The 116,421-nt window shown below is 43.6% G+C and overlaps 1 protein-coding gene and 1 long non-coding RNA gene across 2 annotated transcripts; one reads left to right on the forward strand and one right to left on the reverse strand.

Annotated features, from left to right (window-relative positions):
- The first annotated feature begins 23,544 nt into the window (after nucleotides 1–23,544).
- On the forward strand, nucleotides 23,545–26,920 carry LOC311239072. The gene is made up of 2 exons (XR_014620416.1): nucleotides 23,545–25,015; nucleotides 25,164–26,920. It is a non-coding gene; the product is annotated as an uncharacterized lncRNA (long non-coding RNA).
- Nucleotides 25,010–111,952, reverse strand: rab2a (RAB2A, member RAS oncogene family). The gene is made up of 8 exons (XM_084327300.1): nucleotides 111,786–111,952; nucleotides 72,835–72,906; nucleotides 72,650–72,717; nucleotides 64,986–65,068; nucleotides 59,444–59,536; nucleotides 56,783–56,894; nucleotides 38,108–38,176; nucleotides 25,010–27,629 (listed from the first exon to the last, which is right to left on the reverse strand). Exons 1-8 carry the CDS (start codon nucleotides 111,829–111,831, stop codon nucleotides 27,534–27,536), a joined length of 639 nt encoding a protein of 212 aa, XP_084183426.1. The 5' UTR covers nucleotides 111,832–111,952; the 3' UTR covers nucleotides 25,010–27,533.
- Between the last annotated feature and the right edge of the window lie 4,469 nt (nucleotides 111,953–116,421).

Genomic DNA, 116,421 nt, shown 5'->3' on the forward strand with positions numbered 1-116,421 from the left:
GCAGAGATATCGGGTACGTCAGTAGCCCGGATGTCCCTGGCGCTGTGGGTAATTTGCTTATCATAACAACCTGGCCCGCAGGAGAGGCACATTTAAAGATACACGCACACCCTCTGATCCGCTTCTCGCCTCTCTCCTGGTCTTTCTTTTATCTCTCCCTCTCTCTCACCCCTTATCTATTCCTCTCTAGGCTATACTCTTCTTTTTTCTCACAGACTTTCATTTCTCCCTCCTCACAGCTCATGCTCTGATCCCTCTCCCCCTCCCCCATTTCTTCCTGTTCGGTCTGTCTGTCTCCATCTATAGTCTATTAAATGTTTTCTATCAGGCAGCTTTGACGATTACGATTCTAGGTATATATTTCTCGTCATTTTAAAGACTGACTACTGACCTCCCTCTCTCATTGTAAAGACTGACCTCTCTCTCACTCTCATTGTAAAGACTGACTACTGACCTCCCTCTCTCATTGTAAAGACTGACCTCTCTCTCACTCTCATTGTAAAGACTGACTATACAGACCTCTCATTGTAAAGACTGACCTCTCTCTCACTCTCATTGTAAAGACTGACTATACAGACCTCTCTCATTGTAAAGACTGACCTCTCTCTCTCATTGTAAAGACTGACTACTGACCTCTCTCTCTCTCTCATTATCAAGACAGACTACTGACCTCTCTCTCTCTCTCATTGTAAAGACAGACTACTGACCTCTCTCTCTCTCATTGTAAAGACAGACTACTGACCTCTCTCTCTCTCTCTCTCTCTCTCTCTCTCATTGTAAAGACTGACTACTGACCTCTCTCTCTCTCATTGTAAAGACTGACTACTGACCTCTCTCCTCTCTCTCATTGTAAAGACAGACTACTGACCTCTCCCTCTCATTGTAAAGACTGACTACTGACCTCTCTCTCTCATTGTAAAGACAGACTACTGACCTCTCTCTCTCTCTCTCTCTCATTGTAAAGACAGACTACTGACCTCTCTCTCTCTCTCTCTCTCTCTCTCTCTCTCTCTCTCTCTCTCTCTCTCTCTCTCTCTCTCTCTCTCTCTTCTCTCTCTCTCTCTCTCTCTCTCTCTCTCTCTCTCTCTCATTGTAAAGACAGACTACTGACCTCTCTCTCTCTCATTATAAGACAGACTACTGACCTCTCTCTCTCTCATTATAAAGACAGACTACTGACCTCTCTCTCTCTCCCTCTCATTGTAAAGACAGACTACTGACTCTCTCTCTCTCTCTCTCATTGTAAAGACAGACTACTGACCTCTCTCTCTCTCTCCTCTCTCTCTCTCTCTCTCTCTCTCTCCTCTCTCTCTCATTGTAAAGACAGACTACTGACCTCTCTCTCTCTCATTATAAAGACAGACTACTGACCTCTCTCTCTCATTGTAAAGACAGACTACTGACCTCTCTCTCTCATTATAAAGACAGACTACTGACCTCTCTCTCTCATTATAAAGACAGACTACTGACCTCTCTCTCTCTCTCATTGTAAAGACTGACTACTGACCTCTCTCTCTCTCTCATTATAAAGACAGACTACTGACCTCTCTCTCTCTCATTGTAAAGACAGACTAGACCTCTCTCTCTCTCTCTCTCTCTCATTGTAAAGACTGACTACTGACCTCTCTCTCTCTCATTGTAAAGACTGACTACTGACCTCTCTCTCTCTCATTGTAAAGACTGACTACTGACCTCTCTCTCTCTCTCATTGTAAAGACTGACTACTGACCTCTCTCTCTCTCATTGTAAAGACTGACTACTGACCTCTCTCTCTCTCATTATAAAGACAGACTACTGACCCCTCTCTCTCTCATTGTAAAGACTGACTACTGACCTCTCTCTCTCTCATTGTAAAGACTGACTACTGACCTCTCTCTCTCTCATTGTAAAGACTGACCTCTCTCTCTCTCTGTCTCTCTCATTATAAAGACAGACTACTGACCTCTCTCTCTCTCTCTCATTATAAAGACAGACTACTGACCTCTCTCTCTCTCTCATTGTAAAGACTGACTACTGACCTCTCTCTCTCTCTCTCTCTCTCTCTCTCATTGTAAAGACTGACTACTGACCTCTCTCTCTCTCATTGTAAAGACAGACTACTGACCTCTCTCTCTCTCATTGTAAAGACTGACTACTGACCTCTCTCTCTCTCATTATAAAGACAGACTACTGACCTCTCTCTCTCTCATTGTAAAGACTGACTACTGACCTCTCTCTCTCTCATTATAAAGACAGACTACTGACCTCTCTCTCTCTCTCATTGTAAAGACAGACTACTGACCCCTCTCTCTCTCATTGTAAAGACAGACTACTGACCTCTCTCTCTCTCATTATAAAGACAGACTACTGACCTCTCTCTCTCTCTCATTGTAAAGACAGACTACTGACCTCTCTCTCTCTCATTGTAAAGACAGACTACTGACCTCTCTCTCTCTCATTATAAAGACAGACTACTGACCTCTCTCTCTCTCATTGTAAAGACAGACTACTGACCTCTCTCTCTCTCATTGTAAAGACTGACTACTGACCTCTCTCTCTCTCTCATTATAAAGACAGACTACTGACCTCTCTCTCTCTCTCATTGTAAAGACAGACTACTGACCTCTCTCTCTCTCATTGTAAAGACTGACTACTGACCTCTCTCTCTCTCATTGTAAAGACTGACTACTGACCTCTCTCTCTCTCTCTCATTATAAAGACTGACTACTGACCTCTCTCTCTCTCATTGTAAAGACTGACTACTGACCTCTCTCTCTCTCATTGTAAAGACTGACTACTGACCTCTCTCTCTCTCTCTCTCTCTCTCATTGTAAAGACTGACTACTGACCTCTCTCTCTCTCTCATTGTAAAGACTGACTACTGACCTCTCTCTCTCTCTCATTGTAAAGACTGACTACTGACCTCTCTCTCTCATTGTAAAGACAGACTACTGACCTCTCTCTCTCTCTCATTGTAAAGACTGACTACTGACCTCTCTCTCTCTCATTGTAAAGACTGACTACTGACCTCTCTCTCTCTCTCATTGTAAAGACTGACTACTGACCTCTCTCTCTCTCTCTCTCTCTCTCTCTCTCATTGTAAAGACTGACTACTGACCTCTCTCTCTCTCTCTCTCTCTCATTGTAAAGACTGACTACTGACCTCTCTCTCTCTCTCTCTCTCTCATTGTAAAGACTGACTACTGACCTCTCTCTCTCTCATTGTAAAGACTGACTACTGACCTCTCAATTCAATTCAATTCAATTCAATTCAATTCAATTCAATTCAATTCAATTCAAATAGGCTTTATTGGCATGAAATATTTACATACTTATTGCCAAAGCAAGTTCAACATACAAACAATAACATATATATTAAGCAATACAATATCATAATATTAGTAATAACAGTAAGGACAATCAACAAGAAACATATTAATTTACAAAATAGTCACTCGATCGGGTAGTCATTTTTCAAGTGTGGCCATTCAGATACATTTACAGGGCTTGTTCTCTTATTTTGTGACAACCGTCTACATATTTTGCAGCTAATGCTGTACACTGACTTTTCTCCCCACACATGTATAGTAGCTTTTGGTGATCAGGGAGATGGATAAACTGTGCATCAATTTTGTTTATTTTATCAAAGAAGACTTCTCTTAGGTCCTTGTATTTCTCACAGTATAGCAGGAAGTGAGGTTCTGTCTCAATGTCCCCCTGATGGCAAAGTGAACACAGCCTGGCCTCTCTGGGCAGCCAGTTTTGCCTGTGACGGCCTGTTTCTATGGCTAGACTGTGTCCACACAGTCTGTACCGTGTCAATGTTTTTCTTAATTTTATCTCATTCACAGTAGTCAGGTATTCTGCCACCATGTACTCTCTGTTTAGGGTCAAATAGAATTCTAATTTACTTTGAGATTTGGTTGATTTGTTCCAATATTCTATATAGTTTTCTTTTTGTTTTGAGATTATTTGGTTGGGCCAGATTTTTTGGTATCTGTCCTGAAGCATTTGTGGGCAGAGATTTCTGACTAGCTGGCAGAGGGGACTCTTATCTGGGTTCATCTCTTGGCTCTGAAGGGCTTTGTAGTGGTAGGAGTGGGGGTCACTTGATTGGAGGTGTGACCTCTCTCTCTCTCATTATCAGTGGTGCAGTCCTAATATGGGAACTGGTAACACGCCACGTGCACGCGCGGGTACGTGCATGCGCACATAACTGATTTATACACACACACGCACGCACACACACACACAAGCGCATATACGCAAGTGCAATCTTTCTATCATACAAGCTCTTCTTGCTCTCTATTTGTGTGAATGTGCACGTGGAAAGCTGGCGCGCAGCACAGACGCTTGATTCAATATCATAAGCAGGTAGACCCCCATCACGAATTCCGAGCCACATTAGTATTCACCTCCACTGCCTGTGTCACACAGAATGAAGGGGGAGATGCATTCAGATAGCCAACACCCAGACACTTAGTCTACCTGCGCTTTTTGTTATGTAAAACGGTGGCCGGGTACTAGTCACAACGAATGGATACAGCGCATTTTTGTGTGCGCGTACACGCGAGTACACATCCGTGCGCGATCGCGCGTACTTCTGCCTCAGTGATCTGGTAACACGGCGTGTAACCGGGTGTGACCGCGACTGCACCACTGCTCATTATAAAGACTGACTACTGACCTCTCTCTCTCTCATTGTAAAGACAGACTACTGACCTCTCTCTCTCTCATTGTAAAGACTGACTACTGACCTCTCTCTCTCTCTCATTGTAAAGACTGACTACTGACCTCTCTCTCTCTCATTGTAAAGACTGACTACTGACCTCTCTCTCTCTCATTGTAAAGACTGACTACTGACCTCTCTCTCTCTCATTGTAAAGACTGACTACTGACCTCTCTCTCTCTCTCATTGTAAAGACTGACTACTGACCTCTCTCTCTCTCATTGTAAAGACTGACTACTGACCTCTCTCTCTCTCATTGTAAAGACAGACTACTGACCTCTCTCTCTCATTGTAAAGACTGACTACTGACCTCTCTCTCTCTCTCATTGTAAAGACTGACTACTGACCTCTCTCTCTCTCATTGTAAAGACTGACTACTGACCTCTCTCTCTCTCATTGTAAAGACAGACTACTGACCTCTCTCTCTCATTGTAAAGACTGACTACTGACCTCTCTCTCTCTCATTGTAAAGACTGACCTCTCTCTCTCGCTCTCTCTCTCTTATTGTAAAGACTGACTACTGACCTCTCTCTCGCTCTCTCTCTCTTATTGTAAAGACTGACTACTGACCTCTCTCTCTCTCGCTCTCTCTCTCTCATTGTAAAGACTGACTACTGACCTCTCTCTCTCTCGCTCTCTCTCTCATTGTAAAGACTGACTACTGACCTCTCTCTCTCTCTCTCGCTCTCTCTCTTATTGTAAAGACTGGCATATATTGGAGCGCAGTTAGTGTGTCTACCTTCTGTGAACGTTTAGCAACCATCCGCGTTGCAATCCAATAAAAAATGGCAGACCTGTCACGGTTTAGTACTGAACCCAATACGCATGCAGACAGACAGATCTTGTAAAACCCAATCAAGCGGGCAGAAAAGTGGCAATTTTCTTAACTTTAACTTGAGGACTGCATACTTTTTTTGTAAACCAAAACAACATACTTTATACTTATAGCACATGCATGAGCCTTTAGTGCTTTTAGTGCTAAGGTAATAGAGTAACATAGGTCTGAACTTGAGTTGTAGAAAAACTTTTTCTGTAGTAGTTAGTAGTCCAGAGGTAGTATTTCCCCAGAAGGTGGAATGGCTTACAAATCCAGACGGAGCCATAGCCTGAAGCCTTATGTAGTACATATCCATCAATTTCATAAAGATCCATTCAGAAATGAGTGATTAGGAGTGATTTTGGTAAACTGTGTACAAAGAAAAACTCAGTTTTCTCATAGACTTCAATATTATTCATTCAGCTGTTTTTCTCTTCCTGTTTTCGTGTATTTTTATTTATTTAGATCCCCATGTAGGATATCATTGGAAAGCCACACTCATTGGCTACAACCCTCCACAATCATTTTCGAGATTGGATCTAGATTGACGGAACTACTGCAGCCTGAGTCAGGAGTGGTATTTTGCGCAATACCGTGTACATTGCACAAGCCTCAAATACCGGCATGTAACTCAAGAACCGCTCAATGGATTTTGTCACCTGAAAGGGCTATCCGCAGGCAACAAATGGGGCTTTAATTCGATATATATATTGTATTACAAAATATGCACACCCGAACCACTAGGGGTCGCCAAAGTGCCGGTTGCAAAAAGTCCAAAAAACGTCCCATATGTGGGACGTTGCATGCTAAGAAGAATGGTCAGTGTCCAGGCAGGGGTCGAAACATGGTGAAGGCACTCGTACAGTCCGGGGTATGCATGGGAGCAAGAGAGTCAGACGGGCGGGGTCAGAGCGGGTACAGAATAGGCAGCCAGGCAGGGGTCAAGACGGGTGCAGGTCCTCATACGTTCCGGAAGTCGAGCACAGAGAATTGTCATGCAGGCTAGTGTCAGAGCAGGTCCTTGCTTGAGAGCCAGAGTCAGGGTGATACACCAGGCAGGCTGTGGGGAAGGACGAGAGAACAGGATTAGACACGTTCAAAGAACAGGGATCCAGGCACAGAACAAGAGGGCATCAGAGTACAGAACACAAGAGTATCAAAGTCTAGAACACAAGCAATAATAACACGACTAACTGGTAAATACGAAGTTACGATCTGGCAGCCTCTCAACATCTGGGGCGGGGTTATATCCCGACGTAATTGGCCCGCAGACGTCAGATCAGCTGCCACGCTGAACACCACACCTGAACCTACCTCACATAACGAGAGCGAGAGAAGGGGAAAGAGAGAGGGAAAGAGAGAGAGAGAGAGAGAGAGAGAGAGAGAGAGAGAGAGAGAGAGAGAGAGAGAGAGAGAGAGAGGAAGAGAGCACTGCCCAGCAGGAACCATGACAGGACCTGTCTCAAAAATAAAAAACTGATTGTATTTACAGTAGATTTCATTCACGGTTCTTGCTGCACACCTGGTGATACTAAATCCAAATTGAACTCTGCCATTTGAAAGAGGAGATTTGGCCCGATCCATAGATGTGCGAGTTGGCTATAATAAGGTAATTTATAGGTCTGATATTCTATATTCTATAATAATATTTCAAATTGCATGTGTCCGGATGGCAGAATTCAGTACTGTATCTATAAAACATTCACGCCTGCTAATAATGCATTATATAGCCTGCATATACACACAAATGTGTTTCCTGGATTCAATGGATTAATCATCTTTCCTTTATTAATTTGCTTAGATTTTTTGTACACGTGATCCCAAGAAGGTGCTGAACGAGCTCAGTGGCAGTTTTTCATGTCTGGTCATTTTTAGCATGGTGTTATTCACTGTCAAAGATGCAAAGAAAAATCATAATTTATATTCTTTTTTGTTTCATCACGATTTACTCAAGCCTAGTAACAGACACAATATTTCTGACACTGGGAATACATTCCATGAGATCCATAGATGTTCCTAAATACCAAGAACATGCAAAGGGCCTTGTAGAAGTGGAGCCATCTTCCATTTAGTTAGGTATGTATTTTTAGGCGGATTTTCAGAAATTAGGGCTAGGGCTTAACATGTTAAGCAGAACCAACGTTCCACGTCCTCCGTCATCAACGGGGGTGTTACTCAGGCAGAAGTAAACACAACAGTGGCAAAATGTGCCGTGTGCAAAACAGCTTCAAAGGTTCGGCATTGCATCTGCACCATGCATTGCTGATCCATTCAACAGCTAGCGTGGAAGCAATTTGCGACTGATCTCAAAATGAGATTAGATTCAAATGTATTGTCATTATGCAGCACAAGTACAATACACCATCCAACCAGAGTGGATAAATAAATGCTCCAGAAATAAATAAATGCATAAATGAATGAAATTAAAAAAAAAACTTGTCAAGAGCCAATTGCGCAGTCGTTCACTATTGACATTACTAAATTAGATGTCATGCTAATATGTCATGTTCTACAGTAGGACTTACTACTGTAATACCTAATAAAACAAGTCATTAGAATAATAGAAGCCTACTTTGCTGGAACGATTAATTTAGCACGTATACAGTACGTGTGTGTGTGTGCGCTCACGCGCTGAGGCTGCCTTACTAAGCCGTTTCTCCATTGATTGATTGAACATTTTATTAACAGATTGCAGAATGGGTACAATACAGTACAGCTAACAATTAACACACAATTGTTAAGGGGATGCAGACCAGAGAAAGACTTTCGTCTTGTTTACATCAGGGTCCCCCATTTTCAATTCATCATAACATATATGACATACATGACATACAGATAGACAGTACTGTTACATCTAGACATTTATGACATACCAGATCTACAAATATACAGTACTGTTTATGAGTACAAAAATAGTCTAAAAAGAGACTAGGCCTATATACATTTGAGGGGGAAGAAACTGTACATTGGAAGAGGTTGGGTAGGTGGGGTGGGGGGGAAAAACTGTACATTGGAGGTGGTTGGGTGGGTCGGGGGGTTGGGCATTTATTTATCCACTCTGGTTGGATGGTGTATTGTATTTGTGCTGTATAATAACAATACATTTGAATCTAATCTCATTTTGAGATCAGTTGCAAATTGCTTCCGTGCTACCTGTTGAATGGATCAGCATGGCAATGCTGAACCTCTGCTGTTCGCCGTTTTCGCTTGTCTTCACAGCCTGGAATATGACACGCCCATTGATGATGTCACGGTTCACAAGGAAAAAACAACTATTCTTCAGTCCCAGCTGAGAAGCGACTTTTCAGGTTCAGAACCAATTATTTTCGGTCTGAATGGGCCGGCCAGTTCAAGATTAGGTGCGGGAACCGGAACCGGCACGGAGCCCTGCCGGTGTGAAAGGGCTATCAGAGGGCCACCCTGGTTACTGTTTTCTCTGGGACACCTCAACCTTTCTGTGTGCGGTGGAAGGACATTTATTCAGTTAGCAAAGGAAATAATTAGATTAGATTAATGTATTGTCATTATACAGCAGTACAGTACAGTACAGTACAACACATGCAAATAGTAAAGTGCAATAGTAATATACAATGTACAGGTGATTAAACTGGATATAAAATATATAAATGAGTACTACTGAGTAGAGTAAATTTCTGGATAAAGAGGGGGGATACAACCTCAGAGGACCATTGAACTTCAAAAAACCTGTGATGAAAACCAACCTGAAAATAATGTGTATCTCCTCTTACGGAGCCACCCTGTGGAATGGGCTAAACTAGAGGATGAACTAAAATATTGTGAAAACATAAATCAATTCAAATCTAGACTAAAAAGGCGGCTGGGTGGCGCAGCGGACTAAGCGCTCGTCACCAACGCGAGAGACACTGGTATCGAATGCGGCTGTCAGCGTTGCCTCCGGCTTGGCAGGCCGTCATACTGGCTCAATTGGCAGAGTCAGCGGGAGGGAAGCCGGTGGGTGGTAATCTGGTCGTTGTAAACAGCAACTCCTACAGGTCGGTCAGGGCGCCTGCACAGCTAGGAAGGGAGATGGTGAGGGTAGTGTGAGCTTCCCACACGTTACACCTCACCAATGAGAGTGCGCGCTGGCAGGTGAAAAGAAGTGGCTGGCTGACTCCGCATGTATCGGAGGGGACATGTGATAGTATCTATCAACCCTCCCTAGACCGACCAGTGGGGGGGCACATGTGAGCAACGACCAGGAAAGGGAGGGGGGAATTGGCATGACTAAATTGGGATGGGAGAAAAACACAGAAAAACAGGAGGAGAAAGTGGACCCAAAAAAAAATCTAGACTAAAAAAATCTATTTTCGATAGGTACAGAAGGGAAGAAGAGCTTTAATTGCATAATAAAAAAATACACATGATACTGTATTGTACGTTATATCATATTATATAATCATATTATAATTAATTTGTATATTATATTAAACTATATTTACACTATATACTATTATATTATGGTACTATATTATATTGTATATATCATGTACTATATATCTCATATCACATTATATATGTGTTGTATACACTATTATGTACTATATACTATTATATATACTATTATATACTGCAGGTATACTATACTGTAATGTGTACTATATGTGTGTACTGTAATGTGTACTATATGTATGTACTATGCATGTATGTAAAAAATAAAAATAAAATTATAATAATAAATAAAAAGAAAAGTAAGTCTTCAGGGGTAGGGCCAGACAAGCCTAGTGCTTCTCCCTAGCCCTTTTCGGACAATAGACCTATCTCAAACCCTGCCCCTTTTCTTGATCCTCCAATCACAACTGTTGCTTACCTCGGACAAACATGTCCGAGGTAAGCGACAGTTGTGATTGGAGGATCAAGAAAAGAGGGCAGGGTTTGAGATAGGTCTATTGGACAATGCTGCAATAGCAGCTGGTAAAACTTTGGCGACCATTGTTATGTGTCCAAAACCCGAAATAAAAAATAACTGAACTGAACCCTCCCTCCCTGTCTGTATGGCTTCACAACCCTCTGTGTGTCTGTATGGCTTCACAACCCTCTGTGTGTGTCTGTATGGCTTCACAACCCTCTGTCTGTCTGTATGGCTTCACAACCCTCTGTGTGTCTGTATGGCTTCACAACCCTCTGTGTGTGTCTGTATGGCTTCACAACCCTCTGTCTGTCTGTCTGGCTTCACAACCCTCTGTATGGCTTCACAACCCTCTGTATGGCTTCACAACCCTCTGTGTGTGTCTGTATGGCTTCACAACCCTCTGTCTGTCTGTATGGCTTCACAACCCTCTGTATGGCTTCACAACCCTCTGTATGGCTTCACAACCCTCTGTGTGTCTCTGTATGGCTTCACAACCCTGTGTGTGTCTGTATGGCTTCACAACCCTCTGTCTGTCTGTCTGTCTGGCTTCACAACCCTCTGTATGGCTTCACAACCCTCTGTCTGTCTGTATGGCTTCACAACCCTCTGTATGGCTTCACAACCCTCTGTATGGCTTCACAACCCTCTGTGTGTCTCTGTATGGCTTCACAACCCTCTGTCTGTCTGTCTGGCTTCACAACCCTCTGTATGGCTTCACAACCCTCTGTATGGCTTCACAACCCTCTGTCTGTCTGTATGGCTTCACAACCCTCTGTCTGTCTGTATGGCTTCACAACCCTCTGTATGGCTTCACAACCCTCTGTGTGTCTGTATGGCTTCACAACCCTCTGTATGGCTTCACAACCCTCTGTCTGTCTGTATGGCTTCACAACCCTCTGTCTGTCTGTATGGCTTCACAACCCTCTGTATGGCTTCACAACCCTGTCTGTATGGCTTCACAACCCTCTGTGTGTCTGTATGGCTTCACAACCCTCTGTGTGTCTGTATGGCTTCACAACCCGTGTGTTATGTGTCGACCCTGTTCATTAAGAAAAGGTTTTCATGAGCTGATAGAGCCGGTAGAATCTAGAGGTCAGACTCGGCTAGTGTATAGCTGATCGTACCTCATCTGGATCTCACCCCTGCCATCCGATCCACGTCAGCCTGGTCCTGGTCCTGGTCTGTGTCCTGCTGGTTCAGTGGGTTGGGATTCATACCATGTGGTCGCAACATCGCAACCAACTAGCTAAGTCCCATTAGCATTGCGAACACATGCGAACACCTTCTGCTTTCAATCATCTCATCAAGCAGTGGTTCTCATACTGTTCTGTAGTCATCTTAGTCATTTTTACTGCAGAGTTCCTCCCTGACAGATTCACCTCCCATCTAATGTATGTTACAGATGTATCAACGCGTGAACAAACCAAGTAGACAGACAAAGGCCCTCCGCTCCAAGCTACAGAGCTCGTAACAAGATGAGATATTCCTTTATTGATCCCCTTGGGGAAATTCGTCCGTCATAGCACGGGGGAGGGGGGAGGGGAGGCACAGGTATGGGCAGGGTAATAGTAGAAAGACATAAATAGGCAATACAATTTTATCAGAATATAAAATATGAGAAAAAGAAACAGTATAAACAAAGGTGCAGGGTCTATGTCCTATAGGTTATATTATACATTACAATAAATTAGGGGGGGCTATAATCCATGCAGGTTTTGGTGGTTAAGAGTCAGGCACACTTAGTGGTCAGACATTCCTAACAGTTTTCATGTTCTGCAACCATTAGTTCTCCAGCTGCTGGCAACAGTCCATGTCCCCAGTTGCAGAACCTGGTGGTGATGGGAGTTGGGAGCCTCTTCTTGCCTCTCCGGTAGTCCACCACCAGCTCCTTGGTCTTGCCGGTGTTGAATTGGAGGTGGTTGCTGTCGCATCACCTGCCTACCACCCTCACTTGACCCCTACCAGTTTGCCTACCGCCAGAACAGGAGTACGGACGACGCCATCTCCGCAGCACTACACCCTGCCCTCCCCCATCTGGACCAGAAGGACACGTACGTGCGACTTCTGTTCATTGATTTCAGCTCTGCGTTTAACACCATCATCCCCTCCAAGCTGATCTCCAAGCTCCATGACCTTGGCATCGACCCGTCCCTCTACAACTGGATACTGGACTTCCTGACCGACAGACCTCAGCATGGCAGACTGGACAGCCTCAAGTCCTCCACTCTCATCCTGAGCACTGGTGTACCACAGGGCTGCGTGCTGAGCCCTCTTCTCTACTCCCTCTTCACCCATGACTGCAAACCGGTGCATGGCTCAAACACCATTGTCAAGTTTGCAGACAACACCACCGTGGTGGGACTAGTCAGCAACAATGATGAGTCGACGTACAGAGAGGAGGTCCAGTACCTATCTCTGTGGTGTGCTAACAACAACCTGGCCCTCAACACCAAAAAAACGAAGGAGATAGTGGTGGACTTCAGGAAAAATAAAACAGGCACGCACAGCCCCATCCACATCAATGGAGAGGAGGTTGAGCGTGTCTGTAGTTTCAAATTCCTGGGAGTCCACATCTCTGAGGACCTGTCCTGGACCACCAACACCTCGACCCTGGTCAAGAAGGCCCACAAGCGCCTTTTTCCTGAGGAAGTTGGCCAAACTCCACCTATTCCCTTGCGTGCTAGTGAACTTTTATCGCTGTACGATTGAGAGCATCCTCACCACCTGCATCTCAGTCTGGTACGGCAACTGCACCATTAAGGACCGGAAATCACTGCAGAGGGTAGTGAAAATAGCCCAACGCATCACCAAGACCCCACTCCCCCCCATCTCATCAATCTATGAGAAGCGGTGCTCACGGAGAGCACGGAATATCATCAAAGACGCTTCTCACCCCAACCATGGACTGTTCACCCGCCTGCGGGGTACTGGCTCTGGGGCACGATACCGTAGCCTCCCAGGCAGAACCAACAGGACCACGTATAGTTTCTTCACCTCAGCTGTCAGACTTCTGAATCAAAACTCTACATAGCCCACTGCACCTCACTGTATACCTGTGTATATATAGCCATAGCTTATGTAGACTTTATTTTAATGATTATTTTTTATATATTGTATTTAGTATTGTATATTTTTCACCATTTCACATTGTGCTAACCATTGCACTTTACTGTACAGTTTTTATTGATGTGTTTTATATTGCAAATGACTGTTGATTGTCACATCCTGGTTAGACGTACAAAATCTCGTTGCACTGTCTTGTACTGTGTAATGACAATAAAGTGAATATAATCTAATCTCCCTACAAAGCTCCACCAGGGCTCTGTACTCGTCCTTGTTGTCATCCGTGATGTAACGTACGATTACTTACTACTTACGGAGTAGTCCTCTGAGAACATCTGTAAGTGGCACGAGTTGTAGCAGAAGTCTGAGGTGTAGAGGGTGAACAGGAAGGGTGACAGCACAGTTCCTTGGGGGACACCGGTGTTGCTCACCAGCACATCTTATGATGGGAATATACATAATAAATTCCTTGTGTTGATTATGCGATACAGCATAGTTTTGTTTTAGGAAATCCTCTCGTTCCTCTCGACGTTCTTCTATGATCCACCGGAGGGACACGGATCCCCCTTTGAGAAACACCGTTATAAACCACAACTCTGGTACACGTTCCTTTTGGACAGGAAGGATTTTGTGATAAATCAACCCTGACGAAAAAGTATCGTGGAGTATGATGGTGATTACATTTTAAAGTATATAAACCTCAAATGACTCTGTTCTAAGCCCACACCAATCTGGATTCAGAGCCAACAAGAGCACAGTATCAGCCATCTCATTAGTTACTAATGACATAATATTGGCTTTTTTCCATTAAGTATCATGGAGTATGATGGTCATTTCAGTTAAAAGTATGGAGTAAAGGTGTGGCTGGGTAGCGCAGTGGACTAAGCACTCGCCTACCACCGCAGAGACTCTGGGATCTAATCCAGCTGTCAGCGGTACCTTCGGCTTGGTCAGTCGTCCCTACTAACACAATTGGCAGTGTTAACGGGTATGTCGTGTCCTGGTTGTTGTAAATTGCGACTCCTACTGGTCGGTCGGGGCATCTGTTCAGCAGGGAGGGGATCTGGGGGAAATAGTGTGAACCTCTGCACGTGTTACATTCCCCCAGTGAAACTCCTCGCTGTCAGGTGAAAAGAAGCGGCTGGCGACTCCACATGTATCGGAGGAGGCATGTGGTAGTTCTACACCGTCCCCAGGCTGACAGTGGGGCAATGCGTGCAACGACCAGGAAGGGAATTGGCATAACGATGGGATGGGTGAAAAATACAGAAAGCCCAAAAAAAGGTAGGGAGTATGATGGTAATTTCAGTTAAAAGTTAGGAGTATAATGGTAATTACAATTAAAAGTATGGAGTATGATGGTAATTAGTTAAAAGTATGGATTATGATGGTAATTTCAGTTTAAAGTATAGAGTATGATGGTAATTTCAGTTAAAAGTATGGAGTATGATGGTAATTTCAGTTAAAAGTATGGAGTGTGATGGTAATTTCAGTTAAAAGTATGGAGTATGATGGTAATTTCAGTTAAAAGTATGGAGTGTGATGGTAATTTCAGTTAAAAGTATGGAGTATGATGCTAATTTCAGTTAAAAGTATGGAGTGTGATGGTAATTTCAGTTAAAAGTATGGAGTATGATGGTAATTTCAGTTCTGTATCGTTAGTGGCTTAGCTTGGCATCGCTACTGCACTATCTCGCGTACGTGCACGCGTACTGAATAAACCACAAATGTACCTCTAATACCAGTATTAGTCTGACCACACCCCTCATCAGCTTACCTTCATAAGCAGGTGTGTGGTCACCTGCTCTCCTCCTTCTCGCTTTCACCACAAGGAAGAGGTGCCTCGGTAGATCCCCACACTTGACACCATGATGGAAGAAATTGGATTAGGAACAGCTTGGGAAACAAGGATACGTTGACATCATATCTTTATTTTCTCTCTCACTATTTTCGAGAAAATACGGCGATATTGTCTTCGTACTGGAGTGTCTAGAAGATGATGATCATTCTACAAACCCTCCACCGGTTTTCGTATTGGGAGCACGCCGCTGCATGCTTCTCAACTGCAGTTCCTTGCTGTGTTTGTTGGGGTGAAACCTGTCAGGCCACAGCTGAACTGTCGGACATGCCGCTGTTGTGAGGAGCGGTGCGTTCCAGGTTGGGTGAGTAGTGTTTGCTGGCGGGCTCCACTTGTCTGTTAGTGCTATGGGGGCTACTTGACAAAGTTTATGGAAACCGGCCCCAGGCTAGGGTCCTTTGTTTAGCCGTCTAGGCGACAGAAGGCCTTGGTCTGGCGACCATTATAGTTTTAACTAGTGGGCCGCGACCATTGACACTGGTGATCCCTGTGTGTTCTGGACGAGTGGATTCTCTCTGTCACCGTGTTAAGACCCCATCTTTCATATCCAAATGAGAGTATTCCTTCACGAGGGGATATGTGCATGTAATGTGCGATAGCGGCAGATTCATGTTCAAAGTCAGCTATACAGGCCAGTTGGTACTGTGCTGATTCCGCCGGGCGTGGTAATGTCACCGTTGTGAAGCGGTGTTGACGTCTTGTTTTCTCTTTTCTCTTAAAAAGTGAGGAGGGTTCAGAACGGCGGCCTGTCTGGGTGAGTGTTATGTCATTGTTTACATGTTCATAGCTTACGGTTAGCCGGTCGGTGGCCTGGCGCGGGGTAGCTTGGCTTCTCGCGCGCCGCCGGGAGCTCGCTCCTGATCGCGTGCGTCGTAGATCGGCGTCTCGCGAGCGGAAGCAATAGCACCCGAACGGTTGGAGCAGCCGTTAGCTTGATGCTATTCTGTTGAACGTGCTTTGATTTTAACATGTTTTACACTCTTGACCACGACGTCATCCTTGACAGGGGATGTTCGTCGACCCTGCCTGAGCCTAGACGGGGATTGCGTCAACAAAGAGGACTGTAGCGACTGGTGGAGCGGCGACGCTGCCCGGATCGAACAACACGGGACGGCTGTGTTCTACGGTGGCTTGTGACTGCACTTCGCTGATCTGCGTTCCGGGCAGGTACGGGGTTGGCCAGACCTCATAACACGTCTTCTGGTTTTACCTTGCTAAATGTATTGTGAATAACGGTGTTTTTTCCCAAAGCGTGTGTTGTTGCAATGCATTTGAGATACGTTGCGGGTTGTGTGTGAGCTGTTTTTGTCACTGGCAGTTAGCTTCTCCGTGCAGATCGTGATGTGTTGATCTGGTTGTTGTGTGAGAAACATCATGGTGTTTATGTGTACCGTGTACTCACTACTAAGGCAACTAACCTATGAAGCTATGCTTGGTGACGAGTGAGTAAAAGAATGTTCTTTCTCAGACTGTAATGACAATGAACAGTGAGTTCACACATTAACAGGTTTTCCTGTTTTAACTGGCCGTATTGAGGGTAAAATAGGAGGATTGTGTTTCCCCCCCCGGTTCCCTGGGGACTTTATCACCTCCTATCAGACATGTTGTGCATTAATTGTGTCTTTTGTGTGGTAGGGATACGATGTAACTCTCAGCTTGATTGCTGAGGTTGTGCTAAATCTGCTGGGGAAACTTATTTCCTAAGGGAAATTGGTTTGGTTGCTGTCATGTGTGCTTAGCAAGGCCTGTGGTCGATACTAATCAAGAATGATGTATTCTCTCATTGTGAAAAAAACGGCGTTCCTCTGTTGAGTGTTTTTGCCATTTTTTGTAGGTGATGATGGGTTGTGTGTGTCATGTGACCTACAACTGGGTTGTACTGGCCACAGAAGCACATGTGTATGTTGGACCGGGGTTCTTAGAGCCCTCTCTATTCTGTGTTTTTTCCTTAGTAAAAATCAGATAGCAGGTTAGCTCGTGCGCTGTGTGGAGCTGTGAAACGCTTCATAGAGCTGACTATGACTGTGTCATATTCTCTTTTTGTCGTTACGTCGTATCATGGGTGTGGGGTCGTAAAGGGGTGAACTGGTAACCTTTCCTCTCCCCATTGTTCTGTCGGTCAGGGGTACACCCCCTGTCCTTCCAAGGTTCCCGTCACGTGGCGGTTCGGCACGTTACGGGGGGGGGGGGGGGGGGGGGGGAGGGAGTTCCTGGTCCCACGGCCTGGTATATTGGGCGTGTGCACCGCAGGAATTCCCCCGCCATAGAGTACGTCACCGTGCGCGTCTCTGTTGGTAGGACTTCCGTGTGCTGTTCAGGTCCATGTGATGGATCTGTTTTCAGGGGGGGTGGTCAGGGCTCCTCCTCACCAAGCGCCTACTCAGGCCTTCTGTGAGTTCGGACTCCTTCTTCCATGTGAGGAAGCCTCCATCAGAGTACAGAGCCTTCCTCCTCAGATTGTCAAAGTGAGTGGACCCTCTAGAAGGGTCCTTTTCTATTGTATGTATATTCGATTCAATTCGTTTATTGAGTGTGTATGGGTTCGGTGCCTCTTCCCCGGAGGCCCTAAAACCAGTTTTTTACATGGCTCAAGGTGCAATATATTCTTTTCAATCTGTACAGCTCGCGTGGGAAGTCTCTCTGGGGATCCCCGTCTCTTTCCTATGGGAGGGTGGTGGGATGTAAAAATGTGAACATTTTTTACCCCCCGGCTGTGTAGACTGGGATACATACTGTTGATGCTTCCTTCTTTCTATTCCAGAAGTGTTGGAGTTAGGGAGTGTCACACCCCTCTTGTCGTTCCCCTGGGCGCCTTGGGGATTCAATGACAGGTCTAAATAGCCTGTTCATTGATGGGGGTGTGTCCCGACGCACGTATAGTGCTAGCTCGCTGTAAACAGGCGATTGACTGGCACGCCTTAGTTGCTTGTGGTTGAAACAGCGTTTTTATAAAGCAACTGAGATGGGGGTTTTTCCTCTTCCGGCGACCACATCCCATGACCTGGGTGGGTTGTCGACGGATTCTCGTTCATGTCTGGGGGATGATGACGGGATGGATCTGAACATATGTAGTGGGGTCTCACGCCCTTGGGGTGGGCCACCAGGCGCGGTTCGTCCCGACGTCTGGGTGGCGCCTTCTTTTCATGTTAAGATCAACACGCATATCTGCCCTTCTCCTGGAGTAGGCATGTCGGCGTGGTTAGGGCACGGGACTGGTTCTGGTCACGCTGGTCCAGATCAGTTGAACCCGTTGTCCGCCGGGGATGCAGATCTGCTGTTCTGGTACCCTGAGGGACTTGGGCTTTTTTCAGGGGGAAAAATGCCAGGTCGGTCTGGGTGTCACAGGGTTAAGCGCTATGGAGACCCTGGTTGGGTATGTTTTTACTCAGCACTGTCGTCATGGCTTACAGCCATGCCATTCTGTACGCGCTCGATCTCGTCGGGTCTCGGCCGCTACACAGGTTGGTCCTGGTTAGTACTTGGTTGGGAGACCGCCGGGGAATACCAGGTACGGTGTGCTTAGGGGCTGGTTCTCCATTATTTTTCGCTCCTCTCTCACGCATGGCGAAGAGGGGCCTGTGGGGGTGGTTTTTTGACCTCCTCTGGTGACCCTGTGCTTCCCGTACCGCCAGGCCCGGTCCGAAGTGATGTTTGCGACCCGTAGGCCTGGGTTAACCCTTTTTGGAAACTGAAACACTTGTACTGCGGTATAGCCGGTGTATACCCGCAGGTGTGTTTTGGAGTTTTTTCTTGAGGGGTTATAGGAACAACCACCGCATTGGGTAACACCGAGGTGGTTGATTCCCTGGTGTGTTGGAGCAGTGTCAACTCCCGGGTTCACCGGTTGAGGGTGCCCCTGCACGTTCATGACGTCTGTCAATCGTGTCAGCCTTCTCTGCCTCGACCCCTCTGGGTGGGGGTTGTTAAATGGAGGCTTGGTCATGCAACACCGCCAGCTTACGCTCCTTCCGCCGGGGCGGCTGTGTTCAGCTGTCCCCTCTGGCGCCTGTCTCGTCCGCAGTCTCCAGGCTAGGGTTAACAGCCTGTTGCCTGGTTTTTCCCCGGTGCGCTGCCTGCTTCCGTTGGTTAACCTTTTTTGTGTGCTTACGGCCATGCTGACTGCCTATTCTGCAGGGTCAGTGTGCCAGGCGGTGTACTATTGGGGGGACGGGGCCCGCTCGGCTTACGGCCATACCGACCTGAACACGCCCGGTCTCGTCCGATCTCGGAAGCTGGGCAGGTTCTGGCCTGGTTGGTTCCGCCTGGGAATACCAGGTGCAGTAACTGAGGGGCCTTTGTCCGAATACGCTGGCGATGTGGGGGGCGGGGCACTACGTGCCCACCTGGTGGGGTCTTGATGCTGGCATCATGGACTTCTCCGGGCCCCCATTCCAGGGAGTCCAGTCCTTTTGGTGGGTCTGGGTCTTCCTTCGTGCTCCGCTGCTACGGCCTTGCCACGGGGTTGGGTTTGCCCTTGACCCCGTGATTCTGGGGGCAGTAACGAGGTTGTTCCTCCGTTCGTTCCCGGGTGGCATGCGGGTTGTGCGTGTGTGTAGTCGTGGGGTCAAGCCACGGTCTGCTCACCCTGTGCGTTGAGTTGCTTGAGTGCCTCTTCGCACGGTCGGGTCCGTCGCCCTCCCGTGACGTCCCTAATAGGGGGGCTACCCTCCATTAGGGGGGGTCGGGGGGGCTCGGCCCTCCCTGTTCTGATGGTTTTGGGGGGCTGTCAGCGGGGTGTATTTGTCAGCCAAGTGGCTCCGCTTGGCCTCCCTTGTGCAGTAGCGATGCCAAGCTAAGCCACTAACGATACAGAACGTTAGGTTATGACTATAACCAAGTTCTGTTAGTTAGGGGCGATGCTTGGCATCGGACGCCGCTGCAGCCCTTGTCCTCACCTTGTGGTGAAAGCTTGGGAAGGAGGAGAGCAGGTGACCACACACCTGCTTATGAAGGTAAGCTGATGAGGGGTGTGGTCAGACTAATACTGGTATTAGAGGTACATTTGTGGTTTATTCAGTACGCGTGCACGTACGCGAGATAGTGCAGTAGCGATGCCAAGCATCGCCCCTAACTAACAGAACTTGGTTATAGTCATAACCTAACGTTAAAAGTATGGAGTGTGATGGTAATTTCAGTTAAAAGTATGTAGTATGATAATCGTCTGGTAATCCGGAGGTTCCCGCTCCTCCCGGGCAGCGTGTCGAAGTGTCCTTGAGCAAGACACTTAACCCCTAACTGCTCTCGATGAACAGGTTGGCACCTTGCATGGTTGCCTCCGCCGTCGGTGTGAGTGAATGGGTAAAATGTGAGGAACAAATTGTAAAGCGCTTTGGATACTCAACCACCAAACCTTTAAACTCAACCAGTCTGCACAGAAGACACAGCTACAGGCTGCTTTATTCTGGATCTGAAGGAAGGAACGCTTACATAACTTTACACCAGGGTCTGCTACAGTATTTAACCCAGTAAGACTCATTCATCTAAACAAAAGGAGGACACCAGTGGTGGGAAGTATAATAATTACATATTTTAGGTACTTTTGAAAGGTACTTTTTAGAGGTACTTGTGTAACGGATGGTAGTGTGAAGCGCAGTCAAGAAGGGCTGGGGTGAGTAGCGGTGCTATGGGTTAAACTCACTCTCACATCCTCAAAAGACGCATAGACACGGTACAAAGTGAATTCACCTCTTGGTATAGCAGTCTGTGTTGCTGCCCACGGTGTGGGAGACCGGGGTTCAACTCCCACTCGGGGCATAGAAGTTTGAGGTGACGTTGTCACAACCATTACAATGGTGCCGACTGACCCGGATGCCTTGGGTGGAGTGGAGTGAGTTTAACGGATGGTATCGTGAAGCGCAGTCACGAAGGGCTGGGGTGAGTAGCGGTGCTATGGGTTAAACTCACTCTCACATCCTCAAAAGACACATAGACACGGTACAAAGTGAATTCACCTCTTGGTATAGCGGTCTGTGTTGCTGCACGCGGTGTGGGAGACCGGGGTTCAACTCCCACTAGGGGCATCGAAGTTTGAGGTGACGTTGTCACAACCGTTACACTTGTACTGTACTGAAGTATTTTCCATTTTTTTTTTATTGATCTTTTCCCCCCTCCATTTTCCTCTGATTTTCTCCCATCCCAATGATAGTCGTTATGCCAATTCCCAATCCCCTTCCTGGTCGCTGCGCACTTACCCCCCACAGTCGGTCTGGGAGAGTGGAGGCTACCACGTGCTTCCTCCGACACACGTCCAGCCAATCACCACTTCTTTTCACCTGGCAGCGCGGATATTCTCTGAGAGGGCGTAGCGTGTGGAAGGATCACACTATCCCACTCAGGTCCTATCCGCGCTTAGCAGGCGCCCCGACTGAACTGTAGGAGTCGCTGTTTACAACGACCCGGACCCACCCCGCCAGCTTCTCCCACCCTCTAATACTGCCAATTGTATTAGTGTGAATGGCCAGCCAAGCTGGTGACAACCCCGGAGCTGTGAGCTGGATTAGAACAGGCGAATCCTAGCGTCTCCGGGGTTGGTGACGAACGCAATCTCCGCTACGCCACCTAACGGCCCGAAGTATTTTCCTTTTTAGAGAACTTTGTACTTTAACTCCACTACAAAGAAAATTCATTCATTCCATCCTTTATTTATACTTGAAGAATGCATAACCTGACCTGCGTGAGTACCCTGTGTACTAGAGACCCTAACCATGTGTACTAGACCCTAACCCTGTGTACTAGAGACCCTAACCCTGTGTACTAGACCCTAACTCTGTGTACTAGAGACCCTAACCCTGTGTACTAGAGACCCTAACCCTGTCTACTAGAGACCCTAACCTTCTATGAGGGAGAGATCAGATGTGATTGTCTATATAGAGGGAGAGACCAGAGGTAGTCTATGATGGAGGTGAGAGGTTGTCTATGATAGAGATGAGAGGTTGTCTATGATGGAGGTGAGAGGTTGTCTATGATAAGAGATGAGAGGTTGTCTATGATGGAGATGAGAGGTTGTCTATGATGGAGATGAGAGGTTGTCTATGATGGAGATGAGAGGTTGTCTATGATAGAGATGAGAGGTTGTCTATGATAGAGATGAGAGGTTGTCTATGATGGAGATGAGAGGTTGTCTATGATAGAGATGAGAGGTTGTCTATGATAGAGATGAGAGGTTGTCTATGATAGAGATGAGAGGTTGTCTATGATAGAGATGAGAGGTTGTCTATGATAGAGGTGAGAGGTTGTCTATGATGGAGATGAGAGGTTGTCTATGATAGAGGTGAGAGGTTGTCTATGATGAAGATGAGAGGTTGTCTATGATAGAGATGAGAGGTTGTCTATGATAGAGATGAGAGGTTGTCTATGATAGAGATGAGAGGTTGTCTATGATAGAGATGAGAGGTTGTCTATGATAAGAGATGAGAGGTTGTCTATGATGGAGATGAGAGGTTGTCTATGATAGAGATGAGAGGTTGTCTATGATAGAGATGAGAGGTTGTCTATGATAGAGATGAGAGGTTGTCTATGATAAGAGATGAGAGGTTGTCTATGATGGAGATGAGACGTTGTCTATGATGGAGATGAGAGGTTGTCTATGATGGAGATGAGAGGTTGTCTATGATGGAGATGAGAGGTTGTCTATGATGGAGATGAGAGGTTGTCTATGATAGAGATGAGAGGTTGTCTATGATAGAGATGAGAGGTTGTCTATGATGGAGATGAGAGGTTGTCTATGATGGAGATGAGAGGTTGTCTATGATGGAGATGAGAGGTTGTCTATGATAGAGATGAGAGGTTGTCTATGATAGAGATGAGAGGTTGTCTATGATAGAGATGAGAGGTTGTCTATGATAGAGATGAGAGGTTGTCTATGATAGAGGTGAGAGGTTGTCTATGATGGAGATGAGAGGTTGTCTATGATAGAGGTGAGAGGTTGTCTATGATGAAGATGAGAGGTTGTCTATGATGGTGAGGTTGTCTATGATAGAGGTGAGAGGTTGTCTATGATGGAGGTGAGAGGTTGTCTATATAGAGATGAGAGGTTGTCTATGATAGAGGTGAGAGGTCGTCTATGATGGAGATGAGAGGTTGTCTATGATAGAGGTGAGAGGTCGTCTATGATGGAGATGAGAGGTTGTCTATGATGGAGATGAGGTTGTCTATGATAGAGATGAGGTCAACTCTGTCCAAGAACAAAAAATAATACGAAATACAAGGATTTTTTTTTCAAACATTGTAATTTTATCATCTCCACATGACCATCAAAATGACATTTGTTGAGTTTAGAATGTTTTATTATAGTTTATGGTGATAATAGCATTTTAAATTTCTTTTCTCTTTTCCAAAGAACCAACACAGCAAATAACGTCAAGATGGGGGGGGGGGGGGGGGGGGAGAGAGAAACAGAGAAAGAGAGAGAGATAGACCAAGAGAGAGCGAGAGGGGGGGGGGGGGTCACATAGATAGATGGATGCTTCAGGTTTGGCTTGTCGCCCCGAGGCCTCAGAGAAACAATCTACATGGTGTTTACCAAGAATAATAGTAATAATAACAACAGTAAGAATATTAATAATCATTAGAATATACCTACAAACAATTGGAGAAAGCAACAGGCTTCATACAGATCTACTCCCACTAGGGGAGTCCCAACATCCCTTAATAACGGCTGAGACAGACAGACGGACCGGTAGAGAATAATTCTGTATGAATGCATGTACGTACGCATACCTGCAGACTGGGCGTGGCGGTGGTGATGTAACGTGTTCGATTGTATGCACAGGGTCTGTATGCATTTCAAATGCCCGTGTGTGTGTGTGGACAGCGACTTGTGAGGACGGCATTACGTGCACATCCCCTGTATGTGGACATGTAGACTTGAGGGAGAGTCGTGGGGCAAGACCTGGGCTTCCTCAACACGTGTGTGTCCATGTATATTTATAATAATCCAGGTATATGTTCGATGTACTGTAGGTGTGCATGGACGTTATGTATTGTGTACGCATGTTCGTCGATGTGTATGTAATGTGTGAGAATGACGCATCATAACCTAAGCTCGTGAGTGGAATGCCTGTTGGCTGATTCAGGGTCGGTTTTAGCCATTTTTAGCAGCTGTCCAAATCTCTGTGGGGTTAAGGCAGACGGCTGTTCTCAGATCAGATTCACGGGCCGGGGTGGTTTATAGATTCAACACAGGTAAACACAATAATTTGGCATTAAAAATAGAGAATGCAGAAATATTCAGCCAACATTACTATACAGGCAGAGCTAGGGTTAGGGCAGAGAGAGAGGGAGGAGAGAGAGGAGGGAGGGATGGAGGACAAACGATAAGTAACTTATATAGTAAATCAGATAATAATGATAAAATGGTTGTGTATTAGAGCGGGAAGCAAAAATACTGCACCTGTTTTTTTGAAGCTACAAGTTACAGTATGGTGTCCCAGCAGGGTCACACTGGACCTCTAGCTACAGGATACAGTATGGTGTCCCAGCAGGGCCATACTGGACCCCTAGTTACAGGTTACAGTATGGTGTCCCAGCAGGGCCATACTGGACCCCTAGTTACAAGTTACAGTATGGTATCCCAGCAGGGCCATACTGGACCCCTAGTTACAGGTTACAGTATGGTGTCCCAGCAGGGCCATACTGGACCCCTAGTTACAGGTTACAGTATGGTGTCCCAGCAGGGCCATACTGGACCCCTAGTTACAGGTTACAGTATGGTGTCCCAGCAGGGTCATACTGGAGACCTCTAGCTACAGGATACAGTATGGTGTCCCAGCAGGGCCATACTGGACCCCTAGTTACAGGTTATAGTATGGTGTCCCAGCAGGGTCATACTGGAGACCTCTAGCTACAGGATACAGTATGGTGTCCCAGCAGGGCCATACTGGACCCCTAGTTACAGGTTACAGTATGGTGTCCCAGCAGGGTCATACTGGAGACCTCTAGCTACAGGATACAGTATGGTGTCCCAGCAGGGCCATCCTGGACCCCTAGTTACAGGTTACAGTATGGTGTCCCAGCAGGGTCATACTGAGACCTCTAGCTACAGGATACAGTATGGTGTCCCAGCAGGGTCACATAAAGGTCACTTTAATATTCTCACATTTACTCTGAGATGAGTCTCACCAGGCATCGCATGATGGATGCAGGAACGTTTTCACCATAATTAAAACAAACCTCACACTGCTAGCAGCATGTTAGCATCCCCCATTAAATCCAACCGGGTACTGCTAGCCACATGTTAGCATCCCCCATTAAATCCAATCTCACACTGCTAGCAGCATGATAGCGTTCCCCATTGAAACCAGTGGATACCGTTGACGCGGCTAGCTGCAAGTCAGCTGCTTATCTCGCGGCTCACGATACCCAATATTTTCAATGAGGAACGCTAACACAGCTAGCATGCATTTAGTTAGTTTAGCATTAGCAGCCTTCCAGCAACACAGTCCTTCCAGGAGGTGCAGAGCACCTGGTTAACAGGAACAACAGACTAACGTGTAGAATATCAAAGTGTTCTCTTACCAGCAGAAGCAGAGAAACGGAAGCGATATATACACATGAGAGATAAATACATTTAAAACGTTCCTGTTTACTTTCCCCCCAATTCTCATCATGAATGCTGACCTCACCCCTCCTCTGCATGTCTCCTTTTGTCTGTCGTTTGTTCACATTTAAAATTGTTTACATCCATCAATCACTTTCCACACAACAAGGCTATTGTTGTCGCTGTTCTTTTAATTCTCTCAGAAACAGATTAAAATGTAATTTTTTTTGAGAACCAACGGCCACCTCGTAGTGTTCATTAAATACAACTCAGCTCCCGAAACACAACGGGACACAAGAGGCACACAGAGAAGAACAACCATTCTTATGAAAAAGAGGGGGAAATAAAGTGTGTGTGTGTGTGTGAGGGGGGGGCGGGGGGGTACAGATTGATATCAGTGATATTCTAATGTTCCCTGTACTCTACAAACCTCAGGGGTTGAAATAACAGGAGATATGCACGTTATAAAACACACAGATGAGTCCAAGAGGAGCGCAGAAGAGATGCTTCAGTTCAAAAAGAGCAGATGCTTCAGTTCAAACAGAGATGTTTCAGGACGTCAGTCGTCTTCATTATTATAATGATTGTGATTATTATTATCGAGATTATTATTTTACCAAAGCATTGGGGAGGTAAGCATCCGGAAACAACTTTATCAGAGGATCACCCCTTAGTGCTGAAGCTTCTCTCTGTCAGAATATCAACACCTGTGTGGCGTGTCGGGAAGGACACATTCACTCAGTCGGATCCGTCTCCAGGATCCGTCTCTCTGCGGCTCAGACACACATCTGGCTCGTGAAGGAGCGCGCGACGCCTCCCGCTACATCAACCCTCCGGTATTTACAGAGTAGCTTGTGTTTTAACGTCACCCCTGGACTCTCCTGTCGGTAAGAAGCAGTTTGTGAGATCTGAACCGTTGGAACGTCATCATGGCGCTTTAAACACCTGCTTGGAGGGTCACACGCACCGCAAACGCGGCTCGACGCTCCCAGAGGGGCGGAGCTTATCGCTGTCACGTTACCCGTGTGTGGCAAGCAGGTTGCTATAGCAACGATGTCTAGAGAAAACCCACCCAAACTAATATCCTTCAGTGGTGGGTTTTCCTAAAAAAAAAAAAGAATAAAAAAGAAAAACGATACACTTACAAACTGCTCCTTTAATGACATACAAGGCCTTAGTGTTCAACCAACACTCTGCATTCTTTTCTTGAGAGTCAATCATTTAAATCAATTCATTCATCTTCTGAGAAGATTCTAGAATCCTGTTTGGTGGTAGAGACCTAGGAGAGGGCGTTTGGGATCCATGCTAGCTAGCAGACAGATTAGCCAAAAGACAGGTTAGCTAGCGGACCGGTTAGCTAGTAGCCTGGTTAGCTAGCATACTGGTTAGCTAACAGATAGGTTAGCTGGCAGACTGGTTAGCTAGCAGACTGGTTAAATAACAGACTGGTTAGCTAGCAAACTGGTTGGCTGACTCTGCCCTGCAACAAGGACCCATATGGAGGAGACATGGAGGGGGATTGGAACAGAGCCTTTAGGCCCCTAAGTCAGAGCGAGAGAGAGAGAGCGAGAGAGAGAGAGAGAGAGAGGAGGAAGAGGAGAAGGGCTGGGCAGGACACGGACAGAGAGATATGGGGCGGGAGGGAGGAGAGGAAGGGGGAGTGAGGAGGGAGAGGAGGTCTTAGCAGCAGCCTCCTCCTGCTTGCTGTCCTCCCTGGCTCCCAGACAGTGTGGAGTTGGTGGCGGCGTGTTGGGGTCCAATCTTAATACCATTAGCCTGAGGGGGGGGGGGGGGAAGAGAGGGAGAGAGAGAGATAGATAGATAGAAAGAGAGATATAGATAGAAAGAGAGATAGATAGAAAGAGAGACAGACAGAGACAGACAGAGACAGAGATGGAGAGAGAGAAAGAGATCGAAAGAGAGAAAGATAGAAAGACAGAGAATAGAGAGAGAGAGAGAGGAGGGGGTAGAGAGTTAAGTCACAACTAAACAAGTAGATTTATTTCAGTGTCAGACATGTAGATTATGTTTTATTTGTAGTGTTTCAGGTTCTAGATGAGGTCTGATACCAGACTACACACACTAGTCCAGGTCAGGATAGTGATGGTTCAGTGGGGTGTGGGAATTCAGTTTAGTTCAGTTTTCCACGACTGCAAAGAAAGAAAGACAGAAAAACCAAAGAGCAGAAACTCTTTTAGGTTCCGAGTCACAAACAATAATAATAATCCACACCAATGATCCAAACAAGGAGAAAAAAAGAGATGTTTAAGAACAGTCTTGTGAGCCAGTCCAGTCCAGTCCAGTCTAGAGTGCGGTCCATGAAGTAGGCCGTACTCTAGTCAGCCAACATGTCAAAACCTGCCAAAACCTGCCCAGACAACACGGCAACAGACGAGCCAATCACAAATTCAGAACGCTGTTCCAGAGGCCCGTGGCGGTATCCTTAGACGGGTTTCTTGTTTATAAACATACCGTGTTTGAGCCAATCAGTAATACCCACTGGATCAGTTGCCCCCTACCTGCACAAGCTGCGGTGCCAAAAAACGGGCTCTATGGAGAAACCATGACATTCCCCTGATTAAAAGTATAATGGAGCTCTATGGAGAAACCATGGCACGCCCGACTAAAAGTATAATGGAGCTCTATGGAGAAACCATGGCACGCCCCTGACTAAAAGTATAATGGAGCTCTATGGAGAAACCATAACACTCCTCTGACTAAATGTATAATGGAGCTCTATGGAGAAACCATGGCACGCCCCTGACTAAAAGTATAATGGAGCTCTATGGAGAAACCATGGCACGCCCCTGACTAAAAGTATAATGGAGCTCTATGGAGAAACCATAACACTCCTCTGACTAAATGTATAATGGAGCTCTATGGAGAAACCATGGCACGCCCCTGACTAAAAGTATAATGGAGCTCTATGGAGAAAAGTTGTTTCAAACAAAAACGGCTGGATGTCATTTAGCCAAATTATCATGGCTGTGAGTGCAAGTCTTTCACCTTTTACATATTTAGCTTTGGCATGGATTGATAGTTTAGATCGCTAGCATGGCTAACAAATGCAAATATATTGTAGTCTGTCCCGTTGTTCTGACCAGGATTACGTTCCTTTTTGCCTCCTTTAACTGACTTAATGTTAGTTAAACTAATGGTCTAAGTCTATACTGTTCAGTCAAACTGATTGATCAGTCCACTGTGTCAGATGATACTTAAAAGTTTAGTCCTCTGTATCGGCAGGGAAATAGTGGCATCAGTGCACCCCTACTCAGGAGGGCATTTAGTACAGTCCAGATACAGATAAACAAACACAAAATAATACTAGATAAAGACAAACTACAGGACATGAAATGGAGAAAACTGAAAAAGGACAGCTTTTGAAAAAAAAAGGAAAGTGAGGAATGCAGGCAAGCGCTGGAGAGAGAGAAGAGAGAGCGAGAGAAGAGAGAGCGAGAGATGGAGCAGCACCTTTCATCCACTCTTTCATCTCTCTGCTCTTCAGTGTGAAGTGGAGCTCAGAACATCTGAGAAATCTCTCCCTCCGTCCGTCTCTCTCCGAGTCTCCGTCCGCCCGTCTCTCTCTCATTCTCACTTTGTCTCCCTCTCGCTCTGCCGCCTCTCTCTCCCGTCTGTTGGTCAGTCGGTCTCTCTCTCCCTGCCCCCCCCCCCCCCCTCTCTCTCCCTGCCCCCTCTATCTCCCTGAACACTGCATGCCTTAAATCACATTTATAGAGCTAGGGCCACCAGTGTGTGTGTGTGTGTGTGTGTGAGAGTGTGAGTGTGAGAGACGGAGACAGAGAGTTCTCACTGTGTGTGTGAGTGTTAGAGAGAGACAGAGAGAGAGTTCTCACTGTGTGTGTGAGAGAGACAGAGAGTTCTCACTGTGCTTGCCAACTGAGGGGGTTTCTGGTTGGGGTTTCCTCTCTCTCAGTCAGCTGATGTGGTTTGGAGTGTGCCTGGCTTTCCACTCGTTTTTTTTTTCCATCCCTCCTTCCTACTACTACTACCGACCAATAGCAGGAGAGGGGCTCGACTGCCACTGGCCTGGGCGAGCCGGTTGGCTGGCTGGCTACGACTTGCCGACTGATTGGCTGGAAGGCTGCCTAGCTCACTGACGGAATCCTTATCTGTTGGTTTTGCTAACTTCCTGTCTGACTGGTTAGCGGTCTGTCTGTCTTGCTGACTGATTAGCAGTCTATCTGTCTTGCTGACTGATTAGCTGTCTGTCTTGCTGACTGATTAGCTGTCTGTCTTGCTGACTGATTAGCTGTCTGTCTGTCTCGCTGACTGGTTAGCCGTCTGTCTTTCTGACTGGTTAGCCGACTGTTTATCTTGCTGCCGGATGACTGGCCGTCTGACTGGGAGCTGGTGGGATGTGTGGAATTTATGAGTTGGCAGGGTGCCAGAGAGCAAGCGAGAGCGAGAGGAAAAGAGGGAGGGGTAAGAGAGGGGGCGAAAAGAGGGAAGAGAGGGAGTGGAAAGTAGAGCGAGAGAAAAAGAGAGAAAAGAGAAAAGTACAAAGGCAGCAAGAGGAGGAGGAGGGGGAGGGGGGCTGGTGGAAGTTTTGCTTGAATGATCCCTCTCCTCTTTCTCTCAGCAGGCAAACCACATACACACTCACTATAAGACCACATACACACTCACTATAAGACCACATACACACTCACTATAAGACCGTATACACGCTCACTATAAGACCACATACACCCACTGTAAGACCACATTACACCCTCACTATAAGACCGCATACACTCACTATAAGACTACATACACTCACTATAAGACCACATACACTCACTATAAGACCACATACACCCACTATAAGACCACATACACTCACTATAAGACCACATACACACTCACTATAAGACCGCATACACTCACTATAAGACCACATACACTCACTATAAGACCACATACACACTCACTATAAGACCACATACACCCACTATAAGACCACATACACACTCACTATAAGACCACATACACACTCACTATAAGACCACATACACACTCACTATAAGACCACATACACTCACTATAAGACCACATACACACTCACTATAAGACCACATACACACTCACTATAAGACCACATACACTCACTATAAGACCACATACACACTCACTATAAGACTACATACACTCACTATAAGACCACATACACACTCACTATAAGACCACATACACTCACTATAAGACCACATACACACTCACTATAAGACCACATACACACTCACGATAAGACCACATACACACTCACTATAAGACTACATACACTCACTATAAGACCGCATACACACTCACTATAAGACCACATACACTCACTATAAGACCCCATACACTCACTATAAGACCACATACACACTCACTATAAGACTACATACACACTCACTATAAGACTACATACACACTCACTATAAGACCACACACTCACTATAAGACCACATACACACTCACTATAAGACCACATACACTCACTATAAGACCACATACACACTCACTATAAGACCACATACACTCACTATAAGACCACATACACACTCACTATAAGACCACATACACACTCACTATAAGACCACATACACACTCACTATAAGACCACATACACTCACTATAAGACCACATACACTCACTATAAGACCACATACACACTCACTGTCTCACTATAAGACCAAATACACTCACTATAAGACCACATACACAACTCAAGATAGGGTGACCTGTGGTTCCTCTAATGTAAATAACTGGTCTCCAAAATGTGTGTGTGTGTTAAGGGTTGGGAAGTATACTAAATATGGAGGTACACCATTATGGATCCATAGAAAGCTATGGGTTGTATAAATATTGTTCAATTCCATTTTACCATTAAATCTAAGAAGAATATTGTGATATAATACTTTAGCCATATGACAAGGCTTAGTGTGTGTGTGTGTGTGTGTGTGTGTGTGTGTGTGTGTGTGTGTGTGGGCAGCAGGGGCGTCACCAGAGTTTGAGCTCCCTCTAGGCTAGGGGGTCTGGGAGGCAGGGCCCACTGGGGGAATGAAAGCCTCTAAATACTCATCTCCCATGAGTTCTGACAAGGGAATGGAGACGTTTTCAATGACACCTTGGACTGTGAGCAACCCTTTTTTTAAATAATCTTTTTTTGTTGATAAATTGATTAAAAACAAAAAGCTAATTTAAAGGGTCATTAACCACTTAAGCCCAGAGACTTTTTCAATTGAATAAGAAACCAGCAGGAGTTCTGTTTTGAAACGCTTGGCGCTTGAGGCGAAAGGAAAGGCAGAGGAGCCCACATGCAGGCAATGCTACAGAGCAGCGATGACCAAGCTGCCACTACAATGGATTCAGCAAAGCACCTAAAGTTAAAAAGACCTCCAACCAAAGTCAGCCCATTTTGCCTCAACAGCTCCCTCCTACCTCCGGTCAATGCATCTTTTAACTACACACCCTCAAGACCCCTACGCTCTGCATCTTCAAAATACACACCTTCAAGACCCCTACGCTCTGCATCTTCAAACTACACACCCTCAAGACCCCTACGCTCTGCATCTTCTAACTACACACCTTCAAGACCCCTATGCTCAGCATCTTCTAACTACACACCTTCCAAGACCCCTAAGCTCTGGATCTTCAAACTACACACCTTCAAGACCCCTACGCTCTGGATCTTCTAACTACACACCTTCAAGACCCCTACGCTCTGGATCTTCAAACTACACACCTTCAAGACCCCTACGCTCTACATCTTCTAACTACACACCCTCAAGACCCCTACGCTCTGCATCTTCTAACTACACCGGTGTCCTCAGTAATGACATCAGCGACTACGGTTTTATATATATGTCCGAAGTAATAAGCTGGATCAGTGAAGGTGGAAGAGCTAACATGGACATTAAGAGAAGAACCGGAATAGCAAAGGGCGCATTCTGGAACCATAAAGAATTATTGAGAAGAAACATAAGTTGGAAAACGAAGACCAGGATTTTGGAAACGTATGTTACGTCAGTCTTTTCATACGGAGCAGAAGCATGGACGCTGAATGAAGAGGCAAAGAGGATGATAAGACTCTTTTGAAATGTGGACGCTGAGGAAGATGCTGAAGATAACATGGAAGGATAAGATCAAGAATGAGGAGGTACTGAGAAGAGCGGATATGCAAGGAGGACAGCTGCTGGAGAGGTTGAAAAAGAGAAAGATGGAGTTGTGCGGGCATGTTCTGAGAGGATCCAGCGGGGAGATGTTCAAGAAGGTGGTGATGGGGAAGGTGGATGGAAAGAGAGGAAGTGGAAGACCAAGAAGAGGCTGGGTAGACAACGTCTGTGATTGGAGCGGAGTGAGAGGCGGAGTCACGGAGTTGGAGAGAAGAAGTGGGGACAGAATGGGTTGGAGAGTGATAGGCAACCTTCGGAACGAAGAAGCCACCTAATGATGATGAATAGCTCTTTTTTTTTTTTTAAACTTCAATGATCAAGCCTTTCTCCATGACCTGGCAAATGTTAAATGGTTTAGAATCAGCCTGATCCCTTCTGTGAATGATGTTGGTTGATGATGTCTGGTATTTGTTATGCGATTTGTTTGGTCGTTCCATCGTGAACAGGCATGCGCGTGAAATGCTCGCACTCTTGAGCCCTGCTTGCCTATATTGCTACCTACTATGCTAATTATGTCTATATACTACTATGCACTCAAGACTGAAGCTAGCCATGGTCTAGCATGGTATCATATGGTTGGGTTTCTGTCTCCATAAGCCATGTTCAGCCTGGCTGGAGCTAGCCATGGTCTAGCATGGTATGGTATGGTTTGTGTCTCCATTAGCTATGTTCAGCCTGGCTGGGGCTAGCCATGGTCTAGCATGGTATGGTAGGGTTGGGTTTGCTTTTCCATTGCATTTCTTGTAAACTCCCCGGTTGCTAGGCAACATTTCAAAATTCACAACAACAACTGCGGTACACAAGCTAAACCATGATGATACAACAGTTCCAGCTGGCTTTGGCTCAGGTGTGAGGTTGTGAAAGGTGGCTGTCTCACCCACTGAGGGTCTAAAGACAATAGAGATGCACACCGTGTGCCAGACAGGCCACAGCAAAGCTAAACCCTGGCTAGTGGAGACAAGGCCAAGGCACGGCTAAACCCTGGCTAGTGGTGACAAGGCCACAGCATGGCTCAACCCTGGCTAGTGGAGACAAGGCCACAGCACGGCTCAACCCTGGCTAGTGGAGACAAGGCCACAGCACGGCTCAACCCTGGCTAGTGGAGACAAGGCCACAGCACGGCTCAACCCTGGCTAGTGGAGACAAGGCCACAGCACAGCTCAAGCCTGGCTAGTGGAGACAAGGCCACAGCACGGCTAAACCCTAGCTAGTGGAGACAAGGCCACAGCACGGCTAAAGCCTGGCTAGTGGAGACAAGGCCACAGCACTGCTAAACCCTGGCTAGTGGAGACGAGGCATATCAGCAGCAATACCAGGAGTTGCATGCGTGTTCCTAACAGGCAGTTGTTTCTAACAGATATGTAATCCTAACAGACATGTAATCCTAACAGACATGTATTCCTAACAGGCATGTATTCCTAACAGACATGTATTCCTAACAGACATGCAGGGGAGGAAACTAACTTTTTGGCTTACCAGCCAACTGGCGAGTAGCTGATTTCTTTTACCAGCCAAACAGATTTTTTTACCAGCCAAAAATAAAATCGCTAATTGTGATAATTACTTCTTTGTAGGGCTGTCCCCGACTAAGGATTTGGATGGTCGACTATGATTGGCCAAAATTTGCCGTTAGTTGACTATTGGTAGACAAAATAAAATAAAAATAAAAAAGGTATAATATTAAAAAAAAAAAAAAAAAAAAAAAAAAAAAAAAACTGAAGGCTTCTTGTCCTCTGCAAAAGCATGCAATTGGTCCACTGATGGATACATCTTGATATTTGTCTAGTCTAGTGTTCATTAGATGGGTGAAATCCTCTTTCAGTGCCTCTGTGCCTGTTTTCGTAGGCAGTTAGCTTCTGTTATGCGTGCCATTAGCGTTAGCCACGCTTCTAGGCCTCTTTTCTTTTGGAAAGAATGATAAAAAAAAATAAAAAAAATATTTTTATTTCTTTTATTTTCTATATATATATTCGACTAAGAGGTTGGGTAGTCGACTACGGCTCCTTTCGACCGATTAGTCGACTAATCGACTAATAGGGGTCAGCCCTACTTCTTTGTATGTCTTCGTCTAAATTGATTTGCAATCATAGTAATAATCACACCGTGTCTCTACTCTTTAAAATATTTATTAGCATAAAACATTAACCCATTCTTCGCCAGGCATTGTACCCTTCTTATACCATCCTCTGCCAGCTCTATTTGTCTATAGAGATGTTCACCTTCTTTGCAGGGCTATAACTTTTTTAATTGTATTGCTAAATTGACATTACTATGGCCCATTCAACATCAATTATCTATCGTTCAGGGTGTAGGAACGTTTTACTTTTTCATTCACACATTCATACTAAAATACTGTCTAGAGTATAAATATGTTTTAATCGTTTTCTGCTGTATTTCATAGAACGTGAGATAGCCATTTATGCATATATTAGATCATCAAATGCAGTTTGATAGCGATTGACGGCAGATAAAAAATTTCAACTGTACATGATCCTAGACGTTATGACTTATCATCTGATGTTGACCGGAGGGGGGGGGGGGGGGGGGGTCGTTTATAATTCCGTGGCCCACGTTACATCATTTATGTAGTATGGGTGATATATATATATCAGAGCAGTTTGTATGGTTAATAATCAAAAACGCTGAAACTCACCGCAGCTTCCTCTTACCGTTGGGTGATCAGCGTGGAGCAAGAAGATCGCTATTATGGGATGTTGATCTAGATGAACCATTTCCGGGTTGTATAATACTATATACGTCCAAATAACGGTGTTTATCGAGTTATGACAACGGATCGATTATCCAGTGTGTCGAGATGGAGTCCCGGGAGCGATAGCGAGTGGCGGACGGAATAGGGGGGACACCAAGCACTTCCGGCCCCACTTCCGGTTTGGCAACTCGCCGATCGGCCACCAGGTGGCGGTATTGAAGCGCTGGAGAGTTGAGTGGAGATCTACAGCACCAGTCATGGCTCCGTGGGTGAAATGTGAATACCATGACGAAAATTTTAAATATTAATCTCGATGACGTCGTAATCCGTCATTGGCAGATTAAGCATGGCGAGGAATGACGTCTTAATCCGTCAATGGCGGAGAATGGGTTAATAACAGTGTCTCTACTCTTCACAATATTAGCATAACACATATTAACATGAAAGAGGGATCTATTCTGGACTGGGTTGGGCTGAACTGGACAGTGAAAGATGCTGGGTTGGACTGGGTTGGGCAGTGAAAGAAAAAAACCGAAGTATGTTGTGAAGTGTATAGATAGATGTGAAATGTATAGATGTAGCAGTACTGTCTATCTGTATGTCGTGTATGTCATATGTTATGATAAATTGAAAATGGGGGACCCTGATGTAAAGAAGACGAAAGACTCTCTGGTCTGCATCCCCTTAACAATTGTGTGTATTGAGCCGTACTGTATTGTACCCATTCTGCAATCTGTTAATAAAGTTTTCAATCAATCAATCAATCAAGTTAACTTTGAACCTCGGTTGTCAAGCCGTGTCAATGTTGTGTATGCATCTGGGTAGGCATCACAACGGTGTTCACTGTGCCTTTAAGACGGCACGGTGGTCTTACGACAGGGCTGTGAAATACCGTCAAGTGTTGTGGTATCGTCAGTTGGTTTGGTGTGTTGTTGTGCACTGGTTGAGCATGAAATAAAACGTCTAACCTTACGTCATAGTCCGGTGCGTTTTTGGAAACATTATAGTCAATATAACAGATACGCCTAGCTAACATGGGGCTGGCTGCTTTGAGCACACGCGCACACAGGGCTAATGTTAGCTAGCAAGCAGCTATAGCTAAAACGCTAACTAGACGCTAACCACTGTATACAGTCCAATAGACTAACATTACACCTCTGTGATTTAAATGTGTCCTTAGTAACTTATACTCAAGGGTTGTACTAGGGTTGGATGCAGTTCCTCGTTGGTCTGTCTGTTTTCCATCTTCTGCCGTGTTTAACGTTATCCGTTTGCGAGTGCTCCCTTGACTGATGGCCAGTATCGCAGGAACTTTTATTAAACATTCTATATGTTCGTGGGTTGGCCAGTACTGCAGGAACTTTTATTAAACATTCTATATGTTCGTGGGTTGGCCAGTACTGCAGGAACTTTTATTAAACATTCTATATGTTCGTGGGTTGGCCAGTACTGCGGGAACCTTTATTAAACATTATATGTCCGCGGGTCTTGTGCAGTGCTCTCGTGGCACTGTCAACTAAAGCGAGCACTCAGAAGACGCGCACCGTTTGCCAGTGACCGTGATTGCAGAATGTTTTTTTTTGTTTTGTTTACTCGCCAGTGTGGCAAGTGGTCTTCATGAATCACTCGCCAAACATAAAAAATACTCGCATTTGGCGAGTCAAATGGCCTAATTTCCTCCCCTGCAGACATGTATTCCTAACAGACATGTATTCCTTTTTTTTTAATCTACTTTTTTCTCCCCCTTTTTTCCGTATTTTTCTCCCATCCCAATTTAGTCGTTATCCCAATTCCCTTCCTGGTCGTTGCGCACTTTTGCCCCCTACTGTCGGCCTGGGGAGGGAGAAGACCATGTCTTCCTTCGATACATGTGGAGTCAGCCAGCTGCTTCTTTTCACCTGACAGCGAGGACTCTCACCGGGGGAGTGTAACGCGTGGGAGGATCACACTATCTCCCCCAGATTCCTTCCCTGCTGAACAGGCGCCCCGACCGACCAGTAGGAGTCGCAGTTTACAACGACCAGGATACACACCCCACCGGCTTCCCACCCGCTAACACTGCCAATTGTGTTAGTAGGGACGACTGACCAAGCCGCAGGTACCGCCGACAGCTGGATTCGATCCCAGAGTCTCTGCGGTGGTAGGCGAGCGCTTAGTCCGCTGCGCTACCCAGCCGCCCCCAGACATGTATTCCTAACAGACATGTATTCCTAACAGGCAGTTGTTCCTAACAGGCAGTTGTTCCTAACATGCAGTTGTTCCAGTTGTCAGTTAGAGCCACACACACTGAACGGGCACTTCACTAGTTTCAGAGAAAGTGTGTGTGTGTGTGTGTGTGTGTGTGTGTGTGTGTGTGTGTGCGTGCGTGCATGCGTTTGTCTCACCTCGTTGTTGATATCAAACACTCCCTCTTGGATCTTCTCATAGATCTCCTTGGCTGTATTAATGAACGCCTGAGAGAGAGAGACAGAGAGAGAGACATTAGCCATACCCATGGATAACTAGACTGTAAATCCTTCAGCTGAGAGCAGGATGGGGATTTGAACATGGAGCGAGAGGAGACTTGTAATGTGATGTTCTGATGATCTGAAGAGGGTCCAGAACCCAAGACCTTCTGTTCTCCCATCGTTTCATCCCAAACCGCCACATCATTTACACTTAAAGAGTCACGAGTCAATATGAGTCTTTCATTAGGAGCCTTCAAATGTGAATATAAATATTGATGCTCGCTCAATGTACATGTTTATTTATGATCCCCATTACTCGTTACCTTAGAAACAGCTGTTCTTACTGGGGTCCATACAAACGACACAATCAAATATACCCATCACATGATGTACAGTTTATTATCAATAAAAACAATTATCATTTAAAAAGAAAATAATAAAGCAAAGAATATAAGAAGTTCTCTCACCAGAATAACATTTGAACATTTGCTTAAGCACCACAATTATAGTCAGCCATCACCTCAGAGAATATCACATCATATGCAATCCAAACGGATTTCTTTCTGAATAATTGCTGTTCTTACTTTCTTTTTAAAACTGATCTTACTTGTACTCTGGGTTAAATACAGTGGTAGTCAGTTCCAGTTTCACATAGTTCTATACATTACAGCTCTCTCTAAAGCAGTGGTTTCAAGTTAAAGGTAACGTGAAGCGTTTAGTAAAAGCACTTCTCGTATCATAATGACGTCTATCATTTGTGTGTTTTATCGGCTCTCTCTCTCAGCCTAGTGGTACAGAGTGAAGTTTAAAGACTTTAGAATGAAGTGGCATTATCCTCCCTGATCTGCTGGAGCACTGCCATACAGTACACACTAGAGCTGGCTGGAGCACTGCCATACAGTAGACAGTACACACCAGTGCTTTCCAGATTCTAATCAATCTTCGTTTGCATATTCCGATATTGATTCATAAAATCCCAACTTGGTTTTAAAGAGAAGAGGGAAAAAAAGACATGTTTTAATGCTTGTAGCACTCTGCAATCACCATCACGAGAGGTTATTATATTTTGTCACATCAATACAGCACACACACATCTTTTTAAATTATATTGTTGATATAGTTTTGAAGAGATGCATTTTGGTTGATGGTGGAAAATTGGCCGGGATTCAGCTGTTCTGACTGCGATGGTTTCAGTTGTCCTGACTGATAGTTTCAGATGTCCTGACTGTGGTAGTTTCAGCTGTCCCGACTGATAGTTTCAGCTGTCCCGACTGTGATGGTTTCAGTTGTCCTGACTGTGATGGTTTCAGCTGTCCCGACTGATGGTTTCAGCTGTCCCGACTGATGGTTTCAGCTGTCCCGACTGATGGTTTCAGCTGTCCCGACTGATGGTTTCAGCTGTCCCGACTGATGGTTTCAGCTGTCCCGACTGATGGTTTCAGCTGTCCCGACTGATGGTTTCAGCTGTCCCGACTGTGATGGTTTCAGCTGTCCTGACTGTGATGGTTTCAGCTGTCCTGAATGATAGTTTCAGCTGTCCCGACTGTGATGGTTTCAGCTGTCCTGACTGTGGTGGTTTCAGCTGTCCTGACTGTGATGGTTTCATCTGTCCTGACTGTGGTGGTATACATTTACATTTAGTAATTTAACTGACGCTTTTATTCAAAGCGACTTACAGGTTCTGTACGACAAGTCAAAAGGAAGGGTACGACTTGGGTGCTGCAGTGATGAGTGCATAGAAGTTAAGACATATTAGTATAGTAGGAAGAGTGCATGATAGTATAAGACAGTAAGAATGTTAGTGTTTTTTCCCCCATTTCAGATATTGATTGAAGTAGTGAGTTTTTAGTCGACGGTGAAAGATTGATCGGGTTTCGGCTGTCCTAACTGTGGTGGGAAGTTCGTTCCACCATTGTGGAGCGAGGACCGAGAATAGGCGGCTTCTCTTTGATGACCCTCCCAGAGCTCGGATAGGAGTGGGTCTGAGGAGGCCAGAGGATGTAGAGCGGAGGGGTCTTGAGGGTGTGTAGTTAGATACCATTGACCGGAGGTAGGTGTGAGCCGCTCCCTTCGCCGAGCGATATGCCAGGTCGAGGACCTTGAAGAAAATGTGTGCGGCGATGGAGAGCCAGTGCAGGTCCCTAAGAAGCGGGGTAACATGGGCTGACTTTGGTAGGTTTGAGATCAGGCGGGCGGCTGCGTTCTGAATGAGTTGAAGGGGATTGGTGGCGGTGGTCGGTAGACCAGTGAGCAGTGCATTGCAGTAGGGCTGCACGATTAATAGATTTTAAATCGAAATGGCGATTTGGAATGATGTAATTATCAAAAAATAAATAAAAATATGTTTAACCAGGAAGTCCCATTGAGATACAAGATCGGTTTGGGAGAGGGAGGTAAGGGGTTTTAGATTGTGTGTTGTGAAGTTTAGACTTCAGAGAGGGAGAGTAAAGTACAGAAAAAAAGGTACCGTTGGGTACCGGTATCGATTCCCAGGTAAAAAGAAACATTTTCAGGCTTGGTGTCCCGAAAAGACCCACCGCGTAGGCCAGATGCAAGCCGCATTTTACAATAAACCTCTGTGGGGCTGCTTTTTTTTTTTTTTATTATAATCGCAAATTTAATCACAATCGCAATATCTGTCAGAAAAATCGCAATTACATTATTTCCCAAAATCGTGCAGCCCTACATTGCAGTAGTCGAGGCGAGACATGACTGTTGATTGGGCAAGGAGTTGGGTGACAGGCAGAGATCCGCTCAGAGACGTGGATATCTGTCCCGACTGTGATGGTTTCAGCTGTCCTTACTGTGGTTTCAGCTGTCCTGACTGTGGTGGTTTCAGTTGTGCTGACTGTGGTGGTTTCAGCTGATTTGACTAAAAGCACGGACTGGACTCAGATGAAATCTGCGAGTAGTATTTTCTTTAATTTAACCTCTTAACAGGCACCCAGAAAAGTGGACTTTTTTTTTTATTTTTTTTTTTTTACTTGAACTTGAGGACTGCATACTTTTTTTGCAAAGCTTATCTTTATACTTATAGCACATGCATGATCCTGGTCTCTTTTGAAAGATAACATTCTGAAGCCAATTCAAAAAAGGAAAATCCCTTTTAGTGCTAATGAAATAGAGTAACAGAGGTCTAAACTTGAACTTGTATATGCTCACATTTTTGCTGTAGTGGTTGCAATATAAAAAAAAATAAAAAGTATAAGCTGTAAAACACAGCAGATCCATAGCCTGAAGTCTTATGTAGTACAGGTCCAAATTTTATAAAAATCCGTTCAGAAATGAGTCTTTGAGAGAGATCCGGGTAAACTGTGCAAAAAAAAGAAAAAAAATCCAAAATCCATTTCCTCATCCACGGCCGTTCATTCTGAAGTGTGATTGACTTCTGGTTTTCAACTTCAGTTAGATCCCTTATTCCCCCCCCCCCCCCCCCCCACGTGGGGTATCATTGGAAAGGTACACTCATTGGCTACAACGGTAACAAATCATTTTCACCATCAGCGGATGATTGGCAGTTCTAGAGCGTTGGGAGTCTGGGGTGGTCATCTGACGCGCGCCGCGTAAAAAGACGCTCGCCTGACATATCGTCATGTAACTCGAGAACCGAGGCAGGGATTTGGTCGAGTGAGGTGGCGTTTCGAACGGTAATTTATATTTATATATATATATTTTTTACAAACTTTATGAAAAAGCAATAGAAATTTAACATAAACACCCACAACACGCCCTACACTGCGAGTCTCAGTTTTAGTTTAAGATGTTTAACCTCTTAAGCCTGGAGCCCTATTTTCTGAAAATCCGCCTAAAATACATACCTAAGTAAATGGAAGATTGCTCCACTTCTCTCTATTTTTTTTTTTTTTTATATAATCTTTTCCCCCCTTCTTTTTCCGTTTTTCTCCCATCCCAATGTTAGTCGTTATGCCAATTCCCAATCCCCTTCCTGGTCGTTGCGCACTCTACCCGCTATCGTCTGTCTGGGAGGGCGGAGACTATCACATGCTTCCTCCGACACATGTGTAGACAGCCCACCGCTTCTTTTCACCTGGCAGCGCGGACTCTCACTGGAAGAGTGTAACACTACCTTTCCCAGATCCTTCCCTTGCTGTGCAGGCGCCCCGACCGAACTGTAGGAGTCGCTGTTTACAACGACCTGGACCCACCCTCGCCGGGTTTCATCGGCATAAAAATGGAAAGAGATAGTGTTTTTGAATGATCAGACCAAGGGGCAGCATATATAGGGAAAATAGAATAGGGCCAATGATGGAGCCTTGTGGAAGCCCGCAGGAGAGAGAGTATGGTTTGGGCTCTAGGCTGGTTTACAGAGTATGGTTTGAGCTCTAGGCTTGTCTATAGAGCATGGTTTAGGCTCTAGGCTGGTTGACAGTACATGGTTTGGGCTCTAGGCTGGTTTACAGACTATGGTTTGAGCTCTAGGCTTGTCTATATAGCATGGTTTGGCTCTAGGCTAATCTATAGAGCATGGTTTGGGCTCTAGGCTGGTTTACAGAGCATGGGTTGGGCTCTAGGCTTGTCTATAGAGCATGGTTTGGGCTCTAGGCTGATTTACAGAGCTCTACTGATGATGTGGATCAACACTGGGCTACATCTTCCTCCAACAGACAGAACTCTAGCACCACCATCTGGCAGCACAACAACACAAACACCAGAGAAGAGAGGAGAGAAGGGAGAGTAGAGGTGAGGAAATGAGGAGGGGAGAGGAAAGAGGAGAGGAGAAAATAGGAGAGGAGATAGGAGAGGAGGAGAGGAAAGAAGAGAGTAGAGGTGAGAAAATGAGAGAAGAGGCGAGGAGAGGAGAGGGGAGGGAAAGAGAAGAGAGGAGAGGAAAGAGGAGAGGAGAGATGATCTCTCCAAGGGCTGGTGTCCACCCACAGCCCTTGACGACCAACCAATGTCTCTGATTGGCTGGTGGCTGTCACTGGGGGCAGGGGGGAGGGGAGGTGTGAATATGTATGAGCTAAGCTGCTGAGAGAGAGAGGGGGGGGGGGTCAAAATGGAATGATGGACAAATAGGGAGGAGAGGGGAAGGGAGAAGTGGGGAGATGAGGAGAGGGAGGAGAGCAGAGAGGAGGGGAGAGACGATAGGGAGGACACTAATGAGACAAATTAATCATATCACTCACACACACACGCACACACACACACGCAGCACTAGTTTTCTCCTCTAGTGGAGAGCACAGCTCTCTGGGGTTAAGATGAAGGGGGAGGGGTGTGTGCGTGTGCGTTTGTGTGTGTGTGCGGGCATGCACATGTGAGAATGAGCTACGAGTGTGTGTGTGTGTGTGTGCAAAGGGGGGGTGGATTATAGGGCAGAGGAGGCATGTGGGAAAAAATCAATATAAACACACACACGCACACACTAGGGATGCACCGATCCGACTTTTTCAGTCCCGATACCGATACCTAGGTTTTTTTTCTCCAAAAAGTAACAAAATTATAATAATTAAATCCACGTTTTTATTTTATTTTATATTAAAATATATTTGCTTTTTAAGAATTGTAAAGGATCACAAGTGTGTTTTTGATATGTTGTAAACAAAGACAGAAAATAAACGTTATTCATTCAATTAATAAACTGTAGGGATGCACCGAAATTTCGGCCACCGAAAGTTTTCGGCCGAAAATGGCAAAAAAAAAAATCACCAAAAATATATCACCGAAACAGAAACAACCTGTAACCTAACGCGTGTTGTTGTGATGATGTCGCGCTGTCGGGGGTCGCGCTGTTTCTATGTAAACTCGTCCAATAAATGCGTCTTTAACATCCTTACTTACTATATGCCCGTCGCGGTTAATCACTGAGTGATCTAATATGCATATTCTTCAGAGCGAGAGGGGGGGGGATAGTGTTTCTCACATTGACGCTGTCTTGTCGTTGATAATATAATCTCTCGAGCATACACGTCGCGCGTCTACTGTGCCGAGTCAAGAGAGCACATTCATCTGGGGACTAGAAAGGTGCGCTCAGTAGAGCACAGATGTCCGCCGCGGCAGCCAGAGAAAAGATGGAATTAATGAAGTGCTGAATAAATGTTTTATGGACCCATAATAGTGATTATTTAAGTATTTGCCATAATCATATATTTTTCCATAATCCTAATGTTCCACAACATTGGTAAAAAAAATTCTATTCTATGAATCATTTTCGGCCTTTCGGCATTCGGTTTTCGGCCAACTGTTTTCTATTTTCGGTATCGGTTTCGGCCAAGAATTTCCCATTCGGTGCATCCCTAATAAACTGTATGCCTCACTGTCACTGTGTGGAAGAGACTGGGATCATTTTGTGCAAGGCAACATCAGGCTTGACTTAAAACATTACTTTCCTAACTTAGTGAAACTAAATGTAACAAATAAACACAAATGTACTGAATTGTTATTTCTTATTTTATTTAAATTTTTTTTTTTTACCGATGCTCCAGCTATTTTACTGATATTGGCGGCCGATACCGATATCGGATCGGTGCATCCCTCTCTCTCACACACACACACACACTAGTGATTCATACCCTAGCCCCCTACCTGAACCCTTAACCCTAATTATAAACAGTCTCAATTCAAGTGAGGAGGACCGGCCTAAATGTCCTCAGTTGAACAGCTCATCTTGCCGTAATTGATTCTTATGGGGACATTTGGTCCTCAGAAGGATACAGTATATTATGTCCAAGGTTATTATAGTTAACTATAACTAAACTAGTGTAAAAAAAAAAAGTAATTTAAATTAAAAAAGACCAAAAACTAAATAATGAACTGAAACTATATTGTTCTTACAAACCTAACTGAAACTATATTGTAGTTACAAACCTAACTGAAACTACCGTACTTTTCGGACTATAAGCCGCGGCTTTTTCCCCCATTTCTCGACCCTGCGGCTTATATAACGGTGCGGCTTATATGTGAATCGACGTGACCAAACCCCAAAATGTTAAAATCTAAATATTGCTTTTTTGACTGCATTGAAATGTTATTTATCTGTTCCCTTATTTGCTAAACTTAATATAACTTGTAAATGAGTTAATTCTTGTTATTTGTCCAACAGTATTGTGTCCCAATGCTAATTACATATGGTAATTAAACATTAAAACACCTGCGGCTTATAGTCCAGTGCGGCTTATATATGTACACATCATTCAATTTAGCTGCTGCGGCTTATAGTCAGGTGAGGCTTATAGTGCGAAAAGTACGGTATATTGTTCTTACAAAACTAACTGAAACTATATTGTTCTTACAAAACTAACTGAAACTATATTGTTCTTACAAAACTAACTGAAACTATATTGTACTTACAAACCTAACTAACTATATTGTTCTTAGAAAACTAACTGAAACTATATTGTACTTACAAACCGAACTAACTATATTGTTCTTAGAAAACTAAATGAAACTGTATTGTACTTACAAAACGAACAAACTATATATATATTTTTTTATCTACTTTTTCTCCTAATTTTTCTGTGATTTTTCTCCCCATCCCAATTTACCTCTCGTGCCAATTCTCCCTGTCCTGTCCTAATCGTTGCTCGCATATGCCCCCCACTGGCTGGTTGTAGGGAGGATAGAAGCCTTGCATCACATGTCCCCTCCGATACATGTGGAGGCAGCCTGTCACATCTTTTCACCTGCCAGCACGGACTCTCATTTGGCGAGGAGTAACGTGTAGGAGGCTCACACTGCCCCCGCCATTTTCCTGACTTTGCTGTGCAGGTGCCACAACCGACATGTAGGAGTCGCTGTTCACAACGACCAGACTACCACCCCTCGACTTCCCACCCGCTAACTCTGCCAATTGAGTTAGTATGACGGCCGGTTAGTTAGTATCACAAACAAACTATATTGTACTTACAAGCCTAACTGAAACTATATTATACTTACAAAACGAAACAACTATATTGTACTTACAAACCTAACTGAAACTATATTGTGAACTTAAAAACCTAACTGAAACTATACAGTGTACTTAACACTTTGATTGCCTAAGGCTAAATTCATGATATACCATAGGTTGCCAGCTCTATTTGTCTATGGAGAAGTTCCCCTTCTTTGCAGGGCTATAACTTTTTAAATTCTATTGCTAAATTGCCATTATTAGGGCCCATTCAATGTCCTATATGTATTGTTCAGGGTGTATGAACGTTAAACTTTTTCATTCACATATTCATACTAAAATATGATCTAAAGTATAAGTATGTTTTCATCTCTTTCTGCAGCTTTCTCCAGAACGTGATTTATAGCCCCAAATGCATTATATTGATGATCAAATACAGTTTGATAGCAATCGGCGCGATATAAAAAAATCCAACTGGACGGACTTCTGGAAGTTACTACACGTCATCTGATGTTGACCGGATGGGCGAGGGGGCGTTTATAATTCCGTGGGCAGCGTTATACCATTCATCTAATGTGGGTAAAATGTTAATCATAGCAGTTAGTGTCGAACACGGAAATATTACACGCTAAAACTCACCCCAGTCTCCGCGGGCCGTTGGGCGATCAGCGTGGGGTAGACAGTTTTCCATTATGGGATGTAAAAATATCCGGTCCATTTCCAGCTTGTATAATAGTATATACGTCCAAATCATGTTGTTTATAGAGTTATTGGCAACGGATCGCTATGTATTGTGACGAGCTAGAGTGCCGGAACCTATACCGAGTGCCCGGAAGTAATATGGGTGAACAGCACATCGTCCAAGTAACTTCCTGTTAGGCGATTGCGCCGATCGGCCACCAGATGGCGCTCTTGAACCGCTAGAGGGTTCAGTGGGGCTTTTTGGTGGGTCTCAGGCCAGCGGATGGGAAATATGAATCCGATCACAGATTTTTGAAATATTGATATCAAAGACGAGTTACGGCGTCTTCGGCAACTTGAGCATGGCGGGGAAGGACGCCTAAACTCGTCTTCTGGCAGTTAAAGTGTTAAAAAACTAACTTGTGTACTTACAAATGGTGTTGTGGTGTTTTGTTGTGTTATGGTGTTGTGTTGTATTGTTATGTTGTGTCATGTTGTTGTAGTATTGTTACGTTGTGTTGTGTCATGTTGTATTATGTTATTGTGTTATGGTGTCATGGTGTTATGTTGTGTCATGTTGTTGTGTCATGTTGTGTTACGGTGTTGTGTTGTGTCATGTTATGGTGTTGTTTTGTTATGTGTTGTCATGTTGTGTTATGGTGCTGTGTTGTTGTGTCATGTGGTTGTGTTGTTATGTCATGTTGTTATGTTTCGTCATGTTGTCGTGTTGTGTCATGGTGTTATGGTGTCATGTTGTTGTGTCATGTTATGTCATGTTGTTGTGTTGCGTCATGTTGTTGTGTTGTGTCATGTTGGGTTGTTATGTTGTGTCATGTTGTGTTGTCTCATGTTGTTGTGTCATGTGTTATGGTGTTGTGTTGTTGTGTCATGTTGTTATGTTATATTGTGTCATGTTGGGTTGTGTTATGTTGTGGCATGTTGTTGTGTCATGTTGGGTTGTTATGTTGTGTCATGTTGTGTTGTCTCATGTTGTTGTGTTATGGTGTTGTATCATATTGTTGTGTCATGTGTTGTGTCATGTTATGTTATGGACTGGTGTTATGGACTGGTGTTGTGTCATGTTATGTTGCTGTGTCATGTTGTTATGTTGCTGTGTCATGTTATGTTGTTGTGTCATGTTGTTATGTTGTTGTGTCATGTTGTTGTGTCATGGTGTTGTCATGTTTGTGCCATGTTGTTGTGTTGTGTCATGTTGTTGTGTTGTGTCATGCCATGTGTTGTGTCATGTTGGTGTGCCATGTTGTTGTGTTGTGTAATATGGTTGTCATGTTGTTGTCTCATGTTGTTATGTTGTTGTGTCATATTGTTGTGTTATGGTGTTTTATGGTGTTATGTTGTTGTGACATGTTGCTGTGTCATGTTGTGTCATGTTGTGTTATGGTGTTATGTTGTTGTGTCATGTTGTTATGTTGTTGTGTCATGTTGTGTTATGGTGCTGTGTTGTTGTGTCATGTGGTTGTGTTGTTATGTCATGTTGTGTTGTCTCATGTTGTTGTGTCATGTGTTATGGTGTTGTGTTGTTGTGTCATGTTGTTATGTTATATTGTGTCATGTTGGGTTGTGTTATGTTGTGGGATGTTGTTGTGTCATGTTGGGTTGTTATGTTGTCTCATGTTGTTGTGTTATGGTGTTGTATCATATTGTTGTGTCATGTGTTGTGTCATGTTATGGACTGGTGTTATGGACTGGTGTTGTGTCATGTTATGTTGCTGTGTCATGTTGTTATGTTGCTGTGTCATGTTATGTTGTTGTGTCATGTTGTTATGTTGTTGTGTCATGTTGTTGTGTCATGGTGTTGTGTCATGTTTGTGCCATGTTGTTGTGTTGTGTCATGTTGTTGTGTTGTGTCATGCCATGTGTTGTGTCATGTTGGTGTGCCATGTTGTTGTGTTGTGTAATATGGTTATCATGTTGTTGTGTCATGTTGTTATGTTGTTGTGTCATATTGTTGTGTTATGGTGTTTTATGGTGTTATGTTGTTGTGACATGTTGCTGTGTCATGTTGTGTCATGTTGTGTTATGGTGTTTTATGGTGTTATGTTGTTGTGTCATGTTGTTATGTTGTTGTGTCATGTTGTGTTATGGTGTTGTGTCATGTTGTTGTGTTGTGGCTCTATATAGATTATTTATGTGATGATTAACACATTCCTGGCCAACCACGTATATATACGTTATTGGGAGCCAGCGGTTGATGGCCAAAAACGTATATATACGTTGGACTCGTTTTTTCTTTTATTCACTTTTAACACATTGGACGCCAGACCCGAGATATCCCGGGTTAACTCGCCATGCGCTGGGCGCCAAACCAGAGAAAAGTCGGGTTTTAATCGTTATTTCTTTTGTATTTTTTTTTAAACAAACATATAAACAAACATGACAACACACGATAAGATATACAAGCATTATTAACAGTGCACATCCAATGAAATCACCATTTAGTTAAATGTCTTATACAGGAATCGTTATTTCTTTTATTCGCTATATCCATTCATAATTCATCCATCCAGCCTGATGTTATCATTGGGAATGGCTCAGAGATCGCAAACGGCCAATACCGCCGCCTAACGCCTTGCGGCCGGTATTGCACATCATTGGAAACACTCTGGCTTGGGCTGTACGTCGATCTAAGAAGTCCAGTCCAGGTTTTCCTTCTCGGGCATGAGTAACGTTTATAACACATGGATTGGGGACACTCGAGCACCGCCGGTTCATGTGTTTTGGTGGATAACGTAAAAAAGTCCTACTTTTAAATGTACTTAACACTTTGGCTGCCTAAAGTTAAATTCATGATATACCATAGATTGCCAGCGCTATTTGTCTATGGAGAAAGTCCCCTTCTTTGCAGGGCTATAACTTTTTAAATTCTATTGCTACATTGCCATTATTAGGGCCCATTCAAAGTCCTATATGTATTGTTCATTGTGTAGCAACGTTAAACTTTTTCATTCACATATTCATAGTAAAGTATGGTCTAATGTATAAGTATGTTTTCATCTCTTTCTGCAGCTTTCTCCAGAACGTGATATATAGCCCCAAATGCATTATATTGATGATGAAATACAGTTTGATGGCAATCAGCGCGATATAAAAAATTCCAACTAGACGTACTTCTAGAAGTTACTACACGTCATCTGATGTTGACCGGATGGGCGAGGGGGCGTTTATAATTCCGTGGGCAGCGTTATACCAATCATCTAATGTGGGTCAAATGTTGATAATAGCAGTTAGTATCGAAGACGGTAACGTTACACGCTGAAACTCACCCCAGTCTCTGCGCGCCGTTGGGCGATCATCGTAGAGTAGAAATCTTATCATTATGAGATATATTTTTACCCGGTCCATCTCCAGCTTGTATAATGGTATATACGTCCAAATCATGTTTATCGAGTTATTGCCAATCGATCACCGTGTAGCGTGACGAGCCAGAGTCCCATGACCTATAGCGAGCGCCCGGAAGTACTACGGACGTCTAGGACAACCTCTATGCAACATCCTGTTTGGCGATTGCGCCGATCGGCCACCAGATGGCGCTCCTGAACCGCCAGAGAGCTCAGTGGGTCCTGCTGGTGGATCTCAGGCCAGCGGAGGGGACATATGAATCCGATCGCAGATTTTTGAAATATTGATATAAGGACGACGTAACGCGTCCTCCGGCAACTTTAGCGTGGCCAGCAAAGACGTCTAAAGACGGTTCCCGGCAGTCAAAGTGTTAAGTTAAGTACTAAAAAGTTAATTTTTTTTTTTTTTTTTTTTTTTTTTAAGGGATAGACCAGGGGTCTCAAACTCATTCCATCGTGGGCCAAGTTTTCATTTTAACTATACATTGCACCAGGTAAGTTAGTTGAAGAGGTGAGCCAATTAGTGAAATCATCAGCTGGTGTTTAGGCAAGGCTGGAATGAAACCAAGCATACACTCTGCCCACAATGGAATGTGTTCTGCGATAGACGATGCTAAAATGAAAGAACAGAGGACACTTTTTTTGCATTACAATTATTTAATGCACTTCTCCATTGAAGGTAAACTAACATGGACGGCATTCACATCACAGCATGAATAATATCACAATATTATAATAATAATAGCACAAAGGTAGAGCCATATGGAATCCGCGATCACGGAATCGCGGACGGAATCGCGGAATTGAGCAATAAAAATGGAAGCCACTATAAAAAAATAAAATAAAAAATTATTTTTTTTAATTCATTTTTTTTTTTTACTTTTTTTTTATGTTGTGGGACTTGTACAGCACTTTGTTCAACTTTGTCAGTGCTGTAAAGTTTAAACCTTTTAAAATCTTAGACAAACAAAACACTTTGCTTTCATGAAATATTGTAAGCCGTCATTTGAGGCTTTATAAAAGCAGCACAATGAACACAAATCTGTCAGTGCCAAGTCCGACCTCATCTTAAATAACAAACAGCATTGCTTGTTGTAGTTAACAAAGAGAGGCAGAGTTGATTTTGCAAAAACGCCGCGGGACAGATTCTTGTGTATTTAAAAGTACTGCCAATGTAGCCTTCAGGTGATCGCCATGGATAGAATCAGACATGCTTTGTTTACGCTTCTAGGCTACTGGCGCATGCCTGTGATGTAAGCAGTACGCGCAACGAGAGCCTTGACAACCCTTTCGTCATCGTTTTATGCGGTTTGACAGTTTAGATGATAGCGCAAAGGTTTATCGTTTCTAGGAATTCCACCCTGGAAGGTAGTCTCACTTTTTTGCGGTTTCACCCAGTAAAAACACAGTTTCCGTATAAACGAAAGGCACATCCGAAAAAATATTTTTGTGGATTCACCTGCTAGCGTTTCCGTCTAAACAGGGCGCGTGTTGCTTTTTAACAGCGGAGGAGTGCAAGAATGTGACAATGTGACCATGTGACCGCGGCAGCGCGAGAGAGCGGCAGTGCAGAAATAGGCTGTCTATTGCCATTCTCTAAGACAAACGCTAACCTTAACCAGCTCCTTAACAGCGCCTAAACTTAACCTTTCTAACCTTAACCAACTCCGAAACAATGCCTAACCTTAACCGGCAAAAGAATACACGTTAAAAAAATTAAATAAAAAAAATTGATGGGATTCGAACTTGAAACCAACGGACCGCAGGACCGCCGCGCTGCCAGGTGAGCTAAGCTTCAAATGAGAATCATGGCGGTTTACGGCTAAATAATGCCGCAAGCTCTGCCGCTCCGCTCTGCGGTTGCCGCGCCTGCCGCGGGGCGTGTCGCAGCCAATCAGGGAAAACGCGGAAGCATTCGGCGCACTCCTTCGCTGTTAATAAGCAATAGGCAAACAGGGCCTTAAACTATACTAATATTCACCACGGTATAAAACGGAAATGTATGGATGTTTTATCTGTTTTTTGCATGTTGACCGGAAGAAACTCACTGACAATCGACGTTGTTATTAGATCCATATCTATAATATTTAATATAGGTTTAGCACTGCAAACACCGGAATATATCCCCATTGAACAGAGTGCTGGCACACAACGGCCCAATGCCCATAGCGACCTCTGGCGCTGAACCTGTTAACCCATTCCCTGCCACGCACTTTAAGCATCTTATACCATTCTCTGCCAGTACTGTAAGTCTATGGAGATGTTCACCTTCTTTGCAGGGCTATAACTTTTTAAATTGTATTGCTAAATTGACATTACTATGGCCCATTCAACATCGATTATCTATCGTTCAGGATGTAGGAACGTTTTACTTTATCATTCACACATTCATACGAAAATACCGTCTAGAATATAAATATGTTTTTATCGTTTTCTGCAGTAATTCCTAGAACGTGAGATATAGGCATAAATGCATATATAGATTATCAAATGCCGTTTGTTGCCGATCCACGCTATATAAAAAATTTCAACTGTACATGGTCCTAAACGTTATGACTGATCATGCGCTGGTGAACGGGGGGGGGGGGGGGGGTTTATAATTCCGTGATCGTCGTTAAATGCTTTATGTAGTATGGTGATATATAGATCAGAGCAGTTTGTATGGATAATAATAAACAAACAGGCTGAAAGTAACGTCAGCCTCCTCTTACCGTTGGGCGATGAGACGGGAGCAAAAAGATCCCAGTTATTTGATGGGGATCGAGTCGATCCATTTCCGGTTTGTATAATAATAATACACGCCCAAATCATGTCGATTATTGAGTTATGGCAGCGATCCATATCCACGGTGTGTGGCTAGAGTCCCGCGACGATATGCGAGTGGCCGGACGCATTTAGGAGACGCACCGATATCCAACGGGCCATTTCCGGTTTGGCAACTCGCCGATCATCCACCAGGGGGCAGTATTGAAGCGTTGCAGAGTTGTGCCGGCTCACACAGCATCAGACCAGGCTCCGTGAAGGAAATATGAATACCATGGCGAAAATATGAAATATGATCTCAATAACGTCATACGCCGTGGATTGGCAGAATTCGCATGAACTTGAAACACGTGATTGGCGGGGAAAGTGTTAATACCCTATTCAATGTCAGGGAGCTGTATTTTGCCTGGAAAAGGCATATTGGGACTACGAAGGTGCAGTACCGGCCAGATCCTGCTAGCGGCGCTGTATCGAGAATGCAGTAACCCCTGTTCCAGACCGGGTACCACACTGAAAACGCTCCGGGCGCTCTTTTCTACTAACCTGAATCTAGGGCTTCACCCGATCGCATTGAATAGTTTTCGGGTCCCCCGATTCATTATGCTGTGGTGGGTTATGCCGTGGGCCAAATGGACAGATCTACCAGATGGCAATCAAATAATTGGAATATTCTTTTTGGAATTCCAATGGCCGTGAATGTGTAACACATTCCCCGCCAACGACGAGTATACTAGTTATTGGCCGCCAATCGTTGAACGCCAACAACGAGTATACTCGTCATTTGATCGTTATTTCTTTTATTCGATATTTCTATTCATTACAGGCGCACGGACTCGGGGTTAACATGGGGAATCCTCATGAGAATGTAAAAGTGCAATACCGGCCACATCACACTAGACGCCGGTATCGAGCACCCTTTCTACCCTTGTATCTTTCTCTGTGGGACGGCCCCAGGTCTCCAGTTTCACTTTTCCTTGTCGGGCGAGTGGAGCGGTCCTCCCGGTTCCATCGAAGCGCGTCAAATATCTCCGATCCATATGTTGTTATGGCGTCGACGAAATGGACATTGGATATACCAGATGGCAATCAAACAATTGGGATATTATTTTTGGAATACTCCCGGCCACAGGTAAGGGCGATTTGACGTCAATTTTAGCTTGATCCTGCAATGCTTTCATACCGATCGGGCTGATAACCATTTTTAGTGTTCAATGTGAATGCCGTTACTGACAATCAAATAATCAGAACCCCCCCCCCCATTTCATGCATTCATGATGGAACATAATAGCTATGATCTAGATTTGATTTCAGGATAATAGTGTATACAGGCAAGACATGGCAACGTGTATAGTGGAATCGACGTATAGGGCTTTAACTCAGGATTTCATGAATTACCCTAGAGCGGCGGCTAAGTGGCGCAGTGGGCAAGGCGCTCGCCACTAATGCAGGAGATGCTGGGTTCGAGCCCAGCTCTCTGCATTGCTACCAGCTTGGCTGGTCGTTCATACTAACAATTGGCAGCGTTAGGGGTGGAAAGCTGGTGGGTTGTGGACAGCGACTCCTACACGTCGGTTGGTGCGCCTGCGCAGCAGAATCAGGAAGCAACGGGGGCGGCATGTCCCTCCCACGCAGACCCTCGCCGCTGAGATTGCGCTGTGCAGGTGAAAAGATGGAACGGCTGCCTCCTTGTGTACCGGAGGAGACACGTGATGCAAGGCTTGGTCCACATTGCAGCCGGTCTGTGGGAGGCATGGCCTAACAGCGTTCGAGACAGGGAAGGTTAGAATTGGACAATACAAAATTGGGATGGGAGAAAAATAGAAAATGGGAGAAAAAGTTGATAATAAAAAAAAATGAATTACCCTAGAGCACTCTAAAACCATACTTATATTCACCACGGTATAAAACGGGAACGTATGGATGGGGAAAAAAATATTTTTTGCATCTTAAAACGGAAGATAGGTGATGTCAAATGGGCCATAGTATTGTGTCCATAGCTATAATATAGAATATAGTTATAGCTCTACAAACAAGGTGACTCAGTCCTATATTTTAACGTTTGGCAATGTGACCACAGGGCCCGACTAATCCCCGGCGCTGAATGAGTTAAGTGAGAGAGTTCCACGTGGACAACACTATTCAATCACTACATACAGTACAATCCTTTGTGTGTGTATATGTGTGTGTTCCTGTCCTGCTCTACACTGTATACATTATGGTTGTGACAAATTAAACTGAAACCATGTCTAATATTCTGAATGGTTGCCATGCCTACAAGGGCCTAAAACCGTTAAACCTGCACTATGGATACTCTGAATAAAGTATTTAGCAGCTAAATCACACAGAGTTGGTCTGGTCTGAGCAAGAACCCTCCCAGCAGGGATGAACACAGTGAAACTGTCCACAGAGCTCTCCTGGTCTGGTACAACCAGTGAAACTGTGTATAGAGCTCTTCTGGTCTGGTACAACCAGTGAAACTGTCCACAGAGCTCTCCTGGTCTGGTACAACCAGTGAAACTGTCCACAGAGCTCTCCTGGTCTGGTACAACCAGTGAAACTGTCCACAGAGTTCTTCTGGTCTGGTACAACCAGTGCTGCGAACTCCATGAAAGGCTACAGTTTTTTTGTTGATGTTTTCTCTCATTCGCCATTTTTAAACAAGGTGCAGTTACCGCTCAGGGCCACAGGGTGGCAATATTCCATAGTATAGCTTTATAGCCAGGCATGACAGAATAGTGGATCTGATATCAAAATGATGTTCAAAAATCTATTTTCCAATCATCTATAAAATTGTAATCATTCCACTGTCAAACCAAACATGTAGACTTTATAATTAAAGCAAATCAAATACAATTGATTTGTAAGGCCCGACAACACACGTTAATGTCCCCATGGGCCGGACACGTCTTCTTTAAACAAGTCAAGAAGAAACATCACAATAAGTCAAGAACAAAACAAGAACACCATAAAGTCCAAAAAATATAAAATAAAAGCAAAATAAATGCAACACTCCCACATACCCCACGCGAAGGTAAGGAAAAACTCACTAAAACCTAGCAATAGGAAAAAATGCACCACAGGCAATGTGGAGGAGAGAAACCTTAGAAGGGCCATTCAAGGGGGGATCTCCCTTCTTAGATGTCTGTGATAGTAGTGTTGCAATAAAACAGGCAAACAGTTGGTAGGCATGCACTCATGTGTAGTGAAACACAGATTAGTGCATGCGATAGCAACTGAACATTTTGAAAGATTAAAGATAGAGCTGATGGCGGATCTATTTGAGGCAAAGGGGGGGGGGGGGGGGGGGGGGGGGGGGGCGCAGAGAGGGTCGCATCCTCCCGGTTTTCATCACGGGACGTCCAACACTCCGGTCATCAGGGTTGCATCCATTAAGCATGTCTTTATAATTATGATTAAGCATGTCTTTATAATGATGATCCAGCATGTTGTCTTTATAATGATTCATCATATTGTCTTTATAATAATAATTCAGCATGTTGTTGAGTCTTTATAATGATGATTCAGCATGTTGTCTTTAATGATTCAGCATGTTGTCTTTATAATGATGATTCAGCATGTTGAGTATTTATAATGGAGATTCAACACGTCTTATAATGATGATTCAACACGTCTTATAATGATGATTCAGCTTGTTGAGTCTTTATAATGATGATTCAGACATATTGAGTCTTTATAATGATGATTCAGCATGTTGAGTCTTTATAATGATGATTCAGTATGTTGAGTCATTATAATGGATTCAACATGTCTTATAATGATGATTCAACACGTCTTATAATGATGATTCAGCTTGTTGAGTCTTTATAATGATGATTCAGACGTATTGAGTCTTTATAATGATGATTGAGACGTATTCTATAACATTGTTGTTGTTGTCGTCCAGTAGGGTCTCTGAACAAACTAAACCATCTCACAGTGTGTGTGTGTGTGTGTGTACAGTACCTCCTCTACATTGGAGGCCGTCTTGGCTGAAGTCTCCATGAATATGAGGCCGTGTTCTCTGGCAAACGCCTCTCCTTCCTCTTTCTTCACCTCTCTCCTCGACTCCAGGTCACTAGACAGACAGACAGACACACACACACAGCTTTAATATGGGCTAGAATACTTGGTGATATAGATGGTTGTTAGAGAGGCGAGGAGACTCTGTTCCCTTCAGGTCTGAATCACAAGTCTGATGGTACCTTAGCAGCAGTGTTCCATCGGCTAGGTGTTGTTCCCCACTTGTACTTCCAGCTCAGAGCCTCTCACTCTCTAGTAGAGGTGTAAAGGTACAAGTATCCGTACCGAACCGTTTCAGTGTGTACCGTACCGAACGGCTGTGTAGTGTACCAAACAAATACAACGGTATGTTAACCACTAACGACCGCCCACCGGGTTGATTATTCATTTCAATATAGAATATTCATTGACAGCCCTACAAATACAATTAGTTACTGCACACTACATCACCCCTGAGTGGAACATGGAAAGCCAAACTTTCCCCCTGTACCGAAAACCCGCACCGAACATCGACTTCAAAACGGTTCCGTACCGTGGTTTGTGTACCGTTAGGCTTTGTGTCCACCGGGGGCGTTTTTTTTCAAGGGGGACCGCTTTGAAAAGCAAAAATATGCATGCTCAGAGCGTTTCCCTGAGTCTTGCGACTGCCCCCCGGCTCCGCCACTTGCTCGATGTTGATTGGTCGGTTGAAAAAAAGTTACCTTGATGAGCGGCGCTCCTCTCCAAAAGTTTAACTAGTTTAAACTTTAGGCGCTGGGAGCGCTCCGCCAAAAAACGCTGGCCGCCGAGAGCGCTAAAACGTGAGGCGCGGCGCTGGGAAAAGGAGCGTGCCTGTCGCGTCTGTAGCATAGAAATTAATGACAGAAAGGAGCGGACAACTCATAAAACGTCCCCAGTCGACACGGGCCCTAACACCCCTACTCTCTAGTCTTCTAGAGAGTAACTATCTCCAGCTCAGAGCCTCTCACTCTAGTCTTCTAGAGAGTAACTATCTCCAGCTCAGAGCCTCTCACTCTAGTCTTCTACAGTAACTATCTCCAGCTCAGAGCCTCACTCTACTCTTCTAGAATAACTATCTCCAGCTCAGAGCCTCTCACTCTACTCTTCTACAGTAACCATCTCCAGCTAAGAGCCTCTCACTCTACTCTTCTAGAATAACTATCTCCAGCTAAGAGCCTCTCACTCTACTCTTCTAGAATAACTATCTCCAGCTAAGAGCCTCTCACTCTACTCTTCTAGAATAACTATCTCCAGCTCAGCGCCTCTCACTCTACTCTTCTAGAATAACTATCTCCAGCTCAGAGCCTCTCACTCTAGTCTTCTAGAATAACTATCTCCAGCTCAGAGCCTCTCACTCTAGTCTTCTAGAATAACTATCTCCAGCTAAGAGCCTCTCACTCTAGTCTTCTAGAATAACTATCTCCAGCTAAGAGCCTCTCACTCTAGTCTTCTAGAATAACTATCTCCAGCTCAGAGCCTCTCACTCTAGTCTTCTAGAATAACTATCTCCAGCTCAGCGCCTCTCACTCTACTCTTCTAGAATAACTATCTCCAGCTCAGAGCCTCTCTACTCTTCTAGAATAACTATCTCCAGCTCAGCGCCTCTCACTCTACTCTTCTAGAATAACTATCTCCAGCTCAGAGCCTCTCACTCTAGTCTTCTAGAATAAGTATCTCCAGCTAAGAGCCTCTCACTCTAGTCTTCTACAGTAACTATCTCCAGCTCAGCGCCTCTCACTCTACTCTTCTAGAATAACTATCTCCAGCTCAGAGCCTCTCACTCTACTCTTCTAGAATAACTATCTCCAGCTCAGAGCCTCTCACTCTACTCTTCTAGAATAACTATCTCCAGCTCAGAGCCTCTCACTCTAGTCCTCTAGAATAACTATCTCCAGCTCAGAGCCTCTCACTCTAGTATTCTAGAATAACTATCTCCAGCTAAGAGCCTCTCACTCTACTCTTCTAGAATAACTATCTCCAGCTCAGAGCCTCTCACTCTACTCTTCTACAGTAACTATCTCCAGCTAATAGCCTCTCACTCTTAGGGTTGGGCACCGAGAACCCTAAGTTCCGGTTCTGGAAGTAACATGTTTGCATTTCGATTCTTAAAAAAAATAAATTTACTTTGTTAATTAATACCCTAGTTACAGTACAGAAACCAAATTAAACTGTATCAAGTCAACTGACAATGTGAATAGTATGAAACGAAATTAAGATAAAAAAATTAAAATAAAAAAAAATATCTCCTGCGAAATAAGCTGTGACCTGTTTTGACCTGCACCTCAAAGAATCGGAATCGAGAATCGGTTAGAACAGGAATCGAAATGGAGAATCGGAATCGTTAGTCGATAGTCACTCTAGTCTTCTACAGTAACTATCTCCAGCTCAGCGCCTCTCACTCTACTCTTCTACAGTAATTGTATCTCAAGCTCAGAGCCCCTCTGTAGGGATGAATTTAAAGGCCAGAGAAGCTCCCATACTGTGAGTCTTTTCTGAATATGGTTGTGGAGGAAATGATCTAATTCCTAGTTGCTAAGGAACATAATGACTATTAATGTGTGTGTGTATGTCTGTGTGTGTGTCTGTGCATGTCTGTGTGTGTACCTCTTGTTTCCGATGAGCATGATGACCATGTTGGAGTTGGAATGTTGGCGAGCGTCCTCTAACCAGGTCGTCAAGTGGTTGAAGGTGTCCCTTCTACACACACACACACACACAGTTAATAGTAGATGATGTTGAACAAGCACTAAACTCAGTTGCATTCGTGTAAAGTCAGAATACAATCTTCTGCTAGTATTATAGTGTAATGTAAACTACAGATAAATAACTTCATAGAGACACATTTAAATATATCTACCTATATGTATCGTGCTTTGATACATATTTATTTATTCTTACTGTATATATTAGGGGTGTAATGGTACATGTATTCGTCCCGTGAATTTACGGTACGGCCGTCACGGTGCGGTACGTGCAGCCATACGAAGAATACGCCTCACAGTGGCAACACACCAGTCGCACATGCAGGCACTCGCGAGGTCCGTGCGAGAACAGCGCAGGTGGCCGGGCACACCGAGGCACATTTACATTGGAACAGCTGCAGGGTCATTACAATTTTACAGTTTTCTTTAGTTTTCTTGTTCGCCCAATAATGTTAACCAAATGAAACCAATGGAAAGAAACACACCAACAAACACACCAACATTCTCTCCCGCCGGACTCGAGTAGGGTAAATCTGCAGTGCCGCAGCCCCATACATTGCCGGACTCACAGGCACAGCTGATCAAATAAAAAAAAGAAACATACTTTTCCTATAGAAAATTATTCTATTTAATAATAATAATTATCATAAATATAATATATAAATAAATTATATATAAAAAATATATATATTAACACATTGGATGCCACGGACGTTTTTTGTCGTTAGTTCATGCCGGCATTTGAGTGCCCCCAACGCTATATAGCGTCTGTTTGCAGTTTTTTTTTATTGGCGATTTGAATGAATATTTCATCAATCGAGCCTCGGGTTAGTGCTGCAGAGTCTCTCTGAGCTCAATTGGGAAGATACCGCCCCCTATCGTCTCTCCCTGTGTAACTTCACCCCATTACTTTAGACTGATGCAGGGGGAGTGGTCAGTTTGCTCATTATACTTTTCCGTCAAGCCAACTGAAGAGACCAAGTGATCGCCGGCCATCAGAACAGCGTGGATTATGTATTTACAGTACCAACACTGTAATCAATAAGCGTGATCGATATTTGGAATGGCGATCAGGAATTGGAATAATCTTTTTGGATAACATCGGATCTCAGGTAAGGAATTTATTTTAGCAGTCTTAGGATAATCAGACCTGTTTTCACAGAGATATAAGCGTTTGCCCTATGCGTGTGTGTGTGCACGGTGATCGCTGATGAAGATATGAGAATATATTTTTCAGCCCGCCTCTATAGCGTGCATAAGTACACATATACTATCGATAATCTAGCGTTTATTTGAAAACTATTCATAAATAGGCCGAAAAACGTTTTTGTGTATGCTAGAATATTCCAGTAAATGCCGTTTATCACGGAATCTATAAATTTTCCTTGAAAACGAGGGCTTTTCAAAATGCTATAAAAAGAAAATGAACCGATAAAAAAAAGAATCCGTTTAGACAATGTTGACTGCAAACAAGTCATTGATAAACGACAGGCATATTAGACACATAGCCATAATTTAAGAGAGATTATGCGTTCACAACGCTATCATTGAAGTGGGTGCTGGCATTCAACAGGGTTTCCAATGTTAATGGCTGGCACTCAAACTGTTAATAATAATTATAAATATTTTTTTTCTGTTGTAAAACTCGTACCGAACCGTGACCCCAATACCGAGGTACGTACCGAACCGTGGCTTCTGTGTACCGTTACACCCCTAGTATATATATATACACATCTGTCTGTACATACCTGCATATATTCCTTTTTACATATCTGTAGATACTATATCTATACATATCCCTTAACTACTCTTACTAGTTACGCTGCTGGCCAGTATGACTTACTACCAGTGTCATACTGTACATATTATACTACAACACTGTACATACATCTGATTAGCACTATTACTTAGTAATACTCATTTATATATTTTATACCCAGTTTAATCACTTGGGCCCAGTAGTTCAGAACTTTTAATCTCAATCAGATCAGATTAGATTTTAAAATCCCATTTTTTGTGATCCAGGATCAGACAACTCTGCCAGATTTTGTCCCGGTATTTCAAAGCAATTCCGGATAGGATCACCCTGATCCAGACGTTTCAAGATTACTATATCCTGAATATCAGTGCTTTAATACTACCAATCTCCATCTAGTGGATATGAAAAATAATACAAGGAAGACAAGAGACCACATTGCAGAAACATCTATAATGTCTAATTATATTTTTAAATACATAAAGGACATAAAATCATAATGGAATTGTAATTAAAAAAAATACTCCCAGTAGGGTAACGACAAAAAAAACATTAATTCAAAGGCAGCTGGATCGTCCAGGTGTGCTTTGAGGAGCTGAATTCTAAGTGAGGTTTCGGTTTGCTGAAGGTGATGACAGATGGACTTTTTTGTTGTTGAAGATATTTTTTAATCTAAATTACATTTGTGATTGACAATCTTTGTTGCGATACTTTTAACGAGCATAAACATTTATGTCATCAACATTTGGTTGAAAACAAAATAGGCCACCACAAAGACCAAAGAATTAAAAATAAAATGGATTTGCCATGAAGGCTAACAATTTTGTAGTATTTCAGTTAACAAACTTTGCCATCTTATTTATATTGAAACATATTTTAAAATAAATTGTATAGTACATTTTGGTAATCCACTGGAAATCCACCCCTCTGCTGGGATCAAGATAATCCAGTTTTTTGGGATCAAACTGATCCCAATCCTGTGTTGTCGGTTTGAACTACCCGTTTTGAAGATTTGATCCAGATGAAAGCTTGGATTTGACTTCCTGATCTGATATATCAAAGTGATCCTAATCCTGTTTTTTGGTTATGAACTACCCAAAATCCAAATCTAATCCGATCAGATAGGGATTAAAAGTTTTGAACTACTGGGCCCTGTACATTGTATATTACTATTGCACTTTACTGCTACAGTAGCACTCTGGTTGGATGCCAAACTTATTTTCGTTGTACTGTCCTTGTGCTACATGATGACAATACATTTTCATTTTCATCGAATCTTATCAAATTTTTGGATTAACATGTAGAAGCCCTAGCCTTGTGTTTTACCTACCAATGATGATGATGATCAGTAGAGTCCTTTCTCATACTAGCTCTGGATAGTTAGCCACAAACCTATGCAAAGTCAATGGGGGTCGAGCTACAGTCTGTAAGCTGACATTTACTCCACTGTGCACACAAAGTAAAGTTCAGTGAGCCTCAGTCAGCTTGTACAGACAGGACCTGGACCCCATTGAAGAATTAGCTATTGTTAGTCTGTCCGATTGGGTATAATGACTAACATTGTCATCATAGGCTATAGGAAGAATTAGCTATTGTTAGTCTGTCCGATTGGGTTTAATGACTAACAACATTGTCATCATAGGATAGGAAGAATTAGCTATTGTTAGTCTGTCCGATTGGGTTTAAAGGCCAACTTGCATGTTGTATTTTTGTTCAATAAACAATGTGGACTAGGCCAACAGTGACTTTCATGAAGGGAAAAAAAATTATTGAAATTGACCCAGTTTTAGCGTTTTTAATCAAACATTTTGTCTGCCCAACACAATCACCACGCACGTGGATATTTTAATCAATGGTTCATAACGTGCGCGTGTAATCGAAATGATGTCGTCACAACAGGTGCAGGGCACCAGGGGGCTCTGAGAGTCACACACAGCTAGTGGCAGGCACTGCAGGCAGAGAGCCTTGCTACTACTAGCCGAATGAAAATGTATCTGTTTCACCTAACAACACTATTGCTCCGTGATCATAGCCATCCATCTCTAAAGCTAACCACTATTTGTAAAAGCCACAACCACGTTACCATATTTGTAATAATGTAAATCATTGTGTCGTTGTACATATTGTGTATACACCGTTAGAAGCTAACATAGCTTAGCTTGGTAGCTATTGTGCTAACAACATATCCCGACGTCCGGCTCGCTGGCCGGCATGAACGCCCGACCCAAAATGGTTCTCTCCTCTCTGTACACCCCCGTCCCCACGGGTACCCTGCCGGGGAGCCCATGGACGCGACAACGGCGGCAGCCGTAGGGTGCTCGAGCCCGTAACGCTAGTGGTACACGATAGCTATGAGCTAACTAACGCTACAGGCTCAAACACCCTACGGCCGCCGCTGTTGTCGCGTCCACAAGCTCCCCGGCAGGACACCCGCGAGGACGGGGGCACACAAAGAGGAGAGAACCACCCCAAATCGGGCACTCATGCCGGCCGACAAGCCGGACGCCGCGGCACGGTGTTAGCACAATAGTAGCCCACTGTGATGCACCGAGTGGGCCACCATTGATCAACATGCAGCGACGTGTAGCTTGCATGATGCGTGTGCAGTGCTTTGCCACACAGGTCTGAGAAGAGGACCTGCACATGATTTTACTCGTTCCCCAAACTCCTCTACATGCCCCGATCTAAAATGGTTCACGACAGTAGACATAATGCTAACGTTAGCCAGCGCCATATATCCTGTAGTACTATGACCCGGACGGGCATAAGGCATACGTTTCCTGAAGTGACGTCACGGCAGTGCTAGCGTCTGATAAGCTTTTAGATTTGCTCGTGCATGTTATTCGTGCGTGGACCTTTTTAACCATTTCTGAGTGAAATTTCCGGTGTCAAATGGAAATAAATAAATAATTAAATTAGATACCAATGATGTAAACTACCCATAATTGCAGAGTAGGGTTTAACCTGCAAGTTGGGCTTTAATGACTTGATTGTTGCCACTAGTTTTGTATTCGATACAATCCCTCCTAAGTATTAGTTACATACTGCAAGCCACGCCCACTTTGGGGGAAAACATTCCTTTTCTGCTTTTCAGTAAATCACCAAAACTACTACTAAGCCCTGCATTGTTTGACGGCTCTACTAATAAGCTAACTAGATGACTAACCTAGATCACCCAAATCAGTGTTTTTATTGAGACATTGTTGTGTTGACACTGTGGAGTAGGTTTCAGTCAGCTTGTACAGACAGGAGCTCGACCCCATTGACTTTGCATTGGCTTGTGGCTAACCATCCAGAGCTAGCATGAGGAACAGCATGGATTGTGCTGAGAAAGGACTCTATTGATCATCATCATCATTGGTAAGTAAGAAACAAGAATATGGTTCCAAAAATCACAACTATGCCTTTAAAAAGGGCAAACTACATCCAATGCATATACATGTTATCCATATGGTCCAAGAAAATATGAGTGAACATGAACAACTCTCCCCCAGTGTGAGCTTGTGACATCACTCTGGTTCCTGGCGTTGGGAGAGAGACTGAACCACCCCAGGCCATTGGAGTAACATGTTGGAACTCTTACATTTGGGCGGTGTTCTTAAAAGTAGAATATTGATACTTGGGATGTTTACAGATATGGATATTCTCTATTTTAAATACAACCCGTTAGGGTTAAAGTGATTGGCACCTTGTGATGTCATAGACTAGCAGAGCTCCAGCTGCTCCTCTGTAGTAAGACCTGGTGATGGACCGGAACGACTCCTGACCAGCCTGAAATATATAGAACATGTACATAAATATATAGAACATGTACATAAATATATAGAACATGTACTACATAAATATACAGGGCATATACATAAACATATTAAAAAATGTATGGAAACATATAACATACATAAATATATACAAATATATAATAACAATTATGGTCCTATAGCCATGTGCGATGGAGCATATAGCCTATGCTATTAAATAAAAACATATACAGAATATAAAATAGCCATACATATATACACACTGTGTATTTATATAATCTGAAGTGAAAGCTTCTGGTTTCTTCCTGATTCTCTATTTTAGTTCAGTTCATGGTTTTAACAGTCCTGATTATCAAATCAAGTCCAGGTCCTGTTTTCAGTGAGCTGAGAAGAGAGGATAGAGAAGGCCCTGTCACTGGACAGTGGACACAATGGACCAATCCCTCCCACCCTCTCTCGGTCTCTACCCCCCCCCCCCCCCCCCCCCCCCCCCCACTACCGTCTCCCTTTCACTCTATCCCCCTGTAGCCCCCCTCTCTATCTCCAACCTCCCTCTCTCTCTAGGCCCCCCTCTCTCCCACTCCTCTACCCCTCCCTCTCTCTCTCGGCCCCCCTCTCTCCTACCCCCTCCCTCTCTCTCTCTCCCCTCCGTCCTCTCTCTCTCTCCCCTCCGTCCTCTCTCCCTCTCTCTAAACTCATTCTTCCTCTCAGTTTCCTGCTTGCATCACTCATCCTTCCATTATTCCCTCATGAATATGTGTCATCCTTCTATCTCTCTCACTCTGACCCCTCTCTCAACCTCTCCCTCTCCATCTAAAGCCATTCTATCCCTCTCTGCCCCCCCCCTCTCTCCTATAACAATAGTCTCTCTGTCTTCAGTATATAATAAACAATATTCTACAGCTGTAGACAACCTCAGGAACAGTCTGTTCTGTGCTATACTGTTCTATTCGATACTGTTCTGTTCTACAATGCACTGTTCTATACTGCTCTGTTCTATACTGCACTGTTCTATTATATACTGTTCTATACTATACTGTTCTACACTGTTCTATACGGCTCTGTTCTATACTGTTCTATACTGCTCTGTTCTATTATATACTGTTCTATACTATACTGTTCTGTTCTACACTGCACTGTTCTACACTGCACTGTTCTACACTGCACTGTTCTACACTGCACTGTTCTATATGGCTCTGTTCTATACTGTTCTGTTCAACACTGTTACAGTATACAGTTCTGCTCTATACGGTTCTGTTCTATACTGTTCTGCTCTATACTGTACTGTTTGTTCTATACTGCACTGTTCTATACTGCGCTGTTCTATACTTCTATACTATACTGTACTGTTCTAGTCAGTAAGTAGTGTTATTATAAATGATGAATGAGGCTGAAACAGAAACAGAGAGGGAGCTGTCTGTCTGCCATCTGGCACACACACACACACCCTGTCCATGTGGTGATGATGTCAGCCCTGAGCCAGTGAGCAGCAGACGTCTCATAGTGGAGGACTTGATGAGCAAACAGCAGCAGGTGATTCTCATTTTCAACCTCTTTTTCTTCTCCAATCATCGGTCTCACCAGTCTCACCATCAGTCTCACCAGTCTCACTCTCATCCATCCCAGCCAGGATCTCATGGACCGGTCTTTGTGTTTTTCTGGGCATTGGAGGCGCCGGTCATTCTATTCAACAAGGCAACCAGTCAACTGTCTGCTTTACAGGATGTGATGACTGCTGAACGCTGGCCCCATTGGAATGGTCTGCTTTACAGGATGTGATGACTGCTGAACGCTGGCCCCATTGGAATGGTCTGCTTTACAGGATGTGATGAACACTGGCCCCATTGGAATGGTCTGCTTTACAGGATGTGATGACTGCTGAACACTGGCCCCGTTGGAATGGTCTGCTTTACAGGATGTGATGACTGCTGAACACTGGCCCCATTGGAATGGTCTGCTTTACAGGATGTGATGACTGCTGAACACTAGCCCCATTGGAATGGTCTGCTTTACAGGATGTGATGACTGCTGAATGCTGGCCCCGTTGGAATGGTCTGCTTTACAGGATGTGATGATTGCTGAACACTGGCCCCATTAGACTGACTGGCAGCCAATTCCATCACCCAGGAAACACAACTTGTATTACCAGTAGGGCTGCACGATTAATAGATTTTTAATCGAAAGAAGCACCAGAAGACATGAGGTCTATAGGAGACAGCACCAGAAGACATGAGGTCTATAGGAGACAGCACCAGAAGACATGAGACTATAGGAGACAGCACCAGAAGACATGAGGTCTATAGGAGACAGCACCAGAAGACATGAGGTCTATAGGAGACAGCACCAGAAGACATGAGGTCTATAGGAGACAGCACCAGAAGACACTGGTCTATAGGAGACAGCACCAGAAGACATGAGACTATAGGAGACCGCACCAGAAGACATGAGACTATAGGAGACCGCACCAGAAGACATGAGGTCTATAGGAGACAGCACCAGAAGACATGACTATAGGAGACAGCACCAGAAGACATGAGGTCTATAGGAGACAGCACCAGAAGACATGAGACTATAGGAGACAGCACCAGAAGACATGAGGTCTATAGGAGACAGCACCAGAAGACATGACTATAGGAGACAGCACCAGAAGACATGAGACTATAGGAGACAGCACCAGAAGACGTGAAACTATAGGAGACAGCACCAGAAGACATGAGACTATAGGAGACAGCACCAGAAGACATGAGGTATATAGGAGACAGCACCAGAAGACATGAGACTATAGGAGACAGCACCAGAAGACACGAGACTATAGGAGACAGCGCAAGAAGACACATGAGTCTATGAGGACTGTGTGTTCAGTAGGCCCTCATATTGTCACATCATCTCCCTGCATCTTCACAATGCTTCAGCCTTCATACATAGAGCTCTGGCTCCACCAGCTGGTGGGCCTGGTGAACTGCGGCTACAGCCACAATAGAGTTAAGTACTTCACTCTGTTCCACTTCATTCAATATCTATCAACTCTACTGGCATGGATGTAACAAAGATGACTATCCTCTCCAAGACAGAGGAAATGGTTGTCGTGGACGATGACATTTACACCGACTTTGTTTTGTTATTACACTGAGACCTGAACACACACTGAAGCAATCTATACATAAGTGATCTATAAGAATCTATAGGGTTGGGCATCGTTTGGATTTGAACGATTCCGGTTCCGATTCTCCATTTCGATTCCTGTTCTAAACGATTCTCGATTCCGATTCTTTGAGGTGCAGGTCAAAACAGGTCACAGCTTATTTCGCAGGAGATATATATATATATTTTCATACTATTCACATTGTCAGTTGACTTGATACAGTTTAATTTGGTTGCTGTACTGTAACTAGGGTATTAACACTTTGGATGCCACGGACGACATAACACGTGTTATCAGCCCGCCCCCTGAATGCCCACGACGACAAATATCGTTTTATTTTTTTATTAGCGATCTGAATTCATATTTCATCAACCGAGTCTACCGTTGGGAATCCAGCCCCATCAGGAGCTCAGATGTGAAAAAAGCGCCCCCTATCGTCTCCCAGATGGTAATGCACCCTTTTGGAATGGACTCAATGAAAATGGATATATTAAAAAAAAACGGAATCCACATTTTACTTCTCACGCATGTACCCCGAGCCGATCGGATTCATTGTGGAGCTTCAGAACAGCGTGTAATATGTGTTTACAGTATGTAGCATTGGATCAATAAAAGGATAGATTTTTGGAATGGCAATCAGGAATTGGAATAATCTTTTTGGATACCATCTGATCTCAGGTAAGGAATCTATTTTACCAGTCTTAGGATAATCAGACCTGTTTTCACAGAGATATAAGCTTTTCCCCTATGTGTGTGTGTGGCTGTGCGAGCGATCAGGAACTAAGAGAATCGATTTTCAGCTCGCCTATATAGCGTGCATACGTACACATAATACTATCGATAATCTAGCGTTTATTTGAAAATGATTCATAAATAGGCCGAAAAATGACAACGTTCTAGAATATTCCAGTACAGGGCGTTTATCACGGAATCGTTTTATTTTCCTTGAAAACTAGGGCTTTTCAAAATGCTATAAAACGGAAATTAACCGATAAAAAAACAATCCGCTTCGACAATGTTAACTGGAAAATGAGTCATTGATAAGCGACGGGCAGATTAGACATATAACCATAATTTAAAACATAGATTAGGCGATATTAACGCTAACATTGAAGTGGATGATGGGCATTCAAGGGGGTAAAAAGGAAAACACGGCCGGCTCTGAAAGTGTTAATTAACAAAGTAAAATAAAATAAAAAAATTATTATTTTTTCAGTTAGGCTGTAATAGTACAGTAGTCCACACACACACACACATTCAGTTAAGTTAAGTTGGAATATGACTGTAATACAGTTAAGTTGGAATATGACTAATACAAACAGTTCAGTTTGTCAGGTACATGCAACACAGATTACAGTGTTAACATCTGTCTGCTTGAGAAAATACCATGTTCTGCAATAAAAATGATTGAAGTGAGATGAACAGACTGAACTTTATTTTATTAAATAAAACATGTTGACAAAGTTTTACTTTGCAGTTGAAAAAAGGTAATAAATTAAATTAAAAAAATTAATATATATTATGAATTGAAAATGGGGGACCCTGATGTAAACAAGACAAAAGTCTTTCTCTGGTCTGCTGCATCCCCTTAACACTTTGAGTGCCACTCACGAGATTTCTCTGTTTTTTTATAGGTGGTTGCTAGCCACTCACGAGATTTCTCTGATTTTTTTTTTCTCGATCTAAAAAATTATTGCATCACTTGAGCCTACCCGAGTATAGCCGAGGGGCGCCGGCGATCACTGTGGAAAAAAGCGCCCCCTGTCGTCTCCCAGATGACATAAGTGATTTTGTAATGGACTCAATGAAAATGAATGGGGGAAAAAATCCGGTACTCCACATTTTCCAGTTCACTGATCCAGCCGGGGGTTACCAGAGTTCATTCTGGAGCCTCAGAGCCCCGCGGATCATGGAGTTCTACTGTATCGCGTTGGATCCATACACGTATCGATTTTTTCGAATGGTGATCAGGAATTGGAATATACCAGTTGGATACCATCTGATGTCAGGTAAGGACTCTATGTTATCAGTGGTAGGATAATCAGAGTAAGTTTGATGAAGTTATAAGCTGTTTTGTGAAATGTCTTCTTTCGGTTTCACTGTAAAACTCTGTGAGGAAATCAACGGAGCGATTATCAGTGCGCGGCCGTAATGTGCTTGCGTGCACGTATAATATTGATCATCTAGCGTTTATTTGAAAACGATTCATAAAAAGGCCGATGAATATCAACGTTGTGGAATATTCCACTAAAAGACGATTTTCATAGAATGCTCCAGAATGAGCTGTTTTTTATATCAAAACGGGGGCTTTTCTAACTGATCTGAAATGGAAACGACGCGATAAAAAAACAATCTGCCTTCACAGCACTGACTGGAAAATAGTATTTGATAATGCGATGGGCAGATTAGACACATAGCCATAATTTAAAACATAGATTAGGCGATATTAACGCTAACATTGGCGCCGATGGTGGCATTCAAGCGGTAAAACGGAAAACCAGGCGTGGCGCTGAAAGTGTTAATAAGTGTGTATTGAGCTGTACTGTATTGTACCCATTCTGCAATCTGTTAATACAATTTGCAATCAATCAATCTGTTATGCTTAACACGCAGTACTATTAACTTTACTTAATTTCTAAGATTATATTATTTAGTTATTTTTATATGTGTGATCTAAAGATAAACAAAGGGTTTTAAAAGTGTTATATTTATCTTCTCTTATAGTACCAGAGAGAAGCTGAGGAGAATCAACCAGCAACAAAAGCAAAATGTATTAAAAAAATATATATATATTTATATATTTTTTTTACATTTTAAGATTGAACCTTTCCGCCGTGGTATCGAAAATGGTATCGAATATCGATACTTTTCAAGGTATCGCATCGAAGTTCAAAATTCCAGTATCGTGACAACACTAGAAGTGATCTATACAGAAGTGATCTATATGGAAGTGATCTATAAGAACTAAGTGATCTGATCTATAAGAAGTGATCTATACAGAAGTGATCTATACAGAAGTGATCTATACGTACTAAGAAGTGATCTATAAGAAGTGATCTATACGAAGTAGGGGTGCACGATATTGATTTTTTTGACCCCGATATCGATACCTTTCTGCTCCTCAAGGTCGATACCGATAACCGATATATATATTTATTGTATTATAAAAAAAAATTGTATGTATATTCCTGTAGTGTTGACCTAACCTGATTTATCATCACATGAGCGTTACTACTATGAACAAAACAAAGCCAAGAGAACAGTTTTGATTCCTCAAATAAAGTGACTATATTTATTTTTCCAAATAAATATAATTTGAGTCAATCACAAAATTCACAATCCGTCAATGTCATTAACAATGTGTTTCCCTGAACAATGAGTGAACTAAAAACCAACAGGTATTGTGCTTCGTCAGTAGGGATGTGTACCATTCACATTTTAACCGATATGGTACCTGTGAATCGATACCGGGTTTTCGGTAGTTTAGTCTCTAAAAATGTAATCTACCTACCTCAGTTGTGAAAAAAAATATCCAAACTTCAAATAACCACATTTCCGACCATTTTCGGCTTGCCATTGCCCCGACTGCTTTGTTGTTGAATCAAGTCAAATCCTAAGTAAGCATATATTGTGCGTGTGAACGTTGACATGAAAAGAAAAAAGTTTAAAAAAAAAAAAAAAACGTTTTTTTTAATCTGAGATATCAATAATTATATCGGGTTTATCGGGATGACGTCATAATTGCTGATATCGGCCCGATAATTATCGTGCATCCCTAATAAGTGATTTATAAGAACTAAGTGATCTATAAGAAGTGATCTATACAGAAGTGATCTATAAGAACTAATATATACAGAAGTGATCTATAAGAAGTGATCTATACAGAGGTGATCTATACAGAAGTGATCTATAAGAAGTGATCTATAAGAACTAATATATACAGAAGTGATCTATAAGCACTAATATATACAGAAGTGATCTATACAGAGGTGATCTATAAGAACTAATATATACAGAAGTTATCTATACAGAGGTGATCTATAAGAACTAATATATACAGAAGTGATCTATACAGAGGTGATCTATAAGAACTAATATATACAGAGGTGATCTATAAGAACTAATATATACAGAAGTGATCTATAAGAACTAATATATACAGAGGTGATCTATAAGAACTAATATATACAGAGCTAATATATACAGAAGTGATCTATAAGAACTAATATATACAGAAGTGATCTATAAGAACTGATCTATAAGAACTAATATATACAGAAGTGATCTATAAGAACTGATCTATAAGAACTAATATATACAGAAGTGATCTATACAGAAGTGATCTATACAGAACACAGGAGGAGATGACAATCCTGGGGGTGTAATGACATATCTTTGTGTGTGTGTGTGTGTGTGTGTGTGTGTGTGTGTGTGTGTGTGTGTCTGTCTTACCGTATCCCAGATCTGCAGCTTGATCTGTTTTCCATCTATAGTGATCATCCTCGCTCCAAACTCCACCCCTGGACACACACACACAACACAACACACCAAGGTTAACCAGTGTTAGCAGAGAAAATATGTCAGATGGTGATGATGGCAGATGACAGACAGACACATAGAGAAACAGAGTGCCTTACCGATGGTGAGGTCGTGAACTGGCTGAAACCTCTTGTCTGTGAACTGTAGTAATAGACACGACTTCCCCACACCTACACACACAAAATAAATGAGCATTAAATGAGGTTACACACACACAGATAATTCATTAGCAATATATTAGGTTACACACACACACACACACACACACACACACACACACACACATAGGCCTGTTGCAATAAGCAATAAATCAATTTATCGCGCAATAATGAAAATGAATGCAATGATTTTGACGGGCGCAATTAATTGCTATTTGCGTGTTTGTTTTAATGAGGCGGGAACCAGTACCTCTCCGTGTGGGGAGGCGGGCCGCTGACGTTACTACAGAGTGCTCCTGTGAGCACCATGCGTATGTTGGGCAGTAGCAACGCTACATAGCTTAACTACATTTCTCAGTAGCGTGATGGTAGCGTCGCTCCTTTTGAACCAAGTAGCGTTCTTTGTAGTGTAGCTATTTTTAGACCCAAGTAGTGATGTAGCGTGAACAAACGCTATACGCTACTGCCCGGAGAAACTGGACTGCTAAATAAAGATTAAAGATCTAGCGTTGATGCTATGACGCTTCCTCCTCATCGTTGATTGCCTGTAGTAGCTGCATCTAACGTTAGTAGCTAACGTTAAAACTAACCTAAAGTTAGTTGTTCACCAACAATCTCAACATTTGTTTTATCATTAGCTCAAAAACACAGAACCGGACGACACAAGTTGTCCGCTCATAGGTTCTGCTAGGATAATAACTACAATACTTCCGGTCGGTGGGTTTCAAAATAAAAGAGCAAAGTCTAAAACACCGGAAAAGACGTTTATTTTGTACAGCGTTTTCCTCCACGAGTACTCAAGTACATCATGTGATCAATCGATCTGTTTTTTTTTGCCCATCCCTAGTTTATCCTGTGCTGAAAAATCTCCATTCCAATAGAGATAGTATATATTTGTGTTTATTTGATTATTGTTGAGCTATATTTTAATCGAGAGTAACTGGTAGTGTAGCTTACTACATTTTCCAAGTAGCTTGCCCATCACATAATCCGCAAGCCACAGTAAACAAACGCGAGCCACAATTAGGGTGACCAGGTGTCCCGCTTTTGGTTGTATACTGCACAGCCATTTTACCTAATGTCCCACGTCCCTCTTTTCGAAGCAAAAAATAAAAACATGGGTATAAAAGCCCCTTCCTACAGTAAACGTAGCAACCTGCCTCTTGTCCACACACATTGCTCTGCTCGTTTTATCATTGCTCTCACGGAGATAAAACTGGGAACGAGGTTACTCTGCTTCTGACGCTACCTCATATCTGATTGGTTAGGTAGTAATTTAGGATATTTAAAATGTCTTCCAATGTTAAATAAAGGTTTATTGCACTTTGAAACGGTGTCCTTGCATTATTATGCTATTATCATTATATTAGTAAAAAAAAGAAAGTTGATTGAAAACTTTTGGGAAATACATTTCTCAAAAAAATTATTTCTCTCAAAACCGCAATAATATCACTTATCGCAATAATTTCTGGGACAATTAATCGCCCAGCAAAATGTGTTATCGTGACAGGCCTACACACACACACACACACACACACACACATATATATATATTACACACACACACCCACACACCTGTAGTGGTTCCACACACAGTGTTATGTCCAAACAGACATGCAATACAATTATATCGGAATATAAGAAAAATATTAAAATAAACAGTGTAAACAATATAATTAAAATATGAGAAAAGTAAACAGTGTAAACAAAGGTGCAGATGAGGGTCTGCATGCCCTATTGGTTATATTATATGTTACAATAAATATAGGCAATAAATAATAAGAATCTGTATATATACTATTTTCTTTGTAATGGCCTGTTCAAAACTTTACTGTTTGCCAAAATGAAATAAAAACTAACGCTACCATTTTCCAAATGAGTGTCGTTTTGAGTTTTCTAAACTATTGAAATCATGAGGCAGAAGTTTACTCATTAGAGCTGTAATGGAGGTTGCTGTTCCTCCCGTCACCACTAGGTGCTCCCCTATAATAAGGAATGGAAAAGCCGGTCTCTTGTGGATTATAGATTGCGCTTCAAGTTCATAATGACCACGGTATGCAACTAGGCTGCAACTATCGATCCATCGATGAGTGGTTATAAATGTTACGGTCTGTTGGTTTATTGTTGAATTAGAACCTAATGTAATCGTGCCTTTGCAGAAACAACAGCTTTGCGGGCGGTAACGCATCTGCCACCCCCTCCAAAACTTTTGTGTCTATCAAAGAGGGACACAAATCTGTCCCGAGACACAACGCGAATGCTGTCCAACACCCGGATACTATTGAAGAGGAAAACAGACGTAGACGGTCAGACACAACGGATGAATAAAGCCACATACTGTTTAGACAACATTCACTTTAGACACTTCATAATTCACACTACACCATAATTTCCTCTATTTATTACTAAAATATTTGCACTACATCGCTACCTAATTTTCTTGCATTTTGTACTTTAGTTATGCATATTGTATATTTTGTATAGTGTTTGGCCTTTATTCTTTTTACTGTATGAAGCACAATCTCAGGGGGCTCATACAGAACCAAGCATTTCACTGTAATGTACATGTAGCTTATATATGACAAACTTGAAACTCCAGAACACGACAGAGTGAACATCCACCACTGTGTAGCCGTGGTGCAGAAAAGACAGCGCAGACACTATAGGAAATGCAAGAGAGTTTGGAAAAACCTAATTTATCTAATGTGGGGAAAATAAATAGGCCTATCTGGGAAAATAACCTTACGTTGAGATAGTTTGTGGTGAATTAAGCCATATAACACCCCCCACACATACACACATTCTCAGAATGAGTAGAAAGCCTTGTGTTTCTTTTAAAGTATTTTCTTTTAGAATGATACCTCCTGTTTTTACTGCGTGCTGTGTTTTTATTGTGCCGTTTCTTGTATTGGTATATTTTAATTGATTAATCGTCTTGTTTGTCTGTATGCACTGTAGCTACGGATCAGAGCTAAATTAATTTCCCTTGTGGACAATAAAGAACATCTAATCTAATCTACAACATATAGTATGTACATCATTTTAATGTAGTCTACATCAGAATCTTAGAAAAACACGCAAAAAACTATGCATCCAAGAAGAGAAGATAGTTCATCTCAAGGTTCTCTCTCTCTCTGTCTTCATTTGCATAAGAATGGCTCAGAAACAGGTAATTGGTGGTGCAAGAGGCTGACCTCCCCCCACCATCCTCTGGGTCAGAGGTCGTCGTCATGACACCAGAGATGGAGCCAGCTGCTGTGTTCTTCTAGACAGCCATTTTAGACTCAAATGTCAACAGACACCACAGAGAGTGAGAGAGATAGAGATAGACAGATAGAGAGCGAGAGGGGGCAAGCGAGAGATAGACAGAGAGAGAGAGGGCGAGAGAGAGAGGGCGAGAGAGAGAGAGGGCGAGAGAGAGATAGACAGAGAAAGAGATGTCAAGAGTCACCACAGAGAGAGACGTAGAGTAGACAGAGAGAAAGAGATGTCAAGAGTCACCACAGGACAGAGAGAGAAAGAGACGTCAACAGTCACCACAGAGACAGAGAGAGAGACGTCAACAGTCACCACAGAGAGAGAGAGACGTCAACAGTCACCACAGAGAGAGAAAGAGACAAAGAGAGAGAGAGAGAGAAAGACACATCAACAGTCACCACAGAGACAGAGAGAGAGACGGAGACAGACTGAGAGAGAGGGGGGGGGGCAGAGAGACAGAGGGAGAGACAGAGATAGAGACACAGAAAGAGACACACACGCACACAGACAGAGAAAGGCAGAGAGAGACAGAAAACCAGTCATTGGTCTTTACTTCATGTCTCATATTTTCTGAAATCACAGATGGAGTCATGGAATGTGTGGAACTCAGAAGGCCACAGAGTTGTGAGAATGATATGACATTAATAATTCTACACTAAAGCATGGGCGGCTACGTGGCGTAGTGGGCAAGGCCCTCGCCACGAATGCGGAGACGCTGGGCTCGACTGTTCGAGCCCAGCGCTCCACATTGCTTTCAGTTTAGCTGGTCGTTCATACTAATACACATTGGCCGTATTAGGGGGTGGGAAACTGATGGGTGGGGATCGGGCGTTGTGGACAGCGACTCCTACAGGTCGGTTAGTGCGCCTGCGCAGTAGAATCAAGAAGTCGGGGGCAGCGTGAGCCTCCCACGCGTTACTCCTCGCCACTGAGAGATCGAGCTGCGCAGGTGAAAAGATGCGACTGCTGTTACCTCGAGTATCGGAGGGGACTCGTGCTATGTATGACTTAGTCCACATTGCAGCCGGTTTGTGGGAGGCAAGAAACAGCGTTCGTGACAGGGGAGGGTTGAATTGGATGATACGAAATTGGGATGGGAGAAAATATAGAAAATGGGAGAAAAAGTGGATAAAAAAATAATAATTCTACACTAAAGCAATAGGAGTTGGGGCTAGGGTTGCCGAGGTGATGTGAAATTTCCCATGATTAATAAACTCAACACCGGAATTACCGGCGACACCGGACATTTTACAAAATCAATATCTGTAGAGCGCTTACTTTGATCTTTAACGTTATGCGGCTACATTGATCCACTGTGTCTGTTCGTCTGTTTTTAATTCATTTTCAATGACTAGTATCCATTTGTTGGACAGACAGAGTTGATGTTATGTTCTAATTTAAATACAAACCAACGGACAGTAATTCCTTCCGTCAATTTTCTATTCTTTCATTGACTGATCGACGACGGATCAATGAAGCTGCTGCCTTATTTAGCGCATCGTGCAAATATACTGTTGCTTGTCTGGACCGGTCCTCAGCTCCTCTCCAGCTGCGGGGTTTAAGCTGAAATATTTCCAAATCCTCTGCCATCGTCTCTAGAGCCTACTTTCTCCCCTTCACGTGAAGTCAAATCTACTCTAAGTGAAAGTGAATCTTAAGCGACTCTGTACTGTGACCTCTAAAATAGATCTGCTGTCCGCGCAGACACTCACTTTATAATGTTGCCTGATTAAGTATTAATAACACGCTTAGTATTTTACAAATTAAGAGTTTAAACTCTGTTATAAAGACACTGGTTCTCTGCTGGTGGTCATTTAACCCATTTAGACCTAAAACGCCTGCTAATAATGCATTATATAGCCTGCATATACTAGGGGTGTGGACATTTCTTGATTCCAAGATGCATCGCGTTGCGGACGTGGACGATTCAGCATCGATGCAGTGACAGAACATAATCGATTATTAAATAAAATAAAAAAGGTTTTTACACTCTTGCTAGCTTTTATGTTCTTTTACAATGTAGCACTTTGGGATTTGCTCCACAACTATAAAGCACCCTACAAATCAAATATATTATTAAAGCTAGTGCTCTGGTCCTGCATCCACTCAACTCATAGAAAATACAGCATCAGGCAGGCTATTCTAAAAGTATTGATACTGAATTACTGATACTAATAAAAAGAGTATTTAACCGTTTTTAACAGCTGGGTATCGAGATACCTTTCTAGTATCTGTATCATGCAACACTAGTAAAGACATTTATTTTGACATTCTGATTTAAGAACTTTCTAAATAAAAGTAAATTTATCTGACTGCTTGTAATAATTGATGAAAAAGTAGCCATGTGCAGTAATAGATTATACAATCGAGGATGTAATATATTATTGAGCTGCATTGAGATGCATCGTAGAATCAAATCACGGACAGCTGAATCGTATTCGAATCGTGAGGCCAGTGAAGATTCACAGCTCTAGCATATACACGCAGATGTGTTTTCCGGTTTCAATGGGTTAAAGGATAACTCCACTATTTTGGGAAATTAGCTTATTTAACATCTTCCCTGGAGTTAGACAAGAAGATGCATACCTTTTTTGTCTCTGTGCGTGCATTTTAGCTTTGGGAATAGATGCTCCGTTAGCATAGCTTAGCTTCATCACTGGAAGTGAGGCAGGACAGTAGCCTTACAGTGCCTTACAGTGTATTGCAAGGTCTGACATTGACCAAACTTGATATGCATGACCTTGGTGGGCTCTAGGTCAACTCCTGAAAAGGGGGTCAATGTCAGACCTTGCAATCAAAAGTTAGGGGCGCACTGAAATTATGGCAAGGGTTATTAGCCCCCTAACTTTTGATTGCAAAGTCTGACATTGACCCCCTTTTCAGGAGTTGACCTAGAGCCCACCAAGGTCATGCATATCAAGTGACAGCGGAGAGTACAGGTACAAATACAATAAAAAAGCGGGTGGGGGCTGTTGTGTAAACCTTGTACTCTTTAGTTCACATATAATAAGAGATGAATTATTTGCTTGCTCCACCAGTGCACAATAACACAAACCAACTCTCGTTACCACAACGCTTTACGGTATTTTCACAGCACTGTCGCAACATTACCGTAAAACGTGAACACCGTTGTGATGAGGACTGGTCTCGCCCTCTGCTGGTGCGTGTGTGCACTACACTCAAAACGCTGTTTCCAGGGGAGGAAACTAACTTTTTGGCTTACCAGCCAACTGGCGAGTATCTGATTTTTTTTACCAGCCAAACAGATTTTTTACCAGACAAAAAAAATCGCTAATTGTGATAATTACTTCTTTGTATGTCAAGCCGTGTCAATGTTGTGTATGCATCTGGGTAGGCACACTGTGCCTTTAAGACAGCACAGTAGTCTTACGACAGTGCTGTGAAGTACCGTCAAGTGTTGTGGTAGCGTCAGTTGGGTTGGTGTGCTGTTGTGCACAGTGCACTGGTTGAGCTAGCCCCTTTCGTGACTGCGATGTGCAAGCCAGGGGCTTTTGAGCATGAAATAAAATGTCTAACCTTACGTCGTAGTCCGGTGCTTTTTTGGAAACATTATAGTCATAACAGATACACCTAGCTGGCTGCTTTGAGCACACAGGGCTAACGTTAGCTAGCAAGCAGCTATAGCTAAAACGCTAACTAGAAGCTAACCACTGTATACAGTTCCAGTAGACTAACATTACACCTCTGTGATTTAAATGTGTCCTTAGTAACTTATACTCGAGGGTTGTACTAGGGTTGGATGCAGTTCCCCGTTGGTCAGTCTGTCTGTTTTCCATCTTCTGCTATGTTTAACGTTATCTGTTTGCGAGTGCTCCTGATGGCTAGCCTAGTACCGCGGGACTTTTATTATTATATGTCCGCGGGTTGGCCAGTACTGCGCAAACGTTTATTAAACATTATATGTCCGCGGGTGGTCTTGTGCAGTGCTCTCGTGGCACTGTCAACTAAAGCGAACACTCAGAAGACGCGCACCGTTTGCCAGTGCAGTGATTGCAGAATGTTTAATTTTTTTGTATACTCGCCAGCAGGGGAGGAAACAAACTTTTTGGCTTACCAGCCAACTGGCGGGTATCTGATTTTTTTTACCAGCCAAACGTAAAAAATACCAGCATTTGGCCAGTAAAGTGGCCTAATTTCCTCCCCTGGCTGTTTCTATCTGTGATTTTGACGGTATTGATTTTCAATACAGTCAGGATTTCTAAATACCCTGGTATACCGTAATACCGTCCAAGCCTAGGTCCTACTGTAACACACAGTACATAAGCCATCCAGTGCATGTTTTTCCTAATTTTATGGCATGCTTTCTTTCCATTTCTAGATATCAAAAACAAAAGGCAAATGGTAAGATCAAGAAAATGGAAGATCTTACCTCCAAACAATATGAAAGGGGAAAAAAACAATGGAGAGAAAATTCGAACAGGCATTATGCTAAAGAGAAAACACTGAATGCCATCTTGGATTTGACCCCTCCCTCCATCAATGAGCCAGATGCCGCACAGGTATCGGAGCCAGATGTAGGCCTACCGGTACCACCAAGCCCCCCAGAACTGCCATCAAACTGCCCAACACCAGAGCAGACGTCCACCCCCAAAGCAAGAAGAAAAAGGAGGATGCAAGATGTCCAGGTAGTACCAAGCCCTCCCGAGCCACCTTTGAACTGCCCAACACCAGAGCAGACCTCCACCCCCAAAGCAGGAAGAAAAAGGAAGGCAACCATAACCTCACTGAGGTCAAAACTGAGGTAGACAAAAGATCAACGGGAAATCCAGTCCCGAAAATACTCTAACCTAACGAAGCAGCTTAGAAGGCTACAAGAAAAAAACAAAAAAGGACCAGCACCTTTGATAGGCACCATTGAGAAGAGGCACCCACCGGATAGAGCCCAAGACCCTGCCCAACAACAGCCAGAGACGATTGATGGGACATGTTGTGAGTAGGGATGCACCGATATGAAAATTGGCCGCCGATACCGATACCGATTGTTCAACTAACACTATCGGCCGATACCGATACCGATATTTGTATATTTGTATATAAGTATTTGTAATTTTTTTTTTTTTTTTAATGAAACTACTGTATATTTGTATGTGTATGTTTGTATTTGTAGGCCTCTTTACTTACTTAAAAAAAGGAAACATCAAGAAATATGTTTATGGTATCACTATCTCTCTCCCAGTATCGTCTTGCGGCCTGCAGAGGGATACTATTTTCTCAACCAGAGCTTTCAACCAATGCAATGGAACCATTCTGGCGGCCTGCAGCGGGATACCATTCTCTCAACCAGAGCTTTCAACCAATGCAATGGAACCATTTTGATTGACAGTCGATTCGGCCAATTACGCCACACCGCTAGCACCCACCTCCTGCTGTCCTTACCACCAATCGGCAAGCGTTTATTCATTTTTCTACTTTCGGGCATGGCCATTGTTCTGTTTGCGAGAGCAGAACACACTTAACGTAGCTACGTTAGCTGCCCGGCCCGCCGACCGGCGCTCCACAGCATGATCAAATGAGACATAATGATTTTACTGCAACAAATGTTATAATAAAACAAAGCCTTTCTATAAATTTGTCTGGTTGAAAACTTTATTAACAGATTGCAGAATGTGTAGTTGGGTACGGAACGAGCAACGGAATGGAACCAAGCTATGAACGGACTAACGGAGTAATGCCTTGTTTACTGCTATCTTCGGGTAAATAATATGCTTGTTATTGAACGTGTAACACTAACTATATAACATTTATGCCACAAAACGAATGTTTGTGTCGTTTTAACAGCAGATACTTTCTTAAATGCCATCTTCCCGAGAGAGGGTGTTGACGGGGAGTTGTGTTATTAATAGCATTGAACAGCTAACCGAAAGCTAGCGTTAACTATTGTTAAAGGTTTAGCCATAACGTTACCTTGGCTAAAGTTGGGGCTATTCATAATGCAGCAATAATGGCTGCAGACCTGCAAGCAAAGTACAGCAAGTTGGAAAAGGAGTAGTATTCCAACGCAAATCACATTTTCACCAGTAACGTTAGTCTTGCATCTCCCGGTAGCTAATGAACGGACTCGGAGTAATGCCTTGCTGCTATGGGTAATAATAATATGCTGATGTTATTGTCTGTGTAACACTAACTATTAGGGCTGTCAGTTTATCGCGTTAATTAGATTAATTAATTACACAGCAAATTATCGCGTTATGAAAATTAACTCAAAATTAATTACAATTTTTTTTATTTTTTTTTTATACTATTTTTTTTGTATCTCATTCATTCCATAAGAATGTAGAATACACATTTACAGACTTTTTTTTTTTAATATGTCCCATTTGCATGTTCTTGGTATCTGATTCTAGGGACATCTATGAATCTCAGGGAATCAGGGGAGGAAATTAGGCCACTTTACCCGCCAAATGCGGGTATTTTTTACGTTTGGCTGGTAAAAAAAATCAGATACTGGCCAGTTGGCTGGTAAGCCAAACAGTTAGTTTCCTCCCCTGCTGGCGAGTATACAAAAAAATAAAACATTCTGCAATCACTGCACTGGCAAACGGTGCGTGTCTTCTGAGTGTTCGCTTTAGTTGACAGTGCCACGAGAGCACTGCACAAGACCACCCGCGGACATATAATGTTTAATAAACGTTTGCGCAGTACTGGCCAACCCGCGGACATATAATAATAAAAGTCCCGCGGTACTAGGCTAGCCATCAGGAGCACTCGCAAACAGATAACGTTAAACACAGCAGAAGATGGAAAACAGACAGACTGACCAACGGGGAACTGCATCCAACCCTAGTACAACCCTCGAGTATAAGTTACTAAGGACACATTTAAATCACAGAGGTGTAATGTTAGTCTACTGGAACTGTATACAGTGGTTAGCTTCTAGTTAGCGTTTTAGCTATAGCTGCTTGCTAGCTAACGTTAGCCCCGTGTGCTCAAAGCAGCCAGCTAGGTGTATCTGTTATGACTATAATGTTTCCAAAAAAGCACCGGACTACGACGTAAGGTTAGACATTTTATTTCATGCTCAAAAGCCCCTGGCTTGCACATCGCAGTCACGAAAGGGGCTAGCTCAACCAGTGCACTGTGCACAACAGCACACCAACCCAACTGACGTTACCACAACACTTGACGGTACTTCACAGCACTGTCGTAAGACCACCGTGCTGTCTTAAAGGCACAGTGTGCCTACCCAGATGCATACACAACATTGACGCGGCTTGACATACAAAGAAGTAATTATCACAATTAGCGATTGTCTGGTAAAAAATCTGTTTGGCTGGTAAAAAAAATCAGATACTCGCCAGTTGGCTGGTAAGCCAAAAAGTTAGTTTCCTCCCCTGCAGGGAATGTATTCCCAGTGTCAGAAATACTGTGGGCTAGATCCACAAAGAATGGATTGCACGGTGCAAGTTGCACCCTTACGAAACAATTCATTATGAATAAAAAATGGGGGACCCTGATGTAAACAAGACGAAAGTCTTTCTCTGGTTTGCATCCCCTTAACAATTGTGTGCCGTACTGTATTGTACCCATTCTGCAATCTGTTAATAACATTTTCATTCAATCAATCAATCTGCGCGGTGATTGATTGAATGAACATTTTATTTTGAGTAAATTGTAATGAACCAAATGAGAATATCAATAATTTTTTTTTATCTTTGACTGTGAATAACACCATGCTCAAATTGACCAGACCTGAAAAATCTAAGCAAATTAATAGATGGAAGATGATTAAACAGAAGGTTTTGTAGATACAGTACTGAATTCTGCCATCCGGACACATGCAATTTGAAATATGATTATAGAATATAGAATATCAGGCATAAAATGGTTATGCGATTAAAATGCGATTAATTAGATTAATTAATTACAAATCCTGTAATTAATTAGATTAATTTTTTTAATCGCCTGACAGCACTACTAACTATATAACGTTAATGCCACAAAACGAATGCCTTGTTAATAATAAGTAGTTACTTTGATGCAGTAGTTTGTGTGTGTGTGTGGGGGACGGCGGGCGTTGTGCAGGTAGGTCGCGAGTGAACTTTTTTTTTTTGCCTTTTGACGCTACACAAATTGATGGGTATTTATCGGCGACTGGCTGCTATCGGCACATTTGAGCTTATCGGCCGATAGCAGTCAACAAGGCACTTATCGGCCGATACCCGACCGATATATCAGTGCACCCCTAGTTGTGAGTAGTTTCTTGCACCAGGATGACAACTCAACAGTTATCAATGGCAAAACAGGGGAAGTCCGCAAGAAAGGACAAGTGTTCAGGAAGAGGGCACTGACTGACACTATGGAGAGACTACATGTTAAATTTCTCAGTCAGCATCCTCGCTACAAACTCTCAAGGGCTCAGTTCTGCAGACTGAAGACCTTTTGGATCGTGAGACCCAACGTTTCCCAAAGAGAAACCCGTGCCTGCAAAATCCACAAGAATTTCCAATTAAAAAATCAAGAAGCTTCACCAGCTTGGGATTGTTGCCACACCATCCACAAGTGAAATAGTTGAGTCCTGTGTCTGCAGCTCAAGTGATATGGAATGCATGTACAGAAGGTGCATTCAATGCCAAGGCAAAACCTTCCCTACAACTAGGGCTGACCTTCGAAGCTTTTTTTGGCAATCGAAGCTTCGGGCCGAGCTTCGATTTTAATTCGAAGCTTTTTTTTTATCATATTTTTTTACCTTATGTTGTGGGACTTGTACAGCACTTTGGTAAACTTTGTTGTTTTTAAATGTGCTCTATAAATAAAGTGGATTGGATTAATTAAGTAGCCCCTTTCGTGACTCTGACGCAGCCAACAAGGTTTCACTCGGCTGCCCTGCCTGGGTGCAGTGGGGCTGCTCTCACAGCCAACGACATGACATTAGATAATTATGTTGCAACCTTCGTCTATCACGCAAACAATTATATAAATATTTATATGTAGTTGATAGAGACAAAGGCAGAATTCGACTTAATTAAGCACGTTTTATTAAGACATATTTTTATATGGGTCGGGACACTTTAAAAAAGCAGCACAATGAACACAAATCTGTCCGACAGTCTTAAATAACAAACGGCATTGCTTTGCTTCTTCGTCGACATGTCTGCTGCACATGTCCTTGTTGTTTTCAACACAGATAATCTCCATGTGCTTGTTGTAGAGAGGTGGAGTCGAGGTAGGGCTGGGCGATATGGCCAAAAACTTTATCGCGATAAAATTATAAAATTATTTTCATATAACTTGATATCGATAATTATCGTCGATATAATGTCTGTCAAGTTTAATTAACTTTTTATGCCCGGCGCTGATGGACGGGCTATTAATAGATTTGTTTTGTTGCTGCGAATGTCTCGAGTTGATGTCGTCATCAGTCTGTGCACGTTAGCAGTTAGCCGACAAGCGGTGTATTCCATGACAATGTACTAAATATGACCCTAAAATACTCCGTTCCGCCCCAATACATTGTAACGACGTCCACCGTATACCCCACACTACTCTAACCGTTACCCTCAGAATTCACGCCACACACCCACTCGGCACGTAAATTATAAAATAGCGCCGTGCAAGCTAATTATCCTAGCCAGCCTTGTTGACTACTGGAGTCCTACCTCCGGGTCTCCTTCCGGGTCTCCTTCCGCTGTCGGCCATCTCCTTCACTGATTGGTTGTTAGTGCGTGTGCTCATATCCAAGCTTGGAAAATCGATATATCGAAACTTTGCGACTACGTTTCATGTTTATTTGGAGGAAATAATTTATTGCGATAGTTATCGTTATCGTTTTATCGCCCAGCCCTAAGTCGAGGCGCCGCTTACTTTCGTGGAATTGGATTACTTCGATAATTTTTTTGTTGTTCGAAGCTTGTGCCATCGAACGAAGCTTTGAAGCTTCGAAGTATTTAAGACAGCCCTACCTACACCTATTGATCCATCAACCAAGGGAAACATAATTTCCTGGGACCAGTGGGTTACCCGGACAGGTAAAATCACAAAAAAGGGAAAGATGGTGCACTGGAGGAGACGAATGTCAAAAACACAGCACTGAGGGGGGTCAGGTGGCGTAGCGGAGATTGCGTTAGTCACCAACACCGGAGACGCTGGATTCGCCTGTTCGAATCCAGCTCCCGGCGTTGCTATCAGCTTGGCTGGCCTCTCACACTAATACAATTGGCAGTATTAGAGGGTGGGAAAGCTGAAGGGTGGGTCCTGGGCGTTGTGGACAGCGACCCCTACAGTTCGGTCGGGGCGCCTGCTCAGCAAGGGTAGGAACTAGTGTTGTCACGATACTGGAATTTCGACTTCGATACGATACCTTGAAAAGTATCGATACCATAAAAAAAATATATATATATTTTTTTTTTCTTTTTTTTAACAAATTTAGCTTTTGTTGCTGGTTGATTCTCCTCAGCTTCTCTCTGGTACTATAAGAGAAGATAAATATAACACTTTTAAAACCCTTTGTTTATCTTTAGATCACACATTTAAAAATAACTGTTCATCTCACTTCAATCATTTTTATTGCAAATGCAGAACATGGTATTTTCTCAAGCAGACAGATGTAAACACTGTAATCTGTGTTGCATGTACCTGACAAACTGAACTGTTTGTATTACAGTTAGTAACAGTTTCGATTTTTATTTAAAGATAACGAGAGCGAGAGAGAGAGAGAGAGAGAGGCTATGCTCGGAGCATTTTAGTAACGTTACATTTTCAACAAGATTGCTGCTATTTAAGCTAATTATAGCTTAAATAGCATATAGCCCGCCGAGATCCTTTGTTGTGGTCAAGGCCAAGACCAGCAGAAGCCGCCGCGAAGACGTGGAAAGAGAGCCGGGGTCCGAAACAGACTGAGGTCCAAACGACACAGAACCACATTGCCCAGCATATTGTTGGCCAATGTGCAATCGATAGGAAATAAACTGGATGACATCAGAGCACGGATCCAATTCCAGAGGGACATTCGGGATTGTAACGTCCTCTGTTTCACAGAAACTTGGCTGAGTCCAGATGTCCCGAATCACGCAATAGAACCGGCAGACCACTTCTTCGTTCTCCGCAAGGACCGGACGGCAGAAGAGTCATTAAAGAAGAAAGGAGGCGGCATTGCCTTCATGATAAACAAGGAGTGGTGCGATTTAGGCAACACAAAGGAACTGTCTAACCACTGCTCCCCAGACCTGGAGTTTATCACGATAAAATGTCGACCCTTCTTCCTCCCAAGAGAGTTAACGTCCATCATCCTCATCGGAGTGTACATTCCACCACACGCGAACACTGGGGTCGCACTTTCAAAACTTCACGACGAGGTAAACAAACTCCAGGCAGCTAATGTTGACGCTGCCATTTTGGTTCTGGGCGATTTCAACAGCGCGCGTCTTAAAAAGGTGCTGCCGAATTTCTATCAGCATGTGACCTGTCCCACCAGAGGCGAGAACATATTAGACCATGTATACTCGCAATTTAAGAATGGGTACAAGTCACAGGCTCTTAGTCCATTCGGTAAAAGCGATCACGCCGCCATCTTTCTTTTGCCAAAGTACAAACAAAGTCTCAAGCGAACGCCGGTGGTCTCGCGAGAGGTTAAGCGTTGGGCCGTGACGTCAGAGGAGTCACTCCAAGCTGTACTGGAATGCACAGACTGGAGTGTATTCCGTGATAACACAGCCAATATTCACGAATACACCGAAACGGTGATTGACTATGTCTGTACTCAGGTAGAAGAAACAATCCCCTCCACCAAAATTAAAATCTACCCAAATCAAAAGCCCTGGGTAGACAAATCCGTCCGTGAGGCTCTGAAAGTGCGCACATCAGCATACAACACCGGGCTGGTGACAGGCAACATGGAAGAACACAAGATGGCAAGATACAACGTCAGGAGAGCAGTAATAGAGGCAAAACGACGTTACAGGGATAAAGTTGAACTTCAGTTTGAACAGGCTGACTCTAGAGGCATGTGGCAGGGCCTCAGAACAATGACAGACTACAAAGGCACCCCCCTCAAACTGAACAGTGACATCTCCTTAGCAAATGATCTCAATTCCTTCTATGCGAGGTTTGAGGCTGTGAATAACAACACCAGCCTACAAACCACGGCAATGGGGGGGGGGGGGGGGGTCTGCTGATGGAGACTCAGTGTTCAGGGTAACAGAGCATGAGGTGAGACGGATCTTTAAAAAAGTGAATATCAGGAAGGCAGCAGGACCGGACGGCATCCCCGGCCGCGTCCTAAAAGTCTGTGCCGACCAACTGGCCCCGGTATTCACTGACATCTTCAACCTGTCCTTGGAACAGGCTGTCATCCCCACCTGTCTGAAGAAGTCCACCATCATCCCTGTACCCAAAAAATCTACGCCCGCTTGCCTCAACGACTACCGCCCTGTAGCCCTCACCTCCATAGCCATGAAGTGCTTTGAGAAGCTAGTGAAGGGCTACATCTGTTCCTCCCTCCCCATCAACCTGGACCCTCTGCAATTTGCATATCGCCCCAACAGGTCCACGGAGGACGCCATAGCCCATGTGATGCACACAGCAGCATCACACCTGGACAAGAGGCAGGGGAACTATGTGAGAATGCTGTTCATCGACTACAGCTCAGCATTCAATACCATAGTCCCCTCCAAACTCATAGCCAAGCTCAGGGACCTGGGCTTGAACTATGACCTGTGCCAGTGGGTCTTGGACTTCCTGACGGGCAGACCCCAGGTGGTAAGAGCCGGCAACTGCACCTCCTCATCCATCACGCTCAACATAGGGGCCCCCCAGGGCTGTGTTCTGAGCCCCCTCCTCTACTCCCTGTACACACATGACTGCGTAGCACAGCGGAACAACAACACCATCATCAAATTTGCTGATGACACAGTAGTGGTGGGCCTGATCTCTGCCAACGATGAAAGGGCCTACCTGGAAGAGGTAGAGAACCTGTCACAGTGGTGTCAGGAGAACTGCCTCTCCCTGAACGTCAGCAAAACAAAAGAGATGATTGTGGACTTCAGGAGGTCGGGGGTCAAGGACTACAGCCCCCTCAGCATCGACGGGGCACCGGTTGAGAGAGTGAACAGTTTCAAGTACCTCGGAGCCCACATATCCGAGGACTTGACATGGACCACACACATTGACAGTGTTGTGAAGAAGGCACGACAACGCCTCTACTTCCTCAGGCGCCTAAGGAATTTCCAAGTCAGTCAGAAGATCCTTAGGAACTTCTACTCATGTACAATAGAGAGCATCCTGACCGGCAACATCACCTCCTGGTTTGGGAATAGCACTGCACAAGACCGTAGCAGACTACAAAGAGTGACACGTTCAGCCGAACGCACAATGGACCTGTCTCAAAACCCTGCCCTCTTTTCTTGATCCTCCAATCACAGCTGTCGCTTACCTCTGACTTCCTCGTACAAACAAAGTTTGTACGAGGAAGTCAGAGGTAAGCGACAGCTGTGATTGGAGGATCAAGAAAAGGGGCAGGGTTTGAGACAGGTCTATTGGAGGGGGGCTTCCCACCCTCCAGAACATTTACAACAAGCGGTGCAAGGGGAAGGCTAAGAGAATTATTAAGGACTCGAGCCACCCGAACAACTGCCTCTTTGAACTGCTGCGGTCAGGCAAGCGATACCGGAGTCTTAAGGCGAGCACAGAAAGACTCAGAAGAAGCTTCTATCCCCAGGCCATCAGGCTGCTAAACGAACAATAATCGCTAAACGAACAATAATCACTATGCAACAACCATCAAATGCACACAGCACACACACCCACACGCACACACTCACTCACTCAAACAAACAACACACTGCAGCACCCACTCTCCACACTTTAGATCACACAAACACACTTACACTTTTTTTTTTTTTTATTATTTTTTATCCACTTTTTCTCCCATTTTTCTATATTTTTCTCCCATCCCAATTTCGTATCATCCAATTCAACCCTCCCCTGTCACGAACGCTGTTTCTTGCCTCCCACAAGCCGGCTGCAATGTGGACTAAGTCATACATAGCACAAGTCCCCTCCGGTACTTGAGGTAACAGCAGTCGCATCTTTTCACCTGCGCAGCTCGATCTCTCAGTGTCGAGGAGTAACGCGTGGGAGGCTCACGCTGCCCCGGACACTTCCTGATTCTACTGCGCAGGCGCACCAACCGACTTGTAGGAGTCGCTTGTTCACAACGTTCGATCCCCACCCTTCAGTTTTTCCTCCCCGTAATACGGCCAATGTGTATTACTGCGGACGACCAGCTAAACTGAAAAACAATGTGGAGAGCTGGATTCGAACACGCGAATCCTAGCGTCTCCACACTGGTGGCGAGTGCCTTGCCCACTACACCACCTAGCCGCCCACAAACACACTTACACTTATATTTATTGATAAAGGATTTGCACTACAACTCGTACACCTACTAGGCTTGGGCGGTATCCTTATTTTCAAACCGGCAAACCTTTATGTTATAATACCCCGGTGCACGGTATTTGACGGTATGACTTTCATTTTCATCAGCGGGGGGGGGGGGGGGGGGGGGGGTGTTACGTGTTACCAAGTAAACAAATCATCGTCAGCTCTCAGAATGATAGTCCCGTCCCGCACCGGTAGAAGCCCGCACCGTTTTAGCGTTAGCATCTAGCCTATAGCCATGGCAGACTATTTGATTCCTTAAGGGCTAGAAATTGCCTGGGTTTTGGTCATATGCTCCCGAAATGCTCCCGTTGTTTGGCTACTTCTATGTGCAGTAAAAACTACTCGAATGCTTTATAACCTAGCCATTGATTTAGTTCAGGGTAATCCAAGATTAGCCGCAGAGCTAACGCTACTAACGTGAGCTAACGCTATTTATTCAAGCTCAGTAGCTCACAGAGAGAGATAAACAGCTGACAGCGGATAGTACAGGACGGTACAAATACAATAAAAAGGCGGGTGGGGGCTGTTGTGTAAACCTTGTACTCTTTAGTTCACATATAATAAGAGACTGATTGCTCCACAAGGACCACAACAACACTGCTCTCGTCACAACGCTTTACGGTATTTTCACAGCAGACAGCACTGTCGCAACATTACACCGTTGTGACCCACTCGCTCCACTAGAGCGGTCTCGCCCTCTGCTGGCGAGTGTGTGCACTACACTCAGTGTGTGCACTACACTCAAAACTCCGTTTCACTGTTATAGAAACTGAAGCGCATCTGTGATTTTGACGGTGACGGACGGTATTGAAAATCAATACCGTAGGTATTTCTAAATACCCTGGTATACCTTAATACCGTCATACCGCCCAAGCCTAACACCTACTGTGAATTGTACCTAAATTGCACCTCGTCCCATTTCTCCATTTCTGCCTTGCACTATATAGTATTGTATATTAGTACACTGCACAGTATTGTATATTGTATGGTAACTACGTCTATTCTGCATCGAACATTGTACATATGTCTAAACTGAACACTGTGACCTCTTTTTTTTTACTTCTAATTTTACTATGTTTTTATTTCATACTTATCTTGTCTTGCACAGTCTCTGGAGCGCAACAGTAAGAAGCATTTTGTACAAAAGAATTCTGTACTTCTGTATGACAACTATTAAAGAAACTTGAACTTGAAACTAAACACTTGATGGAAACGGGGTAACGTTAACCTTATGTCGACTGTAGTATTGTATGACCTCGACATAACGTTTAAACGTTAACGTGACTCCGTTTCCATGCAGTAATTATAACGGTGGCCAGCTAAGCTAAGGGAGCTAACGGCTAGCAGTAGCTAACGTTAGCTGGTAGCTGTAACGTTACAACGAATCAGCTGTTGATATTATGCGCCATCAGTAGACAACGTATCATGTATTAAACTAGAGTTAATGGTTTAATGCTTCAGTCACAGTGACGTTGAAAGAGCAGCTGTCACGAACCTCTTTCATTTCTTTATGGAGATCCGCGCTGGCACTGCTAAAATGTTTATTTACAAACTGAAGACGGCTCTGTGACTCTGTGAGGGGGAGGGCTGGAGCAGGCGGAGGGGCTGGAGCAGGCGGAGGGGCAAGCGCGCTCTGAACAGTGTGCCAACAACTTGCTGTAGAACACTCGCCAGCTGGTACCGATACTGCAGAAAGTAGGGCTGGGCGATATGGCCAAAAACGTTATCGCGATAAAACTATAAAATTATTTTCATATAACTCGATATCGATAATTATCGTCGATATAATGTCTGCCAAGTTTAATTAACTTCTTATGCCCGGCGGCGATGGACGGGCTATTAATAGCATAGATATATATAATAGACTTGTTTTGCTGCTGCGAATGTTGATGTCGTCATCAGTCCGCGCACGTTAGCAGTTAGCCGACAAGCGGAGTATCTCATGACAATGTACTAAATATTACCCTAAAATACTCTCTTCCGCCCCAATATATTGAAACGACGTCCACTGTATACCCCACACTACTATAAACGTGGCCTCAGAATTCACGCCACACACATACTCGGCACGTAAATGTATAAAATAGCGCCGTGCAAGCTAGTTATCCTAGCCAGCCTGTTGTTTCTAAGCGGTGTATTCCATGACAATGTACTAAATATTACCCTAAAATACTCTCTTCCGCCCCAATATATTGAAACAACGTTTCAGCCTTGTTTACTACTAGAGTCCTACCGCTCTACCCAGAGGTGCACCGCGGGTCTCCTTCACTGTCGGCCGTCTCCTTCACTGATTGGTTGTTAGTGCGTGTGCGTGTGCTCATATCCAAGCTTGGAAAATTGATATATCGAAACTTTGCAACCACTAGGGCTGACCTTCGAAGCTTTTTTTGGCAATCGAAGCTTCGGGGCCGAGCTTCGATTTTAATTCGAAGCTTCGGGGAAACATTTTTAATTTTTTTTTTTTTTTATCTTATGTTGTGGGACTTGTACAGCACTTTCGTAAACTTTGTTGTTTTTAAATGTGCTCTATAAATAAAGTGGGTTGGATTAATTAATTAAGTAGCCCCTTTCGTGACTGTGACGCATCCAACAAGGTTTCACTCGGCTGTGTGATTTAATTCAAGGTGGATCGCTGTTGTCGTTTGAACAACTTCAGATTTCATGGGAACTACCAATCCCCCAAATCAAGAATGTTTAAGATGAATGAAGTAAGATTTTGATTATTTGAAATATGGCCTGTGTAGACTAAACTATGCACAGAATTATGTCAGTCTACAAGGTCCGGATTCTACATGGTCCGGCAATGTAGACCTTGTAGACTCCACTACAGACAAATTATCAGTGAATGTTCATGCATTTTTAAGAAGGGCAACTTTCACAAAAAAACAAAGAACTCACCAAAACATCTCAGTAGCACCTTATCTAAATGTTATATTTCATATATGGAGATTCATATTTATTTATGTATTGCATGCATTTCTACATTTTATTTCCTATTTTGTTTATTCATCCCAGTATCTTTCTTTCTTATGTGTGGAATTCTACAAGGCGCGCGCACACACCTACACACACACACACACACTTACATTTAGTCATTTAGCTGACGCTTTTATCCAAAGCGACTTACAAGTTCTGTACGACAAGACAGCAAGAAGGGTACAACTCTATCAGCTGAGTAACAATATTCATCAAAGTGTTGCGTGTTACAGTGTAGGTTAGTTTATTAGGACAAGTGCATGACAGTAAGGTTAGTCACGGTTAGATTTTTTTTTATTTTTTTTTTATCATTTCAGATAATGGTTGAAGAAGTGAGTCTTTAGTCGACGGCGAAAGATTGGACGGGATTCGGCTGTCCTAACTGGGATGGGTAGTTCACACACACACACACACACACAAATCGAAGTAAAAAAGCTTCGAAGTATTTAAGACAGCCCTAGCGACCACGTTTCATGTTTATTTCGAGGAAATAATTTATCGCGATAGTTATCGTTATCGTTTTATCGCCCAGCCCTAGCAGAAAGTATCGGTATTTCGGGAAATGAGTATCGAAGCCGTTTTAAATATTCAGTATCGATATGTATCGATTAGGGATGGGTACCTTTCACATTTGAACCGATACCGGTACCGGTACCTGTGAATCGATACCGGTACCCAACGGTACCTTTTTTCGGTACTTAAAAAAATAAAAAAAAAAATTAAATTAAAACATATTTTTTATTAAATTTTTTTTTTTTTACTTTTTTCTTTTCATGTCAACGTTCACACGCACAATATATGCTTACCTAGGATTTGACTTGATTCAACAACAAAGCAGTCGGAGCAATGACAAGCCGAAAACTGTCGAAATTTAATTTACCTACCTCAGTCGTAAAAAAAAATCCAAACTTCAAATAACTACAATTTCGACAGTTTTCGGCTTGTCATTGCTCCGACTGCTTTGTTGTTGAATCAAGTCAAATCCTAGGTAAGCATATATTGTGCGTGTGAACGTTGACATGAAAAGAAAAAAGTAAAAAAAAAAAAAAAAAAAAGTAAAAAAAATAAAATAAAAAATATTTTTTTTTCGGTTTCTCACTTGATTCGATACTCGGTGGTACCGACGTGTTTCGGTTCGGTACCTCAAAAGTACCGAATTCGGTACCCATCCCTAGTATCGATAATTCGATATTTTTGACAACACTAGTAGGAACTAGGGAGAGATAGTGCGGCCTCCCACACGCTACACTCTCCCCGGTGAGAACCTGCGCGGCCAGGCTGGCCTGCCGGCAGGCTGCACATGCATCGGAGGAAAGCATGTGACAGTCTCCGGTCTCTCGGACCAACAGTAGGGGAAAGTACGCAACAACCAGGAAGGGTGGGATGGGAGAAAAATCGGGAAGAAAGATAAAAAAAAAAAAAAAAAAAAAACAGCACTGGAGAAGACGCACACATCTATCGACAAACTTGTTGACCTCACGTAAACAAACTGGCCATTAATGTGTATAACATCCAGCACCAGTTCCAGAGGCTGAAGTCACTCAAGGAGAGCCTTACTGAGAAAGAGGTAGCCGTCCACATTGATTACAGTGAGAACTACAGCTGTAAGTACTAGGGCTGTCTTAAATGCTTCGAAGCTTCGAACGTTCGATTCGATGGCACAAGCTTCGAAGATTAAAAAAAAATCGAAGTTAAAAAAAAAAAAAATATTTACTTCGATTTGTGTGTGTGTGTAGGTGTGTGTGTGTGTGTGTGTGTGTGTGTGTGTGTGTGTGTGTGTGTGTGTGTGTGTGTGTGTGTGTGTGTGTGTGTGTGAACTACCCATCCCAGTTAGGACAGCCGAATCCCGTCCAATCTTTCGCCGTCGACTAAAGACTCACTTCTTCAACCATTATCTGAAATGATAAAAAAAAAAATCTAACCGTGACTAACCTTACTGTCATGCACTTGTCCTAATAAACTAACCTACACTGTAACACGCAACACTTTGATGAACATTGTTACTCAGCTGATAGAGTTGTACCCTTCTTGCTGTCTTGTCGTACAGAACTTGTAAGTCGCTTTGGATAAAAGCGTCAGCTAAATGACTAAATGTAAGTGTATGTGTGTGTGTGTGTGTGTAGGTGTGTGTGTAGGTGTGTGTGTGTGTGTGCACGCACCTTGTAGAATTCCACACATAAGAAAGAAAGATACTGGGATGTAGGGGTGGACGGTATAAACGGTATACGGTATAAACGGTATTAATTTGCTCTACGGTATGGATTTTGACTATACCGTTTAACCGGTAGAGCAGCTCTAAAATAGCAATGACGTCATGTAACCACAGCGCGACTATTTCAATCGCATTTGCCCCTAAAAATAGATAGAATTAGTCATAGATAATAGATATGTGCAAACTGGAAAAAGTTATTTAGGAGGCTTCGCCTGTACGGCCCATGGGGACATTAACGTGTGTTGTCGGGCCCTATAAATAAATTTGATTTGATTTGATTTGATTCGCGCAGTGGGCGTGTCAACACGCAATTGTCATTTCATAATAAACACATATCACCGCGGCGCACAGCAAGTTTCAATTTCAGTTCCTGCCATTTTTAACCAGTGGAGAAAGGTAAGATATTTCCCTATCGTTTTTCTTATATGAATTATTCTACGTTAATAAAACATACCTGGTGATCAACTACAGTTTGCTGTAAACATTACGATATGTGTGTAGTGTTATGATAACGACGGCAGCAGCGGGAGCCGGGAGGAAGGCGTGCAGCAGTGGATTTGCGAATAGCATGCAGCTGCAGAGCCGCAGAGCCAGTGGCTCTTTCAGGTCTGGTCACAGGCCCGTCAAACAGCGCCCCCCCACCCTTGCGCCGTTCTGACCCCCATCGTCTCTAAGCATTTTGTGTGTCAATTTGTTGACACATGTGTCAATTTGTTGACACATGTGTCAATTTGTTGACACAATTGTCAATTCTTAAAGCTGAGGAGTGGCACCTTTGTCTCAATTCTTATTCAATTCAATTCGCTCTGCGGCTCTGCAGCTACATATGCTTCTAGCAAAATCCAGCCCCGCTGTTTGCAATGGGAGCAGGAGTCTCGACTCGGGACTTATTTTATTTGGAATATAATGACTTTATACGCAAAAGTAGCCTAGTTTTAAGTTAAAATATTATAAATCTACATGCCTTGAGGATGTCATTCTTTATATAGCCTGCCTATCAGGCAAAAAAAATTATTCTAACAGAAACACTGATACCGTGATATATACCGTTACCGTCTATGCTTCAAATTATACCGTGATATACATTTTAGACCATACCGTCCACCCCTACTGGGATGAATAAACAAAATAGGAAATAAAATGTAGAAATGCATGCAATACATAAATAAATATGAATCTCCATATATGAAATATAACATTTAGATAAGGTGCTACTGAGATGTTTTGGTGAGTTTTGTTTTTTTGTGGAAGTTGCCCTTCTTAAAAATGCATGAACATTCACTGATAATTGGTCTGTAGTGGAGTCTACAAGGTCTACATTGCCGGACCATGTAGAATCCGGACCTTGTAGACTGACATAATTCTGTGCATAGTTTAGTCTACACAGGCCATATTTCAAATAATCAAAATCTTACTTCATTCATCTTAAACATTCTTGATTTGGGGGATTGGTAGTTCCCATGAAATCTGAAGTTGTTCAAACGACAACAGCGATCCACCTTGAATTAAATCACACAGCCGAGTGAAACCTTGTTGGATGAGTCAGTCACGAAAGGGGCTACTTAATTAATGAATCCAACCCACTTTATTTATAGAGCACATTTAAAAAAAATTCAGCCCCGAAGCTTCGATTGCCAAAAAAAGCTTCGAAGGTCAGCCCTAGTAAGTACTAGGGATGGGTACCTTTCACATTTGAACCGATACCGGTACCTGTGAACCGGTACCTGTGAATCGATACCGGTACCCAACGGTACCTTTTTTCGGTACTATTATATTTTTTTTTTTTTTTACTTTTTTTTTTTTACTTTTTTCTTTTCATGTCAACGTTCACACGCACAATATATGCTTACTTAGGATTTGACTTGATTCAACAACAAAGCAGTCGGAGCAATGACAAGCCGAAAACTTTCGAAATTTTATTTACCTACCTCAGTCGTAAAAAAAAATCCAAACTTCAAATAACTACAATTTCGACAGTTTTCGGCTTGTCATTGCTCCGACTGCTTTGTTGTTGAATCAAGTCAAATCCTAGGTAAGCATATATTGTGCGTGTGAACGTTGACATGAAAAGAAAAAAGTAAAAAAAAAAGAAAAAAAAAAAAAAAAAAAAAAATTCTCACTTGATTCGATACTCGGTAGTACCGACGTGTTTCGGTTCGGTACCTCAAAAGTACCGAATTCAGTACCCATCCCTAGTAAGTACACCAGGGAAGTGAAAGACACCCACTTTGGTGGCGGGAACCAGCAAGTGACGCTTCATACTGGGGTCAAATACCTGAGTGGGGGACGTGTGAGTCTTTTGCCTCTCCGTCAGCATCCCTAAAGCAGGGCTGTACGTAGGCCTGCCGCGATAAGCAATAAATCGATTAATTGCTGCGATAATTAAAATGAATGCAATGATTTTGACGGGCGCGATTAATTGCTATTTGCGCGTTTGTTTTAATGAGGCGGAACCAGTGCCCCTCAGTCACTGTCCGTGTTGGGAGGCGGGCCGCTGACGTTACTAGAGTACAGCACGGGAGCTCCGTGGGGCAACGCCACATAGACATTTCTCAATAGTGTTGCTCCTTTTAACCAAGTAGCATTATTTGTAGTGTAACGTTAGCTATTTTTAGACCCAAGTAGTTACTCGCTACTGCCCGGAGAAACTGGACTGCTAAATAAAGATTAAAGATCTAGCGTTCGTTGATGCTCATTCAATGCTAACAACATTAGCTACAAACGAAATACAACGTATAGCATAGCTACAAGTACAACACAGAATAACGTTAATACAATTACATGCATCATTGTTTACAATTAACGGGTGGGGCTAGTCAAAGGACTGGACACGGGGACAAGTTAAACATGAATTAATTTATTATAACACTCCGGTAGTTTCGAGTCGTGCTGCAGTGCTTACGCACCACAGCTATTATATTACTGCTTTGACGCTTCCTCCTCATCGTTGATTGCCTGTAGTAGCTGCATCTAACGTTAGTAGCTAACGTTAAAACTAACCTAAAGTTAGTTGTTCACCAACAATTTGTTTTATCATTAGCCCAAGTTGTCGGCTCATAGTTTCTGCTTAGGATAATCGCAACAATACTTCCGGTCCGGTCGGTGGGCTTCAAAATAAAAGTCTAAACACCGGAAAAGACGGAGCGGTGGGCTTCAAAATAAAAGTTTTGGGAAATAAATTTCTAAAAAAAAATTCTCTAACCGGTCGCAATAATATCGCTTATTGCGATATTTTCGGGGGCAATTAATCGCCCAGCAAAATGTGTTATCGTGGCAGGCCTAGCTGTACGTTAACCTTTTTTGCACATAGCACTGGTGCTACAGAGGTTGATGGTTTTGTAGCACAGGCCAAAATCTTGTAGCACAAGTATAAAACGTGTTATATTTGTAACAGTCACAAATGTGTCTATTGTATTTGTGTTATTTAGTTGCAGTGCCATGTTTGGCTGTCATTTTCATGCCGACAAGTTGACGTCACACAGCCAGACACGTTACGTGTAAGGAATTATGGGATTTGGTGTTGGGTGTATGGACTCTACTAGGGGTGGGAATCACCAGTTTCATCATGACAGTGACACGATATCGATTCTTTGGACAACGATACAATATTTGCCGATATCTGCCACGATACGATACAATGCAGGTGCCTGCAATCGATATGAGATGATATCATAAGTAGAGCTGCCGCGATAACCGCATTACCGCGGTATCGCTGTTGCATCACGCTCACCGCAGAGTTAGGCTGAATACCGCGTCACCGCTGTTTTTTATCATAATAATAAAGTTGGCTTGCGGCTTGCGGCTCTGCAGATATACCCTACTCGGTTCCAAACGACCCTATTGGGTAGAAGTGGTACCAGAAAAGTCATGTGAAACATTGCAGACCACTGACTGGTCAGAAGAGAGACGCGTCACGCGTCACACTTTGTAGCCTCTGAACAAAAACAGAACGCCGGCGCCGCCATCTTTACTGCCTCGCTAAGGATGCATTTCATTCAGGATTTGTTTGCGTCTTTGCGACAGAACCAAGTGCAATAAACAAAAAAGAATGGATTCACTGTGTATTCTGCCTTATTTATTGATGAAACAAAACCGACATCAACCCAATTTACCACCGAGCGGAGAGTTTAGTGTCACAACAAGATCGCTGATGTGTTAAGTTTGTTGTTGTTATTACTACAGTCAGCCGATATACACGAGAGGTAACGTTAAACCCGGGTTTGCTTGGTAGAATACACAATGAGAGGTAACGTTAGCTTTGGCAGAATAGACGCAACGAGAGTCTGGTTAATGTTGTTATTGATTGATTGATTGAAACTGTGTTAAACTCTGGCTTGCTGCAAGCCCTCGGACATCTATGCCCACGGAGCTTTCAGTGTACACAAGCGAGCGGCACCGCCTGCATCCCCACACGGTCACGGAGACAAACGGAGTAGTACCTGGCTGCAGTGGAAAAGGAACGAAGTACCAGGTGCCTAAAGCGGGTCGAGTCGAGTAGGTACTATGCAGTGGAAAAGCGCCATTAGACTAGAGGCAGGCTATAAGAGTAGACTACTAAAAAAAAAAAAAATGCATTCAAACGTTTTTTTTTTTTTTGTGCGCACTGTGCGGTAATAACCGCGGCGGTAGGAAATATTTCGCAAATTCGTGCGGTAAGGAAAATATCAATACCGCGGCAGCTCTAATCATAAGCCCATTTAACACAATCAGTAACATTTAGATCAACTCAAAAAAGGTAACGGAAATATCATTTGACATTTTTATTTTTGACCTCTTCCAGACTTTTAAAGGAAAAACAATCTATTGTTTTTAATACACATAGACCTCCTGTTCACTGTAAAGTGCCACGTTTTGATATATTGAGCTTTAAACTTTAAGTTAAATGTTTTGGAACTCACAACACGCAACCGTTTTATGTTGCATGATCATGAATAAATTTATTTTGTATTGTATTTTTTATGTTTAAATATCAACATTATCTGTCCACCCTCAGTACATTTACTATCAATATAATATACTCGTCTGACTTCATGTGATCTTTCCAAACGCACACACACACAGAGAAGGGAGAATGTCTGCCCCCTCCTCCTCACTCTGCCCGTCTGCTGTTCTCTCTATATGGCTATGAACAGCTTGTTGTTAGCTCATGCTAACGTAACGTTCATTTCGGACTTTATGACGCGAGGATTGCAAAGCATGTTATATGCATTTGACCCGTTGCCGAATAAAACAGCAGGGATTTGTTTTGGGTCGCGACAACACTATCCACTAGCTCTGTTTCAATGTCCGCGTTCCAAACGCTGCCGAGACGAGTCCTGCTCACCTGCTGTGTTGTGAGCTGAGCCGAGCGGATATGAGTCACTGCTCGCAACTCGCGGGGATATTGTTCGCTAGGGATTATGGGATTTGGTGTTTGATTATGGAGTCTTACGCAGAAGGGACATTGTATTTAATCGCACAAGACTACAAGTACCAAGTGGATAGCGGGCCATCGCACCAGTGCTATTGAAGTCAATCCTTTCATCGCACAGACTGACGTCAGTGTCGCACTGTACAACCCTGCCCTAAAGCATGATGCTGTTGCAACGTGGGCTCATCTTAATCCAGTGCTCAAGTCCATCCGGGAGGAATATCCAGAAGTGAAGCACATCCATTTTATTTCAGATGGACCAACCTCCCAGTACAAGACACATTCTATCTGGCCTCGACAGTGCCTTTCATGAGGGTTTGAATATGTCACCTGGAACTTCTCAGAGGCATCTCATGGCAAGGGTGCACCTGATGGGGTAGGGGGTGCACTCAAGAACCTAGCAGACCGGCTTGTTGCTTATGGAACTAGCATCCCAGACACCAACACACTGCATGAGCAACTGGCAACACACTCATCTGTAAGGCTATACATGGTAAGAGAGGAGGAGGCAGCGTTTCCGTTAGCCGGTAATTACCGGTATTTGACCGGCAAAATATGTTGAAGTCCGAATATTTAAATATCTCCGGTCATAATGTCCGGTGGAAATAATTCCTCTAAGCACAATTTTATTATTTGAATTGTATTAAAATAGGCTAAAATTAAATAGCCTATGCGATGAACGAAACAATCATTACATGTGTTTCATTGTGCTTCGCTCTAATAAAGCGCGGATGGCGCCGCTCGGATGTGAATCTTTTTTTTTCTTTTTTTGAGCCTGTCTGGCCAGCCACGACAAACAGCTATATGAGCGAGAGAGAGAGATGGCCAAACAAGCTAAACTTAACAAATATTTCATGAAACCAAGCACAAGCAGGTCTAATAATAATGACATTGACAACGAAGATGAGTCTTCTGAAGTCACAGAGACCGCCGATGCTCCCGCGGAAAATAAACAAATGTCGAGCGTTCAGGCGGCGGCCCGAGTGGAAAGTTAAATTCTCCTGGCTGAGGTACGACATTATAGTCTAGTAGTCTAGCGTCTATGATGTACGAGAGATAACATTGATTGAACGTACACAAAGTACACTTTATTGATTGAACCACAAAGAGCATCCCCAGTCTGCTGCTACCGTTGCGAGCCTCGCAGAAGTCCACCTGTTCCAATGCAATGGGGATCTAGTCGCAGGTACAAAACGGATAGGCAGAACGAGACGGGGTGAGTAAGTGTTGACATTTTTTAATCATAATGCAACTGTTGGTTGACTGCCGTGTCACATAGTAATGCATATAATTGATTATAACTAAATGTAGGCTATAATGAAATCAACAAACGCATTACGAGCATGTGGCTCGTCCTCTCGCTCTCTGCATGCAAACGAGGCAATGTGATGATCAACTACAGTTTGCTGTGTGTGAAGTTGAACATTATGATATGCGTGACGTGTCTGATACAACGAGGTGAAGCGATGTCGACTCGAGATTCATTTGGGGGTGCGTGTGACAGCTGCTGCAGTGCGAGCCTGCGGCGCGGGAGCTTGATGCTGGATCAGCGTATCGCACTAACTTGGGAGGCGAGAGATAGTAATTTGATTCTGCAAATCAATTTCTCATTCTTCGCTTGATGTAATTAATACAAATGTCCAATATAACGGAATTCGTTAGCTCATAAAAATGTGATTATAACAGACTGCTGTTTAAAACTCTGACCGGAATTTCAGGAATATGTCCGGGGATAGAAATCTTGCAGGACACCCAGACCGGCACGAATATGTTCTAACGGAAACGCTGAGGAGGAGATCATTTTCCGCCCAGGATTTGATTCCTCCATCCCTGAATACAGTGCCCGGGACTATGAAGATTCACCAGGTAAGTCAATGTGACATGAGGTTGAACAAGTTTGATTGAAAACTTTATTAACAGATTGTAGAATGGGTACAATACAGTACGGCTCAATACACACAATTGTTAAGGGGATGCAGACCAGAGAAAGACTTGTTTACATCAGGGTCTCCCAATTTCAATTCATAATGACATTTATGACATACACAACATACAGGTATACAGATATATCATGACATTTATGACATACAGATATACAGTACTGTTACATTTGTGACATACACGCAGGGGGCAAAACTAGAGCCTGCCACCCGCCATTGGCGCTCAGTTTTTACGTTTGGCGCCTCCCACTGAGAGGTCTGCCCGCCGTGTGGCAATCAAATAGTCATGTGAAAACCGAAAATCATGATCCAATTCTGAGCGGAGTTCTCACTTGCTGTCTCAGCACAGACATGCAGCGCATTGCTGCTCCTACCCCTCCCGCACCTGTTTCTGTATGCTGCATGTAAACAGAGGACAGTCACCGTGACGTTAGTCTAGTCAGAGGGACCTCCGTGAGCTGATGTTAGCTACTGTTACAAAATGACCCAGTCAACTATTCACTTTTAGTTTAATACATGAGGCATTGTGTAACGTTATCCAGCTGGCTAGCTACTGATAGCTCCCGACATCAACAACTGCTCCAGCAAGTGTCCAGTGCATAATACCTCCGTTGGCTAGGTAGCTCATGTTAGCCCACGTTAGCTCACTAGTCACTACGAAATGTCCCAGTAAACTAAATAGTTCAGAGGCGTTGTCCCAACGCCATCCAGCAGTAGCTACAGATAGCTCCTGACATCAATGTCCTACAACATGCGTATTCGAGCCCCTGGCTTACATCGCATGAGGGCTGCTGAATAGGGTCCAGCTGCAGCGCAGGAGAATCCTTTCATGCTGAATGTAAGAGTTTAGGGTCCAGCTGCAGCGCTGGAGAATTTTCATATCGGTGCATCCCTATGCAAGACGCTCAAGTGGAACAATATACCGACAGCCGACATTCGTCTTTTATATTAGAGGGTCCCAAACAAACAATAATACTAAATGGAAGTTCACAGAGAACCCTACCACCTCATCCCCAGACACCCATTTCACTTTAGCTATGAAGGGGAAGATGATCATTTAAGATTTAACTTCACCAGTCCATTAACCCAGCTCCTCCTTACCAGACCAGTCCATTAACCAACTGAGGGAGAGGACGTGCCTCTACAAAGCTTGATAGGAGCAGCTTGACTATAGCAGCTGTGACTATAACAGCTATGTGCTTCATTGGTTGAAGGAATCTGGCTGGAATGATGTTAATTCATCTTAACATCAGAGAGACCAGTAGCAGACCATTAGGACTGCCCTGTCGTCACTGATTCATCTTAACATCAGAGAGACCAGTAGCAATTGACACGAATGCTTGCCTGATTGAAGTAAAGACAATACATATATATTTGGGCAAGTGGGAGTTTGCCTTCTGGTTGCCAGAATGGGCAAGTGGAATTTATCTGTTCATTACTTGAACATGCGCTCACTTTCGCTCTCCCAATCTTGCAATCATGCAGCAGCAGCCTGAGTGTGCTTTGTTTGTGTTTGCGTGAGTGTGTCAACCAAAACTTCACTTAAATGCATGCAGGTTAGACTTTAGTTGGAAGTTCAGAAGAAAACTGTCGGAGTGAAGCATCATCCAACATCGTCTGTGTGCTTGATTTCATTCAAAAGAAATTACAAAAATGCATTTAACTAAAATGAGACAAACATTTCTATAGATTTCGTTGACTAAAACTAACAATAATGAAATGACTAGAACTAAAATATAATAACTAATATGCATTATAGTCAAAAGACAAACAAAATCAAATCCAGCTGCCAAAATTATCCACACACAGGCTACCTGAGGGAGCTGTCCATGATGTGGTGCTGAAATATACGCACCACAGATGAGATGGCAAAATCGGCTGCTATAGCACCTTTAAGACCGTTACTTGCACACTATAGTATATACTATAAAATCGACTAACAGCAGTGCATCTCCGCTAAACCTTGCTGTGTAAATTAAACAGCAAACTCTGAAATGAAACGTATCAAGATTGAAATACTTTGAGTATATTTACTCTTTGTCTCTCAAAGTATTCCCATGGATAGGAGTATTCTACATGCAGAGATTGTTTATCCCCTCTTCCTGGAGGCCGGGCCTTACAATGTGCAAGAGTATTCTATAGGTTGTGTCTTGAGGGCAGTATGCTTCTTTTCATTGTAGATGGACAAAGACCTACAAGCACAGTGTGGGACTATTTCACACAACCATCAACAGGGTGGAAGCAATGGCTGTTGCAGGGAAGGAACCTGTGACCTTCTCCACCAGCAGACTATGCTGCATCAACGTCCACACAAACTGAAAGAAATATATAGACAAATAAATAATATAGGCTATAAGAAAAATATATAACGTAGGCTATAAGAAAGATTTAACGTAGGCTATAAGAACAATATATAACCTAGGCTATAAGAAAAATATATAATCTAGATTCTAGGCTATAAGACAAACTGTGGACTACTACTAGCTAGTAAAGGTTACGAATCGTACCCATTTTCTGAACATATCAAGATGAGTGATAGCTGCCAACCATAATATAATACTACCCTGGCCTAGTAAGAACCTAAGGGCGTTTTCTCATTAGGAACGGTTGCTCCGTTCCCGAGAGCGATAGCCCCCCCCCTGCCCCGCTGGTCAGCTTCCACACTACAATCTCGTTTCGTTCCCGAAACGACCCGACAGTGGCACGAGACGCGCATGCGCACCGTTTGACAGTGATATGCGCTGCATATTTGCGAGTGCTCTCTTGACTGAGGATGTCCAGTTCTGGGAATTTTTATTAAACATTCTGATATTGTCGCAGGTCTTGTGCAGTGGAGCTCGTGCCACTGTCATTAAACTGGTCAAAGAAATGCTTTTGAAATGTAAGATAATAGACCTAAAATGCTGATAAATCATATTCAGCCTATGGATTTCCTTTGAACATAATGCACGTCGCGCGCGACACCTGTTTGAGCTGCGGGATGAGGCGCGCTTGTTTCTGACGGAGAATGCGTCCCAGCTTGCTGCCCACCTCTCCGATCCCGACTGGATAACAGGGCTAGCATATTTGTCTTGCATATTTGCTAAATGATGGACTTAATCTATCACTACAAGGTGAAAACACAACCATCCTGTCGCTCAATGATAAAATACAAGCGTTTACAAGGAAACTCAAGCGCTGGAGTAGAAATGGGCCGGATTTCCAGAGCTTAATGAATTTATGTAGGAAAATGAACTGAATGTGAACACAGTGAAGATGTCTATAACAACTCATCTCCAAGCCCTTGAACGGTTTAAAAAGTATTTCCCCGATGAAATCAAGCGACCAAACCTTAAAAGACAGTGTTTCAGTCCATGCAATCTTATTTATTATTTAAATATTGTATTCAACTTTGCCATGGCACTGCCATGTTGCCACTGACAACATCTAGTGTCTTTGATAGTGGGAAGACTAGCATTGTTCACCAGTGTATTGTAATCTGGTGTGATTTTGCGCAAGCTCCCACTAGGCTTGGGCGGTATGACTTTTTTCATACCGTTATACCTTGATTACCTAATACCCCGGTATACGGTGTATGACGGTATGACTCTCATTACCTACAGCGGGGGGGGGGGGGGGGGGGCACTGGCAACCCGTGTTACCAAGTAAACAAATCACGGAGATGGCCAGTTCGCCCGCAGCATCTAGTGCTAACGTTAAGCTCTCAGAATGGTAGCAGTCCTCCTGCAGCATCTAGTGCTAGTAACGTTAAGCTCTCAGAATGGTAGCAGTCCTCCCGCAGCATCTAGTGCTAGTAACGTTAAGCTCTCAGAATGGTAGCAGTCCTCCCGCAGCATCTAGTGCTAACGTTAAGCTCTCAGAATGGTAGCAGTTAGCCCGCAGCTCTAGTGCTATTAACGTTATGCTCTCAGAATGGTAGCAGCTCGCCCGCAGCATGCTAGTGCTAACGTTAAGCTCTCAGAATGGTAGCAGCTCGCCCGCAGCATGCTAGTGCTAACGTTAAGCTCTCAGAATGGTAGCAGTTAGCCTGCAGCATCTAGTGCTAGTAACGTTAAGCTCTCAGAATGGTAGCAGCTCGCCCGCAGCATGCTAGTGCTAACGTTAAGCTCTCAGAATGGTAGCAGCTCGCCCGCAGCATGCTAGTGCTAACGTTAAGCTCTCAGAATGGTAGCAGCTCGCCCGCAGCATCCTACACACAACAACAACACACACTCGTTACCACAACGCTTTACGGTATTTTCACAGCACTGTCGCAACATTACCGTAAAGCGTGAACACCGTTGTGATCATACACAACACTACAGTTAGCTCTCAGAATAGCCAGTTAGCAGCAGCACCAGCTACGGGTAAGCGTGTCTCATTTAATTTCACTCACTGAAGCGGGGTTCCCCCTAGGGATGCACCTATATGAAAATTGGCCACCGATACCGATTGTTCAAATATCGGCCGATACCGATATTTGTATATAAGTATTTGTTAATTTTTTTTTTTTTTTTTTTTTTTTTTTTTTTTTTTAATGTATGAAACTACTGTATATTTGTATGTGTATGTTTGTATTTGTAGGCCTCTTTACTTACTTAAAAAAGGAAACATCAAGAAATATGTTTATGGTATCACTATCTCTCTCCCAGTATCGTCTGGCGGCCTGCAGAGGGATACTATTTTCTCAACCAGAGCTTTCAACCAATGCAATGGAACCATTCTGGCGGCCTGCAGCGAGATACTATTCTCTCAACCAGAGCTTTCAACCAATGCAATGGAACCATTTTGATTGACAGTCGATTCTGCCAATTACGCCACACCGCTAGCACCCACCTCCTGCTGTTCTTACCACCAATCGGCAAGCGTTTATTCATTTTCTACTTTCGGGCATGCCGCCATTGATCTGCTTGCGACTCACTCGAGAGCACATCACAACAAACTTAACGTAGCTAATACCTTAGCTGCCCGGCCCGCCGACCAGCGCTCCACAGCATGACCAAATGAGACATAATGATTTTACTGCAACAAATGTTATAATAAAACAAAGCCTTTCTATACATTTGTCTGGTTGAAAACTTTATTAACAGATTGCAGAATGGGTAGTTTGGTACGGAATGAGCAACGGAATGGAACTGGCCTTGCTTACTTGCTGTGTTCGGGTAAATAATATGCTGATGTTATATTGAACGTGTAACACTAACTATATAACGTTATTAACTAACTAGCTACCGTACCGGGAGCTCACATTGATGCCTGGATGGTGCTAACTAACTAGCTACCGTACCGGGAGCTCACGTTGATGCCTGGATGGTGCTAACTAACTAGCTACCGTACCGGGAGCTCACATTGATGCCTGGATGGTGCTAACTAACTAGCTACCGTACCGGGAGCTCACGTTGATGCCTGGATGGTGCTAACTAACTAGCTACCGTACCGGGAGCTCACGTTGATGCCTGGATGGTGCTAACTAACTAGCTACCGTACCGGGAGCTCACGTTGATGCCTGGATGGTGCTAACTAACTAGTAGTGGGTAGTTGGGTACGGAATGAGCAACGGAATGGAACTGAGCTATGAACGGACTCGGAGTAATGCATTGCTGCTATGGGTAATAATAATATGCTGATGTTATTGTCCGTGTAACACTAACTATATAACGTTAATGCCACAAAACGAATGCCTTGTTAATCATAAGTAGTTACTTTGATGCAGTAGCTTGTGTGTGTGCGGGGGACGGCGGGCGTTGTGCAGGTAGGTCGCGAGTGAACTTTTTTTTTTTTGCCTTTTGACGCTACACAAATTGATGCGTTATTTATCGGCGACTGCTATCGCCACATTTGAGCTTATCGGCCGATAGACCGATAGCAGTCAACAAGGCACTTATCGGCCGATACCGATACCCGACCGATATATCGGTGCACCCCTAGTTCCCCCTCCTCCCGTGTGTAGAAGACAACCAGCTCTGCATGGCTCGCCCCACTAGTGAGGACTAGTCTCGCCCTCTGCTGGCGCGTGTGTGCACTACAACAAAACTCTGTTTAGACGGTATTGATTTTCAATATCGTCGGTATTTCGAAATACCCCGGTATACCTTAATACCGTCATACCGCCCAAGCCTAGCTCCCACGCGAGTGCCCGTATTCCGATCTGCGCAATAATATTCACGGGGTATGTCTCGTCATGCGAAACAAGTTCCCAAATGCATTGTCCTGTGGGATTATGCCCCGCCACAGCAAAATTAATTGAGGGGTGAATTTGCGGTGGAGAAATGAATCAGAAAGGTCTTTATTGCCAAGTAGTTACTGTTTTCACATACAAGGAATTTGCTTTGGTCGTTTTCGCGACATTAGCGGACATACATTAATAACAGACAGATAATCCAATCAATAAATGCATGCATCCATGTTGTTGTGAACATTTTCATTAAATAAAGAAATTCCCTATCCATTTTTTTTTATGGGAAAAAATAAAATAAAATAAATTCCCTACCTACCCATGGCCTTAACTAACCAACAGGACCAAAAACAATATTTTTTGTTATGCCTGACCTAGTAAGAACCTAACACACCCTGGCCTAGTAAGAACCTAACACACCCTGGCCTAGTAAGAACCTAACACACCCTGGCCTAGTGAGAACCTAACACACCCTGGCCTAGTAAGAACCTAACACACCCTGACCTAGTAAGAACCTAACACACCCTGGCCTAGTAAGAACCTAACACACCCTGGCCTAGTAAGAACCTAACACACCCTGGCCTAGTAAGAACCTAACACACCCTGACCTAGTAAGAACCTAACACACCCTGGCCTAGTAAGAACCTAACACACCCTGGCCTAGTAAGAACCTAACACACCCTGGCCTAGTAAGAACCTAACACACCCTGGCCTAGTAAGAACCTAACACACCCTGGCCTAGTGAGAACCTAACACACCCTGGCCTAGTAAGAACCTAACACACCATGACCAGCACAACCACACCTAAGAACCCAACACACCCTAAACAACCACCACAACTAACCTAAGAATCAAATGCACCCTGACCAGCCACTACCATAACTAAGTAAGAACCCAACACACCATAAACAACCACAACTAACCTAAGAACCTAACACACCCTGACCAGCCACCAAGTTCAAGTTCTTTATTTGTCAAATACACAACAATGCAGGGTCATTGCAGGTAATGCAAGTGTTGTGTTTCGAGCTCAGACTCAACACAAATTAAGAAACAACGAATTTCACCATAACTAACCAAAGTACGTAACACACCCTAAACAACCACCACAACTAACCTAAGACCCTAACGCACCCTGACCAGCCACCACCACAACTAACCTAATGCACACTGACCGACCAACCACCTGAGACCCGAATGCACCCTAACCAGCCAACACAGCTAACCTAAGAACCGAAAGAACCAAACAGCACAACGAACCTAACGAGTTTCCTTCCCTACAGGCAGCTTAACTACTGGGTTGACTAGTTGTTTATTATCATATCTGGTATTTCTAGATTTGTAGCATGGAGTTCCATGTGACAGGTTTCCCCTCAGCTCTGGTAGCCAGAGGTAAACATAACAACAACCCCCCCACCCCCCCCCCCCACCCCCGCACACTAGTTTCACAACACTAGTAAATTTAGGAGGCTATGTGAATGACTGGCTATGATCCAAGGACTACTGCCCAGTACTAGCTCATAGTTAATACGATTTCCTGATGGAGAAAACAGGATTTAGTCCAGGTCTTGGTTTAAACCAGTATCTATGTTTACTATGGGAGAGGGGGGACATGGGGGTTCCCTTCTCTACATGTGGATGATTGACACATCTACCATGTACCTAGTTACCTAAATACGATCAAATAATCTGCTGGTAATACAGTTCAGCTTGCGGAAGCACCTATATATAATAATAACATCATATAATATTATATCTTAGCAGGATCATCACAGTAATACACCTGTGTCACCGCTTTCTGCTCAGGCCCTGTTCGGCACAGCTAGCCGCCACAGTAAACAAACGAGGGTTTTCACCGCGCTGTCTATCAGACAGGTTTTAGATGTCAAGATGGAACAACAAGGATGAAGACACTCTATATACAGACCATCAGACATTCTCAGAAAAAACGCCATTTCGAGGAACGACTCTGGAGAGGCTGGTTGGACGGACTCTGGCCTTCTTCTGACAAGCTACTGTTATAACCAAACCAGTTGGAGTTAACTAACCTGGTTAGCTTCCACCTACCCGCCTTAACACGCAGGAATACACTGCTGTAGAGTCAGTCGTGACCAGTGTTCCTCCGTCTATTTGCTGAGCTGTCATGTTCTCTGCCGACTGTTTACAACGACGCAGCTAACGCTACAGGGTTAGCATGGCTAGCTGCTTAGCATCAGGCTAACACCGCCACCCTGGGCTCCGACAGACAAAAGGCCGGAGGTTTGATGTGATGAAGGTACCAGCGAGAAGCTATCTAGCCAGACGACACAATATGGGGAAGCTGTTGTTTGGTGTGTGTGTGTGTTATTTAACGGTGTTTCATCCCCGCTTAGGCTGTTAGCAGCAGGTAGAAACCAAGCTGTCATCCCTCCCAGCCCCCTGCTTTCACCACGTCACTGGACTCTCCAACACTGCGGAAATAGAGATGATGCTAACACGCTAACCAGCTAGCCCCGATGCTAATTGGCAGTCTTCTTCACCAACGTTAGTCGCCGCGGCGCTTACCCGTGTCCCCGATGATGATGTATTTGAAGAGGTACGCGTACGCCATGTTGGCCCCTGGGTTGTTGTGTGTGAAGCTGTCGCGGCCGTTCTGCCTTTCGCTAGCCGACTGAGAACCGTGATAAACCCGCCTGGTCAGACCGTTGTGTCGCTGCTCTGTAGCGGCTATAGCCTGCTGGTAGGAAGGAAGGAACAATAAACAGGCTGGTGACGTCACACCGTCCCCGCCCCTCCCAGCCTCGCCACGCAGGCTCTCTACACAACCAACACACACACACACACACACACACGCACACACACATTCCTAACAGTAGGATCAGTCCTGGACCAGTCAGAATAGATCTTTATTTGTCATTGTTGGTACAACGAAATTTGTTAGGAACATCACCACTGGCATACAACATAAGATATAACATGTGCAAAATAATAATGTCAATAATAATAGTAATATAGTAATAAAGTAATAGAGTATCAATGTCCCAATGTCCCAATATATAACATACCATCATTGTCCCAAGTGCATCTAGTGCTTGTGCAAATAAATTAATAAATATAAATAAATATAAATATTTCAGTCCAGTGAGTTGATGGAAGGAGGGGGGGGGGGGGGGGGGGCGGTTGACTTGCAAAGGATGAAGTATTGTATAGTGCAGCAATGCAAGTCCGGTTCACAGTTATTGTTGTAATGTGGGAGTGGGAGTTATGTCACCGGGGGTGGGATGCGGGGGGGGGGCAAGTTGATGTTCGTCGTTGAGCAGCCTGACAGCCCGTGGGTAGAGGCTGTTGGTCAGTCTGCTGGTTCCGGACTGGATGGATCTGTACCTTCGACCAGAGGGCAGCAGTTGAAAGAGATGGTTTGCTGGGTGGTACTGGTCTAGTAAGATGTTATTTATACGCCGTAGGCAGCGGGAGGTAAAGACTGTGGAGATATCTGGGAGGCTAGCTCCAGTGATCCTCCTCGCAGCCTTGACCACTCTGTGGAGGGCCTCCTTCTCTGCCCTGGTGCAGCCAGTAAACCACACCAGTAGTCCGTACGTGACACTCCTCTAAACTGCGCAGTGGTAGAAGTTGGCCATCAGTCCCAGTGGGATCATCACACGTCCATCGTCAGTCTTCTTTAAAGTACGGTTCCATTCGGACCAAAACGGGGTTGTTGTGGGACAGTTGACCATATGACAAGAGCACTGGTATGTTTTAATGAACCTCAGAACCTGGCTCCCACATGACAAGAGTACTACTATGTTTTAATGAACCTGGCTCCCACACGACAAAATGGCATCCAATGTAATAAAAAAAGTCAACAAACGAACTCGATTCTTGTACCGGATCTCCTCACTGGTAAACAAGAATACCCTGAAGACTCTGGCAGGAGCACTCATTCAAGGGTACTACGACTATGCTTGCACCTCATGGTACCAAAGCACCTCAAAGGCGCTAAAAACAAAATTACAAACATCTCAAAACAAACTGGTCAGACTACTGCTTGACCTTACTCCTAGAACCCACCTCACCCCTGCCCACTTTGACAACTTAGGATGGCTTAGAGTAGACGACAGAGTACAGCAACTTGCAATGGGCCTGGTCTACAAGATACACTACACAACCAAGGTACCCATGTTGATTGATTGATTGATTGATTGAAAAGTTTATTAACAGATTGCAGAATGGGTACAGTACAGTACAGCTCAATACATACAATTGTTAAGAGGATGCAGACCTGAGAAAGACTTTCGTCTTGTTTCCATCAGGGTCCCCCATTTTCAATTCATCATATGACACACATGACATACAGATAGACAGTACTGCTACATCTATACATTTATGACATACCAGATTTTCAAATACAGTACTGTTTGTGATACTAAAAAAATCCAGAAGAAGAGTATATACATTTGACATAGAAACTGTGCATTGGGGGAGGTTGGGTAGGTGGGGTGGGGCTGTACATTGGAGGTGGGGGGGGGGGGGGGGGGGGGGGGGGGGGGGGGGGGGACACTGTACATTGGAATACTGACATACATTTGACATGGAAACTGTACATTGGAGGAGGTTGGGTAGGTGGGGTGGGGTTGGGTGGGGCTGTACATTGGAATAGCCATGCTTGGTCTTTATTGTACAACTGGGTTAGGACATTTGTAGGGGCCAGTTTTGAATTGCAGTCTCCCGTAGGTGTTCTTTGAGAGTGTTTTGAAGGTGGGTAGTGATTTACATTCCTTTACAGCTTTGGGTAGGGCGTTCCACATTGTTGTGGCATAATTGCGAAACGTGTTTAGTCCCTTGTTTGAGCCGAATCTGGGTTTTACATGATTTGTGGAGCTCCCTCTGGTGTTATGATCGTGGTATTCACTGACCTTTGGGAAGTATTTTGACATGTACATGGGTACCTTGGTCGTGTAGTGTATCTTGTAGACCAGGCCCATTGCAAGTTGCTGTACTCTGTCGTCTACTCTAAGCCATCCTAGGTTGGCAAAGTGTGCAGGGGTGAGGTGGGTTCTAGGAGTCAGGTCAAGCAGTAGTCTGACTAGTTTGTTTTGAGATGTTTGTAATTTGGTTTTTAGTGCCTTTGAGGTGCTTTGGTACCATGAGGTGCAAGCATAGTCGTAGTACCCTTGAATGAGTGCTCCTGCCAGAGTCTTCAGGGTATTCTTGTTTACCAGGGAGGAGATCCGGTACAAGAATCGAGTTCGTTGATTGACTTTTTTTATTACATTGGATGCCATTTTGTCACAGGAAAGATTAGCCTCTAGGATGGAACCCAGGTAGGTAATTTCATCTTTCCTTGTGACAATATTGTCACCCACTGTAACTGAGAAGCCGTCTGTTTTGCTGAGTTTGTTATTTGAACCGAAGAGAATGGACTCTGTTTTGCCCATGTGTAATGATAGTTTGTTGTCGGCGAGCCATATGCAGATTTTGCCTAGTTCCGAGCTGAGGGTTTTTTCAACCTGTAACTTGTTCTTGTCAGAGACCAGCAGGGCTGAGTCGTCCGCAAACAGGAACAAATTGCAGTCACAAGCTGACGACATGTCATTTGCATAAATTAGGAACAGTAGTGGTCCTAGTATGCTTCCTTGTGGAACACCACAGTTCACTGTGAGGGGGGGGGATAGGGTACCGTTTACCTCCACCATCTGTTCTCTCCCCTCCAGGTAGGATTGTATCCAGCTCACTGATAAACTATCAAAACCAATTGCTTTTAGCTTGTCAATCAGAATGGTGTGATTGACAGTGTCGAAGGCCTTTTGTAGGTCTAGCATGACCATGCCGCAGTATTTGCCCGCGTCCACCTCTTGCTTGATGTGGTCGTTCAAATAGAGAAGGCATGTGTCAGTGGAGTGGGATGTTCTGAAGCCAGATTGGAATTCGTAGATTAGATTTTTATCCGTAAGGTACTTTTCGACCTGTTCGTATACTATTTTTTCCATGACTTTCGAGATGGATGTAAGGATAGAAACAGGGCGGTAGTTGCCTGGGTCTAATTTGCTGCCCTTTTTGTGCAGGGGTGTTACTCTCGCTATTTTGAAGTCCTTGGGGACGTGTCCCTGTTTTATGGAGAGGTTTATTATGTGTGTGATGACTGGGGTGATGGCGGCTGCTGAGTCTCTGAGGAATTTGGAGGGGATGTTGTCATGGCCAGTGGCCTTGTTCGGTTGGAGGGCGCTCAGTTTATTGAGTACCTCATCTGTAGTTACCATTTCCAGTTTGAAATCGTCTTTGTGGACGCCTAGGTTCTTGTAGTATGCTACTATGTGTTCTACCCCATACTGCCCTGAGTGGGAGGGTAGTTTGTTTACCAGTGTTGTGGCTATGTTTGTGAAGAAAGTGTTTAAGTAATTGGCTACATCCAGTTTGTCTGTGATGAGCGTGTTGTCCGTCTTTATGTTTATGTTTGAGAACCTGGTTTTAAGTTTTTTACTGCAGCCTAGTTGATTATTGAGTAATTTCCAAAGTTCACGTGGTTTATTTTTGTTTTCCTCAGTTTTGTCATTGATGAAATTTTTTTTTGCAGTTTTTATCATGGAGTTTACGTCATTTCTTAGTCTGTTTCTTTCTAGTTTGAGTTCAGTCACGTGGGCTTGGAGTTCACTGCTCGTGCTTTTGGTAAGCTTTGACTGACTTTTATGAAATTCAGAGCATTTTATGTCTCTGGCTTTCATAGCGGTCAGTATTTCAGTACATGTCAAAATACTTCCCAAAGGTCAGTGAATACCACGATCACAACACCAGAGGGAGCTCCACAAATCATGTTAAACCCAGATTCGGCTCAAACAAGGGACTAAACACGTTTCGCAATTATGCCACATCAATGTGGAACGCCCTACCCAAAGCTGTAAAGGAATGTGAATCACTACCCACTTTCAAAAACACTCTCAAAAAACACCTACGGGAGACTGCAATTCGAAACTGGCCCCTGTAAATGTCCTAACACAACCCCCTCCAATGTACAGTAAATTACCAAGTATGGTCAAGTTTCTCAAGTTTCTTTAATAGTTGTCATACAGAAGTACAGAATACTTTTATACAAAATGCTTCTTACTGTTGCGCTCCAGAGACTGTGCAAGACAAGATAAGTATGAAATAAAATAACATAGTAAAATTAGAAGTAAAAAAAATGAGGTCACAGTGTTCAGTTTAGACA

This window comes from Notolepis coatsorum, assembly GCF_963971535.1.
Source record: "Notolepis coatsorum genome assembly, chromosome: 13".
Taxonomy (NCBI): Eukaryota; Metazoa; Chordata; class Actinopteri; order Aulopiformes; family Paralepididae; genus Notolepis; species Notolepis coatsorum.

Bases quoted from the DNA above. Each gene is read 5' to 3' on its own strand.
- rab2a (XM_084327300.1), bottom strand. From the start codon at position 111,831: ATGGCGTACGCGTACCTCTTCAAATACATCATCATCGGGGACACGG. The intron at 72,907-111,785 runs GTAAGCGCCGCG...TTGTGTGTGTAG, and splicing joins CATCATCATCGGGGACACGG to GTGTGGGGAAGTCGTGTCTA. The intron at 59,537-64,985 runs GTGCCAATCACT...GTGTGTGTGTAG, and splicing joins CTAGTCTATGACATCACAAG to AAGGGACACCTTCAACCACT.